The sequence below is a fragment of the Megalobrama amblycephala genome, linkage group LG4, assembly GCF_018812025.1.
Source record: "Megalobrama amblycephala isolate DHTTF-2021 linkage group LG4, ASM1881202v1, whole genome shotgun sequence".
NCBI lineage: Eukaryota > Metazoa > Chordata > Actinopteri > Cypriniformes > Xenocyprididae > Megalobrama > Megalobrama amblycephala.
Window position 1 is genome coordinate 7908489 of NC_063047.1, and position 144179 is coordinate 8052667.

General features: G+C 37.4%; 9 protein-coding genes across 24 annotated transcripts in view; 3 read left to right on the top strand and 6 right to left on the bottom strand.

Moving 5' to 3' along the window:
- Nucleotides 1-1753: 1753 nt before the first annotated feature.
- Nucleotides 1754-33538, bottom strand: arhgef9a (Cdc42 guanine nucleotide exchange factor (GEF) 9a). Of its 8 annotated transcripts, none has more exons than XM_048187177.1 (11): nucleotides 33217-33538; nucleotides 22965-23144; nucleotides 22530-22613; nucleotides 10166-10381; nucleotides 9496-9675; nucleotides 9165-9397; nucleotides 8857-8986; nucleotides 7171-7302; nucleotides 5508-5751; nucleotides 5225-5293; nucleotides 1754-3680 (listed from the first exon to the last, which is right to left on the bottom strand). In XM_048187177.1, exons 1-11 carry the CDS (start codon nucleotides 33223-33225, stop codon nucleotides 3508-3510), a joined length of 1650 nt encoding a protein of 549 aa, XP_048043134.1. In that variant the 5' UTR covers nucleotides 33226-33538; the 3' UTR covers nucleotides 1754-3507. The 8 variants fall into 8 exon arrangements, with proteins under 8 accessions (XP_048043134.1, XP_048043132.1, XP_048043135.1 ...); XM_048187175.1 differs by lacking the exon at nucleotides 33217-33538 and adding an exon at nucleotides 32839-33085; XM_048187178.1 differs by lacking the exon at nucleotides 33217-33538 and adding an exon at nucleotides 32835-33081.
- Nucleotides 33539-38865: 5327 nt separating this feature from the next.
- Nucleotides 38866-49063, bottom strand: amer1 (APC membrane recruitment protein 1). The gene is made up of 2 exons (XM_048187183.1): nucleotides 48918-49063; nucleotides 38866-43320 (listed from the first exon to the last, which is right to left on the bottom strand). The coding sequence occupies exon 2, from the start codon at nucleotides 43213-43215 to the stop codon at nucleotides 40357-40359; it is 2859 nt and encodes a 952-aa protein (XP_048043140.1). The 5' UTR covers nucleotides 43216-43320; nucleotides 48918-49063; the 3' UTR covers nucleotides 38866-40356.
- A 2599-nt stretch (nucleotides 49064-51662) lies between these two features.
- Nucleotides 51663-56050, bottom strand: asb12a (ankyrin repeat and SOCS box-containing 12a). Of its 2 annotated transcripts, none has more exons than XM_048187186.1 (4): nucleotides 55918-56050; nucleotides 54881-55076; nucleotides 54223-54795; nucleotides 51663-52618 (listed from the first exon to the last, which is right to left on the bottom strand). In XM_048187186.1, the coding sequence occupies exons 2-4, from the start codon at nucleotides 55068-55070 to the stop codon at nucleotides 52464-52466; spliced, it is 918 nt and encodes a 305-aa protein (XP_048043143.1). In that variant the 5' UTR covers nucleotides 55071-55076; nucleotides 55918-56050; the 3' UTR covers nucleotides 51663-52463. The 2 variants fall into 2 exon arrangements, with proteins under 2 accessions (XP_048043143.1, XP_048043144.1); XM_048187187.1 differs by lacking the exon at nucleotides 55918-56050 and adding an exon at nucleotides 55371-55893.
- Nucleotides 56051-56102: 52 nt separating this feature from the next.
- Nucleotides 56103-70813, bottom strand: mtmr8 (myotubularin related protein 8). 2 transcript variants are annotated; one of them, XM_048187185.1, is made up of 14 exons: nucleotides 70564-70813; nucleotides 68084-68109; nucleotides 65548-65710; nucleotides 63640-63797; nucleotides 62842-62970; nucleotides 62148-62282; nucleotides 61599-61731; nucleotides 61325-61434; nucleotides 61104-61229; nucleotides 60513-60562; nucleotides 59117-59317; nucleotides 58772-58900; nucleotides 57773-57899; nucleotides 56103-57688 (listed from the first exon to the last, which is right to left on the bottom strand). In XM_048187185.1, exons 1-14 carry the CDS (start codon nucleotides 70604-70606, stop codon nucleotides 57395-57397), a joined length of 1824 nt encoding a protein of 607 aa, XP_048043142.1. In that variant the 5' UTR covers nucleotides 70607-70813; the 3' UTR covers nucleotides 56103-57394. The 2 variants fall into 2 exon arrangements, with proteins under 2 accessions (XP_048043142.1, XP_048043141.1); XM_048187184.1 differs by having other exon boundaries at nucleotides 67987-68109; nucleotides 70564-70810.
- A 15085-nt stretch (nucleotides 70814-85898) lies between these two features.
- shisa2a (shisa family member 2a) lies at nucleotides 85899-87733 on the top strand. Its single transcript, XM_048186543.1, has 2 exons — nucleotides 85899-86488; nucleotides 86946-87733. The coding sequence occupies exons 1-2, from the start codon at nucleotides 86209-86211 to the stop codon at nucleotides 87443-87445; spliced, it is 780 nt and encodes a 259-aa protein (XP_048042500.1). The 5' UTR covers nucleotides 85899-86208; the 3' UTR covers nucleotides 87446-87733.
- Nucleotides 87734-89342: 1609 nt separating this feature from the next.
- Nucleotides 89343-94617, bottom strand: zc4h2 (zinc finger, C4H2 domain containing). Of its 2 annotated transcripts, none has more exons than XM_048187189.1 (5): nucleotides 94412-94617; nucleotides 93615-93786; nucleotides 92441-92613; nucleotides 92069-92231; nucleotides 89343-90510 (listed from the first exon to the last, which is right to left on the bottom strand). In XM_048187189.1, exons 1-5 carry the CDS (start codon nucleotides 94462-94464, stop codon nucleotides 90397-90399), a joined length of 675 nt encoding a protein of 224 aa, XP_048043146.1. In that variant the 5' UTR covers nucleotides 94465-94617; the 3' UTR covers nucleotides 89343-90396. The 2 variants fall into 2 exon arrangements, with proteins under 2 accessions (XP_048043146.1, XP_048043147.1); XM_048187190.1 differs by lacking the exon at nucleotides 94412-94617 and adding an exon at nucleotides 93974-94361.
- A 1734-nt stretch (nucleotides 94618-96351) lies between these two features.
- Nucleotides 96352-117583, top strand: zc3h12b (zinc finger CCCH-type containing 12B). Of its 4 annotated transcripts, none has more exons than XM_048187191.1 (6): nucleotides 96352-97648; nucleotides 106234-107129; nucleotides 108148-108287; nucleotides 109187-109421; nucleotides 110786-110907; nucleotides 111137-117583. In XM_048187191.1, the coding sequence occupies exons 1-6, from the start codon at nucleotides 97457-97459 to the stop codon at nucleotides 112615-112617; spliced, it is 3066 nt and encodes a 1021-aa protein (XP_048043148.1). In that variant the 5' UTR covers nucleotides 96352-97456; the 3' UTR covers nucleotides 112618-117583. The 4 variants fall into 4 exon arrangements, with proteins under 4 accessions (XP_048043148.1, XP_048043149.1, XP_048043150.1 ...); XM_048187192.1 differs by having other exon boundaries at nucleotides 96354-97648; nucleotides 110786-110892; XM_048187193.1 differs by lacking the exon at nucleotides 96352-97648 and adding an exon at nucleotides 105010-105540.
- An 879-nt stretch (nucleotides 117584-118462) lies between these two features.
- Nucleotides 118463-126605, bottom strand: las1l (LAS1 like ribosome biogenesis factor). Of its 2 annotated transcripts, XM_048187198.1 has the most exons (14): nucleotides 126501-126605; nucleotides 126232-126408; nucleotides 124934-125059; nucleotides 124770-124839; nucleotides 124607-124688; nucleotides 124321-124488; nucleotides 123617-123663; nucleotides 123096-123205; nucleotides 122924-123009; nucleotides 122632-122835; nucleotides 121773-121908; nucleotides 121373-121689; nucleotides 119161-119311; nucleotides 118463-118976 (listed from the first exon to the last, which is right to left on the bottom strand). In XM_048187198.1, the coding sequence occupies exons 2-14, from the start codon at nucleotides 126375-126377 to the stop codon at nucleotides 118880-118882; spliced, it is 1740 nt and encodes a 579-aa protein (XP_048043155.1). In that variant the 5' UTR covers nucleotides 126378-126408; nucleotides 126501-126605; the 3' UTR covers nucleotides 118463-118879. The 2 variants fall into 2 exon arrangements, with proteins under 2 accessions (XP_048043155.1, XP_048043154.1); XM_048187197.1 differs by having other exon boundaries at nucleotides 126232-126565.
- A 1097-nt stretch (nucleotides 126606-127702) lies between these two features.
- msna (moesin a) overlaps nucleotides 127703-144179 on the top strand; it is a 32433-nt gene continuing 15956 nt past the window's right edge. The window contains exons 1-4 of one of the 2 annotated variants that reach the window (XM_048187195.1): nucleotides 127703-128066; nucleotides 140496-140579; nucleotides 143287-143382; nucleotides 144101-144179. The exon at nucleotides 144101-144179 is cut by the window's right edge and continues 44 nt beyond it. In XM_048187195.1, the coding sequence (XP_048043152.1) occupies nucleotides 128055-128066; nucleotides 140496-140579; nucleotides 143287-143382; nucleotides 144101-144179 (271 nt within the window). In that variant the 5' untranslated portion in view covers nucleotides 127703-128054. Of the gene's footprint in view, nucleotides 128067-140495; nucleotides 140580-143286; nucleotides 143383-144100 lie in introns of those variants that run through there. The other variant, XM_048187196.1, reaches the window with a different exon arrangement.

Consider the following 144179-nt stretch of genomic DNA (forward strand, 5'->3'; position numbering starts at 1 on the left):
GATGACTGAACAGATCTATTGAAATTTTTTTTCTAAATCTGAATGGATAATGAAACAGCTTATCTGAAAACATTTTTCACCAAAGCCCGAACATGTACAGAATATGAATTTGTTTACCCGAGCGCAAATTAACACACGCTGAGACTTTTATAAAGGAAATGATTTATACAAATTGTTATTAATTTATTGATCACTTGAAGTATAGAGTGACTGTTTGTGGCACTCCCTGGGACATTTACTTTGGAATAATTCCCCAAATATAACGGCATACTGTTAGTTTTACACCACTGATGTATGAGGCTCAGATGTCATATTGCCTATTTGTGAATTCTGAAATAATGTTTTCAAAGGTGTCATGAAGTCTTTGAGTGGATGTTCTGAATATGTTACATATTTATGATGCGTACAATCACTGAAGAGTGTCAGAGAAAAAGATTACACCAATAAAAGTGTCTCTTGCACTGATTTAAAAACGCCCTCGAGACCATGTTAAACATGGACTTGCTTTACTAAAATATGTTTCATGAGAGTCAGACCACTGTAAACCACTCGAACCACACACTGTGATTGGACGCTGAAATAAATCAATGAAGGAAGTGAATGTTTTGTAGAAGGGAAATCTGCCTTTTCTTTTTTAAGACTGAATGTTGAGTGAATGCTGAATGTTGAATATGTTGGACTACTGTCGAATTATTGACCTAACAGGGTTATGAAGGTCTGTCAACATTTATCGGAATGTATTTTTCCCATCGACCTTGGCCGGTTCACGATTATGAGGCATTATGAATGTATTTCTGTCTTGGGTTGTAGAATTTTAGTACCATGTCATGCTGTGCTTTTGACACTGTTCTTTTATGGTGTTCAGACTTTACCTTTGCTGTACTGACAAGAGCACAAAAAATCTCGTGGGAAACTATCACTGTGACATCATCAGTTTCCCGGCAATCCTGGTATTCTTTAGTGTATGCTTTATATCTCATGAAGAAATGTAATACATGAGTGAGTGAGTGAGTGAGTGAGTGAGTGAGAGAAAGAGAGAGAGAGAGAGAGTGTCTGTGTAAAATTTAGAGACCTTACTAACCTGTGTGAATCAATGGATGTTTATCCATCAGCAGGTAAATTATTGTGATGCATACTGAACAATAAAATCACTTTAAAACAATTCAGCCTAATAAACTGGAAAAAAAAGACAAGACTCTTCTTTAATCTGTTCTTTTCAAATATAATATATACATAAATATAAAATATGTACCTGTCACTACTATTCAAAGGGGTTCAATAAGACTTTTTATGTGTTTTAAAAGATAATTGTCACATGATCCTTCAGAAATCATTCTAATATTCTGATTTGGTGCTGGTTGTGCTGCTTAATGTTTTTGTTGGAGCCATTGTTGGATACTTTTTTACTGTCATTTTGGTAAAAAAAAAGTTTTAATTTCTTTCAAAAAAACAAAACAACTTACTGACCCCAAAACTTTGAACGGTAGTGGGTATGTTATATTTTTGAATCAGTTTAATACGAATGGTAAACTAAATACTTGTGGTTTTAGATTTTTATTCAAATAAACCAGGACAATTGCATCCTTTCCTTGGGAATTCAACTTTCTGTTATTCTGAACTTGATTTATTTACCCATTTACGCTGTAGTTATTTTTGAATACCATCATTCTAAAATTTTTTTTTTTTTTACAATGAAACCAGCATTACTGTTTAGTAAACAGGTGAAATCAAATAATACCAGATGAAGCATGTATTCAGTTCAACTCTGTTTTCTCCATAATGAAGTTTATTATGAAATAATGATATAATGTTCTTATTTCAATCATATCACCGAATCAAAAATATTAAACTGATATTTTCCTTTGTAACATAATAATAGATTCATGTGGCACTTAGTACACATGTGTGACATATTTCTTCCATACTGTCCTCTTACATTTTTTATGCCCTAATAGGGTCTTTAACACTCCAGCAGAAGCTCTAAAATATAGAGAGAGGATCAAGATGGAAAAAAAGAAAATCACACTATAATAGAATAAATAATGTTTTATAGCAATACTTTAAATATTGTGATTGGACTAAATACTATCCTTTGAAAGTTATCAGACAAAACCCGAATATACCATAAATTAAATTTTGCACAAGTCCCTTTAAGTTGGGAAAAAATAAATATATATATACTGTATATATAGAGAGAGAACCAAAAACAACCAAATAAATAAAAATAAAAAAACTGAAACGCTATGTCATGCTAATCCTAGCAGCGATAACCAAATTTAACTGACTTAATTTTCGCCTGAGAAGTCACATGGCGGGGTACCAGCTCATGGGGTTGGCATTCGCACATGCCAATGCACCTGTTATGGGAAAATTTGGCAACCAGGCTATTTTGGCACGTTAGAGATGAATTGGCATGTCATTACGAGGTTGATCAGCAGGATTAAAGTCGTCCTGGTCCGAGTATCATTCCCCATAAAATGAAGACGGGCTCAGAGGTGGAATTATTACTTTTTAACAACTGATCAGGTTTTTCGGTCATCTGACGGATAGGAGAGAGAGGGGAAACAATGATAAAGCCGAAACCGAGACCACAGGATAAACAAGGCTCTGACGTAAACACGCTACAGAGGTCCACTGTTCAGAGCAAAACAGTTCCTCCTTCAGGTTTCTCTGGTCCAAACCAAAACGACTTTAAACTTGATTGATTGTAGGTTTCTCTGAATGTCAAAGTTGCTCCGATATCCATTTTTCCAGTAGACCGTGATCGGTTTAAGCAACTTGCGTGACAAATTTGCAGATCATGATCCACTGTTTTCCGAGACCCGTATGAATAGAATTACACAAATAAAAATACCTGCAATGAACTGAATCTCATGCAAAACAAACTAAAGAGTGCAGCAGGTTTCATCCAAGGAGAAATTGTCCAGGAAAAAAAATCTTCAGCTTTGACCAGACGCGAAACTGTTGGAAAAACACGTGATAATGTGGAGTATGAGATCGAGAGAGAAAAAGAGAGATCGAATGAGAGAGAATGCCCCGAATAGTCACAGTGCACGGAGGAACACCAGGGCGGCACTAGAGAGCAAGAGTCATTACGGTGGTTTAGTGCTTTAAAAGGTGAAAATTCGCTTTCCGTCGATTTGTGTAGAGAAGAAACCATAGGTGATTTTTCTTATTTCATAATTTAAAACCTCTCTAAAAAGAGAGTGCTGAGGGATAAAATGTGTGTTTTGCATGTGTGTGTGTGTGTGTGTGTTTGCGTGAATTTCTTTTCTGTGAATTACATGTCGTGTGCAGAATTCAGTGCAGCCAGCCCGGCGAGGTGTCCCCGTAACCCCAGTAAAAGAAATACGCCTGGTAAACCCCAGTAAAGCAAGGTCTGTCCTCTCTCCTGTAGTTTGTGTGTCGTGTCAGTCCTCCTCAAGTCCCACAGATGTATCTTAAGTAGAATAGTGCTTTTCCAAGTATACAGAGGCCGGTGTATCCAACCCCTGGTGGATGTGTGTACTATTTTTTAAAGGGAGCTAACCGACTGAAGTTCTGCCAGAAGGGTGATGTGCTGCGTTTGGGCTCGTATTCATATCCATCTGCCTGCCCGTAGCCGTCAGGGAGAAGGTACTGCCCGGGGTTCATGGGGTCCAAAGGTGGTGGGTACGCTGGGGGGACCGATCGGCCCACACCTGAGGAGATGGGCACATAGGAAAACACAAAGACTGATGCATAAACTCAAGGTATATCTGTGTTTAACATGACTTTTTATCACATTTATTTGAATTTTTTGTGTAGATTTATGCTGTTTGTAACATCCACAGGCACTGCACGGCAAAACAATTCTTAAGCAGAGACACGCAAATGGGAGAGCAGGCGCTTCCGTAGGTTTTAAAGGGTTAAATGTAAGAAATTGATTTATAAATCTAATACATCTACATTCCATGAGAAACATTATCAGTGTTGGGTGTTATGCATTACTAAGTAATTAATTACTATAATTTAATTACTTTTCCCTTGAAAAAGTAAAGTAAGGGATTACTTTTATTGTTTCTGTAATTTAGTTACTTCTGATGAAATACTTTATAGACTATAGAACAATTCTATATAAAATAATAGTGGATTTAAAGGCATAGTTCACCCAAAAATGAAAATTTGATGTTTATCTGCTTACCCCCAGCGCATCCAAAATGTATGTGACTTTGTTTCTTCGGTAGAACACAAATGATGATTTTTAACTCCAACCGCTGCCATCTGTCAGTCTTATAATGTGGGTCAATGGGAACTTCTTTTATAAGAGTAAATAAAACTTGCTTAGACAAATCCAAATTAAACCCTGCGGCTCGTGACGACACATTGATGTCTTAAGACGCGAAACGATCGGTTTGTGTGAGAAACCGAACAGTATTTATATAATTTTTTTACCTCTAATACACCACTATGTCCAACTGCGTTCAGCACTCATTTAGTGAGGTCTGATCGCGCTCTGACAGCGGAAGTGATGTCTAGCACTCATTGAAGTATATGAGCGAGACATCACTGCCGCTGTCAGAGCGCGATCAGACCTAACTAACCGAGTGCTGAACGCAGTTGGACATAGTGGTGTATTAGAGGTAAAAAATCATATAAATACTGTTCGGTTTCTCACACAAACCGATCGTTTTGCGTCTTAGGACATCAATGTGTCGTCACGAGCCGCAGGGTTTAATTTGGATTTGTCTAAGCAAGTTTTATTTACTCTTATAAAAGAAGTTCCCATTGACCCACATTATAAGACTGACAGACGGCAGCGGTTGGAGTTAAAAATCATCATTTGTGTTCTACTGAAAAGCAAAGTCACCTACATCTTGGATGCGCTGGGGGTAAGCAGATAAACATAAAATTTTCATTTTTGGGTGAACTATCCCTTTAACATCAGCATATAATGTCTAATGTTAAAATGTATGTTTTTAATGTAACCTTCTCCCTTTAAATACTTTGGTCAGTTCAATTTGTACACTTTTATATCATTTATGTGAAAGAATTAGAAAAGCAGTTTCATGTCTATCCTTGTATTGTTGATATGGCATTTAGAAAGTACTTATTAATAAGTAATGCAATACTTGTGAGTAATCTGTACAATAATCTAAATATACCGTTGAAGATGTCATTAGTAGCTAGTAATTATTTCCTATTTTAGAGTAACTTACCCAACATTGAACATGATAAGGATCACACAGGCTTAAAGATTTCATACCTTTCTGTTTGGTGACTCTCCTAACGGTCAAGGCGGCTTGCCTCTTCTGATACTCAGAGATTTCAAACCCTAACGCAAGAAAATGACAGACAACATTTAGTGTAAAACTTTAACAGCTTTCAGAACAAAGTTTAAATCACTGAGAGTGGTGAACTTCTATGGACCGACCTGAATTAAAAAAAATAAATTTAAAAAAAGTTTGTGTTCTATGTAAAAAAAGAATACAATTTTGAGACAACATGAGGTTGAATAATTGACTAAACTGTGATGCAAAAGTTCTCACCAATCTTCTCATCTTCCTGGACCATCTTTCTTTCCTCTTGAAACGCCCGAAGCCAACGGATTTTCTCCTCCAGCTTTTTGGGCAAGAACAGATGGATCTCATCTGTGTCTTTGTTGGCCAGTTTGAATGCATTCTTCACGCTAACGTTAAAATCATCATCTCGGCCGTCGATTGCGTCAATGACCTCATATCGATCCATTTCAATCCGACCCTTATAGTACAGAATATCACGGCGAATGAGATCCTGTTGAAGGAGGAGAGACATTATTAGTATGTCTGTAGTCGGTACTAACAGTCGAGACAAATTACAGACAGAACGAAACTAAATATTATATTAACATAAATGTACATGTAAATTACATGTACATGGGTCAAAGATATTTAGATGTCCGCATCAATAGAAATTTAGTGATTTTACATAGAAAGCACATTAAATGCAAGTAAAACAAAAAATTTGGGGAGAATAAATGTCAAAATGTGGGTGAAATAATGTTCCATTGTCATTTAGTGTAACGCTTATATTTATGTAAAAACTGAAACGACACTTATTTTGACCTGTACGTATTAAAATATATAAAAGAATAATTGAGCGTACTAAATTTTATTGCATTTTAAATAAGTACAAAATTCTTGCTGACAAATGGGCAAAACCTAGGATAGTGGCAAAGTTTAAAAATGTAAAATTACAAGTAATTAGCATTTGGGGTAAAGTCTTTAATATGGCATAAATAGATTTTTTATTGTAAATATCCCTGACAAGATTGTTACACTGAATGACATTTTAGTGGTGTCTTCTGTAAATCATGGTAAAAATGTATATTTAATTTTTGCTCATAAAAAAAAAAAAAAAAATTAACAGGACCCATTCTGATGTATTGAAAAACAACAACAACAATTCAAAGCTGCATTACACTTATTGTTTTGATGCTTGAAAACCCTTTTTAGTCTTTGACATATATGTGGGATAGGATGTGTGTGTCACCTTTTTATTAGAGATTACAGTGATTTGTATTACAAGTCTCCCAACATGTTCTGCGTGTTCATTTGAAACAATTAGTAACTGGATATAAATAGTAAGACTGCTAATTGGTTGGCTGGTCTGGGTACACTCATATCAGTCTTGTGAGAAACAGGTGCTGATGGTCTCTGTTTTTGTGTTGCTGAACTGTCTGTGTAAGTCAAAAGGTGCTGAAGAGAGCCGTTTTTGCACCTTTGTGGAGAGACTAAAAATGGGCCATGTGCTTTGAGCTTGAGGGTGTTTGGAGGACAGTGAAACACAAACGGCTTCTACTTTCAGCTAGTATCCAAATCACAAACCCTCAGTTGTGCTACACCACTATATTTTAATCAGTTATTTGCTTCTCCATGCCTGTCTGCTTCAATTCTGCATCTTGGCTCTCCAAGTGAAAGTTACAGTGTGCAATGTGCTGAAACATCATCGGCTGCCTGCTACCTTCCCTCAAAGATCCCTACTCCTCAAAAATGAAAAACAGGACTGCAAGAGTCATGCCTGACCCCTCAAATCTATCTATCTAGAAATATCACTTTCTTTTTCACCTGTTCTCTTATTTCCAGATCCATGTGTCCCAGTTAAAGCGGACACCTACTTTATCATCAACTGAACTTGAGTGTTATTCTTGCCTTCATCCCCTCTTTCACTTACCTTCTTGCAGAGAACCATCTGATGATCGAAAAGGAAGAAGATTCTGGTTTGGCTGCGTCCGTATGGTTGATATATCCAGGACATCTCCCCAGTGTACACAAGCTCTGAGCTCCTGTCCAGAATATCCTCACCCTGCACACACACAATAACAAATGAATCATTACATCTGACACCACTGAGACTCTGATGTCTTGGTGTCTTAGTATACAGCTCTCCAATCATATATGAAGCCTGTGGTGCAAGTTGCACGTCAATAACAAGCATCAAACCTGTGCCGCAGATGCCAGATTTCATTAGAAACTGGATAGAAAAATTATATTTTTTGTAAAAAAAAAAATAATAAAAATTAAATATACTATTTGTCAAAGTTTGGAATATTTAAAATTAAATGTTTTAGAAAGTCTCTGCTCTCCAAGACTGCATTTATTTGATCAAAAATCAAGTACAATTAATGCACTTGCCCTGCCTCAGATCTTACATTTCATACAGTTGATTGGTGACGAACTTGAAGCAGGGCAACGACTCACTGCGTGATATAGCCTATAGAATGCAGTTAGAATGCCCTTAAAATTGAAGATATCAGGGCAAAAATGCCCCTGTATGACTTTTTGTCTCATATTTATATCATGTTAATTAAGCTTAGTTTACTGTATATAGTTAAGCAATACTGCATTTGTAACGAGCACAATATCACACAAGTGCTGAGGGTTGTACCTAGTCTCTTAATGAGTCATGGGTGTGTTTTGGGCATAACGTGCAATAAGCCAATTAGAGTGTCACCTCCCATTCCCTTTGCTCTTGCACCATGGCGGACTGCTATTTACATGGTGGAATATAGACACCCTCAACTTGACGAGTCAGTTTAAATACATGTGTGTATTGCCACAATTGGTCAAATAATTAGCCAATTTCATTCGTCATTACTGCAAATAGGTCATTCTGATACATAATGACTATCCATTATGACATGTAGGCATTTTTATCTTTATGTACACAATAATAACATTGTAATTCTATTATTTTTAATATTTGGCATGTTTGAGTGCTGTTGCGCATCCCTATGTGTGTAACAAGCCGAGTGTATGCACGTTGTGCACCCATATATAGGTGCATATAACTAACACGCCCTTTAAATAACAAAAAAATACTGCACCATTGACTTTAGACCAGGTTTTTGTTGGTCAATGGTGCAGTTGTTTTCAGTTGCCTCAAAATAGCAACAATGCACCTGAACACACCTCGTTTTCAGATCAGCATGCCCATGGGCGAACAGATGGGCATGAGTGCATTTACTATTTAAACAACGTGGCACAGGACGTGAAAATGAGAACTGCGTCAGGCTGAAACTAGCAAAAAACACTGCGCCTGGCGTCGCATTGCGCCGGGTGTATGATAGGGCCCAATGACTTACTCATTTAGACATTTACCGCCACCTACTACCGCCACCTCATTTACTTGCCCTCATGGCCACTGAAGCCTAAAAGATTGTGTAATGATGTTGATTCTATGTTGAATCAAATTTTTTTTTTTCTAAAGTTACTTTTTGTAATGCCTATTTGATGCTTTTGTCATTTAACACAATAATGACATTAAATTATCTTTAACCCAATTTTCAGATTCAACTCTTTCCATTGCTCTCTTTTATATCTTATATCCTGCTCGGTCTGAAAAGCTTTAGCCACACACCTCCCAGTCCAGTACAGAGGCCTGCCATTGGGCGATTTTGTCAATGTTCTCAAGCCTTCGTTTGCGTTCGTTGATTTGCTGAGTGACATTTCTCATTACAGCTAGCGCAGCAGCCACGTACCGATAATCACTGGGAGAGAAAGGAAAAAGAGTGAGCAAAAGAGAAGAGAAAAAATGAGGGCTGTCAAAATGATAAGTGGAAAGCAGATATGTCAGTTCCAAATTCGTCGTTTACACTGTCATATATTTTGTGGGCCATTATCTGCATGATGCACCTGGAGTTAGCATATCCATGTTTCTGTGTGTACCTGTGTTCTTGTACTGTGTATTTCAGTAACTCTGCCAGCTGTAGAGGGTATTTGCAGATTTTCTGGACTGGAGTGAGCAGGTAGCCGTCAATGGCGATGTCGATCATCTGCTGGACCAATCGACATGCTTCAAAGAAGTGCTGGTATCGTGCGTCTCGCATGAGACGTGTGAGCTCCATGCAGGCGTCAACGTGGTTGTTACAGTATTCCGAGTAGATCCAGAATCCATCTTGCTGTAAATAAAAATATAAAAACATTTTTTTTTTTTTAATCAGTTTTCCCCCTGACTCATTGTGTACATGTCAATGATTTTCTGTGTTTGAATACAGACGTGTTCCAAAAAGCAGGGTCCGATCTCACTGAGATGAGGTTCTTCCGTGTTAAACTGTTTCTCCAGGTCTCTGACAAAGCTTAACTGGAATCTGTAAATGTCTTCGATATTTCCAAATATCACTTTCAGCTGGTCATCATTAAACATGTCTCGCCTCTTTTTACACTGACGGAGATACCCCTGAAACACAAACACAAATACATACACAGATGTACACTACCGTTCAAGAGTCTCTTGTTCTTCTTACTAAGGCTGAATTTATTTAATCAAATATACAGTAAAACAGTCATACTGTCAAAAATCATTACAATTTTTCTATTTTAACACATGTAAACATGATTAATTTCTGTGAATTTTCAGCATCATTACTCCAGTCTTCAGAGTCACATGATCCTTCAGAAATCATTCTAATATGACGATTTAGTGCTCAAGAAACATTTCTAAATATGTCTCGTTCTCATTCTCACAAGAGCAAATTATCCGAGCTATCCACATAAAGTTCATATTTGCATACTTTCACTGTGTTAACATTTGTCTCAATTGTGTTTATGTATATTTCTCCTCAGGAATTTTAGGAGACACATTTGAGACAGCCGAAGATGATCAAATATATACGAAGATGATCAATGAAGTCTCCGGAGCTGTGAAAGAGCTGGTATGTGTTTATTACCTCACAGATGTCCTTCAGGTGTTTGATGTAATGTCGTTCTGTGCTCATGATTTCATTGATGACATTGGCCCTCATCTGGTCCCGGTTCTGGGTGGGCTGGCCCAGACACAGACAGTCGGTGCTGGGGTTCGGACTGGCCTCAGCGTGGCCATTCTGCACCTCGCTGGAGCTTTCGGCAGCCTCGACCGCTGTGTTTTCCTCCTGATTTACCCATAACTAGAACACACACACATTAAGACAGACATGACTTGATCTTCAAGTCCTGTTATCATCAATTAAAGTAATCACGATAATTGTGCTCACATTCGATTAGCATTCGGCTCAGAGCATCCAAAGTTAACAGACTGCATGATTGCTTTCATAAGGTCATTAAAGTGTCTAGATGTTGCTTTAAAAGCTTCAGGGGTTAAAGTTACATTGATGTGAAATAGAGTCAGTGTGCGCCCTCTGGTGGCATCAGTCCCAACTACATATTACCACATTAGACTTACAACATTTACAAAAGTAAACACTTACAAAATCTGTTTTCAGAAGGACATAAAAGAATCTGCAATTGGACCTGTTACACTGCTGCCAAGATACACACACACACACACACACAAGCCAGGAGATGGAAAGAGAAGGAGGGCGATACAGATGCGCACAGTTAGGAGCATGGTATGTGTGTGTGTTTGGTTGAGAGAATCTGATGTAATTTTATTTGCCCTGATTATGTAACTTATCATTTGCTTTCCCAGGTGAGCCATCTGATGTGAACACACATGCCTGCATATACACAAACTCTCTTTCTCTCACACACTCGCACAATGAAAACCCATGAATATGCAGACGTTTTCACTACTTTTAAAGTTTTACAACAAGCTCTTTAGATTTTAAAGGTGCATATAAGATGTTTAAAAGGATGTGAGATAACCCCAAAATGAAAATTCTGTTATCATTTATAATCATTTACCTTATGTCATTCCAAACCTGTATGAGTTACTTCATCTGTGGAACAAAAAAAGAAATATTTTGAAGGATATTGGTAATCAAATGGTTTCCATTTACTTCCATTAATTTGTCAAAAACTTCTCAAAATTTCCCAAAGCATCTTCTATTGTGTTCTGCAGAAGAAGAAGAAAAAGTCATACATATTTTGAATAACATGAGGGTGAGCAAATGGTGACAGAATTTTCATTTTTGGGTGAACTATCCCTTTAAACTCATGTACACTCATAAGATGAAGACTCCAGTCATATCAAAGAAACATAAACAAAAATAAGTGTTGACTGTACCTTTAAGACATTTTAGTCCCTTAATTAAAGGTGCAATATGTAAGAATTTTGCTGTAAAATATCCAAAAACCACTAGGCCACTGTTATATATTTTGTTCACTTGAGTACTTACAATATCCCAAATGTTTGCAACTATTTGTAAATCGTGAGAAAATTGCAATTTTAACCAAGGCTCCAGGACGTGTGAGGAGTCGCCTGTCAATTGCGTCATACCCGCGTTACCCTCCTTTATTTTGTAGAAACCATGGAAACACCAAAGCCACTTGCCCTTGTCTGTTTTAGATAGACAAGGGAACAACTGTTTTGATATATTTATAGACAGAAAACTAATTGTTGTTATATAGCTCAACACATTTAGTCTTATTGTTTAAAGCTGCAGTCCGCAACTTTTTTTGTGTTCAAAATGTACAAAAACATATAATGAGAATGTACAACATGAACCCATTTTCCAAACCGTGTTTTTGTCTTATCCTGAATCATTATGGCACACTTATAATAAGTGTTTATATTCGGACTATATTTCAGACCAGACTGGTAGGACTCGCCGCAGAGTATTACAGTAACTGCGTGACTCGCCATAGACATACACGGAGAAAAGTAGCTCCGGCTAGAATGTTCCTCCGCAAGACGCGTACAGTTCTGTTTATTAACCGCTAGAGGGCCAAAAATCGCGGACAGCAGCTTTAAATCTAATTTTCTTGATTTTTTGCGAGTACCATGCTTTACCATGCCTCAGAGAAAAGTCAAGACACAATAGTCAAGACACAATGCAGGCAGATCAAAGCACTGTTCAATATCAAATGTCAAGTCAAATGTCAAGTGTCCCCAACTAAGCAAGCCAAAGGCGACAGCGGCAAGGAACCCAAACTCCAACAGGTGACATCAAAAACATTATTTTGTGAAGTAGCTAACATAGCATAATCAGATGCAGCTTTATTTTTAGTAACAGTAATACAGCATTTTCTCCATCATACAACACGTTTTAAAATTAATTGCATGTGTGTTGCACAATCGCTCCAGCGGTCTCGTTCAGCTCCCACAACACTCGGCCCTGCGCCGCTTCATACTACAGTAACGTTAATAATCGCATCCATGAACATGATTTCTTCTCCAGTCCCATCCCAATTGTTTTCCACCGGCTGTGAGGTGAAGACCACATGTCCCAAGATTCCGCGCTCAAACTTGGCGTCATCAAGCTACGCCTTTGTTTTGAATAGGCCTCTATCGGACAGAAAATCGTACATATTGCACCTCTAAAGCAATAGATCTCACAAAAATGAAAATTTGGTCATCACATACTCACTCCGATGTTGTTCCAAACCTGAATGACTTTACTTCTTTTGTGGATCATTAAAGTTTTAAAGGAAATATCATTCCCTTTTTTCCTTGCATTTACAATGAATGCGGGCTAAAGTGTTCAAGCTTCAAAAAGCATGTCACAAATGCACCATAAAAGTATCATAAAATTAGCACATATGTCTTTCATCCAAGTTTTCTTAAGTCACAATACTGTACAATAGCTTATGTGACAAAAAGACTGACATTTACACTGTTACTCACTGAGAATCTTCCTCTCCAGTGAGCAGTTAACCACTGTGACCAAATCATTGAGTCAGTGAGAACCAGATCAGTCCAATTTGTGAATGATTCATACAGACCTGTTTTGAATGTGAATGAATCATGCGGACCAATTCAACTCCAAAGAATGATTCAGACATTTCCAAAGAATGTTTTTACAGAAAACAGCATACAGGTTTGGAACAACATGACAATGAGTAAATGATGACAGAATTTTCATTTTGGGTGAACTGTCCCTTTAAGCCATATTCCTCATGGAAACCCCAGTGTAGTTGATTTCAGGTTTTGTTATCCTTGTAGGGACATTTGGATTGCACAGAGAAAGCAAAATCTGACCCACACACACACACACACACACCGATGACCTGATCTAGAGTCCCAAACACTGGGGGGAAAAAAAGAAGACAAAATTAAAAATAGATTTTCATAAATACATAAGCCTGTCACAGATTCAATTCACCCTGAAACCATGTCCTGCATAACTCCCTCGCCCTCTCTCTTTCTCTCACACACTCTGTTTCTACACAGAGTCATGGATATGTCATCTAATCTCTTGAAGGATGTTTCTCAGATTAAGATCTCATTAAAATCTCAAATTATACTCTTATACCTAGAAATCTCTGCCTCAGCGCAACTTTCCAGTGCATTAGCCTTGCTAGCTGTCCATCCTCATCCTCATCAAACGAAAGGCTCAGTTTAGTGATCCTGCTGCCCGGGTACACAATGTGTGTATGTGTGTGTTGCTACGGCTGTGTGTTCAAAAAAATAGAGGAATCGGAAGAACACTGATGACGCAGATGTTGCACACACACCTGCGCACACATACACACACATATAAACTTCCATCTTCTCTTTCCTTCCTCTCAGTGTCCAATCTATTTTAGCCTCTCTCTCTTTTACTCTCTCACCCTCTCCTCCCAGAGCAATCTGTTTTTTTGTTTTGTTTTTTGTCTGTTCTTCTCTCCTGTCCTCTAATGAAAAGTGACGTCTCATTTTATGCTTCATGACTCAACCTCACTGAACAGTGAAGAGAAACACAAGACACAGCAGAACCGAGGATACAGTGTAAAGGTGTCAGCATCTTACACCAAAAATCAAACTAACCCTTGCAGGTGACATTAATACAACATTTATCAATCTCTTTTACTTGGGTACCTCCAATTATTATATTCACTAATCCTTCTCAGATGTACTATTCACGAGTTCACCTGTCTTTACAGTCTTAATAGTTAATGGTAAACAAACTTGGCTTGCTGTCCTTGACGGAGGCTCGAACTTGAGGCTCGGCTCGAGCTCCGAGGTCCACCCCCCTATAACGGTACTGCATAGATGGAGTAGATGCCGGAAGAATTGTCACTGGGACAGCGCAATGACCGCTGCTTATATAAGCTTATAATAATGATTGACAGGACTGAACGTTTTGACAGTGACAGGCTCCTCCCAAAACCCGAATATACTCTCTGAACTTCATTTAAAATATCTGAGGTAAGTTCACAATTAGCAACTGGTCAAACACATAACAACTAAAGATTAAAACTTAATTCAACTGAATACATTTGTTAGCTTCAGCAAACAGAAGTGCCACAAGCTCAAATTGGATTCTGTGGTTTCAGTTTGCTGCGCCGCGACTAAATATACACAACACTGCAAAATAAATTACATTGTATAGTAATATTAGGTCCTTGAAGGTAAGGGAAACATTTGCAGAAACCCAATGTGTTTAAAAAATAACACACACAATATATATACCTATACACACACACACACACTTAGCAAAAAAAAGAAACTCACATTCAACTGCTTTTATTTCCAGCAAATTTCTTAACACGTGTTAATATTTGTATGAACAGCAACATCTGAGACATAAACTGAACATATTTCACAGACAAATGATGAACAGAAATAGAATAATGGGTCCCTGAATTGGGGGGGGGGGGCAATATTAAAAGTAGCAGACAAATAACAGTCTCTTTAATGTCCTAACTTATTGGAACTGTGACATTAATTGTCTACCACCCTTAAACTGTTGAACAAGCATGAAAAACATTGTTTAAATCCTTTTTGTAGTCTGGACTTGCATGGTCCTCTGATGGCTTTCCTAAAGACAAAAGTAGAAAAACATTTATTATTTAACTTAATCTAGTTAAAGGGTTAGTTCACCCAAAAATGAAATTTCTGTCATTAATTACTCACCCTCATGTTGTTCCAAACATGTAAGATCTTCGTTTGTCTTCGGAACACAAATTATGATATTTTTATGAAATTCGAGGGTATCTGATCCACACAGGCAGCAACGACATTGCACCTTTTGAGGTCCAGAAAGGTACTAAAGACATCATTAAAACCAGCGACGTGACTACAGTGGTTCAACCTTAATATTATGAAGCGACTATAAGACTTTTTGTGCAAAAAAAAAAAAAAAAAAAACGACTTAATTCAAAAATTGTGTAGCAGTATGACAGAGGAATTTGTTGAATAAAGTCATGATTTTTGTTTTGTTTTTGCGCACAAAAAGTATTATCGTCGCTTCATAATATTAAGGTTGAACCACTATAGACACGTTGAAGGTTTTAACAATGTCTTTAGTACCTTTCTGGACCTCAAAAGGTGCAATGTCGTGCAATACCGAAGACAAACGAAAGTCTTACGGGTTTGGGACGACATAAGGGTGAGTACTTAATGACAGAAATTTCATTTTTGGGTGAATTAACCCTTTTATGCACATTGTTTAATGCGTCTGTGCATGTTGAAATTAACATTGGCCAAGCTTGGTAAGTGATGAAAAAAATACTGTTTGCCCATATCTTTTGTAAACTAACGCAGTTAGCTAATATTACTCAATAGAACATTATTGTAATGTGTTACTCAGATAGCTGGACAACTAATGTGAACTGCTACTTTTCTAATTATACAATAGCCCACAGAACATTTAGAAATGAAACAGAACTAAAAACTTGGCCTTTTTCAATACACACATATCAAAACTCTAAGTAGCTAGCTACATATGTAAACAATGACGGAGCCACAACGCTAGTTCAAATTATGCTGCATCGTACTTAAACAGTTAACGTAAAGAAATACAAATAATTCATATGGGAAAAATGTTATTTACTTACCAGAATCAAAATGTGTGCTGCATATCCTGAAGTTGCTAGTTGGTATCCAGCCTTCTCGCTTCACTCCTGCAATCCAGGCATCACATCGTTTTTCATAAATCTAAACACTTTCATTTCCGAAAGTAGGTTCCAAAAGTTCCGGGCCTGAGGGAGCATCCAACCGTTGGGGAACAAGGATCTAATTTTAATTTTGATATTTTATCACAATCTGACCATGCATCAAGTGCCTCCCGATGTTTTAAATGTGCTTGACAACTAACTGGGAAAAATCCAAGGAACAAAGATGTCACTTCCTAAAACCGACGAATAGCCGTTAAAATGGTTTATTTGTAGTATTCAGAAACCGTTGTTATCAGCGACACCTGTGGCCATTAAATGAACTGCAGCCAGCAACTTATTCGCACTCGCACTCACGCACACGTTACGTACAAGAGACTGTAGGTGATTCAAGGCCCCGATATACTCTCGACAAAGTTATTTTTCGTTCTTCGCTTAGAAGTAAAAAGTTGGTAGTGAACATCTCGACGCAGTTGACGCTGCTGAGAGTGATGTTTAAATATGTGCTGTGCGCTTTCCTCTCAATTACAAAATAAACACAAGAAAGCATCTGATCATAGCAATCTGGACATTTGCACCAGCTCCACGATTTACAAGCATCACGTCTACAGATGAGGTAATTAAAATTACACTGTTATTATAGTTTGATTATAAAGTATATTTGAGACACATTGACATTACAGTACAGAATAGCTATTTCGGCATTTTCCTGAATATTGTGTAAGTATTAAGTATTGTATAATATCCAATATATTGTATATACTGTAAAATGAGCACGTAAAGTCACATCCTTTGGATTTTCCCGGCAAGTCAGGCCAGGCCAGAAATTACACACTGCAGTCGGGATAAAAGAAAATATTTAAAAATAAAAAATGCATTCCTCAGATTTAAGTTGTGTTTGTCTATATATATATATATATATATATATATATATATATATATGTATGTATGTATGTATGTATGTATATATGTGTAACTTTCAGCTCCGCTATCAGCTCCACTGTACGCTGCTGATTTTCGTTCGTATGCAGGCGCAGTGTGTGTTGTGCCTGTGGACTGTGAATAAACAGTGAGCAATGATTTCTGATGACACGAGAGCTCCAGGTCTCAGCAGGAGAGAGATACCAAACCTGCAGGCCAGCGCCACCAACTGGTGTGACATAATGCTTTCAGACTCTACCCCATCTATCTCTCTCACACTCATTCTCTTCCTGTCTATTTCTCCTTGTCCTTTCTCAGTGTTGCATAAGAGATGCCCAAAGGGTCAGAATAAAGACCATGCTGGACAGATTGATATAGTGTGTGTGCGTGTGTGCGCGCGCGTGTGTGTGTGTGTATGCATGCGTGCATGTGTATGTATTAAATATGTATCTGTCTGTGTGGACACAGGTGATATTCTCTGTACAGCGAAGAGATTTTCTCACACCTGTCATGCCCGAGAGAGTGCCTTACACAACCTGCCATCTGCGTAAGTGTGTTTTTGAGGAGGAAGGGGGGATAGATGACTGTTAGAAAAGAGAGGAAAGAGAGAAAGGGGGAACTGAGAAATTCACTTAGGAAGCTCTAGGTATGTAGCAAAAGTTAAGACCAAGTTACATAAAAGTCCCATTAAAGAGCACTCCACCTTTACGAACTCGCTCCTCTCTCATAAGACATCTCTATCCTACACCTCCTGTCACCCATGATCCTCACTAAAAGGATTTATGTTCATATTTCAGTACTAAGCTTGGAATTTCTCAGAAAGCAAACCGATGGATCACACAAGCAAAAAGTTTGAGCTTTTGGCCACAACTGCAGTGGACTTACAATCTATAAAACCTGACTTGCATAAAATGACATTACAATTATTACTGCTAATACAATTTTTTTAATACTGCTAAGAACAAATTTTAAAAGATAATATTTTGAGAGTCCTTGATAGGTATGTTGCCTGGAGGCAACACTGTCACAATGGAAAGAAATTGGCTGATGTCAAAAAGAAAAGGGAAAAAAATCTAATAAAATTGGCTACTAAATTCATTCGATTTTTGAAAATGTATTTAAATGTTATTACATAAAATCTTTAAATATATTAAATCTATAAACAATTGTTAATATATTTAACATAAATATACATAATTCTCCATATACACTACTGTTCAAATGTTTGGGCTTAGTTGGACGATTATATTTAATATTTTTTAAAGAAGTCTCTTATGCTCACCAAGGCTGTTTTTATTTGATTAAAAATACAGTAAAACTGACTACTTTTTGGGTGAACTATGCCTTTAATAACAATAATTCAATGTAACAACATGATTAAAGAAAAATTAGTCTGCTTCGAAGAGGTTAGGTATATTAGAGGCCATGTCCTGACTGGATGATAGGAGGAGCCGGGGTTGGAGTAGGGTAATTAGCTCCTGAGCAACACGATAAAGCTGCTGATAATACAGAATGGACCTTATATTTAGGGAAGCTGTGATAGGTGTTGTATTCTTATAGGTAGACGTGGATCAGCTGAGAGTCAGCTGATGCGAGCTTGACTAACGTGACCTTCCAGAACTAATGCTACACTGTTAGACCTTGCTGTAGAAAAACAGCCAAATTCTGACAGTAACAAACCATTTTCCATTAAAACAGTAATATACTGTAGAAAACACTGCATTCTGGGAATATTTGTCATCTTCGAGAAAATAGACTACAGGAATATACTGTGAGTTAACAATGCTCAAAGTCAACACTCAGAGGCTGTGTTCTAAATCACACCCTATACCCTCATTCACTATTCCCTACATTAGTTCACTAATATAGTCCACTTGACAGAGTGAGTGAATGAAAAGAAGTGAGTGAATTCAGAAACTTTATGAACACCTGATAAGCAGAATCACTGAAGGACAGAGAAACATGACCAGAAAAATGACACGAGCAGAAACACAAGAACTACAACTGACTTCAGTGTCAAACCAGTTTGACATTATTTTTTTCATACATGTACAGAAGTTCTTGTTGAGAATTAACAGATATGGATGTTGATGTTTTACTGAAAATAAAAATTTATTGAAGTTTGCAGTCACCATCGTGGTGACAAGTGTCTGCTTTAGTTGGGCTCTTGACTCTTTTACATTAGCTTTCTCTGGCTGCTGTAACTGAGTGTTTATAAAACACATTTATTATGGCAGGAAAAGGCCAACATAAAGTTTATCAGGTGTTTGGCTGTTGTGATGATTCTGTAATCATCTTGGACTTGTTTAATTCACTGATCTATTTCTATGTCCAGTCTTTGATTTAATGGGTATTTTATCTTTATTGATTGTACTATATCTGTGATTCAACAGTGTACGAACAAGCAACGTTTCAGTAGTCAGTTATTTAGGAGAATATATAAGTCCTTATAATGCATAAAATATTTTGAGCTCCTGCATAACTTGCACAGCAGAGACATCAACAATCAGAATATGAATCTCAACAATGGTGACATCCAAAAGTTTAATGTTGCAATGCATGCTGGATGCCAGCATAGTACAAAACTCCCAGCATGCACTGCAGAATGAATAAATTATGCAGCTTTATTGCCACCATTGTTGAGATTGATGTGCTGATTTTTGATATCTGTGTGTGTCTAAATAATGCTGCAGCTGTTTTTAGTGCATGGCATTTAAAAATAAACTCTTTTTAGCTGATTGTTGTTGGAACTCTTGCTGTAGTTTCACAGTGGCAATAATGAAAAATATTAGTCTGTTAATAATGTAACAATGGATAAAACAGCATGAATTCAGTGAATCAAGAGCCTATGTGATGGTTATGTCTTCACCAGCACATAACTAACAGCACTCAACAATTTTTTTCCCTATATTTGTTTCAGCCATAAATATATGAATAGTTTAAGCAACCAGAGAAGAAAAAATTGATGTATAAAAGGTCATGGGTAAAGAGCTCAACTAAAGCAAACGCTGATCTCCTCAATGGTAACATCAAACCAAACATTTTCACCAAAATATCAACATCTAAACTTCTGTTAATTCTCAATAAGATTTCTTTTGTAGAAATAAAGTTAATCTGGTCAGTAATAAGTGTAATAGCTGGAAGACAGTTGTAGTTCTGCTCGTATTTATTCCGTTCTTGTTCCTCTTTTCAGTGGTTCTGCTTGTTAATAGCAGGTGTTCATCATTAATGCTCAATCATCACTTAAATATAAACTTAATTATCTCACTGCAACACAGTGTCAATGTTACTTTTACTCTGTAGTGTGGACACTAGAGGATGTTCCTGTGGGGTTGAAAGGGTTAAAGGTGTAAGATAAAAAGACACACCCACAAAATGTAATTTAACAGTTACAAACTGTTAGTTAAAAAACAGTTATGTACTGGCAACACTGTTGCCAGTAGTTTACTGTAAAATTTAGTTTTGCGGGTCACCATTGTGCTGAAGAGTAGAGCCTGTGCTTAGGTTCAGGAGAAGATCAAGAGACATTGGTGATATGCTGCATGTTGTTTTATTTAACAGATGGTGACTGTGTAGTTGCTGGTGCAGTGAAAATCTTTTTGTTTAAAATGTTTGTATTGAACTCTGAAGAAATAAGTTCATAATAATGATATGCTCATATTATTAGCATATCATAAAAATTAGTTTGTAAATTTAAATGTCACTCTGATAATTTGAGGCAGTTGGTTTCTGCAAATGAAATGAGGTAACACGAGTTTTAATTTAGTGCATGGTATCTTTACAGTAACATACTGTAGATTACAGTAAATAACTGTACAACCAACAGTGTTGCCAGTATTTTACTGTAAAAAAAGCCCGGCAAGGTCTAATAGTGTATGCTTGATTAATTTCTTTACAAAAAAAAAAAAAAAATCTTACCAAACCCAGACTTTTGAATGATACTGTATTTAATCTGCATAATATGCAATCCTTTACAATATGAAATGTAAATAATACTAAAGATAAAATTTAATAAATAAAACATGGTTACATTTCATTTTAGTGTTAAATTGTTACAGTGTAATTATACAATTAAGAACTGAATAATAGTAAAAACTACATGTACTTACTATATAATTAGGGTTAGGGTTAAGTTTTGGTTTTATAAGTCACATATGTTCATTCATGAAAATGCAATGGAAGAAATTGCATTCATGTCCATTTTATTGCCATCATGTACTTGCAATGTGAAGTGAATGGATTTGTTACCCAGAGGGAATGTCGCGCAATAGAGGGTTAATCTTTAGTTATGTGCAAAGACATCACCCCCCGGATGGCTAGCGGCAAATCTGCATGTATATGCGTATTATCAAGCATGTCTGTGCTCGCACACCATTAATATTTCATTTTTACTGTGCAGCATGTTCATAATGCCTTCTTTAGTTTTATTCATAACATTTCAATGCATTTTGCTCAAGATATTAGATCTGGGTTTTATAGTATCACTGACAAACTCAAAATACAACAGTTTTTTCTTAGGTTTATATAAGATATAAGTGGTTAGAAGGGTTTATGCATAGGACTGGCTTACTATGGAGAGAGAAAAGGTGGAGTTGGAGGAAGTGTTCGAACTGGGTCCCCACTAAAGGCCAATTTACACTTCACTGACAGACGGCGACCAATGCGGACAATCACCAGATTACACTACGTCACTTCCACATTCCACGTCCTGACCTGAACATGTTCAATCGGTGAAAAAAACACTGACCAACAGCAACAGACGCCGACGGGGGTAACACACTGATCTGAAAAAACAAACAAACAGACAAAAGTGTCTATTGCCATTGGTCGGCACCAGTTGGTGCAGTGTGAGACCCCTGACGCACTTTAAGCACTGGTTGGAGGTAGAAGAGAGATGCTGAAAGAATAGCTGAAGGGCTTGTATAATTGGTGTTGTGATTGAGGGTTTATTGTTTAAACTTCTGTTTGAAAATGTATGTTTGAGTTTTCTTTCTCTCTAGCTCTCTTTATATATATATATATATATATATATATATATGTGTGTAAAAATGTGATTAAACAGATCTTTAACAGTCAGAGAGGCTCAAATTAAGACCAACATCTGTTCAAGTCACAGTAAAAAAAATCAAATAAAAAAAGCAAGATGTCACCAAATACTGTCAGAAAAGAGGGAAATATTGATAGTTGTCATCGTTAAATGTTATAATTGAGTCAGCATTACATTAACAAAATTTTTCCTATTTCAGTATTTTCTGACAGACCCAGACTGTCACCGGCATGAAGATAAGTTGCCATGGAAGCGAGGCGCAGCGACTGTGGCGGAAACAAAACGTTGGAACACAGCGACAGCATGTGAGCAGTAAGCGATGGGATGCATTCAACGGTCAAACGGTAAGCAGTGGTTTTGAAAAAACGCACCTTAGCCGTGGCGTTTGTGAGGCGTGATGCAGCGACAGGGTTGATATAAAAAAGCTGTTTGGTTTGAGGGGGGTGGGACTCCACCTTAGAGAAACAACAACAGCAACACAAACAAGAGTTTGGGTTCAAGATGGAGGTTAAAGGGAAGAATGTGACCTCTTCTGACTGATGTGTGACAATATGTCTTTAATATTGAATTATTTATCTGAAAATGTGTCAACTCAATATCATTTCTCGTCAGGCCTGTATGTTGCATCTCTTTTAAACAGCTTTATCTGACTGCTATTCAGTTAGAAACAGTATTGGATATGAAAACAGCTGGGTTAAACAGATGTTGTTCTGCAGGTGTGTATTAGACAGGTATCTGTTAGACAGGTGGGCATCAGACAGCTATATGTCAGACAGGAAAGTGTTAAAAGTCAGAGATGGGCTCACCCTGACAAAGCTGGCAGGAAACCAGCCCTCCTCGTCATCGATTTGCCCCCACCACCAGTCCTTATTCGAGGCGTCCAACACCTTGATGACATCACCTGCCTTGAAGGCCAGCTCCCGGTCAGCCATGGTCACATGGTCCCATACTGCCTCGGCATTCACTACAGAGCCCCCGCTGACCAACTACAGAAAGATAGAAGGAGAGGTGCAGGATAAGCTACAGGAAGACAACAGTTACATAACATAAGAAACATTCTGGATTAACATCAAACAGTCACATGCTGGCTTCCACTCCACAGTCAGCTCTCTGGAAACAAAACTGACAGGGGTGTTAAGATATAACGCGGCATCTCATTTGGGTTTGCCCTGTTTCTCTAACTTTTTTGGCTCAGCTTTAAAACAGAAAGTGCAGATGAGGGTTGCTAGTACTGACACAGCACCCCTATTTTCTGTATTTTCTCAAAATTCGAGAGAAGTTGATAGGCCTTATTAGTATATAAAAATACAAATAAAATTGGGGTCAGTAAGATTTTGTCATTTTGAAAGAAGTCTCTTATGCATTTGTTTGATCAAAAATACAGTAAAAACAGTAATATTGTGAAATATTTTTATTGTAATATGCTGATTTGGTGCTCAAGAATCATTTCCTATAATCGATTGTTTAAAAAAATTGTGCTGTTTAATATTTTTGCCATGATAAATTTTTTCACGATTCTTTGATGAATGGAAAAAAGAAATGCATTTATTTGATATAGAAACTTTTGTAACATTGTAAATGTCTTTACTGATACTTTTGATCAACTGAATACATCCTTGCAGAATAAAAGTATATACATATTTAAGTCCTAATCATTCATCATTCTTATGACACAAAAAAACATTATTTGAACTTTATATTAAACTATCCTGTTATTTGATGGGTGAAAGAGCATTTCTGAGGGCCGTTCTCTTGAACAAGAGTAAAAAAAACAACAACAAAACATACGTTTAATGCATACATCAATAACATGACAGACAACTAGTTATCCAATCAAAAAGCACCTCAACCAATCTCGCTCTAAACATTCAGTTGTGACTGTGCATTATACAGAAATTTATATAGGATAATACAGAAACTCTCCTTTAAGGCAAGCCAGTTCACCAGGCAATCTTGGGACTGCCGCCACAGTTATTTTCGAAACTTAAAATCAAGAAAGTGCAGCTCATTGTCCTCTATCATAAATGCAATTGGCTGTATTAGCTGTGGGTGGGGCACCACCTCCCTAATTAAGTATTATGAATTGCTCCACTCATTTTTCTCCCACATACTGTATTTTTGGATCATAACCAAACTGTGTATGAACGTAACTGGCTCTCATGGTTCTTTTGTGTTCATATAGGAAGGAAATGGCAGTGTACAAGGTCACAGAGCTATACAGAAGCTGTGCTTGAGTAACCATGGCTTCCATGCTTGAGTAAAGACGAGATGCGTTATAGTATTGCTTCCTGCTGACTTTCACATATACAGGCCCATGACAGCGACTTGAGATGATGGCTGGGTAATTCTCTACACAGAAACACTCATACATAATCAGCTCCAAGAGTTCACCCCCACATCTCCAGGCTCTTTTCCTCTGTCTCTCTGTCTCAGAGGCAGCCAGGCTGTAAAAAATTCTCTTTTTTTGCGCATTTAAAAAGAAACAAATGTTATGTTGTCAGCAGAAAGAGTAAAATCTGTTTGATTTGTATAAAGCAACTGCATTTGATACACACCACGCCAGTTGTTATCTCAGTGTCACAACACAGTGTGGGTAAATGCGCGAGTTTTCTGCTGATCTGATATCTAAACTCCATTTACTGAAATCTGTTGTTTATGTGTACAGGGCACTGAATTACTGAACACAAACACACACACACACCTACAGATATAAACAACCTTTAAGCGTTTGAATTATCGCTCCATCAGTATTTCTTTTATCTACTGCACAGAATCTTTTTTAAAGGCGATATGTATCCTGTACATGTGTCCTGTGTTCTGTACATGCTTCTAATTGACCCTTCACAAAGACCCGCCTCCTTAGTTATTGTTGCTTTGTCCGACAAGCCATGGCGCTGTCACGCCACACAGAGTGAAAAATACATTGCGGAGCAAAGAGGACACTGACAACACGTCGACAGACAAGACAGAGCAGGTTACTTATGATATTAAACAAAGTCATAGCTTTCAAATTGTGTAATTTTTTAAGAAATTCAAACAATAAATAAGTTTTGTGGCTCTTTAATGTGTCGTGACAGATCGCTAGAGCCTCAGCTCAAGCGGCTCATGAACTGATCATCTCTTCTTACTAGTTAATTTATAGCATCAAATAAACATGAATGAACATGAGAAGGAATGTTGTTTCAATCATGGAAAGATGTCAGTACACACCATTTTTCAAGTTCAAACCCACCGAGGTTAATCTTCTAACTCCTGACTGCTTTTTCGGACAAAATGACGGATTTGACGTTATGATTGGTTAGATCGCTTGTCAATCAAACTCCCGGCGAAGGGTCAATTGGCTATGGTGACTGTACCTGTATTACATGCTCAACAGCTTTGTGTACAGACCCCAAAAGGTGTCAACAAGTTACCACCTTTATTTATGAATCACTCAATTATTCATTCAGGAACAAACCTGGAACTGTCTAGGTGAGTGAATCATTGAATCATTCACTCAACAGATTCACTAATCTGATTCATTCAGCAATGAAATGCCATTTACTGTGTGTTGCTAGGTGATGCTCTGCTATTGTTAATTCCGTTGTCATTTATTTAGGACTATTTTCATTGGCTGCAGAAAAACAGGCAAAGCTACTGGCAATATTGTGTGTAAAATATACTTATTATAATTTCATAAGTCGCAGTTCAGTTTGTTGTTTGTTCCTTGATTCAACTCATAAAAACAAGGCGTTTAAAATATTAATTTCCACAATCAATTATATCTTGACTGAATAGTTTAACATGTTTTAACCTAATAAAATGCTATTTAAAAACTCCTGTCAGTCAAGTCATAAGCATATTTTCTTCAAATGCTTTTATTATCATCTCACTCATCAGTTCTTGGCTCATTACGTGTAGGAAAAAAAAGTCAGTTTAGTCAGTGAGTTGTTCAGACTTTTTTACCGATTCATCACTAATGTCAGGAAATTAATTTGTTCGATTTATTAAGTTAAAACTAAATATTAAGTTGAGAAACATCTCTCAGTGCAGTCTCAATAATGTTGCAACATGTTTCTGTTTTTTTCTCTCTCTAAAGGGAACAGTAGGCAGTAGGATTATGCAAATCAGTCAGAAAAACTGCAGTGGAAAAGCAGTGTTCCTGTCCCAGCTAGCATCAGATCACACTAGAACAGAAAACGAGAACAGCTGATGAGGATCACAACCCTTAAACATCCCAATTCATCCACAGCTTATTCTCATGTAAGATATTATTATGTGGCACTGCGTGTATCAGCGCTGTAGGCTATCAACCATACACTGAAATATTACACCGCACACACAATAAAATGATGTAACAGCCCCTGAGATTATCAGATTGGATGGTGATGAATTTAGCGGGATGAAACCGTGTCTCTAAGAGCCAAACAGAGGCAATCTGTTCATAAACAGTGAGAATACAGCAGTACAGTAACACTAGTATTATAGGGCCGTGACTTTATGTGTGTGTGTGTGTGTGTTATCTGTCGACTCTTCATTCCTCCTGCCTTTATTCCTGCATGAATGAACTGTACTCAGGAACATTCTTCCTTTTTCTCTCTCGCTGTCTTGCTCAGTCGCTCTTTCTCTGTGTGAATGCCTTGGTACACACATCTACAACACTGCATCCTTCGGCCAACAGCCAGACCTCACACTCATTAAATTGATTGAGGATGGGTAAATTGAATGGGCATCTGTTAAACGTTTGATCCAGATCACCGAGCTTTCCCTAAAACTGACAACTGAGATGAGTTTGACTTTCTGTTTTAGACCACTCTGTCTTCTCTTTAGATAAATGGTACATGCCTGGAGAATGCCTTTTAAATTACAGTTAATTTTCTTACATTTGAATCGAGGTAGAATGTGGAATCATTATGCAATTTAAATGTAAGAAATATGAATGCAAGAAAGTAGAATTAAAATAAATTTAAATTCAAAGAAATTCATATGACTGCAATTTTGAACTATAAAAGCTGTTTGTAGACTTGGTTTAAAGTTTTGCAGATAGATAGATAGATAGATAGATAGATAGATAGATAGATAGATAGATAGATAGATAGATAGATAGATAGATAGATAGCATCAAATATTGGTGGGGGAAATTTCGGCCATTTCTAATTATTGGGGGGATTTGTCCCCCTCAATGTCTATGGTGGTTACGGCGCTGATAGATAGACAGAGAGAGAGAGATCATGTTTAATAAATTAACTTTTGTGAACCACGGTGAAAGAAATTTCCCAGATTACCAGTGTTGAATTTCCTTGAGTTGAAATTAAATAAAATCCTCTTGCTTTCATTTAAAGTCAAATTTTACTTTAAAGGATTAGTTCACCCAAAAATGAACATTCGGTCATTAATTACTCACCCTCATGTCATTCCACACCTGTAAGACCTTCATTCATCTTCAGAACGCAAATTAAGATATTTTTGATAGAATCCGATGGCTTTGGCAGCAAGTTAATTAACACTTTCAAACGCCCAGAAAGCTACTAAAGACATATTTAAAACTGTTCATGTGACTACAGTGGTTCAAGGTGAATGTTATAAAGTGACGAGAATACTTTTTGTGTGCCAAAAAAAACAAAATAACAACTTTATTCAACAATATCTAGTGATGGCCAATTTCAAAACACTGCTTCATGAAGCTTCAAAGCTTTACAAATCTTTTGTTTCGAATCAGTGATTTGGAGCGTGTATCAAATTGCCAAAGTCATGAAACCTTGTTCATTGAAATTACGTGACTTTGGCGCTCTCAACCACTGATTCGAAAGAAAGAAAAGATTCATAAAGCTTTGAAGCTTCATGAAGCAGTGTTTTGAAATTGCCCATCACTAAATCGTTATATTTTGTTTTGTTTTGGTTTTGGAGCACAAAAAGTATTCTTGTCACTTCATAACATTAAGGTTGAACCACTGTAATCACATGAACTGTTTTAAATATATCTTTAGTAGCTTTCTGGGCGTTTGAAAGTGTAAATTAACTTGCTGTCAATGCAGGCCTCACTGAGCCATGGGATTTTATCAAAAATATCTTAATTTGTGTTCCGAAGATGAACATGAGAGTGAATAATTAATGACAGAATTTTCATTTTTAGGTGAACTACCCCTTTAACTTCCAGTGAGGTGCAGCCATTTCTTCAATTCTAGCTATTCATCAGCCTCATCTGAATGTAGATAGATTCAAGTTTCAAACCAGTTTTGTAACAGCTTTCATTTTTAATTATTCACCAGAAAATATCCCCTTCACTAGCTCACAGTAAGGTCTGCACAGAAGTCAGCACGCTCTGCAGTTCTTTGGACAAACAGCATAACCGAGGCCTAAAAACTATCAAGCCTCACCTCAACATCTGGCATTCCATGTCCCATAATCTATATCTTCACCCCTCCAACAAAACAGCTGCTGTAGGTCAACACTAGAGTTTTCACTAACTGCCATCACTCCATCTAGGATTCCTTCAATTAAATAAATAGCTTTGCGTGTCTAAACAGAAAATGAAGTGCCTTGTTCATTCAGCATCATCATTGTTGCACTACAGACAGAACAGCCCTATAATTCAGAGGACTCTAGAATGGCATCCTTCTCCATTTAGAAGGGAAAAAAAGAAACAGAACATCTAAGGGACCAGAGGATGCTGCCTCAACATAGACACACACGCACACACACCTGACTGGGGAGGACGATTATGTAATCGGAGTACAGTGGGCTAGGAGTCTAGGAGAGAGAACTGGAGAAAGCACGTGGAGAGAGAGAGAGAGAGAGAGAAAAAAGAGAGGAAGAGAGAGATATTGCATTAAAATAGACTGCTACGCTATGAATTAAGCTCTCATAACTGCATACGCACACAAACAAACTCACATATGCATTAATTCTCATCATATCTTGCAGAGAGAGATAATAAAAGAGACAAAATGTGCAGACAGCGAAGTAACATTATGAACCGAACGTTTTAAGGAACTACTCGACTCTTGGGCTGCTTAGCCATATGATGCCGCTTAAGCCTGTTATTCCCTCCACATTCAGATATGAATCATCCTGATAAAACATTTTGCACTTTTCTTGAGGTCTAAATTTAGATCATAAATGCTTTAAACCCATGCAGCATTGCCTGCCCACACGGTTCCTAAAACAAACACAAGCGGAGAAAACACACAAAAGCCTTTCAGCCATGAAAGATGCAAAAGATACGTGTGTGATACAGCTCACATGAAGCCGCTGTGCATGCGAGTGTGTGTGTGTGTGTGTGTGTGTGTGTGTGTGTATGTGGGTGGGTGGGTGGATTCCCAGCCCACGCTCCCAGTGCAGATGTTTCTAAATCTGGCCATTCTCTTGGTTTTCCCGCTCTTTCCCGCACTTACGTAGTCATATTTTTGGATGCACATGCCTCTCCATGTGAATGTCGTACACCAGCTCGGTGGAACTGTCCTGAAACTTCAAGTCGCTGATTTGAAAGGTCAGAACGCACCCCTAAAATGTGCACCATCAGATCTGAACCTCCATACTATCTAAAGAACCTCCATACACCAGTTGTTCGGCAATCACCTTTTACGTAAGAGTTTCGGAGCTGAATCTAGTGCATTTTAAGATGGCTACAGAGGACAGGATTAGAGGCTGCTGCCGTCTAGAGAGTAGATTGTAAATTGAGTCCGTAGGCTTCTATTTTAACGAATACTCCAACGTGCGCATATAATTTCAAGATTTTGCACAAAAAGAAGGCATCTGTCTCTAGGGCATATAATGCAAATATTATGTCAATTGCAACATTAAGACCATGTCACTCACTTGCACTGACAGTATATTTCCCAGACTTCCTCTCACCATTAAAAGGTACATCAGACCTGTTGGGAGAGAAGGACTGCATGCTAATGCAAAAGGGAAAAAATCCCGCCATAGCCTGGCAATACAGAATGACAGTAAGCGTTCAACTTCCCACACCAGTGCTAACTGATGTCTCAATGCATAATTGCGATGTGCGTGTGACAATTTGCATGTTTCTATTATTATTTACAAGAAGTATGACGTAACTTATAATATGTTTGGTGCGTTAACGGCTTCATTTCACGTGACAGTTACAGTTTTAAAATTAAAACAGGGGTCACTATATATAGAGATAATGTTTTGTGGCTTTCAGCGTCCAACGAACGAGTTTGATGCAGCATGTCGTCAGTGAAGTTTTCAGGAGCAATATTGCTTCTCCGTAGAGACAGTGAGTCAACGGTTTCAGCACTTCAGTGGGATGCATCCGAACCATTATGCTCCAACGCACAACTAAACCCCAGGTCTGCAAATATGTGCTTGCAGCGTGAACACACAAAACACTAAGACCGATGGTTTGAGCAACATGAGTTCAAGGGAATGATTCAGCTGATTCATGTTTTAGCTGATGGCAGTGATTCCGTAATCATCTTTAATGAGAATACGCCTGTCTGTCCTCTAGAAGGGGTCAGGTTAAGGATACGCATGTTGGAACACCATCAGTTTAACCAATTAGAAATGGAGAAATCCCTATTGCACATGACCATCACTGTTCTGAGGTGAAAGAGGAAACTGTTAGTCTTTATCTAAAAACATAAAAGATTTACAGAACAAAAAAAAATTAGGTATGAAAGAACCTTTTCACAGACCGTAATGACGTATTTTAACGGTCATCAGCATCATAAATCTTTTTTATATTTCTTTTTTTTTTTTTTTTTAAATGTATGTACATTTATAACACTATACTTAGTATTATATTACCTTTGCATTAAATTACAAAAAACTAGTTAGCGCTGCTGTGAGGGTGTTTCTAATAGCACTTGTACATCTCGGATACGTCTATTTGATGTGCGTGTTTACATCTGGAAGATGTATTTTTTAGTGTTTGCTCGTCTGCAATACGTCTATATGACGTTTCCTGTCAGATGTCAAATAGATGTTTAGAAGATGTCTTTAAGATGTTTATGATGTTTGTTTACGTCTATCAGATGTTTGTAAAAAGCAGATCCTTTCTAGATTAAGTGATCTTTAACAGACATCTTGCAGATGTACGTGTGCTATCTGGTGGCTATATGGGAGTGACGGCAAAGTTGACATCTTTCTCTTTCTCTATTTTTTCCTCTTTTTGAAAGTTGTGAGAACACAGTTTTTCTTTTGTTATTTGAGCAAATGGGAACAAAAAAATATATATTTAATGTGTTGTCTAATTCACCGCTATGGAATTTTACCCAGCTATGACGACTTCCGCTTCTGAGAAACCCGGAAATGTGAAAAGAGTCTATTTGATCTGCAATCATGTTAAATCACAGAACTGGTATCACATGAATCAGCTGAGTGTCTTGTTTTATTTCATATATAACATTTTTATGTATACACAAGAGTTCCATCTACATTTACAAGGATCATCATGTCTGATCAGAAGAGGGATGTAGCACTTTCCAACTTTTACTGGACCAACAAAGATGGGACAGTGTGCAAGCCACATTTGTGACAATTACATGCACACAAACAGAGTCAGTAACAAGTTTTTAGCTTATGATTCATGTATTTCCATATTTACTGACATTTTGGTCTGTTGTTAACATTTTTAATTAAAATGCACGGCACAATAGGCCTACTTATTTTGAATAAGCACATTTGAATATTGCAAAAAAAAATACATATATATATATATATATATATATATATATATTCACAAAATCTAAAATGTTAGTGTATTTTACACAGTTTGGGACCAATTGTACTGCAAAAACACTGAGCTACAGGATTCATTACAACACTCGACTACTACAGTCTAGTAGTCCACCATATCTACCTGCACAAGAAGTGTGTGAAATGTGATAAAAAATAAATAAATAAAAACAGCAAAGGAATGTCACAGGTTTAAAGGCAACTTTTCTTGTGTTTATAGCCTGAACCATGTATGAATGGGGTGACATGGCTTCAATATGTGACCGTTCAGGTGGAATTGCCTGGATACAATGTTTTATCTCACAAACATACAGAAATTCTCTTCCCGCTTCTTCAACAGCTAATACGCGTGTAGTGTGATTATAGTTCAATTGATCTTTATTGGATTCTCTATAAAACACCCAAACTATTTAACATTAGAGAAACCAAAGATGTGAGAGGCAGAGCGAGCACTCAGGACATGATCGTCCGGCACCTGTGATCAGTGCGATCAGCTCACGGACACACCTCAGTATTTCCCCCCAAGGAAACAAAATACGCTAGCATTCTTTCACGTGTTCTTCGACCACTCACGCATTTTGCCCGAGCTCCACAGTACCTACAGCCCAAACGAAACGTCGGCCTCCGCCGCAACCCCTCACGGCTGGTTTTTATCCTCTCGAACGCTTGACAGAGGCCAGATTCCCGTCATCTCCGGCCTAGCGCACAAGTGCGTTTGACACGGATAAACTGCGCACCGCCGACTGTATCTGTAAAAATAAATTAAGCGGACGCACGCGTTTGTGCGTGCGCGCGCCCCGGCACTTGACTACAGAAAGCCGGTCGCTCATAATCAATAAACGACAAAACGCAAACTCGCGTCAGAATCAAGCACGACGAAGCGACGGAGGCAGAAAACCGTACGGATTTGGCGCACGCACATGCGTCGCACCTAAATTAAAGGTGAGCAGCTTCTAACGGACACCGTGACACATTTAGGAGAGCGCAATATATACCAACGTCATTGATATGCCCGAGGCGGCGCTGAGGTGCTGGGTATCCCCCTCTGTCGCGCGCTTGCTCCATCTCTCCCGTTTCCATAGCACTGGAACGGTGCGAGTCTCTCCGCGCGGGCGGACGGACAGTGGCGCGAGGGGGAGCGTCCATTAACTCGCAGCCTCCCTGGTGAATTAAATGAAAAAATAAAAATACTTCACGGTGCCGAAATGTCATTCTCGCGCTTTCGCGACCTCTACTCAGCTCATGTATATCCACCATCGCCAGAAAGCCCCCCCCCCCTCCTCCCCCCTCAAACCACCTTCTTTTTTCCACCCGTTAACAGAGACCGTCGGTAAGCCAGAAGAATGGCGCTCACGGGAGCATCACATTCAGCCTCACCTTCATCATCCTCAGGGTCAGTCCCGGTCCTGGTTCCGTGTCCTTTCCGCAGGTTCGAGCCCCCGACGCCAGCTGCAACCCTGTATCCGCGCCCCCGTGAGCAACGCGCGGTGTATGGAAGAGAAACGCACGTCCGGTTAGACACTGTTCTCACGGCGAGGTGGGAGTCTGCGTCTCTCTCTCTCTCTCTCTCTCTCTATGAGAAGAGCTGAAGTATGGGCGGCGCTTGTGCACACTGCACACATACACATACAAACACACATACTGAGGAGCCAACCATCAGTCAAAAGAAGGGGTGCTTCACTTAGCTATTGAGGAGGCTACAAACATTACATAATCAAAAAAAGGACAAAACAATGGTGATCTATTGGCTTTTGGGAACTCGCATCATCATCATCATCATCTCAGCGCAGGAAAGAAAATGTCCAATAAGCAAAAAACAAAAGAAAGACAAAACTGAACAAAACTGCATGCTGTTTTACATCATTCAGAGGCAAACAGGCAGCGCACAGAAGATCTATTTAAGAATATCACACAAAATATACAGCCCTGCAATGTGTCCAGAGGCATGCGTAAGATAGAGAGTCCACTAAAAAGGGTCCCAATATAAATTTCCCATGAGAAAACATCACATGCAAAACAATCCTCTCTATTGTAAAAACAAATAGAAAAAACTCCCAATGAAATCTGATGAACTAACCTCAGCTTAAGTTTTGATATTCTTGCTAGTTTTAATCATATTTAATTCCTAATTTCTATTTTTTTTGTGTGTGTGTGTGTGTGTGTGTGAGAGAGAGAGATTTGCATGCTTTTTTAAAAACTAATTTGTTTTTAACAAACACTGCAATGGAATATAACAGAATAGTGCTATATTTATTTGGTGCAAAATCAGAATAATTCAACATGCAGGTGTTTTTTTGAATATGAATCCGAGTACTTCAGATGTGTTTAATTATGCAGACAAGTACAGTCCTGTACAGCTTTCGCTGATTTCCATCATTTGATTTTTTTTAAAAGGACACCATTCATTTTTAAATAGTATATTATTATTTAAACATCATAAGCAGGCTTAATGTAATGATACTGAAAACATTGATCTCATGGGTGAGAAGAGACGTGCTGTACTAGATTACCCTCTGCCATCAGGCATAATTATATACAGTGTGTTTGAAATCACAAAGACAACAGCCATACACAGCCACACGAGAGCTGAGGAGCTAATGTGACGTTTGAACCACAGCTTCATCTCTACAGGATGATCTTAATGACTGTGAAGATGCACGGGTCTGAAGAGTGAGCTGATGCGTGCATAGGCACTATTGTTCGAAAGCTTGGGTATGATTTTTTATGTTTTTGAAAGTCACCAAGCTTAATTTATTTGATCAAAAATAGAGTAATATTACTGTGAATTATTATTACAATTTAAAATAACTGTTTCTATTTATTCCTTTGATGGCAAAGCTGAATTTTCAGCAGCCAGTCTTTTATTGTCACATGATCCTTCAGAAATCATTCTAATATGATGATTTGGTGCTCAAGAAACATTATTTATTATTTTTTCTCAATGTTGAAAACAGTTATCCAGCCTAAAATGGTTCTGGAAACCATTCTAAAAAATTTTTTTCCATGATTCTTTGATGAATAGAAAGTTCTAGAATAAGAAGAGCATTATTTATTTTTTATCAATGTAAAAGCCTTGTCATTTTTGATCAATTTAAAGAATCCTCGCTGAATAAAATTTTTTTTTCTAATGGAAATTTTCAATAGATTGTAGTTATTAGATTATTATGCAGTCGTACATTAATTATAATTTATTATATTGTTTTTATGTGTACATATTATATATATTATATATAAATATAAAACAATTAATTTTGCTTAATTTTAAGTATATCGTATTTTTAATAATCTTTTAGCTTACTAAAATACACTTTTAAAATCCATGTAGTCTCTCAATACATGGTCATAAATACTAATATAAGCCTTAATAAAATAAACATTCAGGTCATGCATGGGTACGATTCTCAGACAATGCACAAAAAGATAAAATTGTCTACTGAAACACTGTCAACTTTCCATTTAAACTCATTGTTGTAGAATTTGAAAGCGCAGCTAAATCATACATGTATATCATATCAGACGATCTCCATCATCATTTTGTAAATTGCTTGGGAGACAAATGAACCACACAATAAAGCACTCATCTCACAATTCTGTATTAAAAAATAGAACGACAGAAAGAGACCCAGATTACCAGTCCAGATGTGCTGTTCTGTTGTTACAATTTTCTAGCTGACTTTCACATATATATTTTTGTTACATTATGCAATGAAGCAGGAGAGATGATGTAACAAGCATTCGGGGGGATCACAACTTCCCTCTCTGTGTCCCGAGGTTTCCTGTGATGTACCTCTTGCAGACGTAATAGTGTATTCATAGCTTAAAACCAAGGCAGGACAGTGTGTGACTTGGGATGTCACTAATGGACTCAATGGTTAGGGGCATATGTGTATAACAGAGAGGGAGGGAGTGTGTTCGTGTATAAAAGCTTTTGGAGACAATATGTCCTCACCATGCAGTTTTAACCTTTAGGTATCTTATATATACACACATAGCCATCATAAGCTTTACCTCATTCCTAGAGCACTATTTAGAATAGGGCATATGCGTTTTGAGTCATGAATAAATCAGCTGAGAAGAGAGCACAAACATTCATAAATAAAACATGATGCTATATTTGCTTTTATAATGTGGAATATATAAATGAAGTCTTGCTCTATCTATAGATAAAAGAAGGTTTTGAAGTCTTGAGTGCCAGGCTAATGACATTAGAGATATGGGTGATTATAAGAAAGTGATTTTTATATTTCTAAAAAAAATAAATAAAATACTATTAAACCTAAAATCTCAAAAATACCATTAAATTAAAGTTAAAAAAAAAAAATCTAAAAATACACATAAAATTTACAGTAAAGCAGTACACACAAGGGATTTTGGTGTATATAATGGTTCTAAATGATCTCCATATTCATTCACCGCTTATTTGCATGAAGTTTTCTACAAATACTATTAACGTTTTAGCTTAAGCCTAAAATCTTAGAAACACTATTAAATTACTATTAAAAATCTAAACTCACTTCTAAAATACAGTGTAAAACAGTACAAAAAAATGGACTTTGGTAGTACAATGGCACTTTGATGTATAAAATGGTATTAAATGATTTCTATATTCATACACTGGTTCTTCAAGGTAGCAACTTCAATGAATATGGTATTACCGTAATGGTATGGTATTGTCCACGAACTTAGCTCCATGCCCAGAAGTTTCTTTTTTAATAATGGCTTGTTCCTCTCTTTCTTTTCCTTTCAAGATTAAAGAAAAAGAGACAATCGCAATAATAACAAAAGTACAAGCTTGTCTATACAAACTCTCCAATACCCATGTGTGTGCATACCATCTGGGATGAATGCCAAGGCTATTAAGGGAGCCAGAGAAAGAGACTGAAGGCTTATGTAATATACTCTCTCCTGAGAAAGAGTCATCACACAGCTCCGTGCCAATGGAGGAATCATCAACATGCACACGCAAACCATGTGGAAATAGGTCAGGTTTAAATCTGGCCACTGTACAGGTCTAGAGGTAGGCCAAAACTAGTGTGGATATTGTGGAATACACCTTTCTTTAAATTACCTTACAATGTGCACTAGTAACAGAGTTCAGTGAACCATGCCATCTGTTTAAATTCAGACAAACAGGTGATAGTGTCAACATGACAGGCATTCCACTCACAGTAGTCGAGAAAAACATTTCAAAGCGCTGAGAGAGCAATAAATAATGTAGTTTTACAAAAGTCTTTGGTTTTACCCTTTGTAATAAACTGCTGTTCCGTTGCATAGTAACCCTGTGTGTGCATGCTGTAGTGATGCAATGGAATGCTGCATGCTGATTGGTTGAAGTCAGGATAGAGGAAGTAAACCATCTACTGTAGCAAATCCCCTTTAAGATATATAGTTATAACTTATATCTTATCTTATATAAGATATATAGATATCTTTGACTGTAGTCAGTGTGCTTCAAATGCTGTGTGAAGTTTAACTTCGAAGATTTATTTCCATAAATCATCAGCAAGTTGCGCAAACGATGTGGCTCACCAGCATGATTTAACTTTTCTAAGCTGATAGGCACTAGGCAGAGGCAGCACCAGAACTACGCACAGTATCAATGCAGTCCTGCTGTTTCAGCTGTATTTTTTTAGGTGAGCGTGCCCCCTAATGGAGTGGCGGGAAAAACTAGGGGGGAAAACAGTGGGAACTCTGACATCTTGTGAAGAAAGGAAACTTTGGTTTGTCTTTTCTTTTTTCTTTTCTTTTCTTTTCTTTTCTTTTCTTTTCTTTTCTTTTCTTTTCTTTTCTTTTCTTTTCTTTTCTTTTCTTTTCTAAACCTCACTTTAAGACGGTGTCGTGATTACAATATTCTCTAGACGTTATATATATATATATATATATATATATATATATATATATATATATATATATATATATATATATGTAGCTAAATGCGTAAATCTGGCTAATTTGTAGTACTGAATTAATTTACGTGACACTAAATTTAGACTAAACTGTCAACACATGTAACCATACTATGGCCTACAAATTGACAAATATTAATTATGCCTAGGCCTATATATTCATTAAATAAATTACCTGAAAGATGTTTTTAGGATAATAAAGTGCTCTTTCTGTTCGATAGTGTAAAATATATTTACTAAAACTGTGTTATTATGACATCCGCACAAAAGTTTCTTTATTGTGCAGTCTAAGGTTTGATACATTCTGGTTAGACACAATTTCACCAGTAGATGGAGCCAAAACCTGATGTGATGCTCAAGTGATCGCTGATTCATTCTTATATTTATAATACATACTGACATGCATAGAAAAAAAGGGAAAAGCTGGGAGGCAGGGAAAGACAATTTGACACATCATTTGCTGTCAGTCACGAACTGCCTACATTTATTCTTTTCTCCCCAGCTCATGACGGTAAGATGTGCACGACAGCTTCAAACAGTTTCCATGACAACTGGAGCCTCCTTGACTTTAGAACGGAGACCACCTGTCAATCAAATAAAGCATCTGCACTGCTAATCAGGCAAATGCCTTATAGCTTTAGAAATAATAAGGCACCGACCAATGCTGTTTCACCTAAGTACCACATCTGTGATGCATTGGCACGTTAGTGCACGAGAAAGGACTGTGATTGGTCACATACACCTACTGTTTGGTATAGGTCATAACTTTATATTCCTAATTTTTGTCATTAAAACAGACATTAGTGTTGATAGGTCAAACAGAGTTAAAAATGTTATGCTGTCACATAACCATTTTTAAGCACAAAGCTGCACTTTTGGGCTGATGGGGTTTCTGCTTCCAATGTGAGATTGTATCCATTTTCTTCTAATAATATTAATACTATATTAACACTCCTGAAAATGTGCAATAACTTTTTTTTGTTTTAAGCATGTTCAAAATCTTTGATTCTTTACTGCAAGCAAAAAGGTCAAACAAGGTTGCACTACTCACAAAATAACTGCCGTAGCAATCTCCAGCACTTCTGACAGTACTCAAAAACATTCCACAAACTTGCAATACTGATGTCTCAAAGGTTTATTTCCAATCAATATTGATTCCTGTGGAAAGAGATTGTGTCAAGGGTACGATGGCGATGATATGTTTTTAAACCAGTTTGAAAATGACAACATTGAGGCTAATGAATGAAGTTTTACTGAGATTTTCTAACATTCTTTGTCTGTATGTACATCCTTGTGTATTAAAAAACAAAACATACAAAAAGAAAATACTTTTGGTTTTCTGAATTCACTAATTCGAGAAAAAAAAAAAAAAAATCGGAGTATGGACATTCATTTTCCATCACACAAATGCACCAAATGCAAAAAAAGAACAAAGCATTATAGGTCCCTGTACAGACCATTACAGAACAGCACTATAGTCTTTTTGTGGGGATACACAAAGGTTGGTTCATTCTTAAAAGCTGAATAAAAGTACTGGCTAAGTGCATTAAGCTGACTTTGGCATTCTGATGAGGGTAGATGATTGTGACTAGTAAAACAGCAGAGAACAATCACATAACGTCATTAAAGGCTTTACTGACATTCTGTCTCAAATGACTCAAGATAGTACCCTTTGATTAACAACTACATAGATCATATTTACTAAAGACTTTAGGCCAGATCCGATTCGCATGTATGCAGAGAATAATCAAATATTCAAATATCCATACAGTTAATACAGTACATTATGTACTCCCAACCAATCCCATACTGTTTAGCAGCAAAAAAGGAAATAAACCAGATTCTACACACAGATCCTTGAGTCTACAGTAAATAGAGTGTACAGAAGTTTAACAGGGGTGCTGGCCACAATACCACTGAATATGGCATATGTGATTTAACAGTCCTATGAATGTAGTCTGTGCTATGCCAAAAACAAAAATGACCATATAAAATAAGAAAATAATGACTCTAGCTAAACAAGATGTTTAAAATCTTCCAAGATGTAAACATTAAAACCTTGAAACATACAGCATATTTTCAAATTCAAAAAAAAGGGTTGTGTTCAAAATTATTTGTTCAATTCAAACTAAGTTTGATACTTGAACAGGATTCTAAGATGATATTGGTTTCAATGTGCTAATGTTGGTTTTCATTCTTATGTAAAATAAGTCATTTATAGCACTATTGTCTTTTTTTTGCAAATATAATTAAAGCATATCCAAAACATCCAAACAAAGTGTATAAATTTCAATGGCAATACCTGGCTACATAAATGCAAAGCAATATGGCATCTATATATAGACAGCACCTGCTGAGTAATGCTGTAACACACAAGGTACAAATACTCTAACTCACAGAAACTAAAATAGCTCAAAAACTACACAGTACATCACAAAAAAAAACAAAAAAAACATAGCTTATCTGGCAGTAACAGCAACTACAGTGTGTGTGTGTGTGTGTTTGTGTGAGAGAGATACAATTCAAGAGTGTCAGTAAACATCCAGCATCGTCTTTGGGGACGAGACTTGTCTATTTGTATTATTGTTTTATTTTAAGTGGGAGAGATTGTTTATAATTTGGGTGGTGCAGGGGTGAAGCCACCCTCAAGTTCCCCCCTCCTGTTCTTCATGGTAATGTCTCGATGGTCTGTGGTTTGCTCAGTGCGAAGATGGGGCACGCCTTGAGTGATTCCAACAGGTCGATTCTTCCACTGCGTGCCTGTAGGGGGATAACTGCAGGGATAAAGCGCATCGCCTCCACCAAACAAAATCTCCTCCTCACCATCAGCTCTAGTGGCAACTGAGAGGTCACGATTACGGCAGTTGTTCTTTAGGGGCAGATGTGAAGGTCTTACAGTGGATTGGCCCATATGTGGCAACTTCGGTTCTTGCTGAGAAGAGTTGGAGTCAAAACCCCGCCCATAGCCCCGCCTCCAACTATCAACAGTAACCCTACAGGGTTGTCGCGGTTCTGCCATATCACTACAATCAGTAGTCCTATGTTGTGAAAACGCAGCTCCCTTTGAGTCATAGTTAGTTACACTTGTGTAAAGCTCACTTGTCTTAAACTCCAGACAGTCCGTGTCAAGAGAGCGACTGCGTCGATTTAGTGCTAATGGGGCGGGGACTGGAGGGCAAGGTCGACCCAAACTGAGGTGGCGAGGAAGGCTTGTGATGCCCCAAGCGTTACTGAGCAACAGACTTTGTTCATAGGCATCAAAAGTACGCTGGTCACACTCGGCAAAGGCATCTTGCTGAAGGTAACAGCCATCATCCTCAAAAGGTTCGTAAGGAGACGCCAACTCTTCCTCTTCCTCAACAAGCTCGGTCTGCTGCTCACACTCACCCTCATTTTCCATGTCAACCACATCGAATGTGACAATGGCAGGCAGGGCGCTCAGACTCGGGCCAAAAGGAGAACTTGACTCGGAGCCATCAAGACTCTCAGTTGAGTTGCGGTAAAGCCGTGTGTTCTTTGTGAAATCTACTAGCGCTTGGGAGAAACAGACCATCAGCTCTTCTTGGGATTGGCTGCAGCCTCTGGTGGGTAGTAATGGACTTTGATCCTCAGATTGAGGCTGCGCTCTGGTTGTGTCGGTGACATGTAGACTAAACCCAGAATTGGCACAGGGTGCAAACAATGGACTCTCCTGGATCTGACCCCTGCTGAGAGGCACTGGCTCTATTACAGCCTGGGATCTCGGTGGTGATTGAGGATAGTGCTGATTGATAACTTCTTCCAAATCTGTCTTCCCGGTGTCAACTGCAGGATCATCGTAGAAGCAGTCGGCATGGAACAGAAGCTGATCTTTGGATGGGCTTCTGAGATTCTGAAGCTCACAGCACAGAAGGGCATGCTGGATCTTGCTCAGACGCTCCTCCTCCGTCTCCATGGTTCCTGTCTCTAGAGCAGTCGATGCCAGGGCATACAGAGGGTTTGTTGGACTCTTATCACCCTGCAAGGCAGCACCAACAAATGAGTGGCCATCCTTAGGAGGAAGAGCAGGGCTGAGCAGGCGATCATCAGGCTCAAAAAGTTCATAAAGGGCATCACCACTGTAGCTGTCCCGTGGAAGCCTTTCCTGGTGTGGACGTTCTCTACTCTCCTCCTCCATTCCTGGCGTGGTGGAGTCATAATATCCCTCATCGCTGTTGGGTACCGACTCCTGCCGATCACTCTGTGGGCTCAAGAGTTCAGCAGGAGTGAGGGCTGTTTCTGTGCATCCCAGTGGGCTGCTGTTGGAGGTGGCACGGATGGAGCTCATTTGCTGATCGTTGGTGAGTGAAGGGCTATCCGAGCCCCTGTCTGAGGGGATGTAACAGACTTCATTACTTGTTTCAGATTCCCATAAGCTCTGCAAGTAATCTGCATCTATCTCGTCAGGAGTTGCCATCTCTTCCCCCCCACCTTGATATGTGACAAAACACGAGCTCCGTTTTCCTGCGTTTCGGCTGCCTCTCTCGGCAGACACTGAGCTCTCAGCGACGCTGACGTCATCCTGGTCTGCAATGATGTCTCCACATCCTGTCAATGAATCAAAGCTCTTCAATGATGAAACATCACCAAAGATTAAGTTTTCAGAAGAGCAGGATGCAGCAGGATGCTCCCCAATGGGAACGTCCACATTCTGCTCTGCCAATCGATCCAATTCTGACTCAGCACACAAGGGTTGTTGGTATGTCGTCAGTACTTCCTGTCTCCCATTTTGTTTCTCTTCCCCCTTCTCCTCTTCTGCTTTCTTCCTCTTATCCAGCTCTACTCTGTTCTTCTGTTTCTCAGGCACTAGCGTTACATTTTTCGTACATTCAGTGGCAGCCAATGGCAGTTCACACTCACTGCCCGCAATTTGATTAGGCACATCTGGCACCAACTCTTCGCCCTGACTGTCGCCATGGTTATCGCTACGGTCACTGACGCTTGACAGGGCACCAGGCACTGTTTCGGCATGGAAGCTTGAAGACATTTCAAGTGCCTCACGCTTTTCTAGCTCAACATTTTTGTTTTTCCTGTGTCTCCGAATGCTGCTGAAAAGACTCCGAAGACCTCTGCGTTGTCGTGGTAGAGACTGAGATTTCCCATGGTCCTCCTGTGATTTCTGAGGTTCACTGGAGGTGCAGAACTCGAAGTCCCCTGAGGCCACTTCACCGCTACTTTTGCCCAAATCTTCCCAGCATGCTCTACTCGCACCATCATATGTTTGGCTCTTTGTTACACCGGTTTTTGATGACCCCTTTCTTTGATTTCTGCTACGGCCACTGAAAAAGTTCGGCAGAACACAGATGCTCTTTCGGCCTCCAAAAAACTTGAAGGTCGACTTCCGAATTTTCACAGAAGGGGGTGACTGAGGTTGAGAGGTGTCATGGGAAATGGAATCTGATTGTGGACCCCCTACTGCACCAACAACCTCAGTCCCTGTGGTGATCTCCATAGTGACACAGATTACTGTGGCTAATGGAGCATGTCTGTGGTAAATACTCCTTCCTGAGAGGCAGGCTGGAAGGAATGGGGACTGTGTTGATCAGGCATGTTATACCTGTGGAATAAACAAATGAAAGACAAACTATTAGAAACAATAAAAACTAAAAAAAAAACAACAGAACTAAGAATGAATGTCCTTTGGTGATCAATAAAAGACAAATCTTCAATCAATAAATGAAGTTTCTATGTTATTAAAAAAAATGCTGATCTTATGTAATGTTACAAGTTTCTTTAGCTGCTAAATAGGCTTTTCTTCCAGCATTTTTAAACTTCTCTGAATGCATTTCTGAGGCAGGCATAATGTAGTGTAAAAAAACATATCTTAAGTCATGGTAACACTGTGTACACACAGTAGTGCCCTTGAGAAATGAGAGAGACAATAATAAGAAAGATAATAATATTAAGATAATAATATTGTTTATAATGTACATGGAGGATCCTACTAACATTCTAGACAACATTCAAACTTGAGGGCCAAAGCTACCACAAATTTTACAATAACAAATTTGTTCAAACACTGAATATTTTATTTATTTATTTACACCATGTCAGCAACAAGGCTATTTTTATGGTGAAAACAGAATAAACAACAAAATTCATACAATTAACAAAAAATATACAAGACATTTCAGATTAATACAAGATAGAAACATAAAACACACTCAGGTGATACTTTTTTTAAATACATCAGTTAAACATCTCTGAAAGTCTGAATAAAACCATTGTCTATATTAAAAACAGTTACTGCTGTCCAGTAAAATATGTTTAATAGTCATTGTAGTTTGACATGGAAGGCATGATGGTGGTTTTTCCTTTTAATAAATAACCATGTGTAAGTCTTGTATGACCTAAACGGCATCTAGTAAAAACAACTTGATCAAACCTAGATTTGAAATTAGTAAAAAACTTATTTTGTATAACTTATTTCCTTTGCATTTATCCCATTCTATCTGCCACACGTTTATTACTGGTCTGAGTTCAGAGGGTGGAATTTGACACTTTGAAATATTTAAGTTGAGAGCCTCCTTTGCAGCGATGTCTGCTTTCTCGTTACCAGATAAACCAATATGACCTGGAACCCAGCAAAAAAAAGATACTGAAATTTTTCTTGTGTAAAAGATCTACTTTAGCTAATATATTTATAATTATGGGATGATCCGTCTTTACAGATTACAGTGCCTAAAGGCAAGATTTTGAGGCTGAAGATTAAGAAATTTCGTTCTTGTCCATTTTCTATATTTCCCAAAGCCAGCAGTAAAGCATAAGCCTCAGCTGTAAAGACAGAACTTTGTCCTGGGATTCTCATGCAATGACACTGATCTCCAATTATTGCTGCTGCCGATACACAATTATCTGCTTTGGATCCATCTCTACGGAGAGGAAAATTGCATCTTAACTCCAAAAACTTCTGTCAATATTCATGATGATATGTTGTTGCCTTTTTCTGTTGATTCAAAGTTAAGATAACATTTGGCCTTTTCAGATCCCAAGGAAGAATAGTGCATGAGCCTGAGTTAAGATGTTAAGGTTTTATCCTTAAACTAAAAGGTCTAATATACCCAGGTCTGGCTTCATATAAATAAAGATATTCCGGGAGAAAGACTGGTAGGAAGGCTGGATTACAAATTGTTTGCCTTTAGTTTGACAGCATTGTAAAGCCAGTTTCAGACGGCTCTTCTGGAGTGAAGGTTTTCTGGCTTCTGTGTAAAGATTAGGTCCTAAAAGCTCTTAAGGCCAGATGTATCCCTTGATGATGTATTGTATCCAGCATTCATATACAAGATTGTCTTGCTGAGCCATATACAATACTTCCATAATCTAAACGGGATCTGACTAACACCCTGTAAAGGCGCAACAGTACAGTAAAATCTGCACACCATTTTGATTTTGCCTGTACTTTTAAAATATTCAAAGTAGGGCTGGACGATTATGACCTCAAATCAAAATTTCGATTAATTGAACATTTTACCTCGATTACAATTAATGAACGATTATTTTGTTTGTTTTTTGTTTTTTTGTAGTATAGTTTACTGACAAGGGTTGTACTATAAATATGCTTGACTAATAAAAGGTGGGATATTTTTATTTTTAAAATTTTTATTTTATCTATGGTTCCTAACATTTCTGCTCATTGTAAATCAGATACAGATAAATTAGCACAGTGCCAGTACCTAATGAGAGCGACTGAGTGTGTGAATTAGTCCTACCGTCTCTCTATTGTAAAGCTGTGCGTTGTAAGTAGTTACTTTAAAAGTAGAAAAATATATGCTATAGGCTAACTTTTGAGTTTGTAAACTACTTTAGTGCTAAATCACAGGACAGTGTTGACAAGTAGTTTCTGCGCTCCTCTCTGTGCGCATCTTCACGTGATGTGCGAGCTAGAGTCTGTATGAATGTTCATGTGCCTCATTGCAGCTGCGCGAGCATGGTAGCTCAATATAATAATACACATCCGATCGTCTAAAATCGCTTGAATGTCCAAACTGGCAAGCCGTAAAACACAATTTACAAAGTTAAGTGAAGACGCAAGTGAAACAGTAATTCACTTCAGGGTTTACCACTCGCGTGCCATCTGTGTGTTGACTCGGCATTCGCCTGCATACACACGTGGTAGTATGTTTTTAAGGGGAAAGTATTAACAGGATTAAAAAACCAAAATAACCGGCATGGGAAAATTATGTCGGTTAGAGCTTCTGAATTTCGATTTCGATTACTTTTTGATTAATCGTCCAGCCCTAATTCAAAGTTTTAAAACATCTTTTCTTCAAGGCTTTCATATGTGGACTAAAAGTAAGTTTATTATCAAATATTATCAAATAAGACCTAAAATTTTTAATTCCTTAACAGTTTTGATAGGTTTACCTTCTATAAAAAGTTTTGGATCAGGATATAGTGACCGGAGAAGGCAAAAATGTATACAAAGTGTTTTTGTTTTAGAAAATCTAAACCCATTTTCAATCGACCAGCCAATTAACTTATTTAAGCATAATTGTACTTGTCTTTCAATTACATTCAAATTGTTTCCTCTATAACAAATACACTAATCATCAACATATAAACTTTTAAATGCTGAAAGATGCATCTGTACTGTATATCTGTGACTGATATGTACCGTTACAGCCCTATTAATGACGTATTAAGTCATTTCTTTCTCAACTGTTTGCATTCAGTTAAGACAAAAAAAAAACATCCACAAAGCAAAACAATGCAAAGAAGTGCTGCACATGGTGTAAAGATGCAAAGAGCACTGACAAAGGCAATACCAGCCACAATGCATAGGTGTACAGTCTGTATGTGTCACATGTTTTTAAGATTTAGCCAAGATGAAATAAAGGCATTTTAAAATAGTTTTTTACATTATTCGAGTGCCTTGGATTATCCATAAGTTTACAAAAAAAACATTGTAGCAGCCCCTGAATGTTTAAATTAGCAAGACTTAGGGGCTGTTTACATGACACCATTTTTAACTAAAAACGGAAAACTTTTTATGTGCTTTGGCCATTCATTTACACAACAATAGAGTTTTAGGGGCCTGAAAACAGTTTGAAAAGTTTGAAAACGGGTTTCAAAGTGCAAGTTTTTTTAAATGATATGACATTGAAAATGACATTTTTGCAGTTTTTCTCCTCCTTTTGTATGTAATTATGAGGTTCAAATACTTCATTTTGGTGACCTTTTATGCACTAATTTGTGCTGGATTAGCTTGTCTGCTGGTATCTTGACGAGCATGCTTTTTGATGCACCTAAAATATTTACTGCATTGTTGTCAAATTGCTTCCTCATGTACCACCTTTGTACAAAAGTCGATATTGCACAGCCAATATCACTGAATATCCCACTATGTTTTATTATTATATTTACGCTACGTTTATATGGCTATTATATTGTAGACTATTGAGTGGATAAAATATAGAAATCCTTTTAATTACAAAAAAATAACCCCTCCCCCCCATGTTTCAGAGGCGATGCTTCTTCACCGTTGCTTTGAAAAGTGTATTGCGAGAACTCTCTCTGAACTGCGCGCGCACACACACACACACACGTTCAGCTACAATAATGTATCATATTAATTTGAAACAGCAACCCAGAATATTTGTCACAAGCATTGATTAAATCACTGATGACAATAATCACATAAAAAAAAAAAAAAAGACTTAAATTCTGGACCTTTGGCAGTGAGGGGGGGTTCGTTCGAACCACCCGAACCCCCCCTGCCTACGGGCATGAGTTATTGTCTCTGTGTAAACTACAAAAACACGAATTTGTGAAAACGGTGACGTCACACGCATGCGTATTACATGTTTAGTCTATAGGCACATAGTTTTTCTTTACAAAGCAACATTGTCATCTGTACTCGAACGCAAAGGAAAAACGTTTTTATTACAATAATGTTGTGTAAACATACCCTTACTATGACATGCAAATGATAAACTTTAGTTATGATGCGACACTGGCCTGAATGCGAATGAAAGTCTCATTTTTGCAACCTGTAGCTCACTTGTACTTAGTGTTGTCAAACGTATCGACATCAGTACTGAAATTTAAAAAATGTGACAATACCATAATTTCCCCTTAGAGCGCCGTTGAGTGGATTCTTAAACATCTCTGATTGGCCATTGTGTTCACGCACTCAACAGATATATCTGTGATTGGCTACAATGATCAACGCTTCAAAAACATGCAAATAGACATCTTTGACACTCTTCACAGATACACACGGGAGCATTTGAAAGCAGGCATCTATCAGCGGATATATTAGGGATCCGCTGATAGATGCCTGCTTTCAAATGCTCCTGTGTATATGTAAGCACTCAGAGGCATCAAAGATGTCTATTTACAATTTTTTTAAAGCGTCATTGTAGCCAATCACAAGTGTAAAATACAAAAATCACATTCAGAATAGGTAACCAAAAGATTCATCATGTATATAGTCATAAGTGGAACAAACCAGTAATAAAAGCATGTCTTATTGTTTGATGTCTTTCTGTTTAAAACTGTAAAACAGTACCACGCATTTTGTTAACAATTGTCTGTTGGGTCTTACCGAGCCTTACTATGATCAATTATAAAACATTATAACGCAGTGTCATTTAGCTATGAAATAAGTAAATTACATTTGCACATTTAGGTGAGAATAATTTGGATAAAAATGTACGTTTTTCTATACCACTGAGGAAGACAAGTTAACCTACAATAACACGAAAATAGCCAATGGCAGCAAAGTGTTAAGTCTTGCAATGCAACAGATAACGTGAGTGAAGTTCCGCTGGATTACACCTATCAAAACAAAAGCTGGTTGAATCCAACGGGCCCGAACACTCACTGTATGTACATCATAAACAAAGGAAAAACACATACAGATAGCGTGCACTCCGAAGAACTACACCCCATGGACCAATTACACCGATTGCGGCACTGAAAATATTGTTGGCAATAAAAAACTTATATCAACAGATTTCCCCCAGTGTCCCCAGCTGGACACCATCACTGCGAATGAACGCGCAACTGGCGCGCGCTAGCCCAGACGCTAACCAGCTTGCGACCGCTTCACTGATATTCACATAACTTTGATATACAAAAAGCTGCTTCTGCGTGCCCACTCACACAGTGAAAGAGCGAAAATAAACAGAGATTTCCATGAGCGATACTCGCCTTATTTTTCCATCTTTTCCGCCCGAGAATGCAGAGATGTGCTCTCTCTCCTCACGCAGCGCTGGAGGAGCTCGCGGTTGTGATTCACTTTGTTCAGTGAGCGCTGGAGCGGCTGTCGGCGTTTCCGTGCTGCGTGCATTTTGGGAAGTGTAGTACCATGGTATTATCTATTTCTGTTACTGTATTTGCATATAAACAGCAGTGACAGAGGGGGAAATACGACAAGGAGCCAGAAATAATATTAATAAAATAATAACAATATACAAAAAAATAAGATAGGCTAAACATTTAACAAGACATTAATGGAAATAAATTAAATACTCTGTTGCAAATGCACCAGGACAATATGGTAATTAAAATAGAGGTATTTATGTGTGCAATTCAAATTTGAGTTTTGCCAACAGATAGGCCTAGATGACTGGTCAAACTGGGATCTGTGGTTTAAGGCTGTCAAACTTAATGGGCCAGTTGTTCAAAAAGTTTAATCTGGATCAGAATGATCTGGATTTGGAAATTCCATGTTTTGCTATCCAGGATCAGGTAATCCATCTTACTTTTGTGCTGGTTTTTCAAAGAAAAATTGGATTGGATCACCATGATCCAGATTACCAAATCTGGATTACCAGTGCTCTACGGAGCCCCTAAAGGGACATGATGATAGAGAGAATATGGGTTTTGAATTAAATATAATATTTTTGTTGGATATTTACAGCTGTTTGGGGATTGTTTTATGGCACCAAAATCTTTTTTACTTTACAGTAGGTTACCGAAAGGCTAAATATGTAGGTTAATGTCTACTTCTAATTTATTTAACAGTTAAACTAATCAAGAGCAAAATAAAAAAAATGTGTATGTATATTACATGATATAAATGTTGTATTTTTTGACCAGTTTTAAAGTTTTACTACATCCTACCCCCTGTTTTTTTTTTTTTTTTGGATCAAAGTTATCCAAATCCTACTGACAAGTTTTGAACAACACAAACTGAAGGTTTGATCCAGATTAAAACTAGGATTGGATTCCGTGATCTAATCTGATTTCAGAATCCCTTTTTCCTTTTGAACAACCCATTTTCAAGATTTGATCCAATCCAATGGCCGAAATCCGATCAGATTACTTTTGAACAACTGGCCCAATGTGTTAACAAAATTGGCCGCTATAGAATAAAACCGAATTTAAAGTATTATCATGAAATGCAGGTTACAAATACTGTACATTTGAATTAAAATGTTTCACTTCTGGTTTTTGCCTAACTTTAAAGGATTAGTTCACTTTCAAATAAAATTTTCCTGATAATTTACTCATCCCCATGTCATCCAACATGTTTTTCTTTCTTCAGTCAAAAAGAAATTAAGGTTTTTGATGAAAACATTCCAGGATTATTCTCCTTATAGTGGACTTCAATGACCTCCAAACGGTTGAAAGTCAAAATTACAGTTTCAGTGCGAGGAATAAGGGTCTTATCTAGCGAAACGATCGGTCATTTTCGAAAAAAAAAATGTAAATGTATATGCTTTATATAAACAAATGATCGCTTTCCAAGTGCTTCCGCCAAAACCACACTTTCGTATTCTTCAAAAAGCTGATGCTGTATGTCCTACACCTTCCCTATTCTACTTACGGAAAAAATAGAACTGGCGCTGCGTTCGTTCCGTAAGTAGAATAGGGAAGGCGTAGGACATACAGCGTAAGCTTTTTGAAGAATACGAAAGTGTGGTTTTGGCGGAAGCACTTGGAAGGCGATCATTTGTTTATATAAAAGCATATAAATTTACATTTTTTTTCGAAAATGACCGATGGTTTCTCTAGATAAGACCCTTATTCCTCATCTGGTATCGTTTAAAGCCCTTTGAAGCTGCACTGAAACTGTCATTTTGACCTTCAACAGTGCCCACAGCGAGTCCACTGAAGTCCACTAAAAGGAGAAAAATCCTGGAATGTTTTCATCAAAAACCTTAATTTCTTTTCGACTGAAGAAAGAAGGACATGGACATCTTGGATGACATGAGGGTGAGTAAATTATCAGGAAAATTTAATTTGAAAGTGAACTACCTTTAAGTATTAAACTGATTTTCTCAAAAGGTATAAAGTATAAAGGCCACAAAGTATAAAGTCTAAAGACCACAGAGTCTATTTTTATACCCATAAAAGGGTAACATATTCCATGAGATACATTTACAGATTATGAAAAATGTAAAAATTAAATTCATAAAATTTCATAATAAATTCATAAAATGTAAACAAATGTAATAGGCTAACACTTAACTTTTTAAACATTCCCCTCTAAATATTGTAAATATGTGAAATATATCAACTTTTATCTGAAGGTTAATATATCTCCCACTACAGGTGGTTGTTTTTAAATGTTGCCCGTGAGCTAAATAAAGAATGTATGAACGGAGGCACCAGATCTAACTATTCACAACAAACACCCTTTCAACATGAAACCAAGAAATGAGACCTACACTTTCACTGCCTCTCAAATCTTTCCATCACCTAGGATACTTAAACCTTTTTAGGGTTAGAGCCCTGGTCTAGTCTATATTTGTTAAGGTCTGTCTCTGCATTGTGTATCTCAGCTCCTCTATGCTAAATGTTAGTATTTTAAGTTTTCAACATCTGTGATACTTATAAAAATAATACTATTTTATGAAGTGAATAAAAAAATTCTCTATGAGGAAACCGGCATCTTAAATGACCCCATAAATGTAAATATAGAGGAAAAACAACCACAGATAAACATTCTGATGTTCAGCACTTCAATTTTATGAACAGACTAACAAGCCAGATGTCATCCATTGCATAATAATGTTGTTAAATATACTTGCAGAAGCCCATATGTATATTACATTAGCATAAACTGATACACGTTTTGATCCTCAAGTGAAATCCTCAAGCTATATACTTCAATACATGTGTCATAAATCCTTGATCTGAACAGAATGATCTCCAATACACACTACCTGGCACCTGCACACCCTGGAGGTTATACGACATCTGTTGGAAGAGTGCATCTGCTCTAAACAAGGGATTCATGGACACAAGTACATCACAATGGATTTTATATGTCATATTAAGATTGATAAGACAGTTACCAACAAGTTTACATCCTTCATTAAGCTGTAACTCTTTAACAAAACACTAATTATTCAGTAAAAATCATTTTTACAACAGCCTAATTTACTATGGAAAATGAAAAGAGAGAACAAGGCTGTATGACAACGCATAGTTCTAGAGCATTAACTCTACTAGACAACACTTCTGGTAATATTACATACAGTAATATTACACATTACAATTTTAAATGACTATCAAGCAAATTAATGTATAAGGATGTTCAAGTTTAACACACACCATATATGTAAACTGAGGTTGTTAGCAGTGTATCGGTCCGTCTGGGAGATTGCATACGAACGAGTTCACGTCATTACAGACCCTCTGTCTGTTCCCTTCCTTCTAGATGTCTGTATGGTCTGCCTGTCCAGTCTATGTGTGAATGATCCAGTCTGTCCTTTAGTAAGGCACAGTTGAATATGCTCTGGTTTGTCAGTAAACTAATGCACTGCTCATAGACTTGTGTTCGAGATAGTTGATGAGTCTGGGTGGAATCTCCAGAGAGTCCAAAGAGTGAATCTTGTTCACCTGTATCAGGTGTCTACGAATGGCTAACCTACACTGAGATGCCAGAGACTTTGGACACCCTGTAAAAAAAAAAAAAAGAAAAGAAAAGAAAAAAAAGAGAGATTAATAAAACAGTTATTTAACATAATAAAAAGTTATTTATCACATGGAAATCAGTGTTATTTGAATGACAGCATTCTAATAAGAGCCGTATTTCATAATATGCATCAATGTATGACAGCGTGTGCAGAGCTCTGCTTTCCACTCCCTGCAGGGACTAAAATATTTCCATGCAGCGCATGAGAAAATAAAGCTTGGGACATGTTTGATGTTTAAAAGAGTTATTAAAGGATTAGTCCACTTTCAAATAAAAATGTACTCACCCCCATGTCATCCAAGATGTCCATGTCCAACTTACGTAACGAACATGGCGTCAGTTTAGTTTTTTTCCATAAGTAGAATAGGGAAGGCGTAGGACATACAGCGGAAGCTTTTTGAAGAATACGGAAGGCGGAATGGCGAAGCACTTGATCATTTGTGTTTAAAAAGCATATACATTTGTTTTTTGGTTTTTTTTTAAAGAAAATGACTGATCGTTTCGCTAGATAAGACCCTTATTCCTCATCTGGTATCATTTAAAGCCCTTTGAAGCTGCACTGAAACTAATTTTGACCTTCAACCATTTGGAGTCCATTGAAGTCTATTATAAGGAGAAAAATCCTGGAGTGTTTTCATCAAAAACCTTAATTTCTTTTCAACTGACGAAAGGAGGACGTGGACATCTTGGATGACATTGGGGTGAGTAAATTATCAGGAAAATTTTATTTGAAAGTGGATTAATCCTTTAAGATATTATTAATAAGCCTCGAAAAGAGCTCAAAGCACTACTCGCTTTGCTGGGCTCAAAGCTGAAGAACGCCGCCTTTCAGACAGCATGCGATCGCAAATTCAGTTCTCCTTCACAAATTTTTGCGCTTGAATGATAAAAAATGTGTCAAAATGCACATCCAGGCAAGTATCTACGCTAACACAGTCAGGTATTTCTTAAGTGAACGTAAACAGAAAGAAATGGGGTGTGATCCATGTGTCAGGTCTTAAAGAGATGGCAGCCTAATAAACCTGCAGCTGCTGTCTGTGTGAATAATGTTAATTAAACAAACAAAATAAATAAAAAGGTATAATCACCCACTGCTTGACTGAATATCTTTAATATATTTATTAAGAATCAGTGTAAAGTTAAGTTATAGAGTGAAGACTATGCAGTGCTTTATTTAGTTATTTTACTTTTATTTAACTTCTTAATGCTATTGTTAAATAGACCTTCTTTAGGCTGAAATTTACCTGAAATTTTTAAAGCACTGGTAATTTCATTTTTTCTTTCTTATATTGTCATATTGATTGTAATTAGCATCTTTGCTTATTGTAAAGATAATTTTAAAAATAATTTTAAATATATTTTAAGATAAAATAAATATTGTTAAAATATTTCCTCATATGATGAAATAAGATTTTGGTCCCCCACCCCATATTTTATTTTAAATTTATTAATATATATATATATATATATATATATATATATATATATATATATATATATATATATATATATATATATATATATTTTTTTTTTTTTTTTTTTTTTTTTTTTAAAGAAACATCATACTGCTAAAGAGAATATTCTCACCTCGCTCTTTCAGCAACAGCTCAACAGCTTCATTCTGTTTGGTGCTCTTCTCTATAATGAGGGTGGGCAGGTAGACATTTGCCCCAAAGTCAATGAGCAGTTGAATATATTCAACTCCACAGCCGTGTCTCAGGCACAATTCCAGGACCGTCTTCTGCTGCGTGGCCCTGCCAATCACCTTCTCCTCTGGGCTGTTATAGTTCGGATCCGCCCCATATAACAGCAACATTTTGAAGCAGTCCAGGTGTCCATATATGGCTGACAGGTAAAGCGGGCCACTGCACACAGCAACCCCCGATGCCCACAGCGTCACCTTTGACCTGGCGTTGACCTCTGCCCCGTGCTGAAGCAGCTGGCGGAGGATCTCCGGGTCACCCTCTCGGGCGGCGGTGAGCACGGGCGAGCTGTTGTTCAGGTGACTTCCGTTCGGATTAGCCCCAGCACGGAGCAGGGCGAGCACACAGCTCAAGTAACGCCCGCACACGGCAGTGAAAAGAGGAGTCTGGGCTTTCACATCAAGGGGATCCACATCTGCCCCATGAGCCAGGAGCAACTGCAGACATCTCAGGTGACCTGCAGGGGGGAAAAAAGCTGCGTCTTGGTGTCCAACAAATTCAGATGTGACCTCAGAGTGCGCATGCAAGAGTGACGCATGTACCTTTGGATGCAGCCATGCGTAACGGGGTACCTGGGATACCCCAACCGCTCTGCTGATTAATGCACTTCCTGTAGCGTTCTTGTGACAGTAGCTCAGCCAACAGGAAATGGTCATCGTCAGCCACAGCTCGGTTCAGCTCCAGACTCTCAACAGCAGATTCATCCTCTTCCACCGGCCGCAGGTAGAGCATAGAGAACTGTAGCGAAAAATAAAGTTTATGCAGAGATGAGTTTTCTGTGCCTGCATCAGTTTCATTTTAATTGTAGTTTGAATAACTTTCAATTGTAGTTTGAATAACTTTCAATTTTACTTTTCAACTTTTATTATTTTTATTTGTTAAATATTTCTATTGTTTTATTTTTTTATTTGTTTAGCAATTTTTGGACTTACTTTTTTGTAAAACTTTTTTTTATCATATATATATATATATATATATATATATATATATATATATATATATATATATTATATATAAAATAGTTTTAGTTACCAAAAACAACACTGGAGGCTAACGTTGATTTTCAGGCAGAATGTTCAAGATGAATTGCATGAATTTCAGTTCAGTTGTGCTTAACAACAAACCCTTATATTGGGATATTATTATTACTGAGTAAAATAAGATCATATGATAATGATACTGTTTTTTGTGACTCCGTTCATAACGCTTTGTCATGATGAACTTTATTTATCTGCATTAGCTTTAACGCACTAACTTACTAGCAAGCAAACACAACACCAGTTAGCCGGCTAGCAAATGAGATAAAAACCCATAAATACATGCAAAACTGGATTCTTAAAGGGTTTATCGTACTAAACTCAAGTGAGAGTAATACTGTGCGCATACGGAAGAATATTCATTCTCAAGCTTAGAGCTCGGTAGATTTAACTCCAGTATTTGTAAATAAGGCAGAGTTTGACTCGCTCTCGCCGACCTGCTGTCGAACAAACACACACTTTACCGGTATAAACTAGTACAAATATACAACATGATCATTTAGCAGATATTTTAAGAGTGTTTTCGTCTCAAGGACACTCACCGAGCTAATAATAAGCCAAACACTGACGACGAGCAGCGGAAGATGTTCTCCGGGCGGCCACAGGGGGCGCTGTGCGCGCACACAGCGCCATTAGGATTCGGTCCTTCTGCATGTGTAATGAGTGGGTTAAATGTTATCCACAATCATAATAATGCAAATAATATGATCGCATAATATAATCCACATCGTTACTAAAATCTTTATTTATTTAAAGAAAACATCCATTTAAATGTAATGGTGTACAAAAGAGGTACAAAACAGTGCAGTGATCAAAACAAGCGTATATAAACTTATGTAATTAAACAGCAAAACTATTTAGTTTTAAAAAATAATATATGTAATGTAATGTAACCACAGGCTGTCATTTTCAGTGATTTCACTCTCATTGCTTATTTCAAAATTCCCTTTTGACTATTGCTGAACATTTAATAAACAGAACTTTTTTTTCTCCTTTAATCAAAAAATAATAAATGTAAACAAATGCTTCTCAAAAAAGGAAGCATTTTTAAAAAATATATTGATTTTGTATCTCTGGAGCTCCATAGCAGCCAGGGTTCAATGGTTCAAACTTGAATTCTAAAACGAAAGCTGTCAAATCTTTTCCACATCCATAAGCAATAGGCTCATTTTACATATCCAGTAGACATCATTAAAAACAATATTGCTTTGCAAAACTATATATGCAGTGTATTCAAAAGGCTTGGTCAAAAGGACATTAGTTATATTCTTGAAGGACCACCATCAACTATTTCATGTGCATCAAATTATTTGTTTGGCATTAGAGCTAGGCTTAAACAATGCGGCATCCTATTGCTTTCAATCAGCAGCATTTCAGCTGTGTTGCTTTGCATGCAAAATGAACAGCGCTTACAATATGGAACACCACAAAAATAATACTATGCCCTTGTGCAAAGAAAAAAAAAATCATCATTTTGACCCGTTTTCTAATAGTGTGTTACCTTTAGCTACCTGAATCTCACAACAGCTGCTTGTGTCTGAATAAATCAGTATAGGGTCTGATTTTCAAATGTACTACACATATTACATGGAAAGTGTAATTAAAAGCCAGACATTAAAAAACAGCCTACCGTACAAAAGAACTCCAATAAAACAAGGTCAAATTTGATCAAAATGGCATTTAAACAAAACATAAATGATTCTGACTACCTGTGATCAAAGCATATAGCTTCAATCCTCACGGTCTGAAGGCCAACAAATACACTCAAGTCCACTGAACATTTCAGGAATGTTCAAAACAGATATAATAGAATAAAAAAAGAATACACACAGAGCTAGAAAAACCTCATGTACAATGATACACAATCACAAACGAGTGTGTAGACGTTTGAATGCTCTTTTTTTTTTTGTATTATAGCGGCCTAGATTGTGGAAACAGTACTGCATGTATCTTTTCAATACTCCAGACATTTGTTCTTTGGGGTTTCAGTCAAAATGTCCAATCTGTTACTATGGAGACTCAATGGGATTCTTGTACCTCCTCTTTGGAATGTTCTGTTTCCACAGAAACAGGTTTGTCCTTAGAGGAGGTCAGATCGTGTTCGGTGGCTGTTGGCTCTGCCCCTTCTTTCTCATTGCACTTTTCAGCTCCTGGACCCACCTCCTCTGTGTCACCATTAATGAAAGGAGCACAGCTTCCATTTGATTGGACAACAGGAGCAGTGGGAGTCTTCTCACTTGGACTGTCCTGTTCTGCAGGTGTGTTGATTGGTCCAGATGGATCAGGGAGAACTCCATCTGCAACAGCCAGCTGCTGTAAATGGAGGAGAGCGAGACAGCGTCATGTCAAGCAAATATCTCTCTGTTTAAAAACTGCAACTCCCACAACCCCACTTACTCGCTGTAATTCAGTCATGGTTCTTTCTCCTTCTACCTGCTTCTTTGTAAGTGACAGCAGCTGGTCTAGAACAGACTGTTTTGGATGCATGCCTCTGTCATAGTGGTTATACATCCCACACCAGAATCTGGTCAACAAAAATACACAATGCAGCACTTCATTAAAACTTAGTTGGATATTTGTTACCATGCTTTTGGTGCTGAATTATTCCGTAAAAACACAAAGACATTAAAGAAAATGAATTAATTTGGTCTCACTAGCTATGTTTCCATCCAAAGTTGCAAATTTAACTTGTGTACAAAATTGGAATATCGCATAAAAACATTTGCAAATAAAGCACTGTTTCCATCCAGTGAGCCTAAGAGAACAAAATCATCACTTCCTGATAATCTGGCACTAAATTGCCGCAGTCTGAGAAGCCACTTTATATAATAATTTTGTATATAATAAGATACTTGTGCCTCGGAGCGCACAGACAAAACGCAATAAAGTTATCTTGCTTTTGGAAGCGGATGCTTGCTGTTTGGAAAGACAATTGTTTAAGAGAGTTCTGGGAGGTAAATTATACCGAACCACTTTAATGACAGACTTTCAGTCCACTGGTTAGACCAGTTATGCCGTCCCATTGCAAAGTCACGTCTTTTTTGATGCGCATCAAAGGGATTTATTCGGTAAATATGTTTCATATATATAAATCGTAGTTTATAAGCATGTTTTCAGTTTTTTTTTACTCAATTGTGCACATACTTTTTTAATGCACATTTTTAGAATTTATGCACATTTTGGTGTTTTTCTATGCGATATCCCATAATGAGCATAAAAGTAGGTGGACTGAAACATAGCTAGTAACAGTATTAGAACAGTATTACACCACTATTATCTTTTTGTTTGTAGTTAGCACAGTGGAGTGTAAAGTTGTTGTGCGTTTACACCAATCTGTGTTTGTTGGAAACAAGTGGCAAAGCTGGTTTATTCATGTGTTTGAGAGTGTATTCATACTTGAAGTGCAGGGGTAAAGTGCTTGGTCTGAGAACTGTGCTCTCTACTGAACGCCGGTACAAGGGGTTTCGATACTGATGCTGGTTCTCCAGAAGATGTGGCCACAATGAAAACGTCTTTTCATGCAACCTAAAATCCCACACAGAATGTTGAAGCAAAGCATTTAAAATCATTCAAGACTTGGAAAAAAGCAAACAAACAGAGTATGGTTGATTAAATTCTGTTCTAATAAAGACTATTTGCTTTTAATTTTGAAGCACACACATTAAATGCTGATTGATCTTTATTTTACATACATGTACGTGTGTGTGTGTGTGTGTGTGTGTGTGAGAATTCTATCCTCACCTCATTTCCAGCCGCTCTTTCTGGCAGTTGCCGATGAAGTTTCCGTACTGACAGGCATAGACTTGATTGTGTATTTCTATGAGGTAACGTTCATTGAACTCAAACACGCAGGGGAATTGTTCTGACAGCTGCCACACGCACTCCAGGAACTGGGTGAACACCGGAGACACTTCCTTGGGGTCGGTGTCCAGATGGCCACACCTAGAGCACAAACAATACACATGATGTCACAAAAAAACTGACCAGGTATTGACAATAATGGCTACAGAGATCACTATTAATCAGCCTTTTTATGGTATACAAAAGGCAATCATCACATTTTAGCAACACTATTTTAAAGGTGCCCTAGAATTAAATATTGAATTTATATTGGCATAGTTGAATAACAAGAGTTCAGTACATGGAAAAGACATGCACTGAGTTTCAAACTCCATTGTTTCCTCCTTCTTATATAAATCTCATTTGTTTAAAAGACCTCCGAAGAACAGGCGAATCTCAACATAACACCGACTGTTACGTAAAAGTCGGGGTGTATGCTCCCAATATTTGCATATGCCAGCCCATGATCAAGCCATTAGACAAGGGCAGAACGTCTGGATGTGCACAGCTGAATCATCAGACTAGGTAAGCAAACAACAATAGAGAAAAATGGCAGATGGAGCAATAATAACTGACATGATCCATGATAACATGATATTTTTAGTGATATTTGTGAATTGTCTTTCTAAATGTTTCGTTAGCATGTTGCTAATGTACTGTTAAATTACCATTGTTTATTACTGTATTCACGGAGACATGAGCCGTCGCTATTTTCATTTTTAAACACTTGCAGTCTGTATAATGCACAAACACAACTTCATTCTTTATAAATCTCTCCAACAGTGTGTAATGTTAGCTTTAGCCATGGATCACAGCCTCAAACTCATTCAGAATCAAATGTAATACATTCAAATAAATACTATACTTACATGATCCGATGTATGCAAGCAGCATGCATGACGAACATCTTGTAAAGATCCATTTGAGGGTTATATTAGCTGTGTAAACTGTGTTTATGCTGTTCAAGGCAAGCGCAAGCTCCAGGGGAGGGGGAGCACGAGAATTAAAGGGGCCGCAACTTATATATCGGTGCATAGTTAATGATGCCCCAAAATAGGCAGTTAAAAAAATGAATTAAAAAAAATCTATGGGGTATTTTGAGGTGAAACTTCACAGACACATTCAGGGGACACCTTAGACTTATATTACATCTTTTAAAAAGAAGTTCTAGGGCACCTTTATTATGTAACATATTAATAATACTGCTATATAATATTTATATTTGCTGTTATTAAATGCTGTGATACTGTTTTATGGGTTATTTAATAATTCATGCAACAGCAGTGAAAGTTTTTACCTGTAACTGAATTTATGACCAAAAGAGATCCACTCCTTTTCTATCAAAACCTGTAAAAGAGAAAAAAAAAAAAAAAAAAAAAAGTGTCATTTTTTTACCTTTTAATATACACTACTGTTCAAAAGTTTGGGGTCAGTAAGATTTTGTAAAAGAAATTAATACATTTATTCAGCAAGGACACATTAATTTGATCAAAAATTACAGTGAAGTCATTTTTATGACAAAAATATTAAAAAGCAACATTGATAATATTAGTAAGAAATGTTTTTTGAGCAACAAATCAGCATATTAGAATGATTTCTGAAGGACACTGGAGACTGGAGTAATGGCTATAGAAAATTCATTTTGAATTACATCTCAAAATTAAAATGTAAAACTATTAATTTTAAATTGTAATATAATATTACTATTTTACTGTATCTCTGAATCTTTCCAACCATACAATTTTGAACAGCAGTTTATATTTAGTTAGACAGGAATAGTTGATGACTTAATTAGCAAAGCCATGACCTGCCTAACAGTGTGACATGAATGTGAGCGTGCACTTAAAATTCACAGGAGTCCTGAGGTTATAGGTTACTAGCTCATTACCATGAGGCCTTTAATGGTTCTGTAGTATGGGTCCAGCAGTATGCAAGCCAAAGAGCACACCTGAGCCGTTCTGTCCCAACCATCAGAACAATGTACCAACACACTCGCCCTCTCTTCACAGACAGCCTATAACACAAACAAAAAGACTGAGTAAATCAGAAATGCTGATCATTTGTGTGTTGCCGTGTCTCTCGATGCAATTATAGATTGGAGGTCAGAACCTTGGCGAGGAACACGCCTGCATCCATCACAGATTTGATGTGCCTCAGCCAGCCGGAATTCTCCAAACCCGTCAGATAGTCACTCATGGAAGGGGATTTCATAGAGCACACTGGAAAGAACAAAGGTATAACCAACTACCACTTTATCTAATACTGGCTTGAAAGGTACAACCAACACTCAACTGAGCATAGAGTAACAAACACAAGCTTAATTAGCTTATAAAGAGTTATATGCTGCATATATCAGTAGAAATGAAAAAGCTTGTCCTCTCACCCTCCAGCAGTTTTTGCAGGCTGTTTCTCATGACGTGGATGTTTTCAATTCCTTGAAAGTGGAACCTGATATTGGAGTAGTTGTCCTCATTCTCATAGCCTTTACCAGCTGCACGGTTCGCCATTGCATTCAACTGACAAAGACAAAAAACAAATATAAATGTATGCACACGTAGCTTCAAATGATCAGGTCATGGCTTACGGTTATTTCTCTTTAAAAGAAAAGGGAAAGGAATAAAATGTTATTTCTCTAGTTAAAACATGAGATAGGCAAAAATAAATAGAACAGTATATAAAATATTTGCAATACATATAAATAAAATACATTGTATAACTGAACTCTAAAAAATAAATTATGACTAGAATTGAATGGTTCATTACATAAATAGAAGAGTAGATGGGGTCAGAGGGTGAAAGATTACACATGTGACTCCTACATATATGCCAGAGCAGTTGGGGTTGAATGTTTAAAGATAAACATTTACAAGTCCCATCATGTAGTTGTCCTCTAATGTACTGCATATAGAAAGGTTAAGGTTAAAGGTCACACCTTAGGCCGTGTGTCCACTACATATATAAAAGGGCAGTTGGGGTTCGCTTGTCTGATGACCTGAAGCATCTGCTCATCTTCTACACAGCGAGAGTTCAAACCCGACAAAGGCTGACTGCAGCGACAGATCGCAGCCTGCAAGAGAGTAACACAAAATACAAAGAAGAGACAAGGATGTTGTTAGCAGCACAACTTCTCGCTTTTCCCGTATAAACCTACTGATGTATTTATATGTCCTCAACATGGTGCACAGCAAACTAAAAATGCGATTAATAGACTGACTGTGTGAAATTGGCAGTTACAAAGCCTAGTAAGTAATTTTGCTGCCTACAATCTAGGTTTAATCTACTTTTAAATTATTCATTCAATATATTAATTAGATTGTATTCAATAACTATGCAGTATTGTATGTATAAGCTTTTTACTCAACTTTTTTGGCTATCTTTGCCGAATTTAATGAGTTTGTTGCAGTGCATTGTGGGACATTATCTGTTAAGGATACATGCAATGCTTTCTTAGAATTGGCCAATTGTCTTAGACGGCAGCATACTAATGATGTCTACTGTTTGAAATAGCCTTCACTCTAGGAGTGTGCCTATGATGCCTTAAAATGCTGTCTAGGTAGGGAGCCCACGAGGTTGTGGAACAGAGCCATTGTGTGCATTTATGAAGTGCATGCCATGTGCTTGTATACCTTTGTATCTTTGTGATAGTAAGACAGAACAGGCAATCGCCCTCGGCTCCTAAACTTGGCACTGCCTGTTACTGTAGCAACACTGGCACTTTTAGGGAATCCAAGGATAGATGGATAAGTGCTACAGATCTGTGTAAAAGAGAGACAGAGGGAAATTTTTGATTGAGTTTTTGAAAGATCCTTGAGAGAGAAAAAAAGAACATAAAAATGTATCAAATTTCAAAAAAATATTCTGATCAAGTTTTGGTCGACAGTTCAAAAGTTTGGGGTCGACAAGATTTGTTGATGTTTTTGAAAGAAGTCTTATGCTCACTAAGACTGCATTTATTTAACCATGTATACAGTAAGAAGAGTAATATTGTGAAATATTACTACAATTTATTAAAATGATTATTTTAAAATGTAATTTATTCCTGTGATGGCAAAGCTGAATGTTCAGTCTTCAGTGTCACATGATCTTTCAGAAACCATTCTAATATGCTGATTTGGTGCTCAAGAAACATTTCTTCTTATTATAAATGTTGAAAACAGTTGTGCGGCTTTTAACTGAAATAGATAAATAATAATGTTACGTCTTTACCATCACTTTTGATCAATTTAAAGTGTACTTCCAGAATAAAAGTATTCATTTCTTTTAAAAAAAACTTTGAACAGTAGTATGTTTGGTTGAAACTGTTGCTGGGTTCTGCCTAAAACATTCTTATCATGGTGGTAAGTAGATAAAAGGGTTTGGCTAATTTTTGTGAAATGGTCCTAAACAGGAAGCATATTTACTTTACTAGGTTTACTATACGCTACCTCATAGTTCTTGTTGAGGTGGCTGATTTCCCAATGTTCATTGGAGAGACCCATCCTGCTGAAGTCGTTCGCCACATTGATGAATTCCCAACCCCGTCTCCTGTCCTCCTCGTTTTGGTTTGGATTATAGAGAAAGGCATAAAGCTCATCTTCTTTGACTGAAATGACACAAAAGCACAGTTAGAATCTGAGAGCAAATAGGTGTGTGGTTGGGTCAGTCTGCAAGACATAATCCAATAAGAATGAGTTTTTGAAACAAAGGTGTCACTATTAGGCTAGTCCTGAACTGTCACTACATTTATTAGGCATGTGCTGTTAGTGTTGTTAACTAAAATTTTTAAAGGGTTCACCCAAACTGAAAATTATCCCATGACTCACCCTGAAGCCATCCTAGGTGTATATGACTATCTACTTTCACACAAACACAATCTGAGTTATATTATAAAATATCCTGTCTCTTTCAAGCTTTATAATGGTAGTGAATGGCTCTCCTGATTTTGAAGTCCAAAAAAGTGCATCCATCCATCATAAAAGATATCCACACATGGCTCCAGGGGGTTAATAAAGGCCTTCTGAAGCAAAGCGATGGGTTTTTCTAAGAAAAATATCCATATTTAAATCTTTTTAAACTAAAAGAACTGGCTTCCGGCAGAGGGCCTACACAAATCAACAAAACACCGGTCATGAATTAGAAGTCTAAAATTAGAATTTTTAAAGAGAAATATCGGAGGATTTCGATATAAGAGAAGAGATGCTTGAGTTTGTTGCCCAGCCGTATTTGTTTGAACCCCGAGAGGCGTCTAAGCTTACGCTATCAGAAGCTACTTTTTGGCGCAAGTCGACTTGCATAGGCCGTCTGCCAGAAACTAGTTATTTTATTTTATAAAGTTTTAAATAAGGATATTATGGACAAAAACCCATCGCTTCGCTTCAAAAGGTCTTTATTAAGCCCCTGGAGTCAAATGGATTACTTTTATAATGGATGGATGCACTTTTTTGGCCTTCAACATTGTGAGTGCCATTCACTACCATTATAAAGCTGAGCAAGGATATTTTTTAATACATTTCCAATTGTGTTCATCTGAAAGAAGATAGTCATATACACCTAGGATGGCTAGAGGGTGAGTAAATCATGGGATAATTTTAATTTTTGGGTTAACTATCCCTTTAAGAATTGTTTTTCGCTGACTGAAATAAAATATAAATATTAGATGAAAATGTAAACTTGAAAAACTAAAGCTGCAACATTTCTAATGAAATTTAGAAATGTTGCAACTAACTGAAGTATAAGTTTAAGGGTGTATTCACACCCGTCTTGTTTGGTTTGATTGAATCGAACTCAAGTTTGTTTCCCCCATTGGTGCGGATCTTTTGGGCAAGTGTGAATACAGCAATCGCACTCGGGTGCGAACCTAACAACCCGTACCGAGACTCAGCTGAAGAGGTGGTCTCGGTCCGGTCCCAAACGAACTCTGGTATGGTTTTCTGCTTGAGAATTTCTGTCCAATGAATGGATGACCTTAGCACACGTGTGGTTTTGTTAACAAATTTTGGTTCACTTGCAAAAAGGGCAGTGTGAATGCGAACCACACCAAAACAAAACAAAAATCTTAAAAAAAAAAAAAAAAAAAAAAAAAAAAAAATCAACATTGTATTTGGTCTGAACAAAAAAAAATCTGAATAAAAGCCAATTCAAAATATTAATAAATACTATAACCATATATAAATAATACTGAAATAACACTGCCATGTACATGTGTTTTCATGCCTTGCATACTTCAACATTAGATTTTCTGTTGGTTATCAATTAAAAAAAACAAAACATAAAACAAAAAGAAATCTCATAAATCCTAAAAACTTTGCTCATATCAATGCAACAAACCACCAGTATGTGTATGGTGTGTGTACCTGGTTGAGAAAGGCGCAGAAGTGACTGATAGACCTCCTGACAATCCCTCTCTCGTTGGAACAGCAGATGAAGCAGCTGAAAGGTTTTACAGCGGATCAGGAGCGGACAACCAGACGCGGTTAAAGGAAGTTTCTCTATTGACGCAATGTGATGATGCAGCACCTTCAAACACACAGGATTGAAAGATAACCACTGTTATCAGACATATCTAGATGTGTATTTCTAAAAGACTCAACAACAGATGCCCTATGGTGGAAGAAGATGGCTGCATCTGAAATCGCATACATCACCTACTATATAGTAGGTGAGAAACAGTATGTGACAAGAGTAGTATGTCCAAATTCACAGTACTCATAAAAGAGTAGGCAAAAATTACCCGGATGACCTACTACTTCTAGCGAGATCCTGATGTGTGCATACTATGGACACTTTACGATCCCTTGAGTCCATGGGAGAGGATTTTGTGAATGGCAGTGAGGCGACGCAATTGACATTGGTAGGTCACATGATAATGACAGCGTGGCGAATGTACAGTGGGTACGGAAAGTATTCAGACCCCCTTAAATTCTTCACTCTGTTATATTGCAGCCATTTGCATCATTTAAGTTCATTTTTTTTCCTCATTAATGTACATACAGCACCCCATATTGACAGAAAAACACAGAATTGTTGACATTTTTGCAGATTTATTAAAAAAGAAAAACTGAAATATCACATGGTCCTAAGTATTCAGACCCTTTGCTCAGTATTTAGTAGAAGCACCCTTTTGATCTAATACAGCCATGAGTCTTTTTGGGAAAGATGCATCAAGTTTTTCACACCTGGATTTGGGGATCCTCTGCCATTCCTGCTTGCAGATCCTCTCCAGTTCTGTCAGGTTGGATGGTAAACTTTCCTGTACTTGGCCGCATTCATCTTTCCCTCGATTGCAACCAGTCGTCCTGTCCCTGCAGCTGAAAAACACCCCCACAGCATGATGCTGCTACCACCGTGCTTCACTGTTGGGACTGTATTGGACATAGGGCTGGGCGATGTATCGAATGCTTTTGTCACGCGCATTTCTTCAGTAAAGCCGGTTCCCTGATTACCGCTAAATCGCCATCACCTGCTTTCAAATGGAGCAGCATTTAATAGACAGAGCCGTAGATCACTGATAAGCCACGCAATATCGCGTTCAAAATCGACGGCGATACATATCGATATTGAACGCGATATTGCGTGGCTTATCAGTGATCTACGGCTCTGTCTATTAAATGCCGCTCCATTTGAAAGCAGGTGATGGCGATTTAGCGGTAATCAGGGAACCGGCTTTACTGAAGAAATGCGCGTGACAAAAGCATTCGATACATCGCCCAGCCCTAATTGGACAGGTGATGAGCAGTGCCTGGTTTTCTCCACACATACCGCTTAGAATTAAGGTCACAAAGTTCTATCTTGGTCTCATCAGACCAGAGAATCTTATTTCTCACCATCTTGGCAAACTCCATGCGGGCTTTCATGTGTCTTGCACTGAGGAGAGGCATCTTTCGGGCCACTCTGCCATAAAGCCCTGACTGGTGGAGGGCTGCAGTGATGGTTGACTTTCTACAACTTTCTCCCATCTCCCGACTGCATCTCTGGAGCTCAGCCACAGTGATCTTTGGGTTTTTCTTTACCTTTCTCACCAAGGCTCTTCTCCCCCGAAAGCTCAGTTTGGCCAGACGGCCAGCTCTAGGAAGGGATCTGGTCGTCCCAAACGTCTTCCATTTAAGGATTATGGAGGCCACTGTACTCTTAGGAACCTTAAGTGCAGCAGAAATTGTTTTGTAACCTTGGCCAGATCTGTGCCTTGCCACAATTCTGTCTCTGAGCTCTTCAGGCAGTTCCTTTGACCTCATGATTCTCATTAGCTCTGACATGCACTGTGAGCTGTAAGGTCTTATATAGACAGGTGTGTGGCTTTCCTAATCAAGTCCAATCAGTATAATCAAACACAGCTGGACTCAAATGAAGGTGTAGAACCATCTCAAGGATGATCAGAAGAAATGGACAGTACCTGAGTTAAATATATGAGTGTCACAGCAAAAGGTCTCAATACTTAGGACCATGTGATATTTCAGTTTTTCTTTTTTAATAAATCTGCAAAAATGTCAACAATTCTGTGTTTTTCTGTCAATATGGGGTGCTGTGTGTACATTAATGAGGAAAAAAAAAGAACTTAAATGATTTTAGCAAATGGCTGCAATATAACAAAGAGTGAAAAATTTAAGGGGGTCAGAATACTTTCCGTACCCACTGTAGTACATCTGGATTAAATTCATACTACATAATCACACTATATAGAACATACTTTTTTAGTGGTTGTGAAGTAATTACTTCACAAATATGTACCTACTCAAGAGAGAATGAAATTGCAGATGCAGCCCATGGCATATTCTGTTCCCACTTCCCTACATTACCCATGTTTCTTTGCGTGTGCTGTTGTTTTGTTCCACATAGATAAGGTGAGTAGCGGTCAAGTAAAGAGTGCCCAGAGCTGAGGACTTTTCGGTGTACCTGTTCAGAAGTTTCACATACTCCACCTCCAAAAGAAATCCAGAAAGAGAAGTATATTAGTGCAGAATTATCAACTTAACTGTCTGTGACTGGTAAACAAAGCACCAGCCAATGACTGAAGGGGTTAAGAAGACATAATCATGTCTGTAGGGTTTGGATGTGCCCCTTAGGGAGCAGAATCTATCATCCAAATGATTTAACACAATGGAGAGGAAATCCTAAAGAACCTCTTAAGACTACAGTCAGCACATCCTGTTACTCCATCTCTGCAGTTTTGTCATTTTAGTTACTGAGTAACAAGCAATGTCACACTATTATAGCACAAGATGCCACTTCAGCACTAAAGGACAGTTTCTCATGAGTCAAAGTCTAATGTATTCTGCTCATTTATACTTGAAATATATAAGAACTAATCTTTTCAGTAAATGATTAGAAAAATCCCTTTAGGTCTTTAGGATAGCAGAATGAAGTTGGCTTTATTTGGTCAGGTGTGAGATCTCTATTATCTCCATAAAGTGAACATTTGAAATCTATTTCTGCATGACATGAAACTCAAGCTAAGCCACAGTAGGTCCAATTAAGACTATATTGTGAACTTTGATCCAAGATTCAAACTAATAATTGTCTGTGTGTGGGTAGATCAGATCTGACCAGAGGTGTTAGCTGCTAATATAGACCACAGTTCCTGCGTTACTGCTGATTCAACATTTGACATCCTTTGAGCTAATCAAACATACACAAAGACAAAAGACAGCAGCAACCATCTTTTAATACTTTTTACAACGATCATATGACCATATTATGTAACAAAATAAACATATTTAGCAGCTTTACTTCACAATCCTGGTCCTGGATTGCATCTTGGATATGTAAATTTTGAATAAAATGATGTTCATCACGTATAAGATACTTAATGACCAGGACTGAATGACCAGAACCACTGTCATGTACAGTTACATCCTGTGTCATACTTTAGGCCAGGGGGTTTCAAATTGGGGCCCAGGGGGACCCAAGGAAGTGCTGGGGGGTTCACGAAAAAATAAAATAAATAAATAAAAAAAGATTAACCCATTTAAGCCCACCGGCAACTATATTGGTCTTGTTTGGTGCTTTTTGCTTTCATAATATTTTATAATGTTATATATTATATATTGTTATTTGTTAATTTTTTTTTTTTTTTTTTTTTTGTTATATGTGACCCCAGCTATTTATCTCAAAAAAGTGCAAAAAAAATCTAAATATTGAGAAAATTGCCTTAAAGTTGACAAAATTAAGTCCTTAACAATTTTTTATATATTTACAGTAGAAAATTTACAAAATCTCTTCATGGAACATGATCTTTATCCTAATGATTTTTGGCATTAAAAAAAAAAAAAAAAATCAATAATTTTGAACCATACAATGTATTGTTGGCTATAGCTACAAATATACCCGTGCGACTTATAACTAGGTTTGTGGTCCAGGGTCACATATAGGAGTAATTTTTTCTAATGAACAATGTAATTTAACATTTTGATTCACAGTGCCCTGTTGGAGCAACTTAATGGATGCACTTTGTTCTGCACAATGTTCCACCACTTTAAAACAAATGGATTTGTTGTTTGTTGTGTTTTCATATTCAAGAGAATATAAGCTAGATGCAGCTTTTTTTGTGTTCACATTGAATGTTCTTTGACTTTGATTGATCTGTTGAAAGCAGTTATTTTGAGTTAGATGCATAAATGTTATCCTCCAATTCAAATTTTACATTGAGTGGTGCATACAACATATTTGCCGACCGGCAAGCACATTCAAATACGTTTTTTAAGAAAAAAAAACAAAAACCTGGGGAAAATAAATGCAGAACATGTTCACATAGGACACTATTAATAGGACTATATGCATGAAACCATTCAGAAAAATTTGGGCACAAATAGGTTAAAATAAAGAAAAGAATTTAGATTAAAATAAGTAAATTACAATAATGGTACAATCCAATAATGTGCAGGAAAAAAATATAATGTAACTTAATAGAAACTAAATATTTTCTAAATTATATTTTAGACATATTTATAAATTTCACAGTATAAATTTGGTCTTTATACAATAAACAACATAGATGCCTTTTAAATTTTAGGGCAGGGTCCCTCACATGAGTATGATAGGGGTCCATGGCATCATAAAGATTAAAAACCCCTGCTTTAGGCAAAGCTTCACAGAATCATTTTCCCTCCCTTTGCCTACAGGTTCACTTGAACAAACTTACAAGAGGATTTTGTACATATTGAAGTGACAACTGAAAAAGCCTTCAACGTCCATTCAGATTCATTTAGACTTTAAAACGCATTGTATTAATTTAACAGTAGCCTAAAGGTCGGGATCATGTTAAACAACCCATTTAGACGCTTCCTTCTGCATGTTTTTATAACGAGAGTTATTGGGTCGAACACAACACGAGATCTGCCAACTTTACACGAGTACACCTGTTGATTCAGACCTACCTTTGGCGTTATAATGTGCTCCATACTTTAATTGGGTTATCATCCAACTGTCCACGTTAAACTTTCGCTGTTTGTGTGTTTAGCGGTTGACATGTTTGTTTCGGGACATCGTATTATGTCGCTGCGTTCCTCCCTGACATGAGAACTACAATCATGTCAGCAGACGGGACCAGATATCGCGATAAGTCAAAGTGCAACGTGATTTCAGTCGCCAACTTGTAACGGTCTGTGCGGTCGTCAAGGTCTTGCTTAACTTTCCCCCTGCAGCAGTCACACCTCTCTCTGCGTCTACTCAGTTCAGTGAGTAGCTGAGAGAAGCAGCAGCACTGCAGCTGACATAGACGTGAATGAGCTAGCTTTAAACAATCTGGCTTGTATGGAGTCAATTCCATGCCACATATATTTGCAAAACAATAAAATATAGCAAAAGAAAAATAAAGTATTCAGCAAAAAAATCGCAAAATATGAATACAATAATGCAAAAATAAAGATATAATAAACTGCAAAACTCATTCTGCTGTAAAAGAAGCTTAAAGGGTTAGTTCACCCAAAAATGGACTTTTTGTCATTATATTCCTAATGTCGTTCCAAACCCGCAAGACCTTCGTTCATCTTTGGAACACAAATTAAGATATCTTTGATGAAATCTGAGAGCTCTCTGAATACTTAAGGGTGTAGAACAACATGAGGGTGAGTAATTAATTAATTTTTTGGTGAACTAACCCTTTAAAGGTGATTTTTTTTCGTCGACTGAGAATCCAAAGACTGTTATGGAGTTTTTGAAATGAGCGCATGCGTAAGAACAGCCCCCCTCCTTCACAGCTCGTTTCAAAGGAACGCCTCCCAAAACTCGTGCACAAGTAGTGGAATACGAGTGTTTACCACCGGCATTCGCTGTGTCGTGTATTTTGGATTCATTATGTTGGACTCACCGCAGGTAACTCATAATCTGCAGTTGTTATTCCTGTCTCCTGACAAAAACATTGCATGCAGCGCACTGGAGCGCGCAGCCGCGGTCATCTCTCACAAGGAACGTCACGGCAGTGATTGACAAGCCAGAGGGCCAATCGTTTACGCGACGATCGCGTAAACGATTGGCTGATGTTTTTAAGGCCCTACCTCGTGCACAGATGATGTGTATATTAATATTATTACTTTCAGTGCACCTAATAAATTGTCTTTTATCAGTTAGTAAAGACAGTTTCAAGTAATATTGCAAAAATGTATAAAACAAAACATCCTCTTTAGCACCTTTAAGTAAAGCAATGTGTTTCTTAGGTTCAGGCAGCTCCACTTTTCTGTGTGCTTTCCCTTAGCCTCTATACACTCTATTACTTTATGCTAGAAGTGAACACTGAAGTTGTGTTTGACAGAAATGAATTTTTTTGAGGGTCAATTCAATGCAAGATTAACATGACAGCACATAGTCAATGAGCTGAATCAACTCCACAGCAACTACATAAATTTATCCACTAACCATTCAGAAATGTCTAGTTGAATTTCTTTCTGAGTCTCTCCATCCACTCAGGTTTGAACAATGTAAGGCTGAACACCATTACTGACAATCGTCATTTTGGCTGCGAGAGATTCTCCAGCTTTGTTGTTGTTGAGCAACCAAAGCGTGAGCCAGTGTTGCCAGATCTCGCGAGACAAATAAGCAACCAGGCCTGTGAAAACAAGCCCAAAACAAGCAACTTTTTCACAGCCTATCCTACGTGACGAATAAAAATAACAAACACATTATGTAATATACTGTATATATATATATTTTTAAATGAGTACGGAAAATAAAGTTGGTTTAATCTAAAAGTCTTTAGAATTATAGAATAATCTGGCATCGTTCTGAAAGCAGCTGCCTGCGGTTGAGATGCTCTGTTGAATATTATGTTAATTACACAAACAATATGTTAAGCGTACATTTATTTATTTATTATACATGAATATATTTATTTATTGTAAACTTTATTATTAAGTGAAGTAAACATTTAGCTGGCAAGATATATGAGCGCACGTTTCATCCGCCGATCAGATGCGCGTCAATGTTGTGTTCGTTACTATAGCAACAGTAGAATCCGTGTACAGTGTGTTTCAGAATCAATCATTGTAAAAAGAACTTTTATGTCGTGATCACGAGAAAAAACTCTGCTGTCTCCTGTGTGTATGGGGAAAGGGGAGGGACAGAGAGAACCGGCTAGACAAACTCCTACATTTAAATAACATATAGAAAATATCTGCTTGACAACTTATTATGGAGCTGGGGGATCAAGCCCAAATAAGCAACTACACTTTAGAAACAAGCCCAAAAAAACGCGACCCGCGACTACCGATATTTGTAAGCGACTTTACAGAAAAACAAGCCCAAAGTCGCTTATAATAAGCGGACTTGGCAACACTGGCGTGAGCTGTCAAAGCTCCACCCTTTTCTGGAAAGGGGGCTGGGAGCAGCAGCTTATTTGCATTTAAATGGACGTACACAAAATGTTTTTGCTCACACCCAAATAGAGGCAAATTTGACAAGCTGTAATAAACGATCTGTGGGGTATTTTGAGCTGAAACTTCACAGACACTTTCTGGGGACACCAGAGACTTATATTACGTCTTGTGAATAGGGGCATAATAGGTCCCCTTCAAAAATAAACACTTTATGGCATACCATAAAAATAACCTGTAGTTCTCATTTCCAGTAGATTTAACGACTGATTTCTCACCTTTTTATGTACAGTGACAGATGTTAGCATGTCAAAAAACACAGGTGTTTGATCCGCATTCTAATCCAGGGGATATGAATGTTTTTTTCCAAAGGCCAATCACATAGTGCTGAAAAGACAGCGGTTTCTCCCTGAAGTCTTGTTTTGCGATCTAATGCTAATCCATTATGCCACATCATTCTTACGGTGCTTGTCCACTGACACAGAGCAAGCATTTTCAATTCATATGGAAGTTGCTTCAAAGAAATTGACAGGCCAGTGTGTCAGTGCATAGCCGAAATAAGAAATGAGGGGCTTGCTGGTGGGTATGTTCAGCTCTTTGGCGATATCCAGTGCCTTCAGCTGGTTGATGGTTATGGGCATCAACTTATTTCTTTTTTCTTTCGTGATACTTTATTTTTATTTGCCAAAATATTTTTGTTCAGTACTTAATTTTTCTTTTGCAATACTTTATTGTTTTGCAGATATATGTGGCATGGAATTGACTCCATAGGGTTTGACCTTTTTGATTTCCATTCTTCTCTTGTGCATACATTACTCACTTTCACAAAGCTTTAGTTCAACCAGTTTCCTAACTTTTTGAATGCAGATCATTTATTTAGAGACATAAATTTAAACACATTAATAAACTTTATTAAACTTGCACATATTTAAAATGTACACTGTAAAAAACCCAACTTGAAAAAAGTTCAAATAACTGGTTTTGTTGTGTTGGCTCAGCAAAAATCTATGAAAAAGTCAGTACAACTATGTTTAATACACTTACTCAACACAATCCAGGTGTTTTTCCATAAACTTAAAATGATTAGTTTTGTGAACAAAGCTTTGCAAGTTCAACCAAAAAACTTCTGCTAACTTATTTATTTGAGTTAAGTCAATCTCGTTTAGGGAACTGCCCTCCCATAAGCAAATGCAAATTTTAGAATAAAATGCAACCATTTGGTTATGGGACAGTGAAGAAAAATTGGTGTTTAGTTATTTTACTTATTTATAACTTAGTTATATCATTTAACGTAGTTAAATGAGCTTAATGTATAATTGTAAATTAATAGTAATTGAATACTATTATTGTAAAATAATGATAATAATAATTAATATTAATAATAATTATTTAAAATATTATATATAAATTATTTATGTTGTTATTATTGTTATAATTATTATAATTTAAAGTATGGATACTGTATAAATAATATTATTTTACAATGATAATAAAATTAGTATAATAATAATAATAATAATAATAATAATAATTATTATTATTATTATTATTATTATTACTACTACTACTACTACTATTAGTAGTAGTATATTGTGCTCAATTGTGAACCCTTGGAGGAAGACTTTTACTGTGAAGTTTCGTTAACAAGTGTAGTGGGCGCCAATGCTCTCATCCTCTTTTACTGTCTATGCTCTCATCTCAATAGTTTGCGAACTGAGTATGTGGACTGTTAATTTTTTATTGAATTGTTAAATTTATATCAGCAATTATCAGCATGTTTTCCGATAAACGTTATCATTTCCTCTCGCGCTAAACCACGCCCCCAGTAACGTATACTTTCTAATGCGGGAGATATGGGAGAAACATTTAGAAGAGGTTAGCAAACGGCCGAAGAAGAAGAGACAGCACGTGGGTGATAATAATCCAGAGGAATATTTATGGTGAGTGCTCTTATTTGGTTTTTGATGATTGTTGCTCTATATTCCTAAATTATTCAGTTGGATAATGTTCTATATTCCTAAATTAGTCGATGGTAAAAATAGAGACACCGCTGCTTTTTCTTTGTAAGTTATCAACATTACTGCATATTTAAATCTAGTTGTATTTTTAATCCAGTTACATTTAATAATTAAGTTTTTGTCTTTTGTTGCGATGGATTTTTCTGCACAGTTAAATTGCACGTGGAAGTCGTGCATATGACTTGAGTTGCCTCGTTGGAAAAAATGGAAAAATGGAAACTACATTCCTCTCAGGAGAAAAGAAATAGTCAATGAGCAACCATTGCTGTCATCAAAGAAAGATGGCCTGGCCTCGTTTTGGAGGAACAAGTAACAGTTAAGTTACATTTTGTCCATATATTATTTTGTCCTGATTGTATATGAAGACTTCAGATGCAAAAGCCTCTAAGTGCCATCTGAAATTTTCTTAATAATAAGCTTGTATGTTTATGTTCAGTTATTTCACTTTAATGGAAATGAAAAGGACCTATTAATTGCCATTAAAGTGAAATTACTGAACCTAAACATACGAGTTTGATAAAAATGCTCATTTTAGAAGAAAATTTCAGATGGCACTTAGAGGCTTTTGCATCTGAAGTCTTCATATAGATTTAAATGTTAACAGATTTTTTTTCCGTTCACTTCCTCAGGTTTGCACAGAGTTCCAAAGGATCATCAAAATGTATCGAGCAAAGAGTAAAGACCTTGGAGACGAAATGAAAATGGTCCTGGACCATTTTGATGAGCAGGTATGATTCCTATACTTAAGAATCTTTTGAAATGAATGGTTATACAGTGCGTGCAGACTTATTAGGCGCGTTGATTTTCTGATCATTTATTTCCAGGCACATTTTACCAATTCCAAACCACATTAATCTTAATAACTACTATTCATTTTGTATTTAATAACTTATAAGTGATATATAATTGTGAAGGCTGGAAATAAAAAATATAGCTGCGAGCAGCGATGGCGGGCCCAAGCCCGGTGGCACCGCCACCCCGGTGGCTTCAGGGCAACTGTGCACAGCGGGCAATAGGCACTTAAAACGGTTAAACATCAAAGGACTATGTCAAATTCACTCCACATTTACTGCACTACAAGGTGCCACTATAGAGCCCCTCCTCCCTGCCCATTTTCAAAGGATTACATGTGCCAAGTTTTAACATTATTCTGATGAATTTTGAAGCAAATCAGGTAAAAATAAGAGGGTGATCTCAATGTATGCTGAAAGTGACACATTTTCTGCTTCCAGTTGGTGGCGCTATGACTTTGAATCACAATAGTCACATCCATGTGATCAGCCTTGTACAACGAAGACTAAGCCGAAGTTTCATCAAAATCAATTAATGTATGCAGAAGTTATAACACTTTGTTTCCCTTTTCTTGCCATAAATTCGTTGCCTCGCCACGGCCAAACCGTTTGAGATATCCAAAATCCGTTTGCAATTAAACAACTTCAATGTGTTAGCAACAAGTTAAAAAAAGCTTGGTGTAAATTGGATAAACCCTGTAGGAGCAGTAGTATAAAATTCATAGCCTGTTTTTTCAAAAAATTAACATTCAAACCAAAATAGCTGACTTCCTGTTGGTCGGAGCTAATGAATGTAAATTAGAAAATTGTCCGGCTTGATGAGAACAATATGTGTACCGAGTTTGGTGATTGTAGGAAAAACTAACCCCCCACTTTTGTCAAAAGGTGGCGCTACTGAGCCCCTCCACCACGCCCATTTCTATGGCTTTGTCCATGTCTACTGGTTGACAATATTGATGTGTGTGTCGAGTTTCATGCAATTTGAAGCATGTTAAGAGCCTCAAAAACACTCAAGAATATTATTACAGTTTGACCTGTTGCCATGGCAACAATATTTCAAATATCAAAAATCCTGTCATAGGTCTACATCTGCTGTGTATTGACATTACACTGATGAAGTTTGAAGCAAATCAGGTAAAAATAAGAGGGTGATCTCAAAACATTTCAAAAAGTGATACACTTCCTGCTGCCAGTTGGTGGCGCTATAACTTTGACTCACAATAGTCACATCCATGTGATCAGACTCCTATAACGAACACACTCGTGAAGTTTCATAAAGATCAATATATGTACGCAGACGTTATAACACATTTCCTGTTTCCTTTTTCTCGCCATAAATTCGTTGCCTCGCCACGGCCAAACCGTTCGAGATATCAAAAATCCCCTGGCAATTTTTAATCATCAGTGTCTTGACTTCATGCTGACCGAGTTTGGTGGCGATCGGATTAATCGTCTAGGAGGAGTATATCAAATTCCAGAGCATGCGTTTTTCAAACAACCCTTAATAGCTGACTTCCTGTTGGCGTGGTGTTTAACTTAGAGCACGAAAGTTGTTCGGCCCGATGAGGTCTATATGTGTACTGAGTTTCATACTAATACGTGCAAGCGTGTTTAATATATGGACCAAATTTTCAGACTTTTTTCAAGGGGGCGCTGTCGAGCCCCCCTGCCACGCCCGGGTACCAGCCTCTCCGGCGTCCTAATGGCCGCGGATTCCAATGTGTGTGCCAATTTTCAAGAGTTTTTGAGCATGTTAAGGCCCCCAAAAAGCCCCGGAAGACGGAAAAAAAAAAAAAAAAAAAAAAAAAAAAAAAAAAAATAAATATAGCTGCGAGCAGCGATGGCGGGCCCAAGCCCGGTGGCACCGCCACCCCGGTGGCTTCAGGGCAACTGTGCACAGCGGGCAATAGGCACTTAAAACGGTTAAACATCAAAGGACTATGTCAAATTCACTCCACATTTACTGCACTACAAGGTGCCACTATAGAGCCCCTCCTCCCTGCCCATTTTCAAAGGATTACATGTGCCAAGTTTTAACATTATTCTGATGAATTTTGAAGCAAATCAGGTAAAAATAAGAGGGTGATCTCAATGTATGCTGAAAGTGACACATTTTCTGCTTCCAGTTGGTGGCGCTATTACTTTGAATCACAATAGTCACATCCATGTGATCAGCCTTGTACAACGAAGACTAAGCCGAAGTTTCATCAAAATCAATTAATGTATGCAGAAGTTATAACACTTTGTTTCCCTTTTCTTGCCATAAATTCGTTGCCTCGCCACGGCCAAACCGTTTGAGATATCCAAAATCCGTTTGCAATTAAACAACTTCAATGTGTTAGCAACAAGTTAAAAAAAGTTTGGTGTAAATTGGATAAACCCTGTAGGAGCAGTAGTATAAAATTCATAGCCTGTTTTTTCAAAAAATTAACATTCAAACCAAAATAGCTGACTTCCTGTTGGTCGGAGCTAATGAATGTAAATTAGAAAATTGTCCGGCTTGATGAGAACAATATGTGTACCGAGTTTGGTGATTGTAGGAAAAACTAACCCCCCCACTTTTGTCAAAAGGTGGCGCTACTGAGCCCCTCCACCACGCCCATTTCTATGGCTTTGTCCATGTCTACTGGTTGACAATATTGATGTGTGTGTCGAGTTTCATGCAATTTGAAGCATGTTAAGAGCCTCAAAAACACTCAAGAATATTATTACAGTTTGACCTGTTGCCATGGCAACAATATTTCAAATATCAAAAATCCTGTCATAGGTCTACATCTGCTGTGTATTGACATTACACTGATGAAGTTTGAAGCAAATCAGGTAAAAATAAGAGGGTGATCTCAAAACATTTCAAAAAGTGATACACTTCCTGCTGCCAGTTGGTGGCGCTATAACTTTGACTCACAATAGTCACATCCATGTGATCAGACTCCTATAACGAACACACTCGTGAAGTTTCATAAAGATCAATATATGTATGCAGACGTTATAACACATTTCCTGTTTCCTTTTTCTCGCCATAAATTCGTTGCCTCGCCACGGCCAAACCGTTCGAGATATCAAAAATCCCCTGGCAATTTTTAATCATCAGTGTCTTGACTTCATGCTGACCGAGTTTGGTGGCGATCGGATTAATCGTCTAGGAGGAGTATATCAAATTCCAGAGCATGCGTTTTTCAAACAACCCTTAATAGCTGACTTCCTGTTGGCGTGGTGTTTAACTTAGAGCACGAAAGTTGTTCGGCCCGATGAGGTCTATATGTGTACTGAGTTTCATACTAATACGTGCAAGCGTGTTTAATATATGGACCAAATTTTCAGACTTTTTTCAAGGGGGCGCTGTCGAGCCCCCCTGCCACGCCCGGGTACCAGCCTCTCCGGCGTCCTAATGGCCGCGGATTCCAATGTGTGTGCCAATTTTCAAGAGTTTTTGAGCATGTTAAGGCCCCCAAAAAGCCCCGGAAGACGGAAAAAAAATAAAAAAAAAAAAAAAAAAAAAATAATAATAATCCTTAGAAGAACAAGAGGGCCCTGCGCGAATTTTCGCTTGGGCCCTAATAATCCTTAGAAGAACAAGAGGGCCCTGCGCGAATTTTCGCTTGGGCCCTAAAAAATGCCTTATATTCAGGTGTGCATAATTATTAGACTTAGACTTTTTTGTATGTTTGTTTTTTTACATAAAAAATATATATATTAAATGTCCATGGGAAGGGTGCAATACTAATGCAATACCAGAAACTGCAGTTTAAGGCATGACCATTGGACAGTGAAATGCTCATTGGGTCAGACAGAAGCAGGTAGAGAAGAAAAGAAACCTTAACTGAAAAAGAATTAAGAATTAAAGTGAAGAATTAAGTGTGAAACCACCTGGAACAATTTGGTCTCCAGAACCACCATTTTCCAGAACTGCAACCCACCTGGAGTCTCCAGAAGTGTGTCAGGATCTCAGAGATTTAAGTTGGATGAAGAATCCATATTTTTTTATGGGCTTTATAGACAGATGTTTGAAGAATTCATCTTCCAGAATCTGGCAGACTAAAAATGAAAAATTCTGGAAGATGAAAACTTAAGTCTCTGAGATCCTGACACGGAGACTCCAGGTAGGTTGCAGTTCTGGAAAATGGTGGTGCTGGAGACTAAATTGTTCCTGATGGTTACACACTTAATTCTTCACCTTAATTCTTAATTCTTTTGCAGTTAACATTTATTTTCTTCTCTACCTGCTTCTGTCTGACCCAATGAGCATTTCACTGTCCAATGGTTAGGCCTTAACTGCAATTTCTAGTATTGCATTAGTATTGCATCCTTCTCATGGACATTTAATTTTTTATTTTTTTTTTTCAGTCTGAGTTAAATCTCTTTTTGCTAATTGTATCAGTAATAGAAAAGGGGCCTCGTAATTATGTACACTTGAATATAAGGCGTGGTTCATTTCCAGCCTTCATGAACAATTATATATCACTTATAAATGATTAAATACAAAATGAATAGTAGTTAAGATTTAATGTGGTTTGGAATTGGTAAAATGTTACTGGAAAAAAGAATATGATCAGAAAATCGAAGTGCGTGCAAAATTATTAGGCACAATCTTTATACTAATGTGACACTTTTGTGACAATTATTTACTCTTTTTGAGTAACCAAAGATATTCTATATATTTTTGGGTGCTCAAAGACAAAGTAATTGCCACAAAAATCTGTCACATTAATTATAAAGATTTAAAGATATAACCACTCATTTTAAAAGATTGTGAATGTATAGATTACATTTTAGGCTTTTTGTAATCAGTTTTTGTGGATTATTTTTTGTTGTTGTTGCCCTAAGCCCCACTTCATTTCTGACCCTTTGCCCATCCCTAATACACATTCAGTGACACTCAATGATCTTTAAAGGGTTAGTTCTCCCAAAAATGAAATGATTTACTCACCCTCAAGTCATCCTAGGTGTATATGATATTCTCCTTTCAGATGAATAAAATTTGATTTGCATTCAAAAAATATCCTTGCTCTTCCAAGCTTTATGATGGCAGTGAATGGCTGTTTCTGTTTTGAAGTCCATAAAAGTGCATCTATCCATCATAAAAGTGCTCCTTTTGAAGTGAAGCAATGCTTTCGTTTGAGAGAAATATCCACATTTAAAACTTTATTAACTAAAATAACTAGCTTCAGACAGATGGCCATATGACAGAATGTCATATACACCTAGGATGACTTGAGGGTGAGTAAATCATGGGCTAATTTTAATTTTTGTCTATCCCTTTAAGTAATCATGCAGAAGTAAATCATAATTAAAATGATTTATTTCTCCCTTACAGACAACAGACATTGTATCACACAGATACTCTACGGCTCTACGGGGACTCCCCTTGTACCTCAGGGAGCGAGATGCAATATCAAAGACTTGTGTGGTAGGTTTTCAGCTTTTTGTTCATCTCATATTTTCATTGATTACTGTTATTTTATTAAATGCGTTGTTATATTTAATAAAGTTCCTGATATGGTTTGCATGTGGCTTGTTTTCATCAAGTATTTACGTCAGGTTAGCACATAATGCCATGCTTTGTTTGCAATTTTTATATTTGTATTTCACCATTTTTCATGACATTTATATAATTTCTAAGGACACTGATTTAGAGGAGACGTACACAAAAGGAGTGAAACTGGGCATTCTTGAAGTCATGGAGGACAATCTCTCGCAGGCAACAAAGAGATGTCAAAACCTCGCCATCATCCTGGAGGCAACTGTGGTTGTGGAGGACGTACCTGACTTTCCCACTGCTTTCATGGTACTCTTTGGACTTCTCTATGCGCTAAACATTGAGTATCCAAAAGGACTCAAATACACAAATTTCATTTAATTGCCTTACACATGCTTGTGAAAGTAAATTGCTGTTTGGAATAAATGCTTTGTTGTGTTAACTGGCTGTTTTCAGTTTTTGTCTTGGGCAATGCTATTTTAGTTTCCACCCATAATGTATTATTTCTTAGTACCAATTTCCAATAGCATTTTTTTGTTCACTCAACTTAAGACATTGAGTTCTTCAGACAAAAAATGTTGAGTTGGCCCAACTTAAAAAAGTTTGTTAAAGAATAGTTGGACCTCTCCAGAAAACTAACAATCTTAAGTTAACTCAACTAAACATTTTTTGTATGACTGACAACTTAATTTCAGTCAGTTTAACTGTTATTTACAATAGTTGAGTAAACAAGAAAAAGCTAGGGGAAATTAGTACCAAGATTTTTTTTGTTGTACTGGCTTAAAATTTTTTACAGTGTAGTCATTCATTGTATCATACTCATTCTGTTGTCTGACAGAAAATACGTAATGAGAACAGATTTACTAGACATAATACAGTATGTGTGAGCACGGATTAGGAGAGAAAACAGACATTAGACAGAATGCAAGTATGACGTGAAGACTTCACAAATAAGATAACTGACGCATGCTTTAGCTACTTCGAAAAGTTGGCAACACTGTTGTCAACAGTTCGTACTGCTTCAGTCCTGAAGCATGCTGTAATAATTTAACACTACAGTCATATGTCAATAAAAGCAAATAAATTATGCAAATTAATTTAGCAACGCTATGCAATATCTCCTCTGAATTTAAGATATAAATAGCCTATACATGAAAGGCACAAAGACAAAACACAAATAAAAGTTGGCTTTTCATTTTGAAATGACTCTAGAGCAGGGGTTTTCAAACAGGAGGAGTGTAATTAGTTGAAAAACAGTGTAAAAATGTACAAATAAATAATAAGACTAAGTATCTAACTAAATTTGATTAAAATATTTATAGAAATCCATAAATAAAGTTATTTAAAATAATACATATAATAGGCTAGTACAGTACACGTTTATAATTATTATTATTTTTCACAATAGGCCTATTAATAACATATGGATCTTACAGTATAGCTGACTTTTACATTTTATGATGGGGGTCCCACGCACAAGGATAATCACATTTGGTGGATTCTGTGGCATCTGAAAGATTGAAAATCCCTGCTCTAGACAAGCCATAACATATCTGGAAACCTCATTAACCCTCCCAGACACACACAGCACAGGGGGCTTGCTCCTGCAGGGTGGCCCAACCAGATTTGTCTAATTGCTGGGGAGGACCCCCATCGCTCGACCCATTGTCACCATAACGACCTTCCAACTCTTAGGCACAGTTATCTGATAACAGGCACACTAATGAAGATCATTAACATACAGCTCACCCAGCTTAAGCCAAGTTCCCTCTCAAATACCTGCCAATGTCCTGCATACACAAAAGCACAAAATACACATGAATCTGACATAACAATGACAACAATTGTTGACTGCAATTAAGAGCAATGGTGAGTTTTATTCAAATCAAGGCTGAGCTGATTCAAGAACTGCAGCTAGAAATTGTTGTCAGTGCCTCCTTGCTATATGTGATAAACAGGATGTGAAAAGAGTAGTATGTTTGAATTCAAATTATTCATAAATCAGTAGGCAAAAAGTACCCAGGTGACCTACTACTTCAAGTGAGATTCTGAAGCATGCATCCATTGGATACTTTAGTATTGCATGAGTTCAAGGGAGCGACGTTTTAAATAAGTGATGCAGTAACTGACATCATTAGAGATGTATTACGTTCGTATATTCTATGCTGTATAGAATATACTTGAGTATGAGTGTGAAGTAAGCACTTATTAAAAAGAAGTACCTACTCAGAGAGTATGTGATTCTGGACAACGCCCATGAGTTTATTTTTTTCTGATGGATAGGCCTTCGGGTGCTTGAGAAGCTAATGTGTTTTTAGGAGTCTCAGCCCAGAGCAGAGAATCAGATAAAGAAAACAAAGATGAATCAGACCCTTCGGGATAATGATACAATCTGCAGATGGATCTCACACACATATTTGCTGTCTAACACTTAACTCAACTCCATCAGACTATATCATTTCATGTATCTCATTCCTGCACTCTCAGTGTGAGCACTACCACGTTTGGGCATGTCAATAGGTTTAAGCTACTAGAAAGGACAGAGATGTTTGTCTGATTTTGACAAGGTACAAAAGTACTGTGGTATGGTAATACTATCATAAATGTTATAAAAAAGTAACCAAAATACTTTTAGACACTAAAATCAAGTAGATATTAGGTTACTTAGAATGAACGAAAATGTAAATATTTATTAATAAAATTTTATAAAATTTCTATTTGTTTTAGAGTTGTGAAGTAAACTGAACATTTGAGGTGTGAATGAAGATATTTTAAACAACCTATTCTACTCTCAGTCTCTCTTTCAGTTCCTCTCACTTTCTCTCTTTCTCCAACTGTCTCTTTTTCCTCTCACTTCCACTGTTTCTCTCTCTCTCGTCTCCCTTCCAATTCTGTAATCCTACCAGAAAATCTGCCAAATGGTGCCACATTACTAGTTATTTTGTTTTTCAGAAAATTAATTTACCATCTGGAGCTCGCACACACGTACATGCGCACACTCAAACACAAACACACACACGTTTGTTTTTGTGAATTGTGGGGAGGCGTAATGGTTTTTATACTGTACAAACCATATTTTCTATCCTCCTACACTACCCCTACCCATAAACCTAACCATCACAGGAAACTGTGCACACTTTTACTTTCTGACAAAAACTCATTCTGTATGATTTATAAGCCTTTTGAAAAGTGAGAGTATGGGGTAATGTCCTCATAAGTCACCTCTTTCTGTAATACCCATGTCATTATACACATTTGTGTCCTGATATGTCACAAAAAACGCACACACACACACACACACACACACACACACACACACACACACACACACAATACCCCTAAACCTTCTCATCACAGAAAACTTTCTGCATTTTTACATTTTTAATAAAACATTGTTTAGTATGTTTTTAAAGCTATTTTAAATGCTAATGCTAATGCTGATGCTAATGAGTTAGTTCTCAGACAATGGCAATTTACTGTCTTTTGTGTGAGGACTAATCTCTGTTAATAGCTTGACACAATCCGGTCTGTCCAGCTGCAACAGAGATTTATGTGAACGACGGTGTGTGTTGTTTTTTGGGATACAGTCAAAGATGTCAAATCAGAATGAAGTTAAAATCTGTTTTAATCAACGGGGTAGGACATATTTGGAAATGAATAATAAAGACACAGATATTATGAGAATGTAGATGTGTTGGCAGAATAAAATTAACTGAAAAGAATAACATTAATTTATTTGAATAGTCTAGTGAACAGTCAAAGGAATCACATCATTTTCCTGTATAGAGTGAAAGAACTGTCTTTTTTAGAGGTTTAGAGTTTTCACACGAGTGGTTGTGGACAGCAGGAAAAAATTAAATATTATTAGAAATAAGCAAAATGAAAAACATAGGAATGACCCAGATTACATTAAATAAAGGTTCACTTACAGCAGGAATAAACATGGTATATGCTGACTAATGGATTTGTTATATGCATGAATTACTGGCCAAAGCCATACATAATTTTATTTTAAAGTTTTTTTTTTATTTTTATTATTATTTATAAAATTCTACATTTTCTTATTTTCTGCCCCATTTTGCAGAATGTTGCAGTTCAATAATAATATGCTTGTTTGATTCAGGAAATTTGATATATGTTGCACTGTACATAAGCTTATTCAATTCTTGATGTCTCATGAATCCAATTCATGAAGCAAGACTTGAGCATCATTGTATGTATTAAAGCGTTTCGTAGTTAGTAACTAATGTGTGTGTGTTTAGATGTGCACTGATAGTGAATTGACCTCCCTGTCTCAGATAAAGTAAACAGAGACAGACAAGCACAGTCTGTAACCTTTAACCCCATACAAAAGGCTCCATCAGTCTCCAGACATAGGCATGCTATTTGTGTATTTAAGATATGTATCTAACATATACTGTATTGGGAATATATAGGTTTATGTGAAAGGGGCATGTTTTTCTTCCTCTATTTTAAGGAATAAAAATTACACTGATTACATTTAGTGGATGTTTTGTTGTAAAGCCCTTGAAACGAGTCTTCAGTTATACTCGCACTTTAAAAAGGATTTTGATCTGATTAAAATTTTGATTTGTGACCCAGGGAGATGATGGTGTCATTTAGAGTGAGTTCATTACCAATTGTCATATCTTGTATACAGTAATTAGCAGCGCAAACATACAAATAAACAACCCTGCCAATCACTAAACCCCGCCTAAGCTTAAATGCAGATGACCGATAACGAGGGGCTGATGGGAGGAGGGGCTGCTAATGTATGTGTGTGTTTTCGCAGGGGGGATGGGGGTCCAGCAAACACATAAATGACGCCTGTAGACAGTGACTCCAAATCAGATGCGACTGGCTTGCGGGATCTTCGTAGCAACATAACATTTGAACTTCTGCAACCCAAAGGATTTAAACACACGCAGTCATGACTTCATCCGTTTCCTTTCTGTTGATATCAATCGTTCTCCCGTTGTCTTTTGCGGTATCGGGGGAATACTGTCACGGCTGGACGGATTCCTTCAACTCTTGGCACCGGGGATTCCAGTGTCCGGAGCGCTTTGATGGTGAGGACGCGCGCTACTGCTGCGGGACATGCGTGCTCAGGTACTGCTGTACATACGCGGAGGCGCGCCTCGATCAGAGCACCTGCGACACGGACTCCGAATCTGAGAACACGGATGACATGAGAAAAGTGACAGAAAGTGGTGAGTATTTATATAAACTTGTGTAATTTATAATGTTTTTTAAGGAAATAAACTTTTGTTTTGAATAATTTTACGGGACAAATGTATTGGCCGCTTCTGACTACCTCACTGCAATTCTTCTCTTCAAATTAGCCTTTTACACAGCAGCAAAATAATCTAAAATGATATAATGCCTTGAATAACACTGTATGAATAGAAATTCAGAAATTAACTGTTTATTAAGGGCAATATTTACCCAATGCAGTTTTTTTTTTTTTCCTTTTTACCTTGTTATTTTTTCTAAGCATATTAAAATACCTAGATTCTTCAGAAATATGTTTTATTCTTCTTCTTCCTTTAAAGAATTTTATTTTGGCATTTTTACTAAATTCCTGTGGCATTTTTCACCAATCCCTGACATGCATATTTTTTTTACAATCCACATGTGTAATTCTGTCTTATCTCTCTTCCTCTCCAGTACCAACATATCTCCCCTTTGTGATTGTGGTGAGCGCGTTCCTGTCGTTCGTTCTGGTCGGTGCAGTTGTGTCTATCTGTTGCTGCCAGTGTGTGAAACCCAAAGCGAGCGATCGACCAACAGGGCCATCCGCTGCTCAGACCAGCCTGTTGGAGTCTGGAGGACCCTCTGTGGACGGTTCCACCCCATCCCGCACCTCCACTTCAGGCTCCTCCATGACAAACGCTCGCCCTCCACCATCTGAACTCAGCGTTAACCTCTACGGCCCGATGGGAAACACATTTCCAACTTCTCAGTCGCAGCAGTATGTTCCTCCAGTCCCACAGGGAGCGCCACAGTTCTATCAGCCCTACATGAATTACGCTCTCCCCCCAGAACGCGGCATGTTGATGGCCCCGGCGTTCATAGACAGCCGTTCTGCATTTGGGCAGGTACACGGGCAGCCTTTTCCTCAGGCCCCCATGCACACGGAGCCCATCTATCCCACTGTCACTATCTGATGATGTTTATAAAGCTACAACTGGACTGTAAAACTCAGTGGGGCTGTACACAAAGAATAGGAATGTCTGAGGATTGTTTTTGCTGTCTTGGATGGCTTCCACTGACATTTTCTGTACCCACATACACAATCATGACTGACTGACATTATGTTGGTCATGGTTGGTACCTTTTTATGATATATTAATGCTTCTCATAGGAGTGTATTTGCATGAACACTTGATTGTTTGCTCAGCAATCACTGATTGTAATGTTATTTATAACAGATTAGAGAATAAATTTATTTTCATAGGCAATTTCTTTGACTATTCTCATTTTTACACAAAAAATGAATATTTCAAGACGTGTGTGAAACTACACTTTTGAAAATAAAGGTGGTTCTGTGAAGAACATTTAACATATATGGAAACTTTCCATTCCACAAAAGGTTCTTTATAGTGGAAAAACAGGTTCTTTGGATTTTTTTAAACGTTCTTCACAATCAGAAAAACTGGTTTCCTTAAACTGAAGTTCTAGAAATCTTCTAACTGTCTGAACAGTAAGTGTCTCTTTGTCCTGCAAAGAGCTTTGGGTTTTTCTTTACAGTACTTTGTGATTGTAAAGCTCTCCAGCCGTTACAGCTGCTTGTGTGTGTGTGGCTGAGCGGGTTTTGTGCGTATGTGAATGGTTTTGTGCGTTTGTGTGTGGAAACGGCAGGAGGGGAGAGGACAAAGAGAGTGGGATTAGCGCAGGTAAAAAGGGGTGTGTGAGTGAGATTAGGCTCTGGATGGCCCAGCTGGAGTCCAAGCAGATGCGTATGAGTTCATTAACGAGCTGCAGATGAACCCACTGAGTTTCAGCCCAAATCCTGTTATGATGTAAAACATGTAATGTGAAACACAAGAAGCTAAAGACGCATGAATAAATACAGCCATGCAGCCAAATAAATCTGCTCAGGTACAACTGTAAAGACAACCAATCCGCTTTTCCGCACACAAACACAATCACATAGTGTTTTAACTTTAATGCTAAAAAGAGAACAGTAAAACACATAAAAGCTTCTGAAATGTAGTTCCACATACACCCTGCTTGGTCAAAAACTTCTTCATGTAAATATTAAAGTATATGTAATATAATAGGTAAGCATTAAGGCTTTCATTTCACACCAAAATTGAAATATTAATGGTTAAATAAAATTAAAATCAAGTTTTGATTTCATTGTAACATAATTTCCAACAAAACACCTGGATTATGTATTTATAATGGAAGTCTATATCCTTTCGAGAACCCAACGCAATATTTGAAGATATTTTCTCTGCTGTAAGTATGACAATTCTGCTTGTTTACATTTTATTAACAGAAACAGTAAACATGACATATAAAAGTTATTAAACAAGATTCATTTTTGTAATTCTATAGGATTCAAGATTCTTTTTTTCAATAAAATAATAGTTACTGAGGAGAAAAAGAAATATGATTTTCAGTTTTAGCGTTTCTAAATATTTTTAAGTCATCCACGGAATTTGCAGATGCCCCCTGGTTGAGAACCACTGTAGTACGAGTTAGTACAATGGTACGAAGTCCTTTTCGTGTTTTTTTTTTTTTAAGTATTGTAAAATATTTTAAAAGAAGAAATCGCTTACACGCCACAATTCTTCCCTTAAATGTAAATATCGCCCCCCTCAGGATCAAGAGTGGAGTGCAAAAAGAATGTAGAACCTTATACTGGTAAAGGCATTACCAAAAAAGAATGATTCTTGCATTGTTAGGGGTCATGGGTGAAGGGTCAAATTCCAGATACATATCAAGCCAAACACGGACAGCGTGACACAAAGAGAGAGAAAGATAATGAATCAATCAGATGACATAACCAACTGAAAGGATTAGTATATTAATTTCATCATGACAAGACTTCCAAGGTTTATTAGCTCAACACATTTTAATTATTAAAAAATTATTTTCAGAAAAGATGAGACATAATCACAACAATTCAATACTGTAGAATCTAACAAACTCTTAATGCCCATTCGGTCAAATTCCAGAAAACAAAGTAACAGCTCATTGCTCAAACTGAATGATGGTTCAACAAGAACTCTCATTCAACTTGTGTTCTGTAATTATTCTACTTCTAAGAGGCCGTTCACACAGGTGTTCTTGCGTTCAGTTTGCATAACATAATAGTTTGCATTCTTGTATTTGTTTCAATGCCTGCTGCACCATGTCACATTTTTTTTCAGCATCTCATGCCATTAGCACCACTTTTTAAAGATGCATTAAAGTAAAAACTCATTCTGTTCTTATCCAAAGCTCTCCATTTACATCCTGTGTGAACAGCCCTCAAGACATTCTAGAACACTGACATGGTCTGAGACAGTCCATGGTTACATAATACAAGAAAAACAATTCGCACTGTTATCGAGAAAAACATTAAAAGACATGTGAAATCATAATATTATTAATGAATTAAAATGATTAAAGATCCGTTTAAGCATTAAATTAATACCGTACAAACGGCTCTGTTGACTAAAGCCACTTTAGAGAATTTAGTTTGGACTAATGCATTAGAATTAAACCCCACACAGAATATCACACTTCAATATTTCTAAACCAGCATCCATTTCCACTACAAACTAAATACAGACACAGTACAAACACAATATCAAGGTTTCACTTATATAAAAATGAAATGAAAAACTGAGACCTCAAGTACACTGAAGCAGGGAGACAGATGAAATACAGGATCACTATGATGGGTCAAGTTATCAGACTGCAGATGGTTCATTCCTTCAGGACAATGATGTGTGTGTGTATAAATGAACAGTGTGGGTGTGTGGCTTCATGGTGACTGCCAGTGTGTATGTTTGGATATGTGCATGCATGAGAGCGTAAGTGAGTGCGTTTATGTGTAAATTTTTTCTGATGGGATTGTGAATGTTAGTCAGGTTTTCTCAGGAGTTGTTTGGAGGCATGTGTGTCACTCGTCTGGTTTTCTCTTAGGTTTTTTAGGGTTGCGTGAGCGACTTTTGGCTTTGCAGAGAGGACAGATTGGTGCATTCCGATGGATTTGCTGGTGGCAGGACAGACAAGCCTGGAAACAGACAACAAATTAAATCAATTTCATCTCTTTGACTCTAGACATACTGTATACATTCAATTCAATTTAGCAGTTTCTAATGTGTTTCCACAAAATGCAGGTACACTACCATTTCAAAAGTTTTAAAGAAATATTTTTATTCAGAAAGAATACTTTCAATTAGTCAAAAGTGACAGTAAAGACATTTATAATGTTATGAAAGAATTCTATTTCAAATAAACTTTCCATTCCTCAAAGAATCCTGAAATAAAATGCATCATAGTTTCCACAAAACATTACAGAGCACAACTGTTTTCAATATTGATAATAATAATAAATGTTTCTTAATATGCACGAAAATCAGCATATTAGAATGATATTTGAAGAATCATGTGACAATGAAGACTGGAGTAAAATTCAGCTTTGCCATCACAGGAATGAATTACATTTTAAAATATATTAAATATAATATATTAAAATATATTATAGAAAACAGCAATAATATATCAATAATATTTCACAATATTACTGTTTTTACTGTATTTTTCATCCAATAAATTTAGCATTTTAAACATTAAAAAAAATCTTACTGACCCCAAATGTTTGAATGGTAATGCACATATAAACATATTTTTATCTGGATTTGGAAATCCCATGTTTTGCAATCCAGGATCAGGTAATCCATCCTACTTTTCTCAAAATCTCTTCTTTTACTTTACATACTGAAAGGCATAATAGGTAGCCTAAAGTGTACTTCTAAATTAGTACTTTATGTCACAATCTGTGTGTTTAGTTTCATTTGCATGGACTTTTGGTTTGTTTCTCTTCAGTTACCCGTTCCCTTTGTTCTAGTTTCCCGCCAGTTATTAGTTGTCATGGACATTCAATCATTCAATCATCACACCTGTTCGTTATTTATTTATCATCGCTGTGTATTTAAGTTGCTCTTTGTGCTCCATTCAGTTGTCCGGTATTGTTGTTCCTACACGCTGTTACGGTGCCATTTTCCTGCTTGTCAACTGTGGAGTACCTGAGTTTGTTTTATTTAATAAATCTTTTGTGTTGTGGAAGCTTTTGAACTCTTTATCATTATGATCTGGACCTATATGTGACACTTTAACAGTTAAACTAATCAAGAGCAAAATAAAAATATAAATGAGTGTATATTACATTGTATAAATGTTGTATTTTTTTGACCAGTTTTACATTTTTGTTCCTGAAATCCACCCTTCTGCTGGGATCAGGAAAATCCTGATTTATTTATTTTTTTAGATCAAAGGTATCCTGATCTTACTAAAAGGTTTTGAACAACCAAGATTGGATTTTGTGATTTAATCCAATTTCAGAATCATTTTTTTTTCTTTTGAACAACACAAGATTTGATCCAATCTGACAGCTGAAATCCAATCAGATCCAATTCAGAACGCAAGCTCACAACTAAGGTAATATATTACTTCTTTTGCCAGTAATGTGCAGACACTGTCAGATAAGCTAAATATATATTTTCCACATGAAATTGCAGATGTGTGAGTGTGTGTACACAGATAGAGATGCACTAATGTAAAAAAAGTACCTTCATAGGTGGTGGCTGCTGGCGGAATGTGGCTGTCTGCCTGGCGTCCTGTTTTCGTGCAGCTTGAAGCTGCTGGGCTGCAGCCGCTGCTGCTGCTAGGGATTCTGGGATAGGAGGTTCCTGGGGTTCTGTCTGCCACTCAGCCTTTTGCTTTTCAAAGTAACTGAAAGGAGAGGAAGAGCACACAAATAAACAGCAAGCATTTTAGCTTTCCTTTGCACACCATACACACTCTCTGTCTCACAATTTCTCTGACTCAGCTTTAAGAATTACTCTGTTACAAACACACACACTCCTACACTGCAATGACTCATTTTGAGGAGTTCCCCCAGTCAAACATACACACACACACAAAGGAACAGTGTTACTAACTCCAATGAGAGCTTCTCCTCTTCCTGGCTGAGGTCAGGGAGTCTCTGTAAGCCAAGGGTCATCCTCAGGGCGTCCACGTGTTCTTTCAGGGGCTTGTATTCATCATGGAGACGTCTGGTTGACTCCAGCAGTTTGTTCAAGTCACTCTCAGACTGTTTGATAGTGTTTTCCATCTGGGAGAAGAAATAAAGCAACTCCATAAATCACAATTGTGGGAAACTAATGGTTAGGCATCTGATCTGGTCACACAGGGGTTACTGGGACAGATCCTGGATATTACAGAACAACTGAGCTTGTAGAGTACTATATACACTATAGACTAACATTCAAAAGTTTGGAGTTTTTGAAAGAAGTATTTTATGCTCACCAAGGTTCCATATATTTAAACTTGTATTATTGAAAATACAGTAAACAGTAAAATAACTGTTTTCTATTTTAATATATTTTCATATTTTCAGATGCAATATGTTCCTGTGATGACAAAGATAAATTTTCATCATCATTTCTCCAGTCTTCAGTGTCACATTCTAATATTCTGAATTGGTACTTCAGCAATATTTCTTATTATTATCAAAGTTGAAAACTTAATATTTTTTTGTGGAAACTGTGATGCATTTTATTTCAGGATTCTTTGATGAACAAAGTAAAAAAAAAAAGTACTTACCCAAACTTATGAACAGTAGTGTACATTGTAATATATATATATATATATATATATTTGTCTTTGAGGGATAGTTCACCCAAAAATGAAAATTGTCATCATTTACTCAAGTTGTTCCAAACCTGTATGAATTTGTTTCTTCTGCTGAACACAAAAGAAGATAGTTTGCAGCCAAACAGTTGATTGCTCCCATTGACATAGTATGGAAAAAATACCTACTATGAAAGTCAGTGGGGTCCATCAACTGTTTGGTTAATGACATACCTCAAAATATCAAATATCTTCTATTGTGTTCAGCAGAAGAAACAAATTCATACAGGTTTGGAACAACTTGAAGGTGAGTAAATGATAGAATTTTCAATTTTGGGTGAACTAGTAAGCTATAGATATATTATAGATGCTTTAGATATATATTTACCTTACTGAGTGCACTACAAACATTATAAACAGTGCAAAGAAAACCAACAAATCTATTATCATCTAATATGTGGTGTAATATTTTTTCTTATTTACCACATTAATGTCAGCGTGTATGAGACGCAGCTCCTCAACATGAGCCATTTTCTCCTGCAGCAGAAGATCCATTTCCTGTTTGTACTCTCTCAGGTGCTTCTCCTCTGACTCCAGAGCTTCAAACTCGCTCCTCAGTCTAGACTTGATCTTCTCCATTTGAATTGTCTTATTCCTGTAAAACCACACAAACACACTAACATACAGCCGGTGCTTGACAGCAGATGACAATGCAATGCAATGCAATGCAAAGTCTTATGATCTGGTGCATGTGGTTTTAAACGAGTAAGACATCTATTATGTGATTTCAGTGACCCGGTCACAAAACGTTTTAGACCTCGTGTGTGCACATCATTACTTACCCAGACAATCATGTGTATGTTTGAGGGCTTTATAAGTGATAAAGAACCGTTCTGCAGGAAATGAACCGTTTGCTCTGCAGTTTCGTGTTTAACCACAACAGGATGCTTTTCAGACTCATCCTCGTTAAAACGACGGTGTGATCAGAGACTTAATTAATGCAAAAATAGTGCGAGATGTTTTCAGATGTACTGCAAAGCTACGCGTTTTTATGGTTTAAGCGGTTTGCTTTAGCATCATGGTCGGCACAAAGAGCCTGTCAAAGAAGGAATTGCTAATATTATTTTTTTTAGGTAGACTATACACGCAAATTCATGCATTGCTCATTAAATGCAATGATTAAGGTAAAATACGCCGTTTTTCGCGATCCAGGCGGAATTGGCCAGATGTTGAACACAGGCTAACGAATCTGCTTTAGGATCAATCTCAGCTTTTCTTACCGTATTTCTTTGATGTTTTCTAGCTTGCACATTATCTCTTGTTCGTCCGCCATGGTGGACTATGAAATTGTAAGACTTCTGTGGGAATAAGAAAAGAGGCAACGATTGTAGCGGGTATCCCTCTCATAAGAAAGACAATAGAAATGCTAACCAGCTGTGGACAACAGCAACAAGGCGCTGACTACATTTCCCACAATCCTCGGCGGGGTTTAAAGGGAGAGTGTGTTAAATAAAACCTATAAAAGCGTTTATCAGACGGTTATGATGATATTCATATACTCTGTTCTTATTAGGGCTGTCGAAACGATTCATCGCATACAAAATAAAAGTTTGAGTTTGCCTAAAATATGTGGGTGTACTGTGTGTAATTATGTATATACAAATACATTCATGTATATATTTGAGAAATATTTACAAGTATATGAATTTATTTATATTTGTGTATAATTTATATTATATATAAATAAAAATATTTTGTACATAAATAATATATTTCTCTTAAATATATACATATTTATATATAGGCTACATATGTATATATACATATTAATTACACAAAGTACTCACACATATATTATGCAAACTCAAACTTTTATTTTGTATGCGATTAATCGTTTGACAGCCCTAGTTCTTATATGAAATGTTGGGTAAGCTATTCAAGAAATGTAGCCAACTAACTCACCACATTTAGAGACAGTATAGGGACAAAAGTACATGGCAAAAGTAACTTGTTAGTCTACATTTAAGCCATTTCATATTTTTAAAAGTATGAAATATTAAATAGTCAACTGTAATGTGATTTAGTACATTTATTAGAAAAACAAACATATCAACTAATACCGAACACATCTATATTGCCAAAATTACTATGTGCGCAACTTTATTTACTATAGTTTCACCAACCTAGTTTATAGCCACTAGTTTATAGCCAGCTATATACATAGGATACATTTTTCCATATTCATGTACCATGGTATTTCATAGAATGATAGCCTATGTCCAAAAGCAGTGGTAATTAACGATTATTTTTGATACTTCATGTGCATGTTCTTAATGTGATGATCAGAATTGTCTTTATCTACTACACAAACTGTGCTTTAAGAACTGTTTGAACTCAGTAGACCTTATTCATCATTGGCAAATGATATACATTTGCAGTTTTGGTTTTGATTGCTTGTAGGCAGTGTTGGGCAGTAACTAGTTAATAGTAACTGGTTAAGATGATACACGGAGCAACTTTTTGAGCAATGTCGCCAAGTGACGATGCTTGGGCACTTTCCCATTGAGAATAGGAAACAAATTTCGATATAAAGTTATAAATTTGTTTCCCATTCTCAGTGGGAAAGTGCCTAACCATCATCACTCGGCGACATTGCTCAAAAAGTTGCTCCGCGTATCATCACCTAACTAGTAGTGTAACTACTTGCTAATAAGATTTCAGTAATAATATTAGTTACCATCCATAAAACAGCTTGTTACTTAGTTACTTTTGATGATTTCTGATTTGAAATCCAATAATTTCAAGATTTATTTTAATTATCACGACTCGCACAGACACATGAAGTCAGTGCAGCAGGCAAGCTTGGAAGCTTACATTCAGCGTATGGAAAATTGCCATTACATTGATTTTGTCAGGAGAAAAGATGATCTGAACACCATTGTGTAAGTTGTGGCATTACTTTACTCTGGCATTACATGGCTTGCCTCCTCTGATCCTGATATAAATTATATTACTAATAAAATCTTTTTGGAAAACAAAACATCATGAAATATAATTGTATATGGGTAACAGAGAAATTATTGCTACAATTTGCTTCAAGCTACACATGACAATTAATTAGATTAATATACAACACTTTTAGGCCTACTTAAAAGTCACTATCAATCACCATTGAGTGTTTGTAATAACTACCGACTGCGATGCAGTGTGGATTTTGGCACAAATATGTTGTTAGTAACATTTTAGAATTTTATGGGGAAGATGCACAATTACAACTTCTGTAGGTTGTGTGAAGGAAAAGTAATATAACTAGTAGTAACTAATTACTGTTGCCAGAAAGTAATAAGTAGTAATATTACTTTTTAAAGGTGTAACTAACGAGTAATAAATTACATTTTTTGAGTAACGAGCCCAACACTGCTTATAGACAAATCTCACTTAATCCAGTAACTGTTTTTAAGAAACCAAATGATTCAGTTCGCGACTGAACCGTTCCAATGATTCAGACCGAATCGCGATCCACGTTTGAGCAACTCATAAATAGAATCGACTCAGAAGAATGATTCATTCGCGAAACGGACATCACACTTCTGATTCAAAACAGACAATAGAAAATGCAAGGCAGGCGCTCTAAAACTCAGTTATTGTCCAGGAAATGCATCGCTAAACAGACCTTCACTACTAAAAAGCCACAATTAAAAATAAACGTTATCTCATAGCTACCGAGAACTGCAACAGTTTTAGCATTCGTGGCGACGCAGCTGCCCAGCATTGTTCATAGTCTGATACTTCATTAAAAAAGATTTCAGAACAACGACAGCTAAATGGTGTATCAACCTTCTGAACAATAAAGTTTGGTGTCTGACGGTCATATCGGACAGCGCATTCAGCGCTCAACGTGTCCGGTGTATTTTTAACCCTCGGTTGCTGCATTACCGGAGTCCCGTCCACCCACGTGCTTCAAAACGCTGAGACGGAGGCAGCAATAACACACACTTTCTGCGGCTCTGCCCGTCCGAGCGCAGCGACAGGGGGCGTCCGACGTGTTACCGAAGCGCAGGCGGTGGGTGCAGTCGGGGCCGCTGTAGGGAGGGAGGGAAGTGAGGAAGGGAGGGCGAGAGAGGAGAAGGAGGGATGGAGATGGATGATAGATGCTTATGTAGCGCGTCCCGTACGTTTGCCGTTATGCTCGGCCGCAGACAAACTTGCATCCTCCCATGACTTTATTTCTTTCCCCTGCTGCTCCACCCATGAAGCAGGACGCAGGGCGAATGCGTGCCAGTGTTCCGGAGCGCGTCGTGATCGCTTATTTATCCGTCTGATAAATGGTTTTGGAGCTCGCCGCGCCCGCCGGTGCAGGCCCTGCGCTCCAGCGCTGCATCCCGCACATCCAGCGGGTTTTCCGGGTCAGAGTGAGCTACAGCACCGCCGAGCCCAGCTGCAACAGCCCCAACGCCGGCTCCAGTATCATCGTAAACATCGAGGACGGCAAGGAAGAAGACTGCACTAAAGCTAAAGTGAGTGTGTGTGTGTGAGAGAGAGAGCGTGTGTGTCGCAGGAGAGCTGCGCGAGCACGACCGACATCGCCATTCAAGCTCCTTATTTCATAACATTTTCGGGTCTGTTTTTACTTTCATGGGCAAAATATGAAGTTTGCTTGTTGCTTACATGATTAAGTCAAATATACACCATTGTAATTGTTTCAGGTGTTGCGAAATGATCTTTAAATCACGACCAGAACTGATGCTCACGACTCACGTTTTACAGAGGTTTACTGAGTTCAGTTTGACAGAAGGCGCGCAAACATATACACTCGTTGACTTTTGAAGCTATAGCCTAAAAAGGAGGTCCTATCACATATATATGCTTTTTTAAAAATATAAATATACTTTTATAAGAATACTTTTTTATATAAATAAAATTTTATTACTTTATCTTTAAACCTGATACTCACACAAACCTGTTGACATTATTAGAGCTGAAGCAAAACATGATGTAGGCCTATGAGCTGCTCAAATAGTGTGGGCGCTTCCAAAGTCGACAAGTAGATCTTTGATATTTGTCATTATAGGCTATTTTCAAACATTTGGCCCTCACAAGTATAGCCAAACGTGTATCATGCATCCTTAAAATGGTGTATTTTTCTATTTAGAGGCAGGTATTCTTCAATGATAAACTTTTTCCTACTCTTTGTCCACTGTAAGCATGAGGCATTACACTTGCAGGATGCTGGTCATGAGAAATTAGGTGTCCTTGATTGGGCCAAACAGAGTCAAGGCAGTTGTCCACACACACACGCATGTTTGGCATTGTGCATACATGTCAGTGTCACAGCACCGGCCTATTGCTTCTGCATTTGCCTGTGTTTGTGTTTTGCATGCACTTAGAGCATTAAAAAGTAAAGAATGCAGCTTCAGGTAAGAAGAGGCCTTCTGTCTGTGCATCTTTGTACGAGTGCATGCTTTCACCTCCTGCTGATTATTTTGTCATAACTGCACCATAAGATGCTGCCACCCACTGTCTTTAGACTGAGTGCCTGAGCTCGGAGCTGCACCGTGGGCCTTAAATGAGCTTCATCTAGCCATGAGCTCCAGCATAGAGACTCCACTTGTTGCTATGAGACAAACCAGCATAAACCTGTGTGTGTGCTCGAGTGCATGGTGGCCTTGCTGATTGTACGCCTGTGTTGTGGAGGAGGTGAGGAGAAGAGAAGGGAAAAAGAGAAGGAAAACAAGGCAGAAATGAAAGGGGAAGAGCGAGGGAAGAAAAGGAGAAGGAGGGAGACTTTTAAGAGGAGGATGCATTCTGTTGTTCAGCTTGTTTGTGGTGCGTCTGCTGAATACACTTGTGTTGTTTTGCTGCCGGCTGTATGAGTCGCAGAGTATTGTGTGATTTTTAGGACATGAGATATGACTTGTGTGTTTAGAAAAAGATGAAATTTGGTGGTCCACTCATGAGCCACTCGGCTCACTAAAAGCTGCCCCCACATGATGGGCCACTTGTTTGTCCATGAGATGGTCATTCTGCCTCACTATGCTGCAGTTTCTCTCTGCAGTCAGTGAAGTGTTTGGCGTGACAGAATGGAGCCTTCCTATATTTGTTCACTGGCCCTTTAATGTTTTATTTGAAGTCTTACCTTTGCAAAAGGCTGATTGTGTCCAATCTCTGCTCTCTGGCTCTTTCTTACTAAGGAACGGGCTCACACCTTTTCACCCAAGGAGGAATATTTCAGCTTTCTCCTCATTTCTTCCTTGTGTTTTCATGTGCAGCATGCACACAGACCTCTCCCACCCACTCAGCAGCAATTTCCTGATCAGTTCTTAAAGCTGGCCGGGTAATTTAGAGAGAAAGCGTAAATTTACGTCAGACACATCCTAATGAACATGACTGTATGAATGAGCAGCTGACCCTTTTTCCCCTCCCTTTTTATTTAAAACTTGGTGTGAGTCTTTTTTTTCTGGTTTACGTCAGTTATTTCAAATAGTTTTCAGTTATCAGCTTTTCAGTTACTTTGTGTTCATTTGTATGGCGCTTTTGGCCACTTATATCTATACTAGAATTATTAACGTTTCGCTGATCTCAGAGCAGTTTCTCAGTCTGCTGTGGTGGACTGCACACACTGACTACATGATGCAGCTGATCTGGATAATTTGATGCATACAAAACATAATGTTTTAATACAGATGTTAAAAAACATTCATAATAAAGTAAATTTTGTATTATTGTTATTATTATTATTACTATATTTAGATTGAAATATATTAGTAATATACAGTTTTATTGTTATTTAAATGCCTTTTATATCAATTAATGCATTTTATGATTAATAATAATAACAATAATAATAATTAATATACTAGTATTATTATCATTATCAGATTTTAAAAATAATTCATTGTTTTTGTATTTATTATTAATGTTGAATAATAATAGTAATAGTATAATAACATTAATAATAATAGTAATTTATATTTATATATGTATAATTTTTTTGTAATTGTATGAATACCTTTTAACATGATGATGATGATGATAATAATAATGTGTTAAATATTATAATATCATATTGACCACAAGCCTGTGGTATCACAGAAAATCTCAGAATATTTACTTTTGTTTCAGATGTATGAAGACGTTATAACAAATCAAAATAGCAAAAACTTACAGTATGTCTGCTATGTAAAGGTAAATTGTGTTCCTGTCCTGTCCAGCAATACTATAATATGCAACTCTCTGTTCAAGCTATAGAGATGATTAAAACCATAATCGTTCAGGTTTACTGCAGGCTATTTCACTGATTTTAGAACAGCTTCTCAGTCTGCCGTGGTGGACCACTGTCGCTGACTGCGTGACGCAGCTGATCTCAGAACTGCAGTTGAAGCTGTGATCCTCAGCTGGGGCCCGTGGCTTGCGAGTGCAGACGATGCGGTTCAGTGCCCAGGGGAACATGCTGCTGGAGTCAGCGTCACGACTCAGAACAGCAGCTATGTCACGCTGGGGAGGAAATTCTTCAGTACGGCACATCTGCAGAGAGAGAGAGACGGGGAAGATTGTGTACGCTGTCAGTTTAAAGTGATATTATTCGTTTCGAATGCAAACAAACACTCTCTCAAAATCTCTCTCTCTCTCTCTGTTGAATGTGCGAGGAGAGCTCCAGTTCTGTGTGTAGGTGTTTATTAGTGAAGCATGCATGTGTGCTTCTTTATACATGCATTTTGGCTTTGCACATGGAGTGTATGGTTTCTTTGAGCGGTGTAAATGTAATATGTGCGCTGCTTGTTTGTGTGTGTGTTCCAGGCTTTCCCAGAGAACACTGCGTTGTGTTAGTCGTGACTGCTAAAAAGCAGTTAGCTGATGACAGGGCTGTGTTGCTTGGCAACCGGTGTCATGAGCGCAGAGGAGACTCTCGTAGCTGGATGGTGCTATCGGTTTTCTCTCTACACACATGCACACGCACACACTCTCAACCTACACATACACATCCCTCTCACCCCACACAAAAACAAACAGAGATGCACACACATGCACACGCAGATTCACATATTCTCACTCACTTTACACACACATATTAGATGCATATAAACCTTGATAGAGCTAGATAGAATTATCAATATTTTAATTGTTTAATATTTACTACTTTCAGCTTTAGTTAAATAAGTTTTGGAAATGGCAGAAAATTATGGCAGATGTGCAGGAATCTGCTGAAGGAAAATGGAATGGGCTCAGATTCAAAGGCTAAGAAAATGTGAAGGTTTTCTGAAACTGAACAAAAAATCATTACCACAGTATCATTTCCTCTCTGGGAAGTTCAACCGTAGCCACACCCAAAGTAGCTTCTCTTTTTTTCTCATTGAAATTGTTTACAATACTGAACTGTTTTTTTTTTTCTTCCGCCCAGCAGCCTAACATACAAACACAGACACACACTCACACGTATGTTTGTGTGTGTGTGTGTGTGTGTGTGTGTATATATATATATATACACACACACACACACACACACACACACATACAGCACTGTGCAATAGTCTTGTGCATGTCAGTATTTTCACCCCCCCAAAATGGTTTTAAGCCAGTTATTTATATATTTTGCTGTAGTGTCAGTAGGAAATATCAATTGACATTTCCAAACATTCATTTGGCCATTAATTGTAATAATCCACTGAGATTTTTGAATACACAAGGAGTCTGACAACAGCTGGTGCTCCACACTTAGATCTGATCTCACCATCATCGAGTCTGTCTGTGATTACATGAAGAAACAGTTGAAACTGAGACACACTAAATTCAGAAGAACAGTGGCTGTGTCTCCAAGATGCTTGAAGAAACCGACCTGCAAAGCAACAGTACTGTGAAGAGTTTTAGGTACTCGTGTAAACATGCTGTAAAGTGAGGATGCTTTCAAAAATACTGTCATAAATAGATTTTATTTATCAATTAACTTCTATTAACTAAATCAAATCAATATTTGGTGTGACCACCCTTTGCATTTAAAACAGCTTTTGCCCAGGTATGAAGTGCGCATCGTTTTTCAGATTGCTTTGCAGGTCGGTTTCTTCAAGCGTCTTGGAGACACGGCCACAGTTTGTCTCAGTTTCATCGATTTCTTCATGTAATCACAGACTGATTCGATGATGGTGAGATCAGATCTCAGTGTGGAGCACCAGCTGTTGTCAGACTCCTTGTGTATTCAAACATTATTACAATTAATGGAAAAATAAATGTTTGGAAATGTGAACTGATATTTCCTACTGACACTACAGCAAAAGATATAAATAACTGGCTTAAAACAATTTTTGGGGGTGAAAATACTGATGTGCACAAGACTTTTGCACAGTGCTGTATATGAAGATTTTCCATGACTCACAGCACATCATTTGGAACAGTTTGTGACACAAGGGCACTTGCGTCACTGCGATTGTCTTCAGTGACTATGCTCACCTCTGTAAATTGGCTGATTTAAAGATTAAATAATGAGTTAGCTGTATACAAACAAAAGAAGCTCAGAGACAACTTGCATGTGTTAGATTTTACAAGAAAAAAACATTAAAAATGTTTATGAAAAGCTAATTTGAACCTTTGCAGACCCAACAATCAATTATAGTCATGTCAAACTTTGATACATAAAAACTTGTAATAAAAAGATGATGTATAAAGAAAGATGTTTCAAATATACATATGAAATATTTAACATTTTTGTATACATTACCGTTCAAACTTTTTTCTTTTTTTTTATGATTACCACAGCTGCATTTATTTGATAAAAAAATACAGGAAAACAGTACTATTTCTATATATACAGTTGTGGTCAGAATTATTGGCACCCTTGGTAAATATAATCAAAGATGACTGAAAAAATAAATCTGCATTGTTTATCCTTTTGATCTTTAATTCATAACATTAGCAAAAATCTAACCTTTCATTGAAGGAAAAGAATTGAAAGTGGGGGGAAAAAATCACATTATGAAATAAATGTTTTTTGCTACAAAACGTTGGCCACAATTATTGGCACCCCTAGAATTTTTTATGAGTAAAATATCTCTGAAGTATATTCCCATTCATATACAGATTTTTGTTTTTTTAGCACACCAGGGTGATCATGAACATGAAATTGTCCAGCCATGACTTCCTGTTCCACAGGAGTATAAACATGAGGAAACACAAATGCCAAATTCCCTTAATCATTCATCACAATGAGAAAAACCAAAGAATTTAGTTCTGATGTGCAGCAAAAGATTGTTGAGCTTCACAAAACAGAAAGTGGCTGTAAGAAAATAGCTGAAGCATTGAAAATCCCCATTTCCACCATCAGGACAATAATTAAGAAGTTCCCATCAACTAAAGATGTTACAAATCTGCCTGGAAGAGGACGTGTGTCTATATCGTCCTAATGCGCGGTGAGGAGGAAAGTTTGAGTGGCCAAAGACTCTCCAAGGTTCACAGCTGGAGAATTGCAGAGATTAGTTGAGTCTTGAGTCTCAGAAAACCTAAAAAAAATATCAAACAGCACCTACAAGTTGTTCAGGAGGGTTTCAAGAAAAATCCTCTGCTCTCATCCAGAAACAATCTCCAGCATATTCAGTTATCAGACACGACTGGCACTTCAAACAGGACCGGCTTCTATGGTCAGATGAAACTAAAAAAATAGTTTTTTGGCAGCAAACCCACCAGATGGATTTGGTGCACACATGGATAAAAAGTACCCCATGTCCACGGTTTAAATATAATGCTGGAGCTTTAATGTTGTGGGCCTATTTTTCTGCTGGAGGTCCTGGACATCTTGTTCAGATACATGGTATCATGGATTCTATCAAATACCAACAGATAAAAAATCTAAACCTGACCGCTTCTGCTAGAAATCTTATAATGGGCTGTGGTTGGATCTTCCATCAGGACAATGATCCAAAACAAACATCAAAACGAACAAAATGAAGCTTCTGCCATGGTCGTCCCTGACCTGAACCGTAAAGAAAATGAGTGAAGTGAACTGAAGAGAAGAAGCACCAACATGGAGCTGGGAATCTGAAGGATCTGGAGAGATGGTCTCTGATCTCTTGTCAGGTGTTTCATCAGGCATTATAGGTGAAGACTCAGAGCTGTTATCTTGGCAAAAGGAGGTTGCAAAAATTATTGAATAAAAGGGTGCCAATAATTGTGGACAACGTGTTTTGTAGGTAAACATTTATTTCATAATGTGACTTTTCCCCCCACTTTCAATTCTTTTCCTTCAATGAAAAGTTCGATTTGTGCTAATTTTATGAATTAAAGATCAAAAGAATAAACAATGCAGATTTATTTTTACTGTCATCTTTGATCATATTTATCAAGGGTACCAATAATTCTGACCACAACTGTATATATTTAAAATAACTTTTATACTTTAATTTATTTCATTTTAAAATTGTATTTTTACAATTAATTACAGTCATTAAAGCTGAATTTTCAGTCTTCAGTGTTTTCAGTCTTTCAGTCTGCAGTTTTAATCCTATATGTGTACGAGGGCAGGGGATTTCAATGGGGGCCGCAAGAGAGTGACAAGGGTCCATGAAAAAGTGTAGTGGAAAAACTGTAAAAAACAAAAACAAAACAAAACAAAAAACAACAACAAAGTGTAAATAAATTTGATTAAATTAAAATTAAATGTATTAAAAATTATTACAAATATTAGTTATTAATCTATTAATCTATTAAAAAGATTAAATTAGATTATATATATATAAAAAATACATTAAAATTAAATAAATACATTAAGGCTACATTAATAAAATGAGCTGAAAAAAGTAATAAATCTAACTTATTTTTTTCAGTGTATATATTGGGTCTATATAATTCAGAAAGAGCTTTGTTGCCAAGTATGTTTGCACACACAAGGAAAGATAGATCCCTTTTAAGTTGGGGGAGCATGGCATCTAAATTATTGAAAACCCCTGAGCTTGTGTAAGCGGACACTGCGCGCGATGCGAATATCGTTGTATGCGCAGCTCGCACATGCGCTTTGTTTTTTGCACAAATTAGTTTGCATGCGTTCACGCCATGTCGGAATTACAGTAATTTCGTGATATCGGTGTATAAAAAGTTTTCTCGTCCTCGTAGAACTCTTGTAAATCCGACTTTTACCACGTGACCGCTTTACCAGCTACAGATTCATTTTAGGTGTTGACGGTGTTGCCAAACAAATGCTTAATTTCGAGTCCGATGACGTGAACATCTACGAGCAGAACATCACTTGTTGTCATCTCGTAATTACGGTAATTTCGACATGGCGTGAACGCAGCATTTGTCCACAAGGTGGCAATACGGGCCCCGACCGTTGTTTCACGGTCGGGATTGAAACAGAGGAGACAGAACAAGAACAACAAACGACTGAAGACGACAGCAACAATAGACTCCCGCGTTGACGAGTGCGAGTGTAAGATATACAACACAATTCTAGTTTAAACGAGCACAAAGACTTTTTTTTTAATCGCTCATAAGCTTTGGAAAAGAAATCAGTAGATAAGGATGCCTCTCTATTGCACGTGTCGAGCTCTGTGTTCGCGCAGTGTACTTTGAAAAGCTATCCGGCTCATTGTGAAGAAACCGGAGAAACCGACTTTGTGCTCATGAGCCTTAAGAAATCTCTAATATACTGATTTGGTGCTCAGAATCTTTTTTTTTTTTTTTTGGATGAACAGTAAGTTTGAAGAACAGCTTTTTAGAAACAGAAATAGAAACTCTTTATATAACAAATAACTACTTAATGCACCTTGCTGAATACAAATAGCAGTTGTAGTATTGTTTCTGTAATGTTCTGTCTATCTATATAATGCTGTAATTTCAAGCTCTAGTGATTGTTAAATATTGTCTATAGACCTTTTTTGCAGTTTTTTTTTTTTTAGAAAATCAGGAGCATATTGATAAGTAATCAAAATTAAGATGACTGATGGTAGGCCATCTTTGTGCCTTTCTTAAATTGGTTTGAATGTGTAGCTACATTTTAAAAAAATTGGCATGAAGTTACCCCACATAAAAAGTATTTGAATGTAAATTCTATTAATAATGAATAAAAATGGCTTAATACCAAGGCAAATGATCGATCCATAATATTTTCTCTTTCTCTCAGGAGTACATTGTGTCGCTGATCAGTCCTGTGCATAAGCACCGTGAGCGTTTGACTCTTTGGCTGCAGCGGCGACTGCATGCCCTACGTGCAGCTATTGAGTACGAGAGCTGCGCCGTGGTGCAGGTGAGGGACCATGCACTGGAGCTTCAGGGAGGTCATGCACAGGTAACAGCTGCTTGCGCTATGCTGCAGCGGCTGAAGATGGAGCACCGCGGCTGCCGCGACCCTCAGCCCTCGCCAGCTGCTGCTGGCCACGACTCTCCAGAAGAAGAGGAAGAGGAGGATGAAGAAGCTGGGGAAGAGGGGACCAGTTCGGAGAGCGAAGGAGAGACGCGGTCACGGAGCGGGAGTTCTGGAGGAGGTGTTGACACAGCGGGCTCAGGAGAAGGAGCGACGGGAAGGAGGCGGGACCCGCTCGTAGCAACCAAACCTCACCGGCAGCTGTGCCGCTCCTCTTGTTTGGACCGTCCCAGCTTCAGCCAGAGCAGCACCTTACAGGAGTTACGTGCAGATGATACCCGCACCGACCCCTCCCAGAGAGCCCTTGCTCCTCCCGTCTCCACAGCCCAAATGCCCTTACGTCAAACCAGCGATCGAGATTACCAAACCAAAATGGACTTTGCTCTTAAACTGGGCTACTCTGGAGAGCAGGTGGAGTCTGTGCTGAGTAAACTGGGGTCCAGCGCGCTAATCAATGATGTATTGGCCGAGCTAGTGCGGCTAGGGAATAAAGGAGATCCGGAGAGCCAGGCAGCAGCGGGCACTGCAAGTTTAGCACCACGGGCGGTGGGAGCCAAAGAAGCCGTAAGTCCCGAGGCATCACTGGAAGAAGACCCATCAGACACGTATGACAACCTCAGACCAATTGTGATTGATGGATCCAATGTTGCCATGAGGTAAATGCTGATGAGGACCAAACTCATGTTTCTGCATATTTAAAAACAGACAATTTCTGTAATTGCTGACAGGACCTACATGCTTTTTCGTTCATTTTGAAAGTAAATGGGTCAATTTTAGGGATGTACCGATATTAAAATCTGACTGATAATGAATTATTTGTGGCCGATAACCAATAGATGTTATCTAATGGCTGGTATTAAAATTTCTAAAATTGTAAACAATGAAAAACAATAAGGTGTGTGATATTTGACATTAAAGTTAATTTAAATGGTAAAATAGAAGAAAAAAACATGCACAATTAAATATCCAAAATTCACAGATACTTGTGAATTACTAAATCTCTTAATAATGAATAACCAATTTTTTACTGGTGTATCATACATCTGTAGTCAATTTTTATTTCATGTCGACTTTAAAAAGATAGTCTAGCCAAAAATCATTTACTTGCACTCATGTCTTTCCAAACTTGTATGCATTTCTGTCTTCTGTGGAATGTTAAAAAAAGATATTTTGAAGAATGTTTTGGTTATATTATAAATGTATATTATATGGATAAATACATTTTATCTATACAAATAAAATTTGTCCATGTATATGGACAAAAAAATAGAATGGAAGTCAGTTGGGACCAAAACTGTTTGGTTACTAACATTGTTTAAAATATCTTTTGTTTTCCGCAGAAGAAAGAAATTCATACAGGTTTGGAATGAGATGAGGTTGAGTAAATGGTGACAGAATTGTAATTTTTGGGTGAACTATCCCTTTAAGGCTCTGGACTAATATCATGTAGATGAGATTAGTCATAAACTGGGGAACTGTGAACTAGAGAGTCATCAAATTCTCACTATTGTTGTTTACTCCTGAAATGAATGTTATTGCAGGAAGTCTTTTGGAGAAATTATCTTAATGTTCCTGTTTTGAAATGCTTTTAGTATTGAGAAATGTTCAATCAATGAGTGAAGTGAGTGTATGTCTGTATGCGTGTAATTTGATGTTGGTAATATTATTTTGTAGCCATGGAAACAAAGAGTTGTTCTCATGCCTGGGCATTCAACTGGCTGTTGATTGGTTCCTGGAGAAGGGCCACAAAGATATCACAGTTTTCGTCCCAGCATGGAGGAAGGAACAGTCAAGACCTGATGCACCAATCAAAGGTACCACAGAAGCGAAAGGAACCTGCAGAAAATAATGTTCCTATGACGAGATAACACTTCCCAGAAGTACGAGTTTGTGTTAATATACAGTGGGTCTAAGAATGAGATCACCAGTTTAAATGCTTCAATTTCTTATTTAACATATCTAATATAGTTTTTAAAATAAGTATAACAATTTGAGTGAAAAGTTTACTTGATAGTACAATACAATAGTACAATTGATAGTTTTAGAATGTATTGGTATTGTTTGTCCTTCTTTCCCTGCTGCTGTTTCCAGAAGTTTGTAAATCCTGATGATCGTTCTCAAGCGTGATTTGAGAAGGAACCACATAGCATCTTATGCTTTAATTGAGACAAATTTCACGATCAATATCACAGATTTGCATATTTGTTTAGTGACTTACAAATATTCTTAATTTTTTCATTATATATATATATATATATATATATATATATATATTATTATTATTATTATTATTATTATTATTATTATTATTTATATATATATATATATATATATATATATATATATATATATATATATATATATATATATATATATATATATATAATTTTTTTTTTTTTTTTTTTTTTTTTTTTTTTTTTTTTTTTTATAAATGTTCTAAAATCCTAAAACATCCTGTTTATTTTCAGGTTTGAATTAGGTTTTAAATTATATTATACTTTTCACCCTTCCTGTATGTTGTTAGATACAGTGAACCATTTCAGATTATGTTACCCTCAAGAGATGTTTTTATTTGCTTGTATGAACATCTCTGAGGAGCTAGCATGTGCCCAGTGAGATCGTCCATCTGTGCTGTGATGTTTATACAAGTTTGCGTATGTCTGTGCATGAGGTCACAGGAAGTGATGATGTGTGATGTCACCCTCATCCTCAGATCAGGAGATCCTGCGAAAATTAGAAAAGGAAAAGATCCTCGTCTTTACACCTTCTCGCAGAGTCCAAGGCCGGCGAGTGGTTTGCTACGATGACCGTTTTATTGTCAAGCTGGCCTGCGACTCAGACGGGATCATTGTGTCCAACGATAACTACAGAGACCTGCAGAATGAGAAACCGGAGTGGAAGAAATTTATTGAGGAACGACTCCTTATGTACAGCTTCGTCAACGACAAGTATGCTCGCACACAGTTACCGTGGTGACGGGGTTTTCTCTCTCTCACTCATTTGCGTCTTCTGCTTTCCACCCTCGCACCCGTATGGCGTTCCTCTTTCTCTCTCTCTCTCTCTCTCTCTCTCTCTCACTCTCTCTCTCTGTTTTTCTTTTTTCACTTTTTATTTCTCTGTCACTTGTTTCAACTCTTAAGTCACTTGTTCTATTTTGTAAATAAGTTTTAATTAATGTCCTCATTTATTTGCTTAAGTTTGATTTTTAGTGATTAGGAATAAGGTCCCATGATAAGGCCTGTTGTGATTACGTAATTGCCTATTCCCAATTATGTGTGATTTAAAGCCACACATTGCTAGCCCAAAAAAGTCATCATAAGTTTATGTAGAAATGCCATGAATGTGCATTTTTATATCTCTTTTTCTGATGCAGTAGTGTAGTGTAAACTATCTGCAGTGGTTCACGCCACACTCACGCAAAACTATTAACATGCATTGTGACCGCAGAGTACTCCAGTTCACTTTAATATTTGCATAATGCCGTCAATTAGGGTTGGACGATTAATCAAAGTAATCGAAACTGAAATTCAGAACCTCAGATTGTTGGATATTTAGTTTTTAATCCTGTTTATACTTTCCCCTTAACTTAATACCGCGTGTGTAGTCACGTGACTCCGCCCCGTCCAGTCAGCAGCATGGAAGCAACAGGGAGGCAAACTCAAATGCCGAGTCAACACACAGACAGTGACAGTGCGCAGAAACTCGTGAACGCTGTCCTGTGATTTATCACTAAGTAGCTTAGAAACTTAAAAGTTTATAGCATAAATTTTTCTGCTTTTGAAGTAACTGCTTACAACCCACAGCTTTACAATTAATAGAGAGACAATATGACTAATTCACACATGCAATCGCTCTCTCATTAAAGCATTCAAATAAATGTACTGGTACTGTGCTAATTTATCTGTATCTGATTTACAACGAGCAGAAATCTGTAAGAAATGTTACAAACCATAGATAAAATAACTGTTGAAAGTGAGCTGTTATGTCAGAGCACTCTTTCAGTAGGAAAAAAATATCCCACCTTTTAATAGTCAATCATATTTACAGTACAAACCTTAAAATAATGGTTCATTAATCGTAATCAAGGTAAAATGTTCAATTAATCAAGATTTAGATTTTAGGATATATCGTCCAGCCCTAGAGTCAAGTAATGAAGAGTTTAGGACAGAAAAATATGACCATACTTTGTATAATATTTATAAAGTCTCATATTTATAAAATTAGCAATATTGTTTCATAAAATAATTTTTAGATTTAAACCATTATTCATATCATAGTTGTGCTTATTTTTGTTTGTTGGCTTGTTTTGTAGGTTTATGCCTCCTGATGATCCTTTAGGCAGACATGGACCCAGTCTGGAAAATTTTCTCCGCAAACGACCAGTGGTTCCAGAGCACAAGAAGCAGCCGTGTCCTTATGGTCAGTACAGCAAAAGTATGGAGAAATTAATTTGTCTTTATTTCAAAACATCACAGCATATTAAAAATATATATTAGATAATTTTTTTCATGCAGGTAATTGTCATGCAATAGAATTTCCAGATGGAATTTAAAATAAAAAAAATCAGTATACTGTGATAAAAAAAAAAAAAACATCTAATATTTAAAAAAAAAACACAGATGTAACAAGTTTGGCTCAACTGCCACTATTGATTTTATCACAGGTAAGAAGTGCACGTACGGCCATAAGTGCAAATACTACCACCCAGAAAGAGCCAACCAACCACAACGGGCTGTCGCAGATGAGCTCAGAGCCTTCGCCAAACTCTCCGCTGTAAAAACAATGAGCGAGGGGGCACTTGCAAAATGTGGGACCTCTGGTTCTGCTGCCAAGGGAGACGGTAGCTCAGAGGCAAAGAGAGTGGCACCCAAGCGCCAGTCTGACCCCAGTATCCGGTCGGTTGCCTGTGAGCAGGAAGAGAGACTCTGTCCATCGCGGAAGGCCGAGGCCAGTTCAGTACCATCTTTAGTGTCAGCGCTTAGCGTTCCAACTATGCCACTGACAAAAAGTCACGCAGCTGGTGCTCTGAACACACGCTCTGCAAGCAGCCCTGTTCCAGGGTCTCTGCACTTTACCCACAGCTCGCTCGAGCATGCGGGCAGTGTCCAATATCCTCCCATCCTAGTCACCAATAGCCAAGGCGCATCTGTGGCTTACGGTGAGCCGTTTCCCAAATACGACTCTGTGGTAAGCGACCACGGCTACTATTCCATGCTCAGTGACTTTTCCACCATGAGCCTCCAGGACAGTTTCTGCAGTCTTGAGCAGCCAGAACCTGTAGGGGTGGGTGGAGGATATCCTGGCAGAGCTCCTAGTATGTGCCCAGAACCCGGCCGAAGCCATTCGTCGGACTCCTTCTCGTCCTACAGTGGAGAGATGTACCTCAACTCATTGGAGGGCAGCCTGGACGACAGCATGAAAGGGCCATCTGCGCAGGCTCCGACGCAACCTTTGGCACAAACACGCCTTCAAGCCTTTGCTCACGGTTTCCACCATGAGGCCTTGACACGTGTGCAGAGCTACGGAACGGATGAACCCAAACCAGGACCTCGGAAGCAATCCTCCGCCCACCTTGCGCCTCACTCCCAACACCCGGTTGTTGGCGCTCGATCCAGCTGCCCAGGAGACTACCCTCCTCTCTCCCAGAATGTGTTGCCTTCTGCCAGTCCCTCACAGCAGGGTCGGTCCTTAGGCATGACCCGCATGGACAGCATCTCTGACTCACGGCTCTACGAGAGCAACCCACTGCGCCAACGCCGACCCCCTCTTTGTCGGGAGCAGCATGCCAGCTGGGACCCTTTGCCGTGTGGTAATGAACCTTATAGTTACGGAGGCTATGGTTTAGCGGGAGGACTCATGCCTTGTTGCGAGAGGGTGATGGTCCGCAGCATGCCCGAGAAGATGGAGCAGATCTGGAGGTCCCCGTGGGATAGTGTGCCGCCTCCACCGCCCGCCGCTCGTGGGCCAGTGGGGGAATCCCAGGAGCGGCACCCTATTCCAGAACACCAGTATCAAACCTACCGAAACCTCTGTAACATCTTCCCGGCATATGTGGTCCATTCAGTCATGGAGAAGAACCCTCACATGACCGATCCCCAGCAGCTGGCTGCCGTCATCGTCACTAAACTGCGCTCTTGCCACTAAGCACATCACAAAAGGCTGCTAACAACAACACTACATGATATGTTGATATCCTAGCGGATGAGAAGTTGGACAACTCAAATGTTTTGTGTTTTTGTTTAGCTCTGAAGAAACGGCCTTCCCCCATACGTAATTATGATTGGATTGGATCCATTAGGAGGTTGGCTAGCATGATAGCATTGATGCTGCATCAGTTTATGTCATCCGTTAAGCCATATGGGAGCCTGGATCTTGTACCTGATAAGTTTAGCATAGAAAAGTGAGATCCCTCAACAAAACAAAAGTCTTCTGTGAAGTCCTGCTGACCATTCAGCTACTGAGATGGGCCAAAATGTTCTAGAGGTTTAGGGTGGCCTGAAAAATTTTTCATAAAGCAGACTCAAAAGTGTATCCACATTGAGAGAGCAACTCTGCCTGCCAGTTTGATGGCAGATCTTGAGAATGTGTTATTTTGTGGGTGATAACATTTATCCTTTGAAAAGGAGTTACATGAGAGAAATCTCTTTGGTAAAACTGATCAGAAATGATCCTGCACAATATGAATAGTATTGTGTATGTATATGTGTATTCACTTGCATTCGCGTGTAAATATGATGTGACGCTGTGGTGTTTTTTTTTTTTGTTGCGTGCGTGCGTGATGACCTGATGTGTGATTTCGGAAAGCGGAATGAACGCTTGCGTACCTCAAAGCATGAACTACGACCTTTGAACTTTTATGGCCTTACATCGGAGTGACCTCACCATACGTTAATGTGAATAGTGCTTAATAGTTGTGGAGGTCACATTTGTTTTATAAAAGCGAGCACTGGGACAGAGAGGTTTAGATTCTGCCATGCTGCAGTTCAGACGTTTTAATTGGATGGGCTGTAACTGCAAACCTGCCCTGCAACGTCTGTTCGCGCTCATGCACAGATGTGTATTTACTAAGCCATTTTAAAAGACTGAGCCAAAAAGATAATCGGTGTACGTTTTTTTTGATCGGAAATTACTAGGTAAATCTAGCTGAAGAGAAGTTATCCATGTGTATTTCCTTAATGTTGTTCTTGTACTGTAGATTTAAAGAGAGATGTTTGAGCATTTGGTAAGCATGGGCTTCAGTAAATCTCTCCCAGACAGCATGTTAGCATTATGCTTGACAGAGAGTGCTACTCACGTTTGACTTGGTAGTCAATAACTATGTTAAAGTATTCACAAACTGGGGAGGAGAATGCGTCTGTTCGGCAAAATGCTCTTGTGCAGCATCTATTTCCTGATTGATGCCGATAGACCACTCCTTTTCATCTGCTCCCCCCTGTAAATGAACATATTTTCAGGAGAGCGTGAATGTTATCAATCCAGAGATGCTCTGGGTGTTTTCAAAAGACTTAAATTGCTCCATTTTTTTTTTTTTTTCATGAGCACAGGTGTTGCCCCGTGGGGCCCCGTTACTGCTCGTGGGAAGGTGTGACACACTGCCTACCTGTCTCTTCCTGTGCGACACACACAAGGAACACCAGGCTGTTGTTGGGTTGTTTCTGACATTTGGCTGACAGTTTGCTTGCTGCCTCTCGACCGCCCCCCGACCCTGCTTTCGACTTGGACTCAAAATCCTTCCTCTCAGCGCTTTAATACGAACACAGACGGTTTACCTTCCTTTTAGTTTAGTTTTTCTTTCTTTCAGAAGGCCATTATTAAGTTTTAAATAAGAGGTTTTTCTAAATTAATATTTTTAAATGTTTATTTTTTTGTTTACATGTATTTTATTTATTTACATGTATTTACATGTTTTTGGCCAGAACATATTTATGCAAATACAGAAATGCAGACACTAATGCTTGGTCAGTGCATTGAAAGTGTACATGATGACGTGAGTTTTCTGACTAATAGCAACACAAGAATGTTCTCGTTCTCCTAAGTCCTTCACAAGCGATCGTTCTGAGCTGTGACATCAAAGGCAGTACACAATAAAATAAGAGCCTTCAGAAAATCTGGCATTGGCAAAACATCTATTTTAAAATGTTATTTTATGCTCTCATATTGTGAGATTACTATTGCCCTCTTTAGTACTCCTTGTGGCAGAGTTGCAGTTGTTTGTGTTATGAATTGACACATTTTGGAATGCAATGACTTGAAATCCTGCTAGAAGTGTTAGAGTGGTCATATCTATAATCTATTAGCTTTTTTTTTTTTAATTTTATTTTATTTGTGGGTGAAATGCAGTCATTTCAGTAGTAATCCACTGAATTGGGAATTTCCAGTGAGAATGAAAGATCTGCCCACACTGATCTCGCAGTGGGTTCAAGTTGGTCAACTGACCCTTTTTGCCCACAACATTTTGCCAATGTGACCATGCCTTTAGCAACATTGATGTATTTACATAGAGTATGTTTCAGGCCTAAATGTGTTTTGTTTTTGTTTTTTTTCTTAAGATGTTTTTACAGTTGGGTCTCTCCTCTTCCCCCTCTTCTCTGAACCTAGGAGCAAGAAAATCCTGAAGAATATTGTTTCTAGAGCAAACTAGAAACTTTTTTTGTAAATTAAGACATTGCTGTCCGCTGCTTATGCTCCAAGGTTCAGACCCCCATGCAGTTGAGCAGCAAGCTTCCACACATCAAATGTCCAGAAATGACCTTTTGCTTGTTGATACAAATTGTATCTATTTCTTGATTGTAAAAAAAAATATATTTCTGAGCTGTACAGTATCACTTATGAGTATATATATATATCTATATATATTTAAAAAAAAAAAAAAGAAGCTTAGTTTTGTTTAAAAAAAGGATAAAGAAATATAATGCCATAATGTCAGTGATACCGTGTGTCACTCGAGTAGCCCATAGAGATGGCTTATTTCCTGCCGGGCAGACCACTACAGACAGGGAACTCTCTCTCTCTCTCTCTCTCTCTCTCTTTCTTTCTCTCTCTCTTTTAATTTTTTTCCCCCTCCGTCCTCTCCTTCACTTTTCCATGCCTCCAAATTTGCTGTTTGATAATTATTTTGGAAAGTGATAGTTTACCTCAGTGGAGCTGAACTTCATTTCTGTTTGAAGGATTTTTAAGGCGTGGTTTTATATATATCATCATTTAGTCTCTTTCTCTCGCTCTCTCGCTCTCTCTCTCTCTCTCTCTCGCTCTGTTAAAGGTATAGATTCAGGAGAGAGACATTCTGACACAATCAGTGTGCTCCTAATATATTTTTCCTCTTTGTAAATATTGAAAATTAATGTCAAACCTCTTGTATTTGCACAGTATTAGTGCATTTCATCTACATGGACACTGTACCAGCTTATTCGAGCAGGATCTGTCTCTCATACACACTTAGACTCGATAGGTTGCCTTGACAACCACAGTCAGCTGATCACATGCTATCATTAGTACTGAAATAACTAATGTAAAATGTTGACTATTGTGTGTGCACTAGTGTGAATTTATGGTAAATTCACCACTGTTTCACCTGTAACATAGTTTACCTTCTATAGTAAAGACATGGAGGTGCCATTCCAGGTTAAAGATGAAACTTTAATTGGATGGAATTTGCACAGTATTATTTTATTTTATTTTTTTAATTTAGCAAATAGATGAGTTTGAGTAACTGAAGTTGATGATTCTCTCACGAGTGAAATGTGAGCTTTATCTCGAGTCTCGTACTGAAAGATGTCCACACAAACACATGAACACGCGCACCTCGTAATCTGCCTTACAGTTGAACTACTTAGGTTTGTGAGAGTCGAGCACATTCTGACTGTACAGCACCGAGCATTGCGATTCTTGCTTGTCTTTTTTTATTCTTGTAAGCAGAAGCACTAATGGGAAAATTAGTTTTTTTGCCTTCAGCTCTTAATCTCAATTGGTGTCTGAATGGACAACCTGATTTAACTGGACGAACTGCCAGTTTTTCTGTTTAAGTTTGATTAGAATGTCCAAGAAGAATCCACAGGACAAACGGACATGCCCAAAGGAGAAAAACGTCAAAAACAAGCAAATGGGCATTTCCAACTATCAGAAGAGGTGGTTTGCAGAGCTGATGAATTCTGTACATTTACATGTATGTTTTCAATATTGAATACACCAGCTGTAACTCGCTCACACAAACACACTCACCAACCGATCGATTCTCAGGAACTAACAGATGTATTATTATTTCTGCTCCTTTATGAAAGACATTATCCTTGATGTTTGCTCTTATAAAATTGCGGCAATTTGTGAAGTAGTGTGGATGATCTTGAAAACGTGTTCTTAAATTCGAGTTTTGCTGTTTATTTAACATTTCCCCCCTCTGTATTGTAGGTTTTTTTGCGCCTTTGCAGGTTGACCGAGTGGTCTTAACACTTTTGAGTCTTGTGCTGTGATGATGATGACATACGATAGTATGTTTACTCTCTACTGAATGAAACGTTGCTTTTAAACTTGTTTTCAATATGACAAAACAAGAACCAAAAAAGAGAATGAGAAAAAAAAAAGAAAGAAAGAAAGAAAGTGAAATAGAGTGAAAAACTTTATAATGCTTTGGGTCTGTGGACTCAAACAAAATGTAAGTCTCAATGACAAAAGGTGTTTGTTCCTCTCAATAAAGCCAGACTCTATTTGGTTAACTGTTATCATGCCTGTGTTCCTACTGGTTGTGTGTTTGACTGTAGATAGTAAATGAATGAAGCAATACTGAGAAAGAAAGATGGTAATATTGCAAAACACCAGAGTAAGACACTATTACTGAGTTAGAACAGAACCACCAAAAAACAAAACAAAAAAAAAAACACTAGATTTAGATTTTCATTGCTTTAGATACAAAATATCAAACCAAGTGGCAAGCAAATTATATTTTTTCCTCAGAAAAACCTTTTCAATTATTTTTTTTAATCAGTTTGTCTAATGGTCACCATTCATGGATTTCTGAAGTCGGTTCCTCTCAAGTTCACACAGGTGTCCTAGGAAAATAACCACTGTTTAGTTCATTATATTGACAATAAACATGTTCCACAAAGTTTGAAAACCAGAAAGTGTCCCGGTCTTTATTTTCAGTTTACACGTGTCCTGGTCTGTATTCTCTAACAAACAACATTGATTGTTTTATGTGTTCTTGGTATACATCATCTTTAAAATAAATGCCACTTGTTTTGAAATTTTATGTAATGCAAATAAAAAAAAAAAAAAATTTAAATCAGTAAGTTTTTTTTTTTTTTTTTTACATGTTTTTGAAAGAAGGTGCTCATTAAGGCTGCCTTAATAAAAAAAAAGTAAAAGTAGTTTTGTGAAATATTACAATTTAAAAGAACTTGTATTTTAATACATTTTAAATGTGTTTTATTCCTGTGATGGTAAAACATTACTCCAGTCTTCAGTGTCACATGATCCTTTAGAAATCATTTTAATATGCTGATTTTGTGCTCAAGAAACATGTCTTATCAATTTTGAAAACAGTTGTGCTGCATAATAATTTTGTGGAAACTGCCCACAAACTTTCTTTATGGTCACTTTTGATCAATTTAATGCATCCTTGCTGAATAAAAAGCATTCATTTCTTTTTTTAAAAAAGTTATGACCCCAAACTTTTGAACAGTAGTGTGCATTTTTAAGTGGCTCAAGTGTCCAAATACGTTTTGGGGCCACTGTGTATACTGTAAGTAACTATAACAATAATATGTGAGTTAAGACCACCAAATTGTACTGCTACTGGTTTACTTCAGCCCATTTCAGAACGGATTGTCACAATGTAGTGCGAGTCTATGCAAAGAAGCAGATGTTTAGGATGTGTAGTCAGTCATAACGGAAGCCAATACCAAGGAGGTTTAGGTAGCAAAAACAGCTATTTTAGTGCAGGCAAACTGGGCTAGTATGGTAAGTGGATCTTGAGAAATGGAATAAAACAGATGAGTACACAATAAAAAAATGAAGTTTATTTGGCAACTTTGTGTTCAAAAATAATGTAATTTACAACATTTCTCAAACAGCACCAACTTCTTCATTAGAACCTTGTGAGACATTGCTCATGGGAGTTTCACTTCCGGATGGTTTGAATAGACGCCACGAGCTAAACTGCAGTCTGGACTGTAACTGTAATGATACTCAAGTAAGACAAACATGAATTACAAAACAAAAACAGCTTCATGTTTCCAATTGTGCAGTACACAACAGCATCATGTCAGAGACAAAAGTAGAAGAGAGACTGGATGTGAGTGTGTTTAGAAGAGCCTCAGTCCAGCTTAGCCCTCAAGTGTTTGTTTTTAACATGACAGGGTTCATATTTCAGGGTTGGTGGTTCAGTATCTTCAGGCTATTGAGTATCTGAGTGTTAGAACAGTTTGAGTCCAGCTTTGAGTTTGCTCAAATCACTGTGAGTCCAAAGCAGCCCATCAGATCCACTGGCACCTCTGGTCTGAAGGGGAACACTGTGGATAAAAATGCACTTTTATGAAAATCAAATTAAAATAATAGCCATAACAGGGTTCTGTTTCAAATAAATGCAGCCACAACATGTTCCAAACTCCTAGTTAAAGAATTCTACCTTTTAGTTGTAGTTGAATTTAAGCCTAAACAATTTATTAAGTCTGTACATTGAGTACACCTCCTCACCTCCTGTTGCCATGGTGCTGAGGGAGTTGATCTAGCTCCACCTGCTGGTCAAACACAGTAAATGTAGAATAAGACTCCACCATCAAACAGGAGGGGTCTTCTGGTTGTCCTGGAACCTTTCCTAGTGGGTACTGTTTCCAAGGGACTTTATCTGATTGGACACAGAAACATCAGATTTAAAGGTGCCCTAGAACATTTTTTTTAAAGATGTAATATAAGTCTAAGGTGTCCCCTGAATGTGTCTGTGAAGTTTCAGCTCAAAATACCCCATAGATTTTTTTTAAATTCATTTCTTTAACTGCCTATTTTGGGGCATAATTAGAAATGAGCTGAATCAGGGTGTGTGGCCCTTTAAATCTCATGCTCCACGCCCCAAGAGCTCACGCTTGCCTTAAACAACATAAAAAAAGTTCAAATAGCTAATATAACCCTCAAAGTGGATCTTTACAAAGTGTTCGTCATGCAGCATGTCTAATCGCGTAAGTACAGTGTTTATTTTGATGTTTACATTGATTCTGAATGAGTTTGAGGCTATGCTCCGTGGCTAACGGCTAATGCTACACTGCTGGAGAGATTTATAAAGAATGAAGTTGTGTTTATGCATTATACAGACTGCAAGTGTTTAAAAATGAAAATAGCGACGGCTCTTGTCTCCGTGAATACAGTAATAAACGATGGTAACTTTAACCACATTTAACAGTACATTAGCAACATGCTAACGAAACATTTAGAAAGACAATTTACAAATATCACTAAAAATATCATGTTATCATGAATCATGTCAGTTACTATTGCTCCATCTGCCATTTTTTTTTATTGTCTTTGCTTGCTTACCTAGTCTGATTATTCATCTGTGCACATCCAAACGTTTTGCCCTTGTCTAATGCCTTTCATAATGTTGGGAACATGGGCTGGCATATGCAAATATTGGGGGCGTACACCCCGACTGTTATGTTAAGATTCGCCTGTTTTTCTGAGGTCTTTTAAACAAATGAGATTTACATAAAAAGGAGGAAACAATGGAGTTTGAGACTCACTGTATGTCTTTTCCATGTACTGAACTCTTGATATTTAACTATGCTGAGGAAAATTCAATTTTTGAATCTAGGGCACCTTTAACTCAAACCAAATCATTCAAGATCGTCTCAGGATTTATTACTAGTTTACGAACTACATCTACTTAAGGTGCAAAATAAGGTGCCCTCAGTTCTCAGTAATTAGCCAGATGTTAGAAGGGGCAGGGTTTTGAGTTGTCATTCACATTGAACACCCACTGACATAACTTGTGCTAGTTCTTCTATATATGTGTGTGTGTGTGTGTGTGTGTGTGTGTGTGTATATATGTGTGTGTGTGTGTGTGTGTGTGTGTGTGTGTGTGTGTGTGTGTGTGTGTGTGTGTGTGTGTGTGTGTGTGTGTGTGTGTGTGTGTACACATCACACGTCATCAGCAGTGTTGGGTAAGTTACTCTAAAAAAAAGATTAATTACTAGCTACTAATTACATCTTCAACAGTGTAATTAGATTACTCACTAATTATTCTTATTTGTCTGTGTGCAAGGATTATGTGATTGCTGCTATTGTAACAATTTCCTGCGAAGGATTAATAAAGTATCTATCTATCTATCTATCTATCTATCTATCTATCTATCTATCTATCTATCTATCTATCTATCTATCTAATGTACTAGCATAGCATACAGATAGTTTTAAGATTCTTCATTTTGTTATCTGCCATATATTTATTTTTATTTCAGTTTTGGTTTTAGTAGTTTTAGTACTTTAACTTTTTATATCCGTTAGTTGCTAAGGTAAATTTCATTTAAGTTTTTTAAATCTAATATTTGTATTTTAGATTTAAAATTGTATTCTATTCCAGTTTTATTTCAATTAAAGAATTTAAAGTTAAAATTAAAGTTTTTTAATAGTTTTAGCTAACACTGAAGTACAATGGAAGAAAATGGGTATTTGACAGGGCTCCAGACTGTGACCCCCCCCAAAAAAAAAACTTTAATTAAAAATCTCGTCACTATTGGCAATGGGTGGTAAAATGTATATGTACGTAATATGTCAGTTTCATGAATAAATGATTCTTTTAATTTTGGTTCGGGCTCGTACAATTGACCTACACACTAAACTGCAATTAAAAAAAATATTATCATAAAAAAAAGGGAATATTTTACAAAAAAAGCTGTTAAGGGTCTGTAAGTGTTACCTGTGCACACGCTCCATGGTGATCCTCGTAATGCAGAGTTTCTCTCTTGCACAGCCTCTGGGCTTAGCTTTTCCTGGAGCTCCTCTGTAGGCGGAGCCTGCAATGATCCGGGGGTGTGGTTAGATGAGTGCGTGTCTCTGTTCTGTGAGGCATTACTCTTGAGTCTCTCCTGGAGGTTCTGTAGGGTGTACACTGGCTGAGGAGGGTCTGAGGGTTCAGAGGAGTTTCTATGGTAACCCTGTGTGTAAATGCTGCAGAGCTGAAGCAGGTTCCGCTGAGCGTCTTGTGGGAGGGGCTTATCCATGTCACTGAATATCCTTAAAAGGCAAGAAGTAAGATTAGATTAGTTACCTTCACCCACGCTGTGTGTGTAAATATGTGTGCAAAAATACACACTCACTGTCGCAGAAGGAACGGTGTTGCTGGGCATGGTGCGTTCACACATGCAGAAATCAGATTCTGCCATGGAAACTGCAATCTGTTCACAAAGATCCTTTCTTTTGATATTTTTAGTTTCTTGTGAGCCTTCAATTCACCTGCCACATACATACACAGATAAGAACACACTTTTGAAAAACAATATCATCCACTAAGCTATGCATGCACAAATCTGCATACAAATGTTTTCACGATCAAATGATTTACCAATATCTTTTGATCTAAAATCTATTCTAAATTTATGAAAAAAAATGTAGGAACAACTCAAACCTCTCACACTCAAATATCTCGTAGGGGGGGGACTAATAATCATGATGAGATTAAATTTTATACACAGATATTTCATGTTAAATATACTCCATCATATACAGTGAAAGAGTCTAATGAGAGTCTGTTATATAAATATGAAAAAACCCATACAAATATTAGTGAATGAGACCCAATTAGTTAGTTTTTCAAATGGTAAAACAATAGATAAACTGTTCAAAATAAGGCAAAAAGTTTTTGGACACTTTCTGGCATTTGATTATTTCAACGGATCAGGTTTTCACAAAAATGTTATGTTATGTTTAAGTCAATATATAAAATGTTTGAGAAGTTTATCAAATAAAATTTTGCATATTATTTAAAAAAAATCTGAATAATTATCGTTGACCCAAATTAGATGCTCTTATAATCAGAGTAAAACAGACTAAAATTAGGGTATCTGAGTGACAAAAGAGTTTTAAAATTAACACTGCATTCACTTTTAGTGTGGCTTAAATGTCCAAAAACCTTTTCAGAGTAACTGTATATACTATCACAGGCACCCAGATTCATACATTTGCTGTTGCAGAGTAAAATTTCGGAGATCCAGGAGGCAATGTAGTAAGTCCTGTGACTGGACGGCTCGTTAGAAAGCTCAGCGAATAGTTTGTCAAGGATCAGATTTATAAAGATGGATGAATTCAGGACCTTCAAGCACGGCAACCAGAAGTGCAAGAACACTCGAGGAAGACAAGGGGCGAACTTGTCGACAGAGTCTTCTACAGAGAGAGAGAGAGATAAAGAGAGGCAAATTGAATTTGTGTCAGCAAATTACTGCTTTATAAACAAAATGTTGTGTATTTGTACCTGAGGGGTCAATATCCAAAGACTCCAGTTGTTCAGCAGTGGGAATAAGGAATCCATCATGCATTAAAACATCAGCAAAGATGTCTCTGCAACACAGAACAGATGGCAATGAGACACATACTCTTTAACATATCAGAAATAAAGACTTGCTCACTCGAACACATGCACACACCTGGCCTCTGTGGCAAAGTGTTTGATCTGTGTCAGGATCCAGCTGAGATCAGCACTGGCATCCGGCCACACGCCATGCTGCCCTCCCTGCTTTGCCAGCTCTTCGTACGTCTGCCAAACACACCAAAACAATGGGCACACATTATTAACATCTAAACTAGAAACTATTTACATTAGAAAAAGAAACAATCCTACCAAACATCAATAGTTATAACCTACTAAATGTTTTATTATTGAAGTATAGCTTATGTCTATCCCACAGACCAACAATGTAGTTATACATATACCAAAAACATTTAGGTTTCGCCTACTGTTTAAGAATTCAATGTATTCATACATTATACTAATTTGATATACTTTTTGCATATTATTTAGAACAGGGAAGTAGGCATATTCGGAGCCGCTCCAACACTTGACAAGTCTCTGTGCCAGAAACACAAGCTCATACTGCCCTCTGCTGTTTTAAGTTGGGATATTATACACAATGTTATATTTGTCCTGTATATTTGTATATATACTTACCTGAAACTGTTCCTGTTCATAAGAGATGAGCAGTTCTCTGACTTTTTCTGAAAGGTAGAGAACAAGCAGGGAACTAATATTTAACTGTCTGATACTGTTGATTAGAATAAAATATACAATATATCATCAGTAAAAACAGTAATATTGTGAAAAAGTATTACAATGTAGAATAAATTCTATTGAATTCTATAGAATTTTCAGCAATTATTACTCCAGTCTTCATGATCCATCAGATATCATTCTAATATGCTGATTTGGAGCTGCTTCATTTTTTTTTTTTTTTTTAACTGTCAGGCATTTTGTGTGAGGCATGAATAGCACGATCAAAAGTATTTATTTGAAACAGAATTCTTTTATAACATTATAAATGTCTTTACTGTCATTTTGATCAATTTAATGTGGCATTGCTGTGTAAAAGTATTTTACAACTTTGTTGAATCTGAACAAAGCTATAATGCTTTGCATTTTAAGTGATTAGAAAATCTCTTTATACAGTACAAAGGTATTTAGTATTTTTTATGCATTTTGTCTTTTTTATATATAATTATTGATTTTTTCAGCCATGTTCCAGTTACTGAGCTGTAAGTATAGCATGAAAAAGTCTAATCAGTCTGTCATTTTCCCTCCCTGTAGTTCCACATCTCTCTCCTTTCTGACAAAAACACCCAACCAAAAGGGATTTTTATGTGTAAAAGGACACTCACTGTGTGCCTCAATCTCTGTCTGTCTGATGAGTAGATCTCTCTCATGTCTTTTAACAATCTCCTCTTCGTCCTCATCTTCTGATAAAGAGTTCCAGTTCTCTGTCAGCTGACTGCCCATCTGGCGAGACCAGTACTCTTGATGCAACCAGTCCAGCACAAATTCACAACCTGAAGAACACAAACAAACATAAACACTACAATAACATACACAGCAAATAGAGAAGTGAAAGCATGAACTAATCTAACTTTTAAAGCGTTTGCATGTGTGTAAGGGAAAAAGCATCACCTTTTCGGCACCACTTTAGAGATGGAAGTCCGCGGTGTGTCAGATCATGTCTGAGGTTTACCACCCACTCTGGTATATTTATCTGTCAGAGAGACAAACTGTCAGCAAACTGCAGTTAAAGCAGATTATGAAAAATGTTCATCCAAGTTGATGTGTGACTTACATTTCTGGCTAACCTTCGCAAGGGTCTGGCGACTTTTCTCTGTTGCCGTTCTGTGATGAGATTAACAAACCTGAAACACATCATACTCGATCAGTCATGTTAACTCCGGGAAAGTCAAATGCACTGGTTTGTATGCTTTAAATGCACTTGGATGATAAACATACCGAACCAGCGCCATGCCATAGAGCAGCACAAGATCACTGGCCTCCAGCTGACCCATGCTGTCCAGCACCTGACATCGGACCAGGTCTGCGGTGCTGTCCACGGCCACCGGAGTGCTTTGCCCGAACCTTAGGTAACAGAGAGCAAGTCAGAGACAACACTCCACCCGGTCCTAATCATCTAGTTTAAATTGAAAGCTTGAAAAACAGTTTGAGAAAACATAAGTAAACAATAAAAAATTAAACTATTTTACATAAATAATTTGAATAAAATAAAACAACTGATTAAATAAACTGATAAAACAATAATTAATACATTGATCATATGGGGGGGGGGGGGGATCTAAAAGAGTTGAACATGTCAGCGCAGATTAAATTTAAATTTAATAATCTTAGGAAACCTGTGAAAATAATGCACAGATGTATTAAAACTGAAGAATTTGTATGATCAACTTGCAGTTCTGTCATGACAACTCTCGGAGTGTTTGCATGGTAATGGATATGACAATGTAGATATATTTGGTCTTGGCGGAATAGATCTGCTACTCTGCTGCTGCTTTATTGCTGCTGTTGATTATTGCTGCTGCAGAGCAAGTACAGGACTTGCTACTGCCAATATATACATGACACGCTGCTTTGAGCAAGTAAGACATGCTGCTGCTGTACAATATAGCGTACATGAATAACCGTAGCAGATCTATACAGGTGGAGCTGGGGAAGGTGGAGGGTTTCTGAAGCACGCTGCGCTGCTAAGCAATGCCAACTCATGTATTTAAAGATTAAGCACGCAAGCTCATTGGCTACCAATACAGCAGGAACCAATCATCTGTGACCTATAGATAATGATGCGATAATTAGCAGGTTGTGTTAAAAGGACCTATTAGCCTGCCCATTAGAGTTTCATGCCAGAACTTTGTATTTAGGAGTAATCAGTCATACTTTTTGAATTCATATTAGACCAATCTACATTTTTATGTAATTGACTTTTAAAAGTAATGACCAGTCTTGAAGAAAAAAGCAGATTTCTAACTTGTATGCAGTTTATGCAACGGGCCACAGGACAAAAACCCAAATATTACAATTATATATCAGATTTTGAATACAGCCAATGTAATCTATTTTAGGAACCTCAGAATTTGTTGTAGTTGTACACTATTTTAAGGAGAATTTAAACACATTTTAGCACATTTGCAGAACAGGAAAATCGTGATACAAGAGACGAAACATCAGATGTCACGTGACACACGCCAATCTCTAAAACGGTATCACTCTCACAACAACCCTATTCCTGACCACCGTACCTGCCCTTCCACGCAGAGATCCTGTGCAGCGCGTGTTTCTGCAGCGCGGGCTCTTTGGAGTACAAATACTCCATCACATGCTCGAACTCTGCTTTGTTCATCCAGGCCATGACGTGACGCGTCTTCCCCATCGTTTTCTTCTTCATCGTCAGATCGTAGATTGTATGCTTCCGATTGCTATAGTATTAGGACCCGCAGAGGGTAAAATAAGACTGTGCAGCTAGAGTCGTAAAATATGAAATATACGATTCATGTAAATCTAATGTTACCCGAACACATCACTGTGCTACGCCCCGCCAGCGGTGCGGCAGGTTAAACATTCCCCTTGAACAAGTGATGAACAATGGTTCCGTACGTACCAACCAGTACTCTTTCTAAAAACAGAGAGCTGGGAATTATAATTCTTGCATTAGAAATGATTGCTATAGGTGTAACGTTAGCCTAATGCAATAAAGAACAGTTTACTCAAACTCTTGGTAGGTGGAAATTATTATTCAGTATTAGTACAATGCTGATGAACACGATCAGCCATTTTCAATCAAAGCAGCCCCATTAAACCTCCAGCTCTTCTGATAAAACCCAGTCCTATTTTGATATCACACATTGAAACGGAGAGATTAGTTCAACTCTTCATAAAGCATCTCATTAACTTTTAGCACGAACAAAATGTTACATGCTGCTACTGTTTTTGGACCTGCTACCATGGTACATGAATTTATTATCACTGTGTATATCAAAGTAACGCAGTATTACATATGACGCCTTTACTTTACCACCACAATACAGTAGGTTATATTATCCTCCGATGAGTATCTATATGAGATATTTACAATTTACCATGTTTAGGGATTTTTTTTTTTTTTTTAAATATTCATTTATTTATACATTTAAATATTATCTTATGGCAATTAGGTTACATGCCACTGAATATAACAACATCTAAATACAATTGGTGTGCATTTGTTTAAAGAGGATCCGTTTAATTTAATAAGATTACATTACAAAATGGTCTAAACCATGAGGCTCACTCTAAAAATCAAATAAAGACATTTAAAAAATAATCAATAGTCATAATAAAGAAAGGATAGTCTAATTCTAAAGTTCACGTCTAATTATATGTTACAAAAAATGCTCAACTTTTTTCAGTACAAGTTTTATAGGCCTATAAGAAAGTGTTTGTTGTTCATGAAGAGTCTCACTTCTTTAGAGAGAGAAAAAAAAACCCTAAAATTTAGTTTTTTTCAACATTGAGACAAATTGCATAGCACGATATTGTCCTTTCTCCATATAAAGTCTCGCTGTTCCTCAAATGAAACGCATTTCCCGTACCAAACTCTGCCACTTAACAGAGGAAGCCAAGACGGGCTTGGAATTTCTGGGGAAAATTACGTCACTGTTGGAATTGTGTGGGATACCCCCACCTCGCATTCCCAGAGCGCGCGCGTCTGTGGTACTTTACACAAAGCGGCAGCAGCGAATAACGGGGCCTGTGCGAATCCGGGCGGAGTTTAGTCAGACTCGCTTTGGTGTGCCTTCATCGGCTGGGCTGGGTGTGGTTTTCAAAACTCAGTTCCGTTAGCAGGAAATCGACTCTAGGACCACCACCAGTACTTCTTTGAGCGACAAAGACGCAGTGAAAAGTGAAACTTTGTCTTCGGGATCTGGAAGAAATTTGAGGAGAAGCTTTTCCACACGGGCGGTGACGGTTGTTCACTCTTGCGCGTGGACATCAGCCGATGGGAAAAAGTTTGGCTTTTTGCTGACTTCATTTTATTAGTTCAGTTTGTGACACATCCGTGAGAGAAGAGACAAAAACAGACAAAATGCCGAAAACGGTGAGTACTCATGAGAAATGGAAGCCATTGTTTTGAGTTCGTACGGTAGCGAACAAAACTGGGCAGAGATTTCAGTGTTTTTTTTTAAAAAAGCTGCGCATTTTTGGTGAAACAGGAGACAGTAGCGACGCGTAGGCGCTCGAGAGGGGCGAGGATGATCTTTCTCTTGCTAGCATTTTTGCCAGTTGCTAGTTCCCGCGGATAAACAGTAGGCCATGAGCAAGGCACTATTTATGGCAAGAATTAATTCTTTGGACAATGACGGTCGTTCATCCGACCCGAACGCACCGAAGAATAACTTGTTGCGTTGCTAATTAAAATGACGGTTTCTCTAATACTTTATCTGTACGTTGCATTTTATGAGGAATTGTTTAGACCTGTGAAGTTAGCAATGTTTTTCCTAAACCATTTTATACTAACAGACTTATCTCTGGCAGTGGCGTTTTGTGTTGTATAGGGGCTGAACCGTTACTCGGTGACAACCTGACAACCCCCTCCCTTTCCAAATCCGATTGGCTTTCCATCAAAGTTGCCTTGAATAGACCGTGTCCAGCGCTGATGAGGATTTTGATTCATCCCAGTCATTTGAATGTTTTGAACGCTTTCACAGAAAGACTTTTCAGATTCGTTCACTGACTGTTTAAGATGCATCATTGGGCCAGTAGATGGCAACAAGAACGTCTTTTGTGTTACGAGTGAGTCTTTGAATCAGAATTCAACCGATTCCTTAAAGTCGTAACATCTTTTATTAAAGGATTAGTTCACTTGCAAATTAAAATTCCCTGATAATTTACTCACCCCCATGTTATCCAAGATGTTCATGTCTTTCTTTCTTCAGTCAAAAAGAAAATTAAAGGTTTTTGATGAAAACATTTCAGGATTTTTCTCCATATAGTGGACTTCAATGGAGCCCAAACGGTTGAAGGTTAAAATTACAGTTTACAGCGACCCCAGACGAGAAATAAGGGTCTTATCTAGATAAACCATCGCTCATTTTCTAAAAAAAATAAAAAATAAACATTTTATAAACTTTAACCATAAATGCTCATCTTGAACTAGCTCTCCTCTAATTTGAATTCCACCACTGCTGTATTACTGCCCTCCTCAGGTCAAAGTTTGAACTAGATTGTCATATACAATATGCTAGTGCAATTGTTGAACAATTAGTTCAAACTTTGACCTGTGGAGGGCAGTAATACACTTAGCAGCATTTACACTGCCGGATTTCAAATAGAGAAGAAGAGAGTTAGTTCAAAATGAGCATTTATTGTTAAAACGTATAGGAGTTTTTTTTTTTTTTTTTTTTTTTTTTTTTTTTTTTTAGAAAATGAGATATGGTTTCTCTAGATAAGACCCTTATTTCTCGTCTGGGGTCGCTGTAAACTGTAATTTTGACCTTCAACCATTTAGGCTCCACTGAAGTTCACTATATGGAGAAAATTCCTGAAATGTTTTCATCAAAAACCTTAATTTCTTTTCAACTGACATGGGGGTGAGTAAATTATCAGGAAATTTTAATTTGAAAGTGAGCTAATCTTTTAACGTTTCAGTGTCTGCACATTTACTAAGAGATTCAGGAAAGAGATTCAAGCTTCATTAAGTGTTTCCTTTACAAATGATTACAAAATATTTTTTTTCCCCAATAAACAAAGTTTAGTGAAGGTTGAGTCCAACAAATATTTCATAAGGGACGTGCTTAAATGATCAAGAAAAAATTTTAATTAATGTCTGTGGTCATTTGTGATTCTGTTTTCTAGAACCATGAAAGAGAACCAAACTGAATGAACCAAAGTGAATGAGAACAGTGGAAAGATTCATTTAAACCGATTCACGTGTTCACTTCACTGTAAAGTCATCAAGAAAACAAAATTGACAATTTTTGCAGTATTTATTATAAATAAATAATTTATCTGTGCACATCTTTTATTTTTTATTTTTTAAATTCATGTGGCCTTGTAATATTTAATCGGATTAATTTCCTCTTCTCTTTCTCTTTCTCTTTCTCTTTCTCTTCTCTTCTCTTCTCTTCTCTTCTCTTCTCTTCTCTTCTCTTCTCTTCTCTTCTCTTCTCTGATAACTCATTTACTGGTACAAGAGTAGGACAGCCAAAATGGTCGACTTTAAAATGATTGATGATTGGATAGTTGTTTTTTGCTATTGCTGTGATCTTCATGTGAGTGACACAGGTTGTCCGCCTGTGCACCGATAAACACGTCATCAAAGAAGAGAAGAGATGTTGTTGCAAGAGGGAATTATTTTGATTAAATAATGTGAGGGCACATGAATTGGAAAAAAAATTATGAGCACAGTAAATCATTTCTAAAAAAAATTGCAATGTTCCATTTATTAAAAAAAAAAAAAAAAAGGCACGTTTTTTATCTGCTTGATAAGTGATCTGGGACTAAAAAAAACTTGAGGCCTGTCAGAAGTGACTGGTCCAGCATTTTTGGAGCTCGCCTGTCACTAGGGAGGACCAGACGAGCTCATGGCGCAATCTTAGACAATTTTCCATGCCAAGGCGTGGTGCTCACTCAAATAGAGAAGAAAAACTTTTTTTTTTTTTTTTTTTTTTTTTTTTGGTTACACCTCACAATTAATGAATCATTGTTTAGGTAAAGATTTTATTTAAGACTACAGATCAACAGTAGGATAGAGGCACTCATCTTTATGTAGCTTAAGTTTGTAGCGCAAGCAATTTTTTTTTCCTCGGTGAAATACAGTTCAGTGTTTTTAGTGTTAGTAGTTATACACTAGTACTGCATGAGTCATAAAATTACAAATATTCAAAATAACCCCTGACAAAAAAGTACCACGGACATGTGCTATGGTCTCGGGCTTGTACCATACTATTCTTTGAAAAGTACTATGTAAATACCCAAATGCAACAATAATCTTTTTAAACATGCTAATGAACTGAAACAGAATTTTAGATTCTTGGCCCTTTTTGTTCATCCACACATAAATCTGAGTGTTTTAATCATTAAAACATTAGATAGTGACTTTATGATGAAAGTTATTATAAAGTGTTAAGAAACATTATATATTGCTCAACAGATCAGTAGTTGATGTGCATGAGAATGTATGAATTAAAGATTCATGAGACTTTAATGCATCTGAAGCTTTTTTTATACATTATATACTGTAAGAATTTGAGAAATAATGTTTGTCAGTTTATTAGCATGTTTACAAGGCATTAGACATTTGAGTGCTGATATTGTGCTTAAGCTCAGTTTAATTGAAAGATTCTTTTCTCAAAATGGCTCAATCACACCCTTACATGTTAGCTTACATGTAGCTTATAGTTAGTTTCCTTTTTATCTGTCATGTTCGGAGTGAAGGGAAACTCCACTGAGCGTGAATATAGAAGTTAGCCGGATGTAATATCAGAGCTGTTAGGCTGAAAGAACAGAGCAGGTACATGACACTATAATGAAGAGTGTCGGTGTGGTTGTGTGGCAGACTGCTGCAAACTAGATACTGCTTGCTGCACACTAGATTTTCTGCAATAGATTGATTTTTATGATAACGGAAATCAGTCTAGTATAAGTAAATGTGTTTTTGCTTGTCATTGGGGACATCAGATTAATTTTTAGAGGTTTGGATCTGCGTATGGAATCGTATTGGACTGCAAAATGAGTCAGAACTTTTTTTGGTCGTTATTTTAGACTCCTGCAAGTCCAAGTGTCTCTTTCCGATAATGACTCAAGGTTTCTGTGCTTACACTGTGCTTACATCACTTCCTGTTGAACGTTTCCTGTTCGGGGCCAGCTAGGCTTGACGCTGCCGCTCAGTACCTTATTTGGAGTTTCACAGAACTACGGCGTGCGCGCACATACACCCTCACACACACAGCTTTGTGTAGTGAGCATGGGCCCCTTTTCCGCTGAAGATTTCTGTTGCCCAGAATGCAGCTGTGTATCACAGCTAATGTACTAAAATGGCCTCTTTTAGGATCAGCACACTCCTCTCTCTCCTTCCCTTCACTTATATGTATTCACATATATGCATTTATCTCCAGTCATCAGTTCCTCTCAGTGTAACGAGTGGGAGTTTTGTGACCCCTGTACGTTCAGGTCACAAGGAGTGTGCAGGCGAGAAGTGAGGGACTTATAAAGTTCAACTATAATCCATTTGTAGACTTTTTTTTTTTTTTTTTTTTTTTTAAACAGTTTTGTGTAAATGTATAGCCTGCTCTGCTTTTTGAATCAGAAGTTTGTATACATGACCATTAAAAAGTTGGAGGTGGTAATGTTTTTGGAAAAAGTCTCGTTCATCAAGGATGCATTTATTTGATCAAAATTACAGTAAAATCAGTAATACTGTGAAATGTTATTACATTTAAAATAACTGTTTTCTATTGTAATATATTTTAAAATGTAATTTTATTTCTGTGATGGCATAGCTACATTTTCTGGACTGTACTTGGTCATATCCGCTTTGCCATCCTATATTTTAAGTTTTGGTTTAATTAATTCTGTTGACAAAAGTACACAAACTGTCTAAAGGCAGGAACACACCAAGCCGACGGTCGGCCGTCGAGCAGTTTTTCTGCGTCGGCCGACTGAGTTGGTCCTCGTCGGCCTTTTTTGGCCGATTCGAAATGTTGAATCGCCGTTGGAGCTCGTCGGTCCGTCGGGCCATCTGATCATTCTGATTGGCTGCTCAGCTACTGCCGCCTGCTGTTTCGGAAAGGCATTTCATCTCACGCAGGCGCAGAACTGACGTGCTGCTTGGCCGTCGGCTGTTTAGCGTCGGTTTGGTGTGTCAGGGCAACTTTGGACACAGACGCTGCCGAAGTGAGCCAACCCCGCAGTCTGCTTTCATCTCCACTAGTTTGTCGGCGTCGGCTTGGTGTGTTCTGGCCTTAATGTCCAGACCATAAGACCTCTATCTGATTTAGAACCACAGAGATGATCCAGAACCTTTTGAATTACACGTAACAATTTACGCAATGTAACCTGTAGACTTGAGCATTATTTTCCTAAATATACTGCTTAAATCTTATTCTTGACTTTGTTCTAAATGACCAAATCATGAAGTCAGAAGGGGGTTGGAGGTCTCTGAAGTTAATCCATCTACTTTGCACATACCAGACACACACACACACACACACACACACACACACACACACACACACACACACACACACACACACACACACACACACACACACACACACACACACACACACACACACACACTCTCACTCAGATTAATGATCTTTAATAAGGTATAGCTCCAGGAGGGTTTGAGGGGAAAGTTCTAGAATTTGTTGAACAGTTCACATCTCGATGGAGGAAAACTGCAGCATTGAACGACATCTGACTTCAAACCTAATGTGAGTTGAACTGTGTGCGTGGATGTTTTGTAAAGTAAAGAAATACAAATAGATTGCTGAATTAAAATAGTTAAGTAAATTTGCAAGTGGTTTTGGAGTGTCACATGAAAAGCTTTACAGCTTTGAGCATGATGTTTTGTATAGGACTATTATGTAAATGCAAAATACTGGTGTCAGTTTTTTTCTGCATTTTATTTTTAAAGAACTTCCACTTCAGAGTAAATGAGCTGTATTCATTTACCGGCAGAAGCCTTTGGTGTAGCTTTAAGGGCCTTGATTATTTAACCAACTGGAGTGTCTTCTATTTAAATGTGTCTTTGCAAGATAGCCCATTGTTAAAAATGGAGAGACATTTTGATTTCAAATTCATATTCTCTTAAATTCACATTGGATTTAGTTACAGATACCCTGAGGCTGTGTGTGTTTCTGTTTATTTCAGCATTGGAACAACTGCATTGGAAGTTTGTGCTGTTTGTGTAAATGCATAGAAGTGTGTCTGTAAGTCGGATTTCAAGAGGGAGATTTGACCCTGCAGTAAAAGATGCTGGTCAAGTAATTCATGTAAATTTAATTCATGAGTATTGCTGTTCTCTGCAATATGGAAGTTCTGAAGTTCCTGTTTAATATCTACTAATTGTACAAATATTATGCTGTTATTTTATAGTTTGTAACAAACTCTAGCAAAGAAGGATCTTGAGATAAACGTATGCAGTTTACATAGATTTAAAAATGAAAAAGTTGTGTGCATTTTTGGACTTTTTTTTTTTTTTTTTTTTTTTTTTTTTTTTTTTTTTAGAAAACAAAAAGGTTCTATCTACAAAAGAGTATGAAATGCAAAAACTCAGAATGCAGATAGAACCTTATAATTCCAATGTGGTGAATTATCGGCAGCGTTATTGATGTCTCCATTGATCACTTTTCCATTTTAGACATGGATAAACGTGTGGGCAAACATGCATTAAATTTACAAAGTCAGATGAGGATTAACCACAGATGCACTCGGATTCTGCTGTCTCAATTTTTTGGGTGGAAGTATTGTAGAGTCATTGTGTTAAATTGCACAACCAAAGGAGGGGGAGCGAGTGAGCGAAACAAAGAGTTTGACTTTCACCACCATAGTTAGTTTGTGGTGTCAGTTAACTGAGGGTAACGGTAGAATAAACACACAAATATACAGCGGCTATTAGCTTTTCATCTCCCCTCATCTGCCTGATATAAACAGCAGCCATTTTGTCCTTGTTTGAGTACATTTTCAGGTCTACAGACTGTGTGTTTGTGTGTGTGTGTAAACGGGATAAAAACAGTGTCAAAATTGTGCCAAGTGTTCTACACTATATTGGATTTGAGAATGAAAACTTGTGCCATTTAGTTCAAATATTTGTTCTAATTAGCCTTTTCAGTGGAATACTTAATTTAATGGCTTGTTTTGATTTCAAGTGTTTTTGTAGGATTCAGCGTGTGGGCTTGCTAATTGATATTGCTATTTGTTTGAGAAATACGAGTCATTGTTTGCCAATTCTTGGCTCTGTCGTAGCTCATGATTAGCATTTTTGCTACTTCCCAAAGTAACTTGCACATTAACTGATCCTAGTCTTAGTGAGCAGCCTTGATGTCTACTGCATAGGCTGCTACCTTTTAAAGGTTTAGTTCACTTTCAAATGAAAATTACCCCAAGCTTTACTCTAGGAATGGGTGGTATCTTATCGTTTTCGATATACCGTTGAAAATTCTCCTCACGATAAAAATTTGTCTCATCGCGATAATAACAATAAGTCTAGTGGAGTGCACTCCAGTGTGGCAGCAGAGCGTGAGTTCAGTCTCCAGAATAAAATATCATACTTAATACACTTCTGCTAATGCAAGGATTTTGTGTTTGTATTTTTTTTCCCACACCAAGCCACGCCCCTCAATAACCCCCTCCCCCATAACCAAAGCCCCGCCCCCAAAATCTCACTCTAAGCTGAACTCAAAAGTTGGCAGCCCTGCTCGCGACCCGTGACAACTGTTCAAGATGAAAACTGAAGTCTTTGTTCAACTTTCTTTTCATAATATAAATAAATGCATAGCCTAGGCCTATTTGCTTGTCCTGTAAGTTTGTGAATAAAAATGAAAATGTGGACGAAATCAGAAGCTATTAAATGTGTTATTAAAATATAAAAATTAAAATGATGGGTAATTTTGATTATGACAGATTTTTTACTGTCGGTCAAAATGACGGACTACGTCATTGGTATCGTTATCACAATAAATACCTGAAATTATTGTGATACATTTTTTAGGCCATATTGCCCATCCCTACTTTACTCACCCTCAAGCCATCCTAGGTGTATATAACGTTCTTCTTTATGATGAACACAATCAGAGTTATATTAATAAATATTCTGATGCATCCGAGCTTTAAAATGGCAGTGAGTGATACCAACGATACTTTCCGTATTCAACTTACGAAAAAAGGGAACTGGCGTCGCGTCAGTTAAGCCTTAACCGTAAGTTGAATAGGGAAGGCGTAGGACGTAGCATTAGCTTTCTCATTTGCGAGAGTTTTACAATTTCTTCGTAAGTTGAATGCGGAAGGCTTTTTTTTTTTTTTTTACTACACAAACTAATCAGACTTTATTAACCCCCCCCCCATGTCATGTACACCTAGGATGGCTCATAATTTGAAACACTAATTAGTTAGCAACAACTTTGCATGTCACAGAAAATGCACTGCTCAAAAGAATGCAACAGTGCCTGCCTGCCCACGTTTTCAGCAGTCTTGGTTCTGGAAGTATTTTGCGCATTTAATTTTTCCCATAGGAATTTTTAAAAAAGTCTTCAGTAAAAAGCTAGCTGTGAACTGAACTAACCAACTATATGGTGAATCACATTACAAACTTTGATGTAAAGCAAAAAATCAGACTTTATCTAATTCAGGGCTTTAATGAGGGATAAAACTACAATTTACATAAAGTAAAATGATGGATAAATATAAAACTATTGATTTAAGATGTTGACTGTATAGAAACAGTATATATCTATATAGTATAACAGTATATATCTACATCATTCACAGTGCTTCATAGGATTGGGTGATCAGTGCAGAGCATTTTTGGCACAATTTACTTGTCGCTGTTCTCTGATTAGTGGAGATTTCTCTACAGAATCATGGGTAATATACTGTATTTTTCACTAGGAATTCTGCTTTTAAACGCAATAATCTAAAAATAAGTTGCAGTAATGTAGGCTGGCATCTTTAACATAGATGCAAACTCCTCACCTTTCAGTGAGAACTCACCTTTTTGAGATCAAAATAGGTCACCAATGGGATTTGCATGGATCCAATGAGAAAATGTTTTTATGGGGAGGGTGGGGGTCTTACAAGGGTACATGTGAACTTACAAGGGTAAATAAAGAACTGGTTGTTTCAGTAAGTACTGTACAATGTTTCCTTTACTCTTTACTTTAAAATTACTATGTCTATAATGGGTAATATTTTATGTATATGAGGTCTGAGATGTGGCAAACAGTATGTCAAATCAGTATATATAGTCTTAAATATCCTGCATAGCACTTCGTCTTTTATAACATGAGATTTTAACCAAATGTTGATTTTTGGTAAAATGTTGCAACAATATGTTAATTTTTTTCATGAAAAATTACAGTTTTGGACATATAGGGTAATAAGAAATAACTACAAATGAGCATGTAAGGCAAATAACTTTTAAAAAATCCGTGCCCCGCCCCACACAATGTTCTCACCTCTTTCCCCCCTTACCTGTTTGCATCCCTGCTTCAACTAAAGCATCAACTATCGATGTAACAGCCTTGTAGCAGTAGTTTATATTTTAAAAACAAGTTATCTTTCAAAATGAATTCCCCAATGGAGAAAATAAATGTGATTTTTATTTCTGGAACCTGACCGTTGCACTCTATACTGTTTGAAGTTAGCATGTTGTTAAATCTAATAACCTGAAACACTAATAAGTATATACATGGCACACAAATATTGGGTAAAATAATTCTACCAATTCTAACAATGTCTTCTATATTTTTCAGTATTCAGTAAAAGTATTTTTAATCTACCTTTCTCTGATATCATCAACTATCTTGGATTATTTTTTTTGTCACAGGACTACATTTTGGAACAGAGCTACATGTTGGCTTGCTTTATTGAAATTGCTTTTTTAAAAGTGCAAATACTATGTTTAGCCTATTCTTTATTGGTTCTTTGGGTAAGTGTGTGAGTATTATTGTTCTGTGTGTATGTGAGGGCGTCTGAGTGAAGTCAGGGTGATTGTTCTAAGAATAGAACCTCTGGCGGGTCCACTGTGAAGACCACACCCATCACACACACACCCTGACCAGGCAGAACTATGTATTTTTAGTTCCTGTTTCATGAAGCCATGAACTATTTTTATTCTGTGAATCCACATCAGGATTGAGAGAGTCCATTAACCGACCGATACACCGTTTCACACTGTCTCTCTCTCTCTCACTCACACACACACACACACACACACACACACACACACACACACACACACACACACACACACACACACACACACACACACACACACACACACACACACACACACACACACACACACACACACACACACACACACACACACACACACACCCCCCAGCCATTAATGATAGAGGGGGAGGGAGGGAGAGAGAGCGAGAGCGAGATTTGTTATTTAGAGGCTTGTGTTTATGAAATGAACTCTCCCAGACCCAGAGAGGAGTAGAAGAGGAAAGAGCAGAAAAGTCATAAAGTCGTTGGGAAAGCTCTGCTTGTTCTTTTTGTTCCAACTGGCTGATGTAAGCCTGTGAAACGGCAGAACAAGAACACACACACACACACACACACACACACACACACACACACACACACACACACACACACACACACACACACACACACACACACACACACACACACACACACACACACACACACACAAATGCTAAAATGAAATGAATCACCTCATACTAAAGTCATTCCAAGAGTGCTTGATAGTTACCAACAGAGACGCATTCCGATAATGCAAACTCTGACACGCACACAACGCACCTGGGTTTCAAAAAATGCGGTTTCACAACCTGCTCTTGTTTCACAATTGTGTTCTCAATACCTAATAGTCTGTTGTAATATTCTGAAGCACCAAAACATCTGACATTTAATAGAGATAACAGCTTATTGTGTGCATATAAGAAAATCAGAATATATGTGAATATGAAGTTGTGTGTAGAAATACAACTTCAAAGAGTAGTGTGTATAGTCAAGTACATGGAGGTGAGGAAGTGTGGATATGAAAGAATGAGGGACTTTTGTGGATATTAGTAAGGGGACTGTTTATATTTGTGTAGTTAGTAAAGGAACATGTGGATGTAAAGCAGGCCATAAACACCATTGAAATTGAGAGGGACCCATTAGTTAGATACAGCCAAATTGCTGCCCATCATTACACATTGCACTGCATGTTGTTAGGATTAGGATGATAAAAAGTTTGAAAACATAAACTTTCTTCTCAAGTCCAGACTGTAATTTTTGCCACTTTTCACTGAAAATAGTGGTCTCTGCCATAGCTATCAAATCTGATTTGTGCTTTTCTTTGTCACGATCGTTTACAGGACGCACAAGAATCAAAGTCATTTGGCATCACTGATGTGCAAATGTATGTTGAGCTCTTAAAGAGTCTCAGCACATGAACACTGTTCTGCCTCACAGACAGCTGCTAGATAAAGTAGGATATTATGGCTGAGCTGTGGCTAAATTGAGCTGTTTATCTCTTGCGCACAGTCAAAGCCGGTTAACAGTCTTTAGTCCAGTAGAAGAGCTTTATGTGGACCACATCAATCAGACTAAAATACGTATTTTGACCTATTTGTTCTCTTAATGTTTCACAGGTGTCCATATTTCATAGACATTTTCACAGAAAAGTAGTTAAGAGTGAAATAAAGCGAATAACAATTGGCTGACTTTATTTGGATAACTGTGAAATAGACAGAAGCTGCATTGTACTGAGAATTATCCCTCTGACTGATGTTATTAATAGGAGGTGTGGTCCGATTGGTTGTAATTGTATAGTGAGAAGAAGTGAGGTGCATTGCTTAATGTGTCTCCATGGTTACTGGAGGTGTGGTCATCTGCATCCTGTGGGGTGGAGGTGGAGATGGGGTGAGAGAGACGAAGAAAGGGGGGATATCTTTTCCATTCATCCCTCTTGCTGTTTCCTTCAATTGTTTTTATCTTATCCAGACTTCCAGAGCACAATCAATCATGTTAAAATAGCAAGCCACACTTTGGAGCATAGATTTACACACAAACACACACATAATACTCTAAGCATGCATGCTCACACACATCTAAGTGCAAACAGACACATAATGCCTCTTTTAGAGTTCTCTGTGATAAGGATTCAAGCCTTTTCTAACTATTAAAGCTGTTTAAGCAGCTGTCCATCAAAAAGAGGGATGTAATTATTAATTTTTTTTGCTTATGCTTTTACATTAAATAATCAATTAAACAATTCTGATTTTGTTGTGAATAAACTTGTGTTTTTGTTTGAACACATTGAATGCATTTTCATTGTATTATATACTTCTGTTAAATAAAATTTTGGAGTTGTTAGATTTTACATGTTTTTAAAGAAGTTTCTCATGCACAATAAATGCTGCATTTACTTGATCAAACATACAGTAATATTGAAAATTTGTATTATTACATTTTAAAATGTAATCTCTTCCTGTGATGGCACCCAGTCATTACTCTAGTCTTCAGTGTCACATGATCCTTCAGAAACTATTCTAATATGCTGATTTGGTGCTCAAGGAACATTTCTCATGATCACAGTTAAAAACGTTGTGCTGCTTAATATTTTTTTCAGGATTCTTTGAATAGAAAGTTCAAAAGAGCAACATTGATTTGAAACAGAAATATTTTGTAGCATCATAAATGTCTATTTTGATCATTTTAATGCATTCTTGCTGATCCCCAAACATTTAAACAGTATTGTATGTGGTATGCTCTATGTAATGCCTGTCTTCATTCATTCATTCATTCATTCATTAATATTTATTTATTATTTATTTATTTTCAGATCAGTGTTCGTGTGACTACGATGGATGCAGAGCTGGAGTTTGCCATCCAACCCAGCACTACAGGGAAACAGTTATTCGACCAGGTGTGTGTGTGTGTGTGTGTGTGTGTGAACTTGTTGCTACCTTTTCTTTTTAGAATTTAAGAACCAACTTTCTTCTTGGTAGCCCCGTTCGCACTGAGATCTCATTGGTTCAAAATCCTGCTCATCATAATTGTATATTTAAATATCTGTGAATATTTCACTTTCAGTTATGAACAGATGAATTTTCTGGCAGTGGAAACTAGGTTAAGACAGTGTCAGAGAAGCTGTGTGTGTTTAGTTTAAGAACTAAAAAAACCTTCTTGTGAGGGAATTCTTCCTTCTTCCACCCTTCCTCTTTCTGACTCTGCTTCTTCCTCATGCTGTAATTCTGTACAATCCCCTCTTCCTCACTCTTAGTCACTCTGTCCATCACACCCATGAAGTCACCCTTTCTTAAACTTGATAATAGGCAGCTTTGTTCCTGAGCAACCTTTAATTTCTCTCTCACACTCTCTCTCTCTCTCTCTCTCTCTCTCTCTCACACACACACACACACACACACACACACACACACACTCTCACACACACACACACACTCACACTCACACTCATTCTTCAGGCAGTTGTGTAGGTTGAGTTCTTTTTTTTTTTTTTTTTTGCAGGATTTAGTCTTCAGTTTGAGCAGAGAGTTTGGGATTAGAAGGATTCGGGTTGACATGATACCAAAGCTTTAGAAGTCAATACCAGTACCACTGAAATCATCTTTCATGCCACAGCAAAAAAAAAAAAAAAAAAAACTATTATTTTAAATGTAATTAAATGTTGAACATTTTTAAATATAAAATAAAAGTATTAATATTATCAAATGAAATTACAGCGATGGCCTTCGAGTGTATTTCAATGAATTATTTGTTTTTAGTTTCTCAGTTATTTACATTTTTAGTGTTCAGACAAGTATTTAATCTAGACAAATTAACAGTCAGCAATAAAGGTCTATTAGTATGCATGAACACTGCTTAGAGCACAAATTCATTATTTTTACACGCATCTAATAATTTGTCCCATCTGTTTACATTCTCTTAAGGCTGACTGTATGCTGCCACTCAAAAGTTTGGGGTCAGTAAGGTTTTTTATTTAAAGGAATTAATACTTTTATTGTGTGTATTTACATTAATGTCACAAATAGCTATTTCATCAAAAAAGTGAATGAGTGTTTGAAAGCAACAGCCTATTCGTCAGTCTTAGCACTGATATGAAATTGGGGTTAAACTTTTACTTTTACTGCAGAATTACTTAGTACTGAATTGTTGGCATTTTTCTAAAATCCCTAGTTTCTGTGGTACTTTAGTGTGTGGTTGTTTTTAAATATAATTGAATATATGTTCTAGTAGTGTGTAGCTATCCAACTTCCTGTTAATTGTCCTAAAACCTTTCTGCTAACCATCCAGCAGTGCAGACAGCATGATGTTATATTCAAAAGAGACTGAACATAGCGTCATTCTCTGTTTACAAATCATATATAAACACAGCTTCCTCCTCACTATTTTCTCTTTCTCCGCATTTACTTATCACTCTCTCTTTCTCTCATTCACTTTCTTTCTCTGCCTCTGTTTAACTTGCATTATTTTCAGACACAATACAGTCTGACCAGTCCAGTAGTGAGCCAGCTTTTCACAACTCACATTTTCCATTGCTGTCTGTCTCACACACCCTCTTGACTGTGAATAATGTAGGTCTTCTCTGCATATGTCAGCACATTCATAGCATCTCTTGAGCATCTCACTCCTGCTTTAAAGCTAAATACACATGGTAGTGATTAAATCCATGAACATTTGGCCGCCAGGAGGTGCTGTTTAACCTTCTTACTGAAGGTTAAATCCAATACGCTATTAAAACATCTCTGTTGTTAATTGATTGTGAAACTAGTTCACTGACTTATTTATTTATTTGTTTGTTTTTTCAAAAAACTTGGCTAAATAAAAAGTGCATTAAAATACTTCTTTTTTTCATGTCCATAAAGGGGAATTGGCCACATTCACACAGCAACAGAATACGGTTGTCAGTCCTGTATTTGAGTCCTTAATACGGTTTTGTTCCCACAGGTTAAGTTATTTACGGGAGTGACAACTGCTTTCTACAATCATTCTATAAACTCGCACCTGTAAATTAAATTTTCAGGACTCACAACCACATTCTCGGAAAACCTGCACTGTGTGAACATTGCAAGAGAGCTTCTCTGCGCTGTGCAAACTCGCGTCTACTGTGTTGCGTGTTTTCTTGTGTGGTTTCACTTTCAGTAACTAACAGTGACAGAGATATGACCTGTCTATCATCTGAAAGTCTTAGATCCAGTCATTATTCTGCTCCCGTCAGTTTTGTGTTCTACGTGCGACTCAAATATATTTAAGATATTACTTTGGTCACCGTTGCTATGGTTACTAGTAAGAGAATACGGGCTTGAATCCTGTTGCACGTTCATACAGACAGTATTCGAGATGCTTCTAGAAGTTGCTGTCTGAATGGGACATTTTTTTTTAGTCACACCTGTAAGTAAATGCGGTTGTCAGTACCAAAAACTGACTGTGTGAACCTTTTTCAGGTCTCTCTATTACAGATAGCTAGATAAATCATTCTTTGCTTTTCCACATTCTATGAACTTGTAATATCTTTGAGTGGATGCATGTACTATGAGTGTGTGAAAATGCTATTTTATTTAATGTCTCTTTATTTAATCATGGTTTTTAAGATATGCGTGTCTGTTTTATAGGTTGTGAAAACCATTGGATTAAGGGAGGTGTGGTTTTTTGGACTGCAGTACCAGGACACCAAAGGCTTTTCCACCTGGCTTAAACTCAACAAGAAGGTATGTGTTTATACATACAGCTGGTTTTTAGTGTCCCATTAGCACCAGGGTTAATTTTTTTTAAAAACATCTACATTTTTTGTCATGTTTTTTTTTTTTCTTGAATTTTTTTTTTTTTTCATCATGTTGTTTTCATTTGTTAATTTCACTCTGATGGCATATAAGTTTAGTAAAAAAAAATAACAATTCAGTTGATCATAATAATGTGCATAACTTATGTAAATATCAAACTGCAACAGGCCAAACTTTCCAACATTTAAAAAAAAAAAAAAAAAAAAAAAAAAAAGTTTATCTGTCTTCAACATTTACCGACATTAACAAATGACAACATGTGAACGTGTCCTCCCTGTTTACATTAGCTCATAAAATGCAGTATATAACGGATTTGAGATTATCTTCATTATCGTTGACAAAAAAAGCACTGTCAACAAACACTTTCATCAGTAATATTGCTGACAAAATTTAGCTGATTAGTACTTTCTTGTGAAACCTGCAGTTGTCAGCCTTTTTCAGACTTCGAGTTTTCTTAGTAACACGTCTCAATAATTTGACCCCATGTGTATCTCAGAAAGTGTCATTAATAAAAAAAAAAATACATGGAAAGGCAATGAAAGGTCAGTTAATTTGTTCTGAAGAAACAGATGATTGATGCTGACAGGCAGGTGGAATTAATGACCGTCAAACCAAAAGTAATTCTTGTTTATTACTTGTTGCGTAGGTTACGGCTCAAGATGTCCGCAAGGAGAGTCCTTTGCTGTTTAAATTCAGAGCAAAGTTTTACCCCGAAGATGTTTCTG

Coding starts and splice junctions, on each gene's coding strand:
- arhgef9a (XM_048187175.1), bottom strand. CDS start 33,051: ATGACATTTCGGCACCGTGAAGTATTTTTATTTTTTCATTTAATTCAC. Junction 22,614..22,964: donor TTCCTGCCAGCTTTGTCAGG/GTGAGCCCATCT, acceptor TGTTTCTCTAAG/GTGGAGTCCCACCCCCCTCA. Junction 9,676..10,165: donor ACCTGAAGGACATCTGTGAG/GTAATAAACACA, acceptor TTTGTGTTTCAG/GGGTATCTCCGTCAGTGTAA.
- amer1 (XM_048187183.1), bottom strand. CDS start 43,215: ATGGAGATCACCACAGGGACTGAGGTTGTTGGTGCAGTAGGGGGTCCA.
- asb12a (XM_048187186.1), bottom strand. CDS start 55,070: ATGCTCTACCTGCGGCCGGTGGAAGAGGATGAATCTGCTGTTGAGAGT. Junction 54,796..54,880: donor ACGCATGGCTGCATCCAAAG/GTACATGCGTCA, acceptor TCCCCCCTGCAG/GTCACCTGAGATGTCTGCAG. Junction 52,619..54,222: donor GCTGTTGCTGAAAGAGCGAG/GTGAGAATATTC, acceptor TTTTTTTTACAG/GGTGTCCAAAGTCTCTGGCA.
- mtmr8 (XM_048187184.1), bottom strand. CDS start 70,587: ATGGAGCACATTATAACGCCAAAG. Junction 68,110..70,563: donor AGCACATTATAACGCCAAAG/GTAGGTCTGAAT, acceptor TTTCTTTTGGAG/GTGGAGTATGTGAAACTTCT. Junction 62,283..62,841: donor ACTATCACAAAGATACAAAG/GTATACAAGCAC, acceptor ACTCTCTTGCAG/GCTGCGATCTGTCGCTGCAG.
- shisa2a (XM_048186543.1), top strand. CDS start 86,209: ATGACTTCATCCGTTTCCTTTCTGTTGATATCAATCGTTCTCCCGTTG. Junction 86,489..86,945: donor GAGAAAAGTGACAGAAAGTG/GTGAGTATTTAT, acceptor CTTCCTCTCCAG/TACCAACATATCTCCCCTTT.
- zc4h2 (XM_048187189.1), bottom strand. CDS start 94,464: ATGGCGGACGAACAAGAGATAATGTGCAAGCTAGAAAACATCAAAGAA. Junction 93,787..94,411: donor GAAAACATCAAAGAAATACG/GTAAGAAAAGCT, acceptor GTGGTTTTACAG/GAATAAGACAATTCAAATGG. Junction 92,614..93,614: donor TACACGCTGACATTAATGTG/GTAAATAAGAAA, acceptor TTCTTCTCCCAG/ATGGAAAACACTATCAAACA.
- zc3h12b (XM_048187191.1), top strand. CDS start 97,457: ATGGTTTTGGAGCTCGCCGCGCCCGCCGGTGCAGGCCCTGCGCTCCAG. Junction 97,649..106,233: donor AAGACTGCACTAAAGCTAAA/GTGAGTGTGTGT, acceptor TCTTTCTCTCAG/GAGTACATTGTGTCGCTGAT. Junction 108,288..109,186: donor ACCTGATGCACCAATCAAAG/GTACCACAGAAG, acceptor CCTCATCCTCAG/ATCAGGAGATCCTGCGAAAA.
- las1l (XM_048187198.1), bottom strand. CDS start 126,377: ATGAAGAAGAAAACGATGGGGAAGACGCGTCACGTCATGGCCTGGATG. Junction 124,840..124,933: donor TATGGCATGGCGCTGGTTCG/GTATGTTTATCA, acceptor GATGTGTTTCAG/GTTTGTTAATCTCATCACAG. Junction 119,312..121,372: donor ACCATGGAGCGTGTGCACAG/GTAACACTTACA, acceptor GTGTCCAATCAG/ATAAAGTCCCTTGGAAACAG.